This window comes from Brassica napus, chromosome C8 (assembly GCF_020379485.1).
Source record: "Brassica napus cultivar Da-Ae chromosome C8, Da-Ae, whole genome shotgun sequence".
Lineage (NCBI taxonomy): Eukaryota > Viridiplantae > Streptophyta > Magnoliopsida > Brassicales > Brassicaceae > Brassica > Brassica napus.
In genome coordinates this window covers 38,050,051-38,166,666 of record NC_063451.1, presented here as the reverse complement: position 1 = coordinate 38,166,666, position 116,616 = coordinate 38,050,051, and the positions used below count along the sequence as shown (strand labels likewise).

Genomic DNA, 116,616 nt, shown 5'->3' with positions numbered 1-116,616 from the left:
TTGCCTGTTGGTTTCGTGCGTCTAATTTAAAATATTTCCACTAGTAAATAAATATTATTAGCTATAAACATTTAGAATGATCACGGATATATACACGAAAAACATAAACAATCATCTAAGACATCTATTTCAGGAAGAAAACAAGATGCAAATAATGAATACAGAATTAACCAAAAATAAATTCAAGCGTACGTGCGATGGTGATACATACGCGTTGGGTGAGCGCAGTGAGGAAGATAGAAAGGAAAGAGAGTCAAGCACGCGTTCTTCAAATTTTCGTTCCCTTTGTGTGGGCGACACAATTATCTTCTTCACTCTCCTTACTTTATTTCACTACTAAATTAATTCTTCCCAAATCTTTTTATAATTTATACGATAATATGATCACACGAAACATGATTGTTTCTATCGTTCTTTTTATTTGCTATAAACAATCATGACTCGTTGGGCGTTACTTATATGGATTTCGGCAACTTGGGAGCATATTATCTTATCATATGTACAAGTGGGTTGAAGAGTCATAACTTGAAGAAAATAGAGACTGCATGCATTCATGGTCAGAATCATTATTACAAATATTTTATAATGTCGTCATCCAATTATTAGCGTTTCATCTCTCACGTATATTCCGCAACATTTTCGATAGGTCAGATTTTGGACTACGAAAATATTACAAGTATTATAATTCTAAAAAAAAAAAGAAAAAAATATATATATATATATATTACAAGTATTACGACGGAGGAGGTGTCACTTAAATTGGCCTAGCCGAAGATGTCATATTTTTTTTTTTTTTTTGTAAATGAAGATGTCATATTTGATTCTAATATGCTTGGCAACTTTTATGAAAATATGTTATGGCCTTTGGGAAGCAAGGGTGCTTAATTTTTTTTTTTTGTTCAAATCAAAGGTGCTTAATTAAAGAGTAACTATGGAGTAGGGAATATATTTATTATGTGACCATCGATCACAAAGGCCACTTTTGTTGGACCTCGCAATAGTTCGTGTATCCCCCACTGACGAAAAACAGTTTCTTTAGGTTATCCCATCCCACTTGGGTTATTGCAAAGGGCCCCTACTCCCTACTATAAAGATAACATGAATAAACTACATCGTTAGACTTAGTACGATATATACTTATAAAAAATGATGGATTGATTATATCGTTTTTGGCTGTAACTATCCATTAAATATATGCGAGGAGGTTGAGATCTAATTTGAAAACAAAAAAGCTAACTCTTGGCCGATCTTGAGCTTACCGGGAAACTATATATTGGACTAAGAGTCTAGCACACCGGACTGAATGAACATCATTACTTTAAATTTATATAAATTGTAATCTTGCTATGCAGTATGTAATTTTGGAAGTGTTCGTCGAGTATGATAAAAGTTAAGATTTGTACGAGTTATACCAAAAATTATAGTATTGAACCAAGTTGTCTGACCTATGAGTTCTTTTTTTTGTTATGATCTACTATTTGTTATCGCTCCGTACGACTTAACTTACCGAACCCTGATTTAACACTTATACGTGGGCTTAGTGTTCGTATACGAAATATTGCAAAGAAGTATGCAACCACATTTCTCTAAGTTAGGCCTAACTTTAGGAAAATGGAAACTAGTTTTAATTTACTACTTCGGCCCAATGTACCCAAAGAACTGCTACTCTGGAGCAATGTCCAAAGACCAACATATATCTAGGACATCAGGCTTTTTAATGGCCCAAATATTATTGCCACAACTCGTTTATATATATATATTTTTTTTGTCAGCTGTCCATCTATGCTAAATTAATTCTGTTGTGTTATATGTGAGCTCCTGTTACATAAGAAAGGAGAGATGAAAACAATATAATAAAACAAAATAGCAGACATAATGTATGAGCAAATTATAACCACTTGTTTGATTTTTTTTTTTTTTTTTTTTTTGTCACGGGCGGTCTCCGGAATCCCAGAGGACTCGAACCCAGGTGCCTTGGGATCCAGTTCACTCTAGTGTTACCACTAGGCTATTCTGTCCCGGCAACCACTTGTTTGATTATCGAATCTTGTTTAGTTATTAAACCTTAGAAACTAAAACCACTAGTTTATTTGGTTGCTTAACCTTATTATATTGTTTGGTTATTGAATCTTGACCTAGTTATAGAAAATGACTCAGAAACCACTAATATATGAAGATGACGATATGCTTCACTTAATCTCACTTTCCGCTTTGCCAATTGGTGTGTTCATAATACACAGCTGACCAAGTTGTTGAATAACTGCTTTCAGCTTTTACAGCACGTGAAAATTGAAGTTTATCTTGGAGTTGCGTATACAACTTGTACTATTCCAAAGCTATATTTGTCATTTCAACTATATATCTCGCTTCGTCAATATGGAAAATCATTGTTATCTTAACTATGATTTTATCCAGAAGAGGAACTGACATACGCGGCTATAATATAATATATAAATGCACACTCTAAAGTCTGAAGAATTTTAACAACTGACTGGTTCATAGCTGCTCGAGTCTCGAATCGGTAGGATAGGTTTCAACTGTTCCAAACGTCAATACTTATGTGTTTAGGGTATTACTTTGATAATTAACAAAACACTTGATTAAGGTTTTTTAATTTGTGGCATGTGTGCTTAATGTTAACGAATATACGTAAGAAATAATGAAAAGAAATTATATTCCACTTGAAGATGGGCTCTTCCAGCAACATTCTCTGTATAAAGTATCAACATCAATTTTTGAAAAAATCTTGGAGGTGACCGGAATGAATCGTAGTTTTATGTTTTTTTGCTATAAAATTTAAACCGTAAATTTGTTTGTTGTAATTGTTGTTTGATGTAGCTTTGTAAATAACTAATTTTTACTCTTGAAAATAAAGCTCTTTGTAGCCTTTTTATTTTTTTTCTGTTGATTTTTTTTAAAGATATAAATTTAATTGGTTGATATATATATATATATATATATATATATGTGGTTCTAGACTATACTTTAGCTGTCTAAAGCATCTAGAACTAAACCAATCACTTCTATTAGCTTCTGTATATATGTCTTCCTTTTAACGCATATTTTTGTTATGTCTTTTATAAAATTTTGTTTTTGCTAAAATATAAAACTAGTGAAATAGTCAATTGGTACATGCTAGGTCTTCATTTTAATATGAGAAAAAGTGGGAAATTATATTTGGTCTACGTGTATGAATTACCTAAATTCTTATTTTATAACAATTCCACATACATATATAGATGTGCTTAACAAATTTTTAGAACCCGGACATAAACAAATGTTTAGATACCAAAATCTAAATCAAACGTAAACAAACACTAAAATATACATGCTCACAGCTCGTATACTTTTCTATATAATAAGAAACTAAAGGGGATATATCCAACTAAGAGTTTGAAGTGATTTGTATTAAAATAAAAAAAATCTACAGTTATTCAAATGTAGATTTTGAGAAATATTTTAAAATTCAGTGTTATTGAATTTGTCATTTCAAAAACACTTTGAAATCCATCGTTATTGAATAAAATTTAAGTTGTTTAACAAAAATCACACACAATTCTCATATTCACCTACAATCATCTAAAAACTCATTAAAAATTAAACCACTTCAAATTTTAAATTCAATACATCCCCAAAAATTAAAACTATAAAAGAATTCTATAAAATGATTACCCCTTTATATTTCTCTACTTCCTACTTAAATACCCTTAAATTCTAGAAACACTATAACTTGTGGTTTAATTATTTATATTATATATACATAATTTTAGAAAAAAATAATCGACCACTTATAGGTTTACTTTTTTATTTTCGGCGAGATGAATTTAATTGTTCAAAAGTAGCAAAATAATACCAGAGTTCAATAATTCTCTAAACAAAACTCATATATATGCTTAAAATAGAAAGCATTAACTAACAAAAGCTAATAGAAAGAAACTACAAGTATACTTGTCCGGGACCTTGTGGTTGAGTGGCAAGAAGAAAGTTTGAGATGCTAATACATTTCAGAGCTGATTCATCTACTGCGCAAACGAGGTCACATTGTTCTGGACATTCAAATGAATATATATCATTGTTTTCAATCCATTCGAATTTCCAAGTTAATAATTAAAAAAAAAACATTGTCGATCATGCTGATTTTGAAGATAAAATCCCCCAAGCAAATACGGTTTATAGTTTTTCTTCGATAATTGGTGAAAATACAACAAACACAAGTTTTCCTAATCTTGAGAAAACTATTAAAATAATCTTGAATAGATGATAAACCATATATTCAAAACCAAGGCTTCAAAGTTGAGTGGTGCGGATAAAACGGATAATATGATGTGGTACATTATTAAGTGCGGTTATATAAAAAACGCATACTGTGAAACATAAGCGGTTAAAATAAAAAGAACGGTTTCTAATAAAATTTGAATGGTAACAAAGTTAACTGCGGTATAAAATATATTTTTAAATAATAAAATAAAATAAAATTATAATTTAGGCATATATTTTGCCTCAAATAAAACTGTGTTAATAAATACAAATGATATTTACTGTTTTTTAGTTTTTAGAAAAAAAAAAAATATATTTTTATGTTGTACTGCACTATAATAATTAAACCCACACCATAATTGGTGTGTTATAGTTATAAGTGCGGTTCAATAAAATCTTATCAAGTGCGGTTGAGCATAAATTATAAAATATTATTTTTACTTCCAACCACTTTTACGTAAAACTATTGTGAATGGGAACTATACACTCACTGCCCAAAAAGAAAACTCTAAAATCTACAAATAGCGATGATATAAAAAATTTTGGAAAAAACTCTATATATGTTACTCCGTATGCCGTCAAAAAAAAAAAATGTTACTCCGTATTTTATAGAATGCCACCAATAAAGCCACGTAAGAGTCGATATCACAAGGCTAGCGAAGGCATGATTCTATATCACAAAAGTCCAATCACAAGGCGACGCTTAGCAATCGGTGATACGTGGCTTATATTTATTGGAGGCTGTGAGCTATTTGTCTTCAGGTGGTGCTTCACTTTTTTAGCTGTCTATCATCCAAACGACCAATTTCCGACAGGATCATCTGTGCGCTATTGAGGTGATCTTAAATGATCTAATTTTGAGGTGATCTTAAATGATCTAATTTTGAGTCTCAAGTGTTTCCAAAGTTTTTTTTCTGTGGTTAACAATAAAAATTCTAGACATTAATTCTTATAATTGTTACATTCAGGTTTATAATAAATTCTAGACATCATGTCCGCCTACGAGACTTTCTGACACAATTTTAACAATTCCCCTGGATTTTGATCTACGCGAATTTCGTTGGCTTATAAACAAAAATTGATATAAATAAGTATTCTGGGATTTTGTATATTATTATGTTATAAATTTGTATTATATCAAATAAGGACGTTTTCAAATAAATTATATAATTTATGAATGAGTTTATTTGAGATTTTGTTTGAGATTTTGTATGTACACCTCTATACTGAACCGAAACTAACACGAAAATACATGTCCGGATCTGAAATCGAGCAAACTACATATTGGGTTTTGTTTTTGGACTCGCAAGTCTCTATTCGAGTCCAGTTACTCAAAGTACCTGAAATGTTTAGTGTATATTATGTATATTTGGATATTCCAGATATGTTTTCAGTATTATAGAGTTTTTTAAATTTCATATTCGGATTTTTGGTTATAGTTTTGGGCTTTGGTAAAATTTCAAAATTTTAAAATTATATTTCGGGTATTAGAATAAAGCTTTGGATATTTTTGGTTCTTCGTGTAAAATTTTGGGTTTTTGGGTATTTGAATATTTTCAGGCATTTTTTTGGATTTTTGTGTTTTGGTTTTTCATACTTATCCTAAATATCCAAAGTGATCCGGACTTATTATATACCAAAATTACATGTATTTTACAGGCATCTGAATTATGGATTTGAACTGATCCGGATCCAAAAGAATCGACCCAAATCCAATATGTACCTACATAATATTAAGTGATAAAATATTTTAAAGAAGAAGTATATCACATGAAATAAAGAGCAGTAATATGATTCATTTCAAATATTTACACTTTTGTATAGATAGATTTTGTACGGTCAGAGTAATTAATGGTAGAATAAAATAATAATAAATTGTTTTTTTGGTCGAAAAAAAACAATTTATTATTATTTTATTCTAAATTGTTATACTTAAGTCCAACAACTTTTTTGTAGTTAATTTTTAGAATGATTTTCTTTTAATAGTATAGATAAAGTCGAATAAACTATTTGATTCGTGATTCTTTAATTTATGATAAAACTTTTCCTATACCAATAAAGAAAATGTAGAAAATAGTGATAAAAAATAAAATATATTTTTATAATTTAATATTATTTTATTTTTATTAGTGTTAATCTATTTTAATTTTTCTATTTTCTTTTATTTTAGATTAAAAATTAATTTTATAATAATAATAATAATTATTATTTTATTTTTAGCCAAAGTCCTAATTTGGTATAAAATTAGTTAAATAATTTTTGAGAAGAAGCTATGGTGTTCGTTGGTTAAGTTTTTAATTTTGAGATTTGAAGGATATGTTTTAGGTTGTTTGATTAATAATTTGCTGTCTGTTAATGAGGTAGGGAGAAGAAGAAAAACCAGAAGTTATAGATCTTGGCTGGGAATAAAGTCATTGCTATAGTATATAGAAATGGTATTTATTTGATGTGTAATTTTATTAAATGTATATGAATTGATACTTATTGATGTGTTATTATACTATTAAATGTATATGAATCTCATGAAGATATAAGTGTTTGCTACGATCATCAACATACTTATAAAAGGTTTAATGTGTTATACTATTAAATGTACATGAATCGGTAACAATATTAATTCTACCGTATAATTAAAGATAATTAGAAAAATATTAGGTAGGATCAAAAAGTAATTAGTTAATAAAAAGATCGAACAATATTTTTCAAATAGATTTTGGGAATGATTTTTTTTAATTGTATAGATATGGCCACATGTTCCAACTGGATTAACTTAAAAATAAAAAATAAAATAAACTTTAGACAAAACAGATTAAACTAAGGCTTTAATTGGTGACATGAATTACTATTGATTAAGTTTGATTTGTGGCTATAACTCAAAAATGTTACCAATGATTTGTTTTATTTTTATTTTTTGAGTTTGTGTTTGAGTTACAATGTGTTATATTTGAGGTACAATTTTGAGTTATCTCCTTTGTAAAATTGGTAACTCAAATAATTAATCAACAGCAACCAAAATCGTATGTATTAGAGTTGAGGTGGTAGTTATTTTGCTTTCTATCAATTATCTTACGGTTACTTTTGTTTTTTTAACAATTTATTATTTTAATTGCATAGTAATCAATTATCACGTTTACTTTCTTTGAGTTACTAAACCATTTAAAAAAGACACGTAAATATTTATTAGTTAGTCAAAGATTTTTATAAATTTTCTTATTTGATTTGAATTATTATTCAAACAAAATTATATCTTTAATTTTTAACTGTTAACTATGTTAGTAACTAGAAATTTTATATATGAAATTACGTGAATATATAGATACCTTTGATATAATGTATATATATAAATTTTTAAGTATATTTATTTAATTTTTATTATATATTATATATTATATATTTTCAGTCTATTTTACTAAATTCATGATAAATATTATTATTGTTAACATTTATAAAGCTATATTTTAAATAAAACTATTACAATTTATAAATCAAAAATGTTACAAGACAGTTAGTTTTAAAAATTAGTACCTCATATTTTTACAGCGAAATCACTACATAAATCTACAGTTTCTACCACATAAATTGAATTGTAATTTTTATTGTAAATCAACTCTAATACAACATGTCACCAATCGGAGCCTAACAATATTTTTTGGTTTTCGATATCCAAATGCAGTATCAACCGATAAGATTTTTCTAAGTGGATTAACCTTAATATATAGTTTTGATACTATGTTAAACTCAAATTTATTATGTGTTTTCAATTTAAAACTAATTAATGATAAAAGAATTGACTTTAATTTTTAATATATTACTCATGTCCTAGTTAAACTTCTGATTGTAAAAATTTATATTCTCACAATAATCTATTCTAAACCCAATCATCTTGTAAATACTCCGATTTAAATAGTAATTATCTGTATCAGCATTCACTGAAATTGTTAGAACCGAGAGATCAGCAAATGCAAAACACAACCTTAAAGTACTAAAGTATAGTTATATGATTAATTTTTTTTTGACAACCTTAGTTATATGATTAATAATATAATATAGGTCGTCATCGAAGCAAATGCATTAAGCGCTTCACAAAATTATGAGAAGTATTTTGTCCCTCAGTTTAATAATGGCATAATTTGTCAAGTAATTAGAAAAGTGAAAAAGGAATATTTTGTTGTTAAATATCAAATTTGACTATTGCAAAATATTATTCGTGATACCTAAATACATATTATTTTTCCTTGGTATCATTATCTAAGGTTTTATATTGATTTACATGACTAAAATTAATATAAGAGAATATGTTTCTTTTTGCTTTTCAGTCGTTTAACCTTCGATCCTTTTTCAATGTTTGTGGAATAACTTGTTTCATAGAAAAATATTTAAATGAAGAACAAACTACTTGATTTTTTGTGGAACCTAATTATATACGTATATAGAAATTTGAAGAATAAATATAAAATTCTCTATGTATAAATCCGTTTATTACAAATAAATTTCATGAATAAATAAAAACCTTTTTGACATGCATGCGTAGACTGATTTATCGCTAGGACATAAATATTCATTAATTAGTACTCTCACTGTTTTTTTTAGTAAGTGACATTATGACATTTTTTACACGGATTAAAAAAGTGAATGAAATGTATTTAATTTTTTTTTATTAATTATATTTATTTAACCAATAATATTTGAAATAAATAAAATTATTTATAAAATCGATATAGTATGCAATTAATTTTCAGCTGAAAATAAATATAATTTGTATTAGAATTCTAAATTGACACATTTATGTAACCAAAAAAATGTTAGAGTGACACTTGTTATGAAACAGAGAGAGTATAGTACTTGATCAAAGTTCAAAATATATCTTGAAGTACATAATTGACCAAAATTCATACAAGGACAAACAAACAATCAAAACAAATCTTTCGAGATTATTTCAAAAAAAAAAATCTTTCGAGAGCGGATGAAGACAAAAAGATAGAAATATATTTATAAAATCATTAAAGATTGGGATGAAAACAAAATAAAACATAGTAAGACCAGGTGAAAACGAAAATTTATATTAAAAACTAATTTCAAAACTGAGAAAAATTTACAAGTAAATATGCTTGCAGTTTTTAAATCGTAAACATATATTGATTATGTTTCTTCCAAAAATAAATCATATTGCTTTAAAACTAAAATTTAAACAAAAAACTATAGTCCCATAAAGATAAATCAAAAATAAAATAAACTATATACATATGTTAAACAAAATAAGATAATTTCAGATATGTAACGATTTTGTTTTTTTTAATCGTTCCTTTCCTTTATGATAATTATTGAGTTAGTTATAAAAGTGTGAGAAATAGATGGAATGATATATATATATATATAATTCCGAAATAGGTATGGGATGGGAACGAGATTGTCATGTTTATTTATACTAGTAAAAATTTATCCCATTTGACCAATATGACAAAACAATCGACATCAACCAAGTAATTGCATATGAATCAACCATGTAGCTTGATTATTTATACTGCTGGAGAGTTAGTTACTTGTTGGAATCGAATATTTTTGTAATGTACTTTTTTTTTTTTGAACTTAAAAAAAAATCGAATATTTTTGTAATGTACCTTTTTGGTTGTCTTACTTGTTGAACTTCTTTTTTTAGAACAAAAATCTCTATATTTGAAGTTATAAAATTTTCTTTCGAGATGTTATTAGAGATGAGACCAACTGTTTAAGTTCAGATTTTTTTTTAAAGAGGAAACCACTCCTAACAGAAATTGAATCTGTAAGATTCTTTAAACATTTACTAGATAATCTAATTTTTTTTACCAACTATGCCAAATCCTCGTTGATTGTAAAACCTGAAGTTTGGTTCTAAAAGAAACAAAAACCAGTTATTCTTTTATCAAACAAGTTTTGGAAGTTTTAAACGCAAAAAATGAACATTTATGGTCTGAATATATAATGTAAAACGCTATTGGGAAAATGTTATCAAGCTCTTAGTAAAAACAACAACGGATGCCAAGTGTCTTGCCTCAGTTACCACACGTACAGCAAAATATCTATATATTAACAATGTTAATTAGAACTTTAAATTTTCTTATTTAATAAAGTTATTAATTTTAGATATATTTTATCCATAATATTGTAGGATCTTATTTTATTTAAATTTTGTTATATTTTGTTTTTACGTATTTTAATTTATGCTAATATTAATTTAAAATATTTTATTTAAGTTTTTTATCTTGCTAAAACTTGTTATGCATATTTATTTCTTGTACGAAATTCTATTATAATATTTTTGATTAATTATTTTTAATAATATATCTTAGTATTAAGTAAGAATAGAGAGACAAACTCTAACGATAATGTAACTTTTTAAAAACATTATAATTATGTTATTATTGAAACATTATATTTATATTAAAATTTTAAAACTTTATTATTTAATCATTTTATCGAATTTTGCTATTTTTTTATAATTAAACTTGAAACCAACAAAAATTTATTATATTAGTTATTAGTTTATTAAGTATTAATTTATAGATGTTCTTCTGTATATTGGTTTGAATACAAAATTTAGTATACAAATGCTTCAATGTAGAAATTTTTATTAATCTATAATTTAAAGTAGAATGTGAAGTGAAATGTTTTTTTCAGCTCGAGGATATCTCGGACCTATAAAAAGTATAGAATAATCTTCAAAGAGATATGCAATGCACTGATAAATTTTTTTTCGAGTTTTCAAATGAAGTACAAAACATGTTTTTAAATCTGAATACAAATCTAATGTTGTGAAGTTGTTTCGAATTTGAATCTTCCCAAAGTCCACATACCGTTAGACCACCATTATATAGTCAAGCAAAATGTTTCTTCGACTGTTTTCCTACCTTCTAAGCCGGCTAAAGATCCAATCTTGCAGCCACAGACAACAATTGTTAGTAGTGAAGTCTCTATTGTGGATATTGACCGTATTCTACAACAAAAGGATCCTTTAATCCCCTTTCCACCAGCTTTTGTGTTCCAAAGTACAAATGTCTTAGAAGGTCCAAGTGCAACTGACCCCATTCCTGTTTTGCAATCTAAAGCGGAGGCTGCTCATGCTCATGACATTCCTTATGGTCCTTCACATGCTTCAGAGGTATGCTTAGGAAACCCAATGATTATAACTTCATCCTCTTCTTCTCAGTCACTACATGAGAAGCCCGTTGATCCGCATAACTCAGTTACCACTTTCACCACATTAATAGATTCAAAATCTATTCCCATTGATACACCGATTATGGAGTCTACTCCATCCAACATTATCAACAATGAGGTCTTAGAATCTATCGTTGTTTATCCCGTGACCACGACACCTAACCATCGTGCATTTGAGAGTCGTTCTCGTTTTACAGTGCTAGGTGATGGGGATGAAGTTGAGATTGAGCCTCCAAGCTCGCTTAGCTTAACAAGAAGTGGGAGAGTATCAAAACCTCCTATCAAGTACCAGAACATGGAATGGCAGACAGTACGAGGGAGAGGAAAACGTGGCCGTCGTGGCCGTGGCTCCTATCATTAGCTATTGTCTTTACTACCATTGATGGCTTCTCTAATCTCTACTTTTGTTTCATTGGTTTGGGATTCAATACATCATGAAGCCTGTTTCGTGCAAACTCTTCCCAACTATAAGACTCTGGTCTTATCATGTAATCGTTTATGTTTTAAATTGAAAGCTCTTTTTCAAAAAAAAAAAATTTCAGCCGTTGTATCATTATATTGGTTATTCCCCATATTATTTTTAAGTTAATACTATATAACAAGTTAGTAATTATGAATCCCTCTAGCTCTCCCTTTTTAATCTATCTTTTTCTCTCTATATATAACTTCTTAATACTCCTTTGTTTCATCCTCAGACTCCTCTTTCATCTCTTTGAGATCTTAGTCCAAAATCTAACCAAAGCCATATGAACATGTTCCAAGATTGGCCTGAGCCTATAGTCCGTGTCCAATCCTTATCCCAAAGCAACCTCAAAGCCATACCAAACCGCTACGTCAAGCCTCTCTCTCAACGTCCAAACTTACCCTCTCAAAACCACCACAACAAACACAACCCTGTCACCGCCGCTATCCCCATCATTGACTTAGGTGGCTTATACACAAACGACATAACTCTACATGCGAAAACACTCGACGAGATCTCAAAAGCTTGTAAAGAATGGGGCTTCTTTCAAGTGGTTAACCATGGGATGAGTCCTCAGCTCATGGACCGAGCAAAAGAAACATGGAGAGACTTCTTTCATCTTCCCATGGAGCTTAAGAACATGCATGCTAATTCGCCAAAAACTTATGAGGGATATGGAAGCCGACTTGGCGTAGAGAAGGGAGCTATTCTTGATTGGAGTGATTACTATTATCTTCATTACTGCCCTTTGTCTTTGAAGGATTACACCAAGTGGCCTTCTTTATCTCTTCATCGCCGGTATATTTTAGTCCAAAACCTTCTAATAAATCAACGTTGTTACTATACATAATAATTATCTTAGAGAACAAACACTGACGCACTAGTACGACTTATCAGTGGATTATTAATTATATGTTTATAACGCAAGCACATGTGAAAGATGAAATATACTACTTATTTCGGTCTATATATTTTAAGATACAAATTGAAACTAAAAATTTGTAACCTTGTTATTGAGGTATATAGAGAAATACTGGAGGATTACTGCAAGGAAATGGTTAAACTGTGCGAAAACTTGATGAGTATATTATCGAGAAACTTGGGATTACAAGAGGACATCCTTCAAAATGCGTTTGGTGGCAAAGAGGAATCTGGAGGATGTTTAAGGGTTAATTATTACCCAAAATGCCCTCAGCCAGAGTTAACACTCGGCCTCTCACCACACTCCGATCCCGGTGGATTGACCATTCTTTTGCCGGACGAGCAAGTCGCCGGCCTTCAGGTCCGTGGATGTGACGACGCTTGGATCACAGTCGAGCCAGCTCCTCATGCTCTCATCGTTAACATTGGTGACCAAATTCAGGTGAATATTTTCTTTAATTTTTTTCGTGTAACATCAACTATTTTCTTAATAACTAGATCATGGAGCATTGAACTGACACTAAAATTACTAGAAAATCTGACATTCTAGTTGTTTTACTCTTTAACATTCGTTGGGGAAGATTGGAGCACTCTATATAATTTTATTATGCTGTTTTTTTATTATTATTATTAGGCTAAAAATAGAGTAAATATCACGTAGATGGGATTTGATTCTCGTCTTCGTTTATCCTTGAAGTTGTTAGTTCTAACAACCCCATTGGGTCTCTTAACCAACATTATATCAATTAACTTAACTTAATTGACGTAATTGGAAACCTTTAATTTTCTATCCTATATTGGTACAATCCTATTGGGGTCTCTTAACCACATCTCCTTCATCTTCATCGTGACTTTGAGCTTCAAACATCTTGTACCAATTCGAGCACTCCTTCCTCGATCACCATCCTTTCACAAACTTCAATCTTCACCGCAAACTCCTTTAAACTCTGATTTTTAACAAATCAGAAAACAAAATCTGATCAAAACGACCAGAAGCTTTATTCAATCAATCTGAAACAGAGATAAAAAAAACACTTGAAGAACAACTCTGGTTCAGAATGAAAACACCACAAAAGTCTGCAACTGCGAAAATCAAACCCAAATTTACAGAGAATACTGTCTAGAGCGTCGATTTTGAGAGGAAGAAGAAATCCATTTTTTTTTACGTCAAAGGAAAATAAAATAAAAAAAAACATATTTTTTAAACCAATAAATGTCAAACTTGGGGCAGTTTTTAAGGGCATGATTATTGGTATTCTCAGCATTGGTACTTAGTGTTTTTTGGTGTGGGACCCACCACATTTTTCTAAGAACTTTGCTCAAATGTCCCTAATTAAGAAACGTCACAAGGGTTGTCTCTAACTGTTTGCGGATCTCACTGACACGTGGCGGTCCGCAATTGGTTCATCATTTAATTTTTTTTAAAAAAAAATAAAAAAAAATAAAAAATTAAGGACAAAAAATGTCTCAACCGTTAATCATGCCCTTATTGTCCTTAAATAAGACATGTTCCTTCCTTTTTTTTCCTATTTTTGATTTATTTTAAATATGTTTTCATCTAAGAGATAAGCTTAAGAGACACTTATTAAGCACGTGCATGCATATTTCTCCTTATTTTTATTTTCCTGTATTATTAAAGTTAAATTAATGGAATATATGGAATATCAATTAGTCAAAAAGTTAATGGAATATAAAAACATAATGTTGATGGGGTCAATTAGGCACTGGCATGAAGCCACACTGCAATATTGTTTTATTCTGCATGTGCCTCCATTAAAGGAAAAAAGAGAAAAGGTCCTAAATCAAGAAACATACAAAAACAATTTCGACGACTGCGCTCACAGATATTCACATGTTTTAAACGTGCTTAAACCAAACACGTCTACGTACATAGTCAAAGCATAGTATTTTTAAGAGTACACTAGTTATTTCTCCATGAAAACTATCATATAATATCAAATGCCATCCAAACTATAACCTCATTTTATATATCTCCAAAATAATACTTTTAGATTTAATTTTCTACAAACAATAATTTGAGCCAAGTTTTCAAAGTTTGAGATCTAAAACTAGTATGACACATACGTGACAATAATTGGTTTACTGTTTTTATATTAAACTATAAACATTTTAAGTCGGCATTTAACTGAATTAAAACATGAACTTGATTTATAATTTGACCTAATTCGAGTTTTGATATCGTTAGATATCTATTTAACATGATTTATAGTATAACATGATTTAGATATCTATTTAACATGGTTTATGGTATTTTAGATTTTGAACTTTAAAAAATGGGAAATTAAAATCTGAAACTATTTTGGGGATAAATACAACTGAATCATAGTTCGGAAGATATATGATTCTATGTAATATTTCTCGTGGGATAATAGCTAGTTGATTCTATTTCTAATCATTTATTGTTTATTTGTATTTGTCATTATTGTGTCATTTGGTCCAAATCTAACAATTGCATATTGGTAAAAAAAAGAGATTAGTTTCTTAAAGGCCAAAGACAAATGTCATGGGGTCTTTCTTTTTTTGGTTGATATCAATGTCGTTTTTGCAGGATATATATTCAATATCTCGCATTATTTGGATTGATATAATTTTTAACATCCATTGAGCAATTTGTTGTGTGGTTAGATGTTGACCAATTCAATATACAAAAGCATAGAACACAGAGTGATCGTCAGCCCTGCAAAGGAGAGGTTGTCATTGGCATTCTTCTACAACCCAAAGGGCAACATCCCAATCGAGCCATTGAAGGAGCTAGTGACCGAAGATTCACCAGCTCTCTACTCTTCCACGACCTATGATCAATACCGTCAATTCATGCGTACGCAAGGTCCACGTAGCAAGTCTCATATTGCCGAACTTAGATCCCCTCGATAGTAGAACATGCGTACATTGAATTTACACAGACGATTAACTTGTTTTCTTCTTGTCTAAATAATGAAACATGCTTCTTTCTTATCTGTTAAATAATGTCCTACGTATTGTATATTTTATGTAAGTATATGAGGTTACATTATGTTATAATGAACTATGTTTTCTTTTGTATAAATATTGAATTATACTTTTAAGTTCTTGATCATATCTAACTCAATTTCGTTCGATCATAAATTTCTACTGATATGTAGATAAATCAATAACACTTAGACTGATGATTCGAAATGGTGGGAAGAATATTGTAGACGAGGAAAAAAAAATACTATAACTTTTTTAATCTTTTGTTCTCTGTGGAAGTACTGTGGCCCAGTAATCAAAGTTTAAAAGCTTCTGCATTAATGTCTGGGTTCGAATTCTAGGCGACGTAATTTCTATACCAAGAGATCTGGTTTTCAATTTCCAAAGAAAACGAATTATGTAGAAAAATTAGAGAAAATATTTACAAGAGATCTTCAGCATGGTGTAATGAATACCGTCAGGAATAGATCTCATTGGATGATGCAGTTAGACGTGAACCCGAGAGAAGAAAAATTTGCCCCTTTGCATTCCGACTTTATAAGATAATGGGCTTTCAAATCATAAAAGGAAGAAACAAAAGCCCAATAGCTTAATAACCCAACAACACATTTAGTTAGGTCTTGTCTGCATCAGTTAGGTCAGCTTTGGATTAGGGGTTCATCATACTGAATTTTGATAACGAGCCTTGCCTCTGATAATGGTAGGTTTCTCCGAGGATGGAAACAACAGCACTTCGCAAAAGAGGCAACGTACTTCCCGTGATACGAAGGGGAAGAAGAAACGCACGGCAACGCTGCATGATCTAGATGCTATCGAGTGTCCTCTTTGCTTCGATCCTCTCACCATTCCTATCTTCCAGGTTCCATTTCTCATCTTTGTCTACATGACATGCACTTCTTAATTCTCACATAACGTCTAGTTGAAATTCAAAGTTTTGTCTTATTGAATATACGTTTCATTGATCACGCAACTACTTTTTTTTCCATACAGTGTGATAATGGTCATATAGCATGCTTTACTTGCCTCCACAAGTTGAAGCAAAAATGTGCAACATGCTCCTTAAAAACTCGTTCACGCAATAGAGCTATGGAACGGGTTCTTGAACTACTTAGAGTTCCATGTCCAAATGTAGAACTTGGTTGCTCCGAGATTATCTCTTTTTCTGAAACATCAACACATTTAGAGATCTGTGCTTTCACCCAACGTGCTTGCCCTTTTAGCAGCTGCGACTTTGTTTGCTTTAACAAGGATTTATATGAACACAGCATTGCTAAACACTGTGAGTCCTCGATCGTATATGTTTGAGTGTGGAAAGCCCGTGTTTATATACCCCATGAGTGGCAAGAGGGTAATTCTCAAGGAACAGACTACAGAAGGAGAAGGAGAGATTGTTATTGTAGAGTGTTTTGACACACCACAAGGTCGAATATTCTATGCTAGTTGTATTGGACCAGGAGAAGAGGAGTTATCCTACACCTTCAAGTTGTTTTCATCTTGCTCTGATCCCTTGTGGTTTGAATCAGATCTCGAAAGAGTTCTTGAAGTGAGCGATGAACCACCAGATGAGCATTTTATGTTGGTTCCTTCATGCATGTGCCCTGACTACAAATTTTATATATGCATCAATCGGCAACTTAAGAGGATGATGAATAAGTTAGGCCCTCTTCGTTTGCTCACCATCCATCTGGGTGAAGATGCAAATCGATGTTCGTTTTGTGCATTATAATGTTACATCTAGATGGATCATCCAGCTGAATTTTTAAAAACTCATCTCAAATTCTCAACCAAATGAAGTTGAATGTTGATGGTGCATCTGGATGCAGATGCATCTAGTTCAATCCAAAATGATAAATAACCTTTTAAAATCAAAATATTATTTTCAAACCCTAAATTCTATTTTTTTGCATATATATTTTTCTACTATAACCAAAAATGCATTTTCTCGCAAAAACTGAAAAACACACTTTCCCGCCAAAACCGCAAGATGCGTTTTTCCGCAAAAAAACGTAAAACACACATTTCCATAAAAACACATTTTTCGACCAAACCAGTAAAACCACACTTTTCGACCAAAACCGAAAAAACGCATTTTCCCGTCAAAACAAAAAAAAAACGCATTTTCCCGCCAAAACCCAAAAAATTGCATTTTCCCGCCAAACTCCAAAAGGCATTTTCCGGCCAAAACCGCAAAATGCATTTTCCCGCTAAAACTGGAAAAACGCAATTTTCTCGCCAAAACCGGAAAATTAATTTTTCCCTCCAAAACCGGAAAAACGCATTTTCCCGCCAAAACCGGAAAACACAATTTTTGCCGCCAAAACCGGAAAACGCATTTTCCCGCCAAAACCGGAAAACACAATTTTCCCGCCAAAACCGGAAAACGCATTTTCCCGCCAAAATTTTTCCCGCCAAAACCGGAAAACGGAATTTTTTCGCCAAAACCGGAAAACGCATTTTCCCGCCAAAACTGGAAAACGCATTTTCTCGCCAAAATCGGAAAAACGCATTTTTCCCGCCAAAATTGGAAAAATGTATTTTCCCACCCAAAACCGGAAAAATGTATTTTTCCGTCGAAACCGTAAAAATACTTTCCCGCCAAAATTATGAAAAAAATTTCCCGCCAAAATCGTGAAAAAAACTTTTCCCGCTAAAATAGTGAAAAAAACTTTTCCCGTCAAAAACACTTTTCCCTTCAAAACCGCAAAACACACTTTTCTCGTCCAAACCGCAAAAACGTATTTTTCCGCCAAACCCATGAAAACGTATTTTTCCGCCAAAACCACAAAAATGCACTTTTTCGCCAAAAACACATTTTCCCTCTAAAACCGCAAAAATATTTTCCGCCAAAACCGTAAAAATGATATTTTTCCGCAGAAACATAAAAAATTATATTTTAATCATTTTATTAACAAGTCCACCTGGATGTAGATGGAAGTTAAAAAATGAAAAGCAAACGAACATAGTTGCATTCAGATCATTCATCTGGATGCATGAACGAAATGAAGAAACGAACAATACTCAGATGGAGCATCTGGATAAGACATCTAGATGGACCATCTGGATGTATCTTCCAGATGTACAAACGAACATGGCCTTACTACATCACTGATCATCAGCCACATTGTTTTTTTTGTTTTTTTCATCAGCCACATTGTTACTCTTAACTACTCTACAATGTTTGTGCTGAAGGAGTTTGATAACGAGCTCTTTTCTTAGAAAGAAATAACGATCTTTTGACTGTTTAAGTTTTTTTTTTTCTTTTTGAAAAATTACAATCGGAAATAAATATATATAACCCCTCTAATCTTGTTTCTTTTATATCTATCTGTGACTGCTCAATACCAAACCAAATGAATATGTAAGATAAGGTTTGGAAATAAGACAAACATGTCTCCTTCTATCTCACATGATAATTGTAGATGTGGGATTAGATAATATTTAAAGTTACACGCATGTGCTCGTGTGTGTGTGGACGTGTGTCTCTACTTCATAAGAGCAATGAAAGGATCAAATTAAATTGAGCAAACATCTAAAAGAAAAAGAAAAATGTGCCACATGATGGTTTTGAATTGGTCAAATTTGACGGATTGGTACCAGTTAGAAGATTAGTGCCAACTGGTTTGTTGATAGGTCAAGTATCTCAAATTGGTTCAATCTTGTTCCCTTGAATTGAGTAGGCAAACAACAGAAAATTTAGAAATGATTTGTAAAACACGATGGGAGTTGAACCGAATTTTAATAAAACCAAACCGGAATTACGTCAGGTTAAGGAAGTTGCGTACATGGAGAAAAGGACGAAAAGTAAATTATACAAAAAATAAATAAGAAACGAATGATCGAAGAGGGAAATTAAATTGATTAGTGTTTACTTCTGAAACGCTCTCGTGATAGAACCCTAACTCGGCGGCCGCCATCCCTCGCGGTCGCCGGATCTGATCTTGAAAACTGTATTTTCTCCCTTTCCTCTCTTAGATCTCTTCTCCTCTTTCTTTTAGAGCTGCTCCAGTTGCCCGTGTTCTGAATATACTCTATATGAGCTTTTGGTTTTTCAGATCTGTGATCCTCTTGTAGTTCTGGGTGCGTAGAGTGGTGTTTGTCGGTGGTGGTTAAGGGTTGGTCCCTTCTATGGCCTCCATCTGCGTCTCCTAGCGAGGTGAAAGTCTGAGCCTTGGTGTCTCTGTTGTGATGTGGCCGTTGTGTCTACAATCGGTTTTGGGTAGTGTTGCAACTCTTTGTTAGGGGTTGAACCCAGTTAGTCTGTCTTGGATTTTAGAGTTGGTCTTGGTTGGTCTTTGGTTCTGCAACGGTGAAGCAGTGAGGTGGTGTTGTGAGGAGCAGTCGAAGGTTTTATGGGTTTGAGATGAAGACAAGTTCAGTTCATCTCTTCACCTGCTGTGTTTTAAAGGTATCATATCTCGTCCTTTGAATAAGTGTTCCTGGTTTGCCTTTGGTCGTTCTTCCTCGGTGGCTTCAACTCGTGAAGCAATAAAATGAGGTTGAAGTGTGGAGGTGTCCAGATGAAGGGGCGATTGAAGATGAAATTTCACAGGTGTGGTTCCCTCTGGTGTTATGTTTGGCCTATGGTATTGTGGTTTGGTTGTTGTCATCGTGAACAAGTGATTCAGATGAGGTCTTTGTGCTCTGGTGTTGTCATCTTGGACAGGAGGTTCAGATGAGGTTTTTGTGGTTTGGTGTTGTCATCTTGAACATGAGGTTCAGATGAGGTTCTGCTCTCCTTCACAACCTTTGCGTGCTCGCTTGCTCAGTTCGTAGTAAGATCTCCGGCTAGTCATAGACAATTAAGTCTTTGTTCTGTTATCCTTTATTGTTTAACTTTGGGTTTTTGAGGGAATGTAAGGGTTTAGGTGATGTTTCGGTAGTTTGAACAAGACCCGTCTGTTTGGGTTATAGCTTCCCGTGTTTGGGTTTAGTTTCCGGGGATTTCTACGTTTTCCGCCGGCTTCAGGATTTCACCGATGTATCTTTTTTATGGTAGTAATGAAAATTTCAGTGGGAAAAAAAAAAAAACGAATGATCGAAGAAGCGTCTTCGTGCAATTCATGTATCTGGCTGTTTCCAATTGGCTATATCTGTCTTTTAACTCCCACTCTCATTACTAGCACATGTTTTCACTTCTTCTTTCCAATTTGTCTTTTGGTTTTAAATATTTGGTCCAATTCTAATTCTCTATTCAATAACACCTCCTTATTTGCTTTTGCAAGTACGAACATAGTATATGGAATACCGTAGCCTATTGGTTAAGGTTTAAAGGTTTTTATGCTCATATTTGAGATTCGAATTCCAGACTATGTAATTTATTGCAGATTACAAGAAATCCAGATTTCAAGTCCCAGGGAGAACGATTTATTAAACAATTATGCAGATTACAGAAGAAAGACTTACAAGGGATCTTCAACATGCTGCAAGTAAATCTGGCCAGGCGTGGATCTTCATATGACGGCTCAGATGATGCAGTTAAGCGTAGGTCTTCATAAGGCATGTAATATTATCGGTTGTCGAATCGTCTATGTAATCTTTCTCATATCATAATTGTAAGATCGTAATAAATCAGCTTTAAAAAAAAGTACGAACATCATGTATAAGTCTCTTCATATTAAAAAAAAAAGATAATACAAAATAGGATTTTTTTTACAGATTAAAATATTAATTGGTTGAGATGTAATAATTTTCTTAACTTAGTTTTTATCTATAGCCTTTAAAAATATCAATCAACATTTTATATTAGTTTTTAAAACTATAATCTAAAAAGGTAGAAACCTTATTTTCTAAATCAATATTTTGTAAACTGTAGAAATAATTTTTTTATTTTTTCTTATTTAACTTTTACAGATAATGCAGAGACAGCCACATCAAAAAATATTCTCAGATAAAATTCAACATTTTTTACAGCTATAGTCCAAATTAGTTATCTACTATATCAATTTTTTGGGAAACTATTTTGATGTTTGTTAAGCTTTCTCTGGTGTAAATATTTAAATTTGATGTGAAAGAAACTAAATAAGATTTATAATCAATGCTGGCTCTCTAAATCTATAAAAATGTTCCAAAACAAAAAAAAAAAAATATAATCAGATCAGTATAAATGATGAAATATACCTTGATTAATTTGATACTACAATCCAGAATATCCATTAAAATGAAATTGGATTTTATTGTAAAATCATTGTTTGGAAATGTTCATTATATTGCTCGTTATCAAAATTATATTTATAAATGTTTGAATGTGGTGTTTTTTTCTTGTTGTGCGACGGAATAGTATTTAAATTTATCTTAATTAATCCTTTATTTATTTCTTATGACAAGAACATTATTGGACAATAATTACAACAATAAAATGTCGCTTTATCAAAAGGACTTCATCGAACCATCGCCATAGACAAACCTCTCTCTCTCTCTCTCTCTCTATCTCTAATTAAATTAACATATCATTTTAGCAAAGGAAGGAAGAAGAACTTTGATTGCTTCCTTTCCTCTTCAAGTTCCTTCCCCACCGAGTCATGGCCGAGTTGACTCAGTCCGACGTCGTTTACTCGCCTCGCTCCCTCCAAGTGTGGAAGACTTTCATGAACTGCCTCGCGTTCTTCTACCAGATCTTCCTCCAGATCCTCCGCGCCGTCGGCTACCATCCTCTCCTCTCTTCCTCCTCCTCTAAAGCCGCCTCCGATGGCTTTAAACCCTTGCCATCCATCGAATTGCCGGAATCTCCCACCACCGTGGAAATCGCCTCCTCCACCACCGGAGACCGTTTCCAGAGACTAAAGGTACACGCTTTCAATCAAAAGGCCTTTCATTTTGACTTTTATTGCTTCAAAGGTGAAACCTTTTTGTGTAATGTGTTGAAGTCTTTGTGAAAGGTGTAATAACCTTTTGATTGGTGGAGAGTTGAAGAGTTAGTTAGTTTGATTTTTGACCGTTTATGCTTCAAAGTTTTTTTTTTTTTTGACAAAAATTTATGCTTCAAAGTTGAAACCTTTTTTCGTGAGAATGTATCAAGGTGACCTTTGAAGCTCTTAGTAAACTGAAGATGTGTGTTTTGTAGGTAGTTCTTGACTTGGATGAGACGTTAGTGTGTGCTTATGAGACCTCTAGTCTACCTGCTGCTTTACGCAATCAAGCCATTGAGGCTGGATTAAACTGGTTCGAACTTGAGTGTTTGTCATCTGACAAGGTTTGTTTGCTTCCACTACTTGTTCTCAAGTTTGAGTTCGGCGTTTCTTATGACACGTGTCTCTCTTTGTTGTCTAGAAGGAAAGTGACGGTAAACCTAAGATCAATTACGTTACGGTATTTGAGCGTCCAGGATTGCACGAGTTCTTAGAGCAGCTTAGTCAGTTTGCTGATCTTGTTCTGTTTACCGCTGGTCTTGAAGGTCTCTCACTCTTTCCCATCAAATGCATTCTCAATTATGTAATCTTAACACATGTTTCTCGAACCACAGGATATGCGAGACCGCTTGTGGATAGAATAGATACCAGGAAAGTACTAAGCAACCGGCTCTATCGACCTTCAACAGTCAGCACGTAAGTTATAATGAATCAGGATACTTTCAAGAACCGGATTTGTGGGAGGTTTATTGTGGGTTTTTTTTTGTACATTGTAATCAGACCATACCGAGATCACGTGAAGGATCTGTTAACCACATCAAAGAACATGTCTAGGACTGTAATCGTTGACAACAATCCTTTCAGCTTTCTATTGCAACCATCAAATGGGATTCCATGTATTGCATTCTCTGCCGGGCAGCCTAATGACACTCAGGTCTCTAATACTTTATTACTCTTCTCTTATACATTTCTTTATTATTAGTGTCTAAACTAATCAGAACTATTGTGAAACTTGAAGCTTTTGGACGTTATTCTACCACTTCTGAAGCAACTTTCAGAGGAAGAAGATGTAAGACCGACACTTTATGATAGGTTCCGCATGCCTGAATGGTTTGAGAAGCAAGGCATACCACCTTCTTGCTGGAATCCTTAACCGGTTTAATCAGAAACTAATGGTGAAAAAAGGAAATATATCTTTGGTCCACACAAAAAAAGCCAAAGGACTTGTTTGGTAATTGGTACAGTAGTTTCAGCAACGAAAAAAAATGTGAGAAGGGCACATAAACTACCATTCGTAGTGTTTATAATCTTTGGTAGATTCCTTTTTAAAAGATAAAAATCTGTTACACATTCTTGATTTAGCTTTCTCTGTAATTTTGTTAATGATCAAGCATTATTTTTTTTTCCTTTTCCGGTTTGGTTTGGTTTGGATATACCGGGTTATGGTCTAAACCGAAGTATATACTGGTTTGGTATGAGAAGATAAATAAATGTTCCCTTCCTTTGAAATGGAGTGGTTTTGAAATGCAAAATATTATACTCAGTACTCAATAAACTTTTAAAAAAATCAGGAATGCAAGTAACTGGGATTTCATGTATTGCACATTTGAAAGATATAGGAACCTAAATATCTATTTTTTTAGATTTTGTTTGGTTCATATTTCATTGTATTCATAGATCAGATCAGATAGATGTTATTATGTTACTACTACTTACATGCACTACACTTGTTTGGCCAATACTGCGTTACTGTATTTACTCCTTTACTAGAATGTTTTACTTGACAATCATTTATGGACTCAACTGTTCCCACATATATGCACTACATGGGTCCAATTTACATTGCTAACTATTTTCAAATTACATAATTCAATCAGTGTTATAATTACTCCAGAACGAGTCAGTCTATAATCCGCAATCTAAGAAAAATTGCAGACTACATTATTATAGAATGAGACTCATATATACGATGAAAACAATATTTTTTTACAGGATCCAGCAAAAAGTATTTGCCTTTGATTAAAATTCTGATATGAGCTGAAAGTCATCTCAGAGTCCAACAAAAAACATCTAAGAAAGATTGTCAATGGTCTTGATCTTAGCTAGCAGACATTATGGTACTCTCAATCACTAAACAATACAATATCCTTTTAAATATACATACTGAACACATTTTACAGGTCGAAAGAGTACGTGAGTTACATAACAAGACCTGTCATGTTTCTCTTTCTTATAATTCAACGTAGTATGCAACTAATCTTTTATTATACGGATTATGGTCGGCCTTCCCATGTTTGTTGATAAATAAGTGGGGTTCATTCTGAGCTGTGCTTAGACTTCTAAGGCATCTTCACATCTAGATTTAGGGTTTAACTACTCCCATTAACTTTACTTCATTCCTTTTTTTGGTAGCTACTTTGTTTATTTTATAGTATATACTATATTTGAGTTTCCAGTGGACACCAATATTAATGGAAAGACGCGTGACGTGAACTCGTTAATTGCATTGAGAGATACATACATTAACATGGAATGTGAGGTTAGTATATATAGCACTGGAAATAATCAGATGTTTTATTTTGTCTCCATGTTTAAGAATATCATTTATAATTGGTAAACGGAACGTGTTACATGATTATTGACATGAAAAGCAATATAAATGGTTTGGCCATTTTGAACATCCATTTATTAACTTAAGTTCCATATAGTATGGTTTGACATAATTTGTCGCACGTGTTTCATTTTTAGAATTGGACTACTGCAACGAATACCAGCACTCGTAATTATATTCAAACAAGAGAGTTTATGAAAGCTGCAGCCTATGTAAATCACTCAGAACAGTTGAACACATTTATAAAGTATTTTACTTTTGAAAGAAAAAATATTCCAGGACGTCAAGTTCATGCAAGTGTGTGTGTAATTCGTAGATCTCTTACCCATGCTTTTCGATAAGACTGTTTATAAATTATAATAAGCGGCATGTATCTAATGAATGAACATCAAACAACTTATAAAGCTTTTTATTGTATTTACATATAAACTACCGTAATTAAGAAAAACACGCCACCTATGTAGAAGTTTTTTGGTCAAATGCGGCCAGCCATTGAATTAGTACATGCTTAATAATTTTCTGTCTTTTTCAAATTTAATATTTTCCTCTCATTACCGAACTTTCTGTGCGTCAATGAATTTTCCCTTTTTCTTTTCCAAAGCGGGAACTCGTTAAGAAAGTAAATGCGCAGTTACGTTTAAAAAAAAGAGTAAATGCGCAGTAGTATTAGAGAAAATATTTTCCTTAATTCTTCAATTTTGTTTGACCATAAAAATTAATATCTCTTGATTATATAGTATGTCCTTTTTACTAGGACAATGTAAAAATGTGTTATTTTATAAAATATTCCATATATTTCAAAATGTATGTTTTTGTAATTTATACAAATATTTTTAAAACATCTTAAATTTGAATTATGTGTATTTTTTGTGATTAATTATTTTCTATAATTTTTAGCCAATTAAAATCCAATAAACACAGTTAAGCTCTTTGAAGTTTGCAATTTACTATTGTTACCTAGTAAAAATACATTAAAATATAAAATTATATATTCTGAAACAATTTTCTCAAAAAACATGGATAATTTTGAAATGAATGAGTATTAAATACCCCCTCCTCTTTTAATACTTGAATTATTTTAAAAAAATAATTTTGTTCAAATTAGATAACAATTTCAAATTTTAAAATAAAATTTATCAACAATTATTGTAAAATGACCAATGATATTAGAACTTATATTTTATTATTGGTTGAAATGTGGTTAGGTAAATTATTAATGATGTTTTTATTTTAAAAAATGTAAAAATTTAAATATATTGTTAATTTATGTACGCAATCCTAAAATATCATCCTAAAACATCATTTATAGAAAACCGGAAGAGTATATACTTTTATAAACAGAAAAGCATATACTACTAATACATCGATTGAATTGTTGAATGCTCGAATTTCAATGGTCTTTAGATTTTAGTCTCAGTTCAGGTAGGGATAAACTACTAAGTTAGTCTGGGCGATCTTTTGGGATGTTTTAAGCGACGGTATCATTAGGCGATAATCAGGTTTCGTAAAGTGTTTGGATATTCGGATCATAAAAAAATTACTAAAATGATTATGGCCATAAAGAAGAAGAAAAAAGGAAGCAAGAAAAAATAAATGTTACAAAAGAGAATCCCTAAAAAGAATATTAATGGTAATAAGATTTTCACTAATATGATCATAATTAATTTCCACAATTTTGTGTAAAGGAAAAAGATATGCTTTTATGGTAAGACGAATTTCCATTGATGGTCATATTTAATTCCGTATTATTTCCTTGATTCCTAAATTGACCCATTGTTAGGGGTGGATATTAATTGCGTTAGTTTGTTTGCTAACAAAAAAAATATGGAAGTTTCTGAATGAAGAGGAATAATTTTTAGTTTTTTACTGTAATATTCATATTATGGTTCAGAAGAAAAGTAGAAAGTTCAACAAACAGAAATTGACAATTAAATTAGTTATAAAGAACACCAAAGAAATGTGTTCAACCATCACCATTTTGGAAACATGGACTAAATTGTCAGACTTTGAATTGTATTTACTGTTTACATGGGAAATTCAGCTTATTTATATTATTCACATTACTTTTTATCATATGAGCGGTTGTTGCATGAATAATATACACCACACATATAACGTAGTTGTTGATGTATTAAAATATTGAAACGGTCGTAAGATTTCAATTCAAATTTGTTTGAGAACCATCAAATAGAATCGCCACTGGTAGGGGCAAAAATAAGCCATTGATAAAAATATATCTTAATTAATAACCAGAAAACACTCGTATTTTTATTCATAAAAGTCCTGAATTTCATTTTAAAATCTAGCAATAGTAATGTTTTCGAGTTATTGATATACAGTTATATTAATTAACGTAAATAAATTTAAAGAAAAGGAAAAGAAACATGCATGAGTCCCAAGTCACAACATATTAAAAAGTCATTTCTTAACCAAATCCTACTAATATATGTTATTTAATTACTGTTTTGTCTTCTTAAAGACACATCTATTCTTCTTCGTCTTCTTTCACCAATCGTCTTCTCTCTCTCTCTCTCTCAAGCAGAGTTTTTGACTCATTAAAATGAATGAGTCGTATTTAAAATCGACGAAGACGGCAGTCAAATTCAACCTTTATCGATGAAAAGGTCTATCTTTTCCACCGTGGCGTATCCCGTCACCGTCGCCGTTATCTCAATCGTCGTCTTCTTCCTCCCGGTTCCCGCCGCCGCTTTAGGCTCAGGCTCAACTTACGCCGTCGTGTACGGCTCCGACACCGTCTGCGCCTTAATCTCCGGCCAACCCACGCAGCGTATCCTCTGCTACAACACCCGCCTCCGTACCAACCTCACTCTCAACCCCGGCGTCTCCTTCTCCTCGATCGCCGCCGGTGAGAATTTCCTCTGCGGCGTACGCTCCGGCGGTTACAGCCTCCTCTGCTGGGACGACATCGGAAGCTACACTCTGAAACCGAAGCGAATCTACTACAACGACAACGTTTTGCTCGAGAGTCTCTCCGTCGGCGATGGTCAAATCTGCGCCACCGTTAACGGAACAAACGCCGTGAAATGCTGGAGAAACGATCCGTCGACGCCTCCGAACGAGGGATTAAACTCAATTTCCTCCGGCGTTGGGTTCTCATGCGGCGTCTCGGTTCGAAATAACCGAGTCCTCTGCTGGGGAAAAGATCCGGTTAAATCCGGTCAGATCCAAACCGGATTCGGAAACCAAACGATGGTTAGCATATCAGCCGGAGAGTCGCACGCTTGCGGGTTAAACTCCACGGGAAGTTTGATCTGCATCGGAAGAAACGAATCGGGTCAGCTCAATGCTCCATCGGGTCAACCTTATCTCTACTCGGATCTCTCTCTCGGGTCGAACTTCACTTGCGCGACGCGAAGCTCGAACAGCTCTGTGACTTGCTGGGGAGGTGGAGCAGAGAGGTTCAACAATGTCACGGAACGGATCTCATTCGAGTCAGTTACATCCGGGTCGGGTCTAATCTGCGGGTTGATATCCGGTAACCTATCCGTCATGTGTTGGAGCCCTAATAACTTCTCAAGAATCTTCCTTCCTTTCCAAGATATCTTACCAGGTCCTTGCGTTGAATCATCTATTTGCAAATGTGGTGTGTATCCACGATCTGATCAGCTATGCTCCGGCTCGGGTTCGATCTGCAGCAAATGCAAAATCTCACCTCCTCCACAACCACCATCACCACCACCACCACCACCACCACCGTCAGATTCATCTCCATCTCCATCTCCGCCGCCGTCGAAGGCGTTAACGAGAGGATTACTAGCTTTTGCGATCGTTGGATCAGTAGGAGCGTTTGCAGGGATATGCAGTGTGGTGTACTGTTTGTGGACCGGAGCTTTCTTGGGGAAGAAGAAAGTTCATAACTCGGTTCAACCGACGATAACCCGCGGCGGTTCGAGTACCCGGTCAAGCAGTTCGCCGCCTTCTCGGTCCTTGACGATAAGACGTCAAGGATCGAGAATGTTTTCGATGAGAAGACAAAGAAGCGGGACGTCTTCGATGAAACACGCGGATAAAGCCGAAGAGTTCTCCTTCTCCGAGCTCGCTTCTGCCACCGGAAACTTCTCCTTAGAGAACAAGATCGGCTCCGGGAGCTTCGGTGTTGTCTACAGAGGCAAACTCAGCGACGGGAGAGAAGTCGCGATAAAACGCGGCGAAGTAAACGCGAAACTGAAGAAGTTTCAGGAGAAAGAAACCGCGTTTGACTCGGAAATCGCGTTTCTATCGAGGCTTCACCACAAGCACTTGGTGAGGCTCGTTGGCTACTGCGAGGAACGAGAGGAGAAGCTTCTGGTTTACGACTACATGAAGAACGGTGCGCTTTACGACCATCTCCACGACAAGAACAACGTGGAGAAACACAGCAGTTTGGTCAACTCGTGGAAAATGCGGATCAAAATCGCGTTGGACGCGGCTAGAGGGATCGAGTATCTACACAACTACGCCGTGCCGCCGATTATTCATAGAGATATCAAGTCATCGAACATCTTGCTCGACTCTAATTGGGTCGCTAGGGTTTCGGATTTCGGGTTGTCGTTAATGGGTCCGGAGCTAGGGAAAGATCACCAGCACCCTCCCATGAAAGCTGCTGGAACGGTCGGGTACATTGATCCGGAATATTACAGTCTCAATGTTTTAACCGACAAGAGTGATGTCTACGGGTTAGGAGTTGTGTTGTTGGAACTGTTGACCGGTAAAAGAGCAATTTTTAGGAACGGTGGGGATGTGGAAGAAGGGTGTGTCCCGGTGCATTTGGTGGAATACTCTGTTTCGGCGATTACAATGGGTGAGCTGGGTCGGGTTTTGGATCCTAGAGTTGGATCGCCGGAGTTAGGGGAAGGAGATGCGGTGGAGCTGGTGGCTTATACGGCGATGCATTGTGTGAATGCTGAAGGCAGAAATCGGCCGACAATGACTGATATTGTCGGAAATTTGGAGAGAGCATTGGAGTTGTGTGGAGATAGTCATGGGAGTATCTCTAGTGGCATTTGCTCTATTGTCTCCGAAATTGAAAGAGATTAAACTATTTTTACATAGATGATTTTTTTTTACCTGAGGATTTTATTTATTTTTCTAGTTTTTTTTTGGCTTTTCTTGGATAATTGTTTTTGTAATTAATCATTAGTGGTAGTTGCTTAGGAGAATTTGAATATTCAATATTCGTGGTCTAACCTTTTGGTTGGGAAATGTATAATCTTGACAGCGGAGAGCGAATATTAAAATTGGATCATTGTTTTGAAAAGTAAGAAAAGTTTGTGTGACACTATTATGATGTCGTTGTTTTGGACCATCTAGTCAAACCGTGTGTTGTTTCATGCTTGTAGAGCCACCACTCACCAGCATGGTAGGGAGAAGATGGATATTGGATAATGACTTTGGCGTGGAAGTATAATCAATGTATACTCTACTCTCTTTTTGCGAAGGCAGCCATAGACATTTCATGAAAGTGATAAGTTAATTAATTAAAGAAAAGTTAAAAGTAGGTCCCCTTCTTACACGTGTGTACTCTCTTAGATTGACATGTCACCATGCAGACAAGCAAACCCGAATCTGATGAGTTGGAAGATTCCAATTTATTAGCGGTCAACAGTTTCTTCTATATTTTACTCTTTTTGAATTTTCCAAGTCATTAAAGTTTTGCTTTATGTTTTGACGAAAATTATTCTGTAACTTTGATTTTTTAATTCTTTTTGACTAAGAACTTTGTTTTTTTTCTTTTATAAATGTGAACTAAAAATATTTTAAGGAGAAATATATAATTCGATAGTTTGATGTATTTTTAGAATGATGAATATATAAATTATAATATATCTTAATACGAAAGAGAGAAATTAGGTCAACTTTACAAAGACATCAAATAATAAGTTCATTAAGGTCGGAATTTTTTTCTTGCGTCTCCAATAATTCTGTCAAATTCAAGGGCAGTCTCAATCAAAGTTAAACACATGTTTGGAAGCTTCTAAGTGTTTTGATCCTAACAAAAGAATGCGTGATTTGTTAATGCAGTATCCAACATTATCTGCGGTATAAAACATGATCCCTAGAGTCCGGATCAAAACACATACAACAGGTGTTACAGCTAATGTTAACTCCCATTCATTTACTTTGAGCGGTCCCTTCTAACTTCCAAAAAAAAAAAAACTAAAATTCAAAGTCATATCTAAAAAAGAAAAGAAAAAAAGATGGGCCATATAATTAAAATTGAATTATATGATCTACAATGGGCCATGGAACTAACTGTTAGATATACACCATATTAATAAAAGTTCTTCCACGCGTACTCACATAGAAGATATACACGGATGATTTTATTTAAGAAGTGCGGCGGCAGTAAGGTGGTGGGCCAGCCATGGCGGTGAGGACGGCAAACAAATAAATGTCTTCTTGTATAACTTACTGTTTTTATATTTCTGGTGTTTCATATTTGATATCAGACCTTTACAATCAACTTGTATAAACTCTCTCACAGCTGTGCTGGAAGCTTAAACTAATCAAGAGTGATCTTAAACTTCTAAATAAAGACAACTATTCCAAAATTCACGAGAGAGTTAGTGAGACTAACAGTTTGTTGCAAATTGCGCAGGTACAAGCTCTTCAAGATCCCAATCCCACTACATTCCAAGCTGAAAGAGACCTCCATCAAAAATGGAATTTTCTGCGAGAAATAGAGGAGATGTTCTTCAGACAGAAAGCGCGGATCAACTGGCTTCGTGAAGGCGATCTTAACACAACCTTTTTCCATAGAATTTGTCAAACCAGAGCCTGTTACAATGCAATAAGAGCCTTCCTTGCTTCAGATGGCTTTTGGATTACTGACTCTCTGGAAATGAGTCTGCTTGCTGTGAATCATTTTCAGTTTGTTCTCGGGCCGCAAAACTACCACCCTCCCCTTCTTTACACGCACCCATCCTGGTTTGTGGAGCTCACATCGTTTGTGTTCCCTCACCAAACTAGTTACCTGATGTTATCCATTCCAACCGAAGAGGAAATCACATCAACCTTCTTCAAACTCAACCCAAACAAGGCTCCTGGTCCGGATGGCCTAACATCAGCGTTCTTCAAAGCTTCATGGGAAACTATTGGTCCTGAGGTGGTCTCAGCCATCAGAAACTTCTTCGCAACCAACTTCCTCCCGGCTACTACAAATGCTATCATCCTTTCCTTAGTACCTAAGTTCCCTGGTGCAATAAAGATTAGCGATTTCAGACCTATCTCTTGCCTCAACACGATCTACAAAGTTATATCTAGACTCTTAGTCAAGAGGTTGAAGCCACTGCTATCTGCGCTAATCTTGCCTAGTCAAACAACATTTGTAAAAGGAAGGCTCTTAGTTGAGAACACTACTCTAGCAGGCGAACTGATCAACGGCTATCATAAAAATCAAGGCACTAAGAGGATTACCATCAAAGTAGACATTGCCAAGGCTTTCGATACCTTATCTTGGGAATTCTTGTTCGCTTGTCTTGAAGGACTTCAGCTTCCAACACGCTTTATCCGCCAGATCAGAGCGTGTGTCTGCACATCAAGTTATATGGTTGGTTATAATGGATCAGTTCATGGGTTTTTCAAAGGTAAAAGAGGGCTCAGACAAGGAGACCCTCTCTCTCCTTATCTATTTGTCATGGCTATTAATTGCTTGTCACATATGCTTAACAGAGCGGCTAGACAAAATAGATTCAAGTATCACATGAACTGCTCAACTACTAAACTCACCCACCTCTCTTTTGCTGATGATCTCCTCATCTTTATAAATGGCTCAATTGACTCTGTCCAGCAGGTGCTACAAGTCTTAAAAGAGTTTGAATTACGATCAGGCTGGCTGTCAGTATGCAAAAGACTAGCTTCTATGCCTCAGGCTTGTCATCGGGGGAAATAGACACGATCAAAGCATCTACTGGCATGTCTCAAGGATCACTCCCGTTCCGCTACTTAGGAGTTCCGTTGAACTCAAGGAAACTGACGCTAACCAACTGTGAGCCTCTGCTTCATCAAATAAAAGCCCAGTTCTCTTCCTGGTCAGTGAAGTCTCTCTTCTTTTCAGGAAGGCTTCTCCTCATCAAAACGGTAATAGCAGGTATCACAACCTTCTGGTGCTCTGCATTCATCCTCCCGAAGGCGTGCACCAAGCGTATCAACTCTCTTTGTAGCATTTTCCTGTGGAAAGGTAGCATAGAAGGTCACAACTCTGCTAGAGTCTCTTGGGAAACAGTGGTATTGACAACGAGGCAAGGTGGTCTTGGAGTTAAAGACTTACAAACCTGGAACAAGGCATGCTCTCTTCGTCTTCTTTAGGCCGGAATCGGTTTGGGTCCAATGGTTCAAGGAAGTAATACTCAAAGGCTCGGTTCATAACTACTGGACAACACCAACCCGGCAATCCTACTCCTGGCTCGTAAACAAGCTTCTCAAGCTTAAGAGTGTTGTGTTTCCGTTGATCAAGTTGAGGCTGCAAAATGGAGAAACAACAAGATTTTGGTCAGACAATTGGACACCATTTGGTGATCTCAGAACTTACTTATCAGCAACTAACTCGAGGATGGGGATACCTCTAGATGCTACTGTCTCCTGACTGCTTGTAGATGGCACTTGGAGTCTCCCACCAGCTCGTTCGGAGGCGCAGGTCGAGCTGTATTCCTACCTAAGAACGATTCAGCTAGCGCCAACTCAAGACTATTACGAATGGGAGATCAATGGCCAAGTTTACACATCTTACAAGACAGGTCAGTTATATGATTACCTTTGTGAACCGAGACCAGATGTCTTTTGGCATAAGGCAGTTTGGATCTCTCGAGCCATTCCACTTCATAACTTTCATGCTTGGCTGGTAGTACTGAACCGAATACCAACTCGGGATAGGCTGATAAATTGGGGAATTCAGGTCGATGATCGATGTCTCCTCTGCAATTCGAATCAAGAGTCTCGAGATCATCTGTTCTTCACATGTAACTACAGCTATGACTTGTGGCAAATCATAGCTAGAAGACTCCAACTACTTCCTCAAAGGGATTGGCAAGCTACTCTGGACCAAATGATCTCGCTCTCGACTCAGGCTCCTCAGCGAATCCTAACTCTCCTAGCGTGGCAGGCGACCTTGTATTGGCTTTGGACTGAACGCAACGCTCGCCTACGTACAAATACTTTCAGGACCGTGGATCAGATTTTCAAACTATTGGATAAACAACTCAGGAACAAGATCAATAGCTTCAAAAACTCTAACCCGAATCGCTCCTCCACCATGCTGCAGAGCTGGTTTCGATTTGGTTGATTCCGGCGATCATCTACTCCTCCCGTTCCCGTCGTACTCTTCTTCTTAATCACAAAGGACTTTCTTTTTCACTTCCTGGGCTTAACTAACATGTGCTTAACTATTCTGATATGTGTTTACTGGCTCCAAAGAAAACTAAAGTCTATGGACTTTTGTAAACTTTTATTTTATTTCTTTTAATTTAAGCAAGCAGTTTACAAAAAAAAAAAAAAACTTGTATAACTTATTTGATATCAGACCTTTACAATCAACTTGATCTAACAACAATACAATATACACTTCCACTAGAATAACAGAGGATTTGCAATACATAATTATCCAACATTTTTTAAAATTAATAAAAGATTTCTCAGTAAAATACTAATACTTTGACATTATTTAATTTCAAGATTTATCAAAGAATTCTTAAAGATTTTCAGTTCGTAATTGCAGCTTACAGTTCGAAATTTCGTTATGATGAAAAAAAAAACATATCAAAGAAATATATAGGGAGAAATGACCTTGCAAGTATTTAGTATATCATGTCTACTTCATTCAACCATTCAAATGTTACGGATCAGACGCCTAAAACTAAAAGTGTGCTGCAAGTAATGGGATGGCAACACAAGTTTTTTAAATCAGCATAAAATTTTGTTCACTCACACTCACAGCTCAACACTAAAAAACCAATACGGAACGATCTCACCATTACCAAACTCATCCAACCACAATCACAAACTCGGTTTATTTTCTGTACCAGATCCGGTTTAAAGTGCTTAAACCCGGAGAACATTTCTTATATATAAACTCACACAAACTCCAACCGCACAAGAAGCTTCACGGATCTACACTTCACCCCATCCTGATTATGCAAAGGAACAACACGTATTCCTTGCCTCAATTCCCAAACCGGCAAGCAAGTTTGGCCTCCAAAATCATCTTTCTCCGACATGTCATACTCATGTACCTCTATGCGCAAAAGAGCAAGCTCTGGAACCGTTAATGGGAACTCAAAAACCTCATTCCAATCTGGTATCCAATTATCCTCTAACATTTTCGTCTTCCTCATGACCGTATCCGCTGTGACTCCAGCAATCCCCACCTAAAAACGTTATGGTCTTTTTATCAGTTTCAGCTTCAAAACTAAAACCTATAAGGTTGCAGATTTTTTTTACCCTTGTATAGAAATCAGGTGGAGAATATCTATCAAAGTGTATGTGAGGAAAATCGTAGTACCAGCCTTCTCCCATGTAGATAGTTACCTATAAAGATATGTATAAGTAGTAAAGTCAAAAATATTATAAGTTCATGAGGTTTTACACAAAGGATATATATCTGACCCTTAGTGTTGTCTTTACAGGTAATGTAGCTTCCGGATCAAACACAGGGTCAGACTTCAACAGAATATCTGGTTTCTTGATGTATCCACATCCTCCATTGGCTCTGAACATTCCTTGCATGACCCATAGTGATCTTCCTTGTCCCTTCACAAGAATAAGTCATTTCAAAATTTTAATATGTTCTGTTGAAGATAATGGAGCAAGATAGCCTGGAAATGAGAAAAATGAAGAGGAGACCTGCATATTGAAAGCCACCATTTGAGCACCATGGCTCCAGCCAACCAATGGATTGTAATTTGATGAAGTAATTCTAGTTCCTTTTGGGTAAATCCGAAGCATATTCCGCTGAGTAAAGCTACAATCAATACTCCATGAATGATCAACATAGTTTCTTAGAACACTTTGGAAACATGACATGTTATTAAAGGCAATACCTCACAATCTGTTTGGCATACTTTTCTGAGGCCTTTTCAAGTTGTTCTTCACTCAAGCTAAGCCTTCTTACTTTATCAGGATCCACTTTCAAACATTCAACCATCCCGCCTTTTGGTTTCCCAGCCTGGATTGCAATCAGATTCTTATATTGTGGTGGCACATTCTTTTTTAACTTATCTCCTTCATCATCATCGTCGTCATCATCATCATTTGAATCATTCTACAACAAGAAAGAAACAAAAACCAACTTATACATATGAAAAGCCCCATGAAACTGAATGAACATGATGTGTGTCTCTACACAAACCTTGTCATCACTTGTGTCCTTCCGAGTAAAGGTTGGAACCTCTCTCCCCCAAACTTCTTCATCACCCAAACTCCTATCTTTCTTCACCACATCTTCATCATCTGTCGTTTTCTTGTACTCTTTTGGAGGTTTGGTTGAGATGATAATACGCTTTTTCAAAGACGCTGGTGATGGGAACTCCTTTAAGCATTCTCCAGGAGGAGGAGTAAACAAAATTTCTCCAAAGATCTCACTAACCATCTAGAATAAAACATCTCTAAATCATTATAAAGAGAAAAAATAAAGAGAAACTATAGCAGAGAGAAGTTCTCAGAGAAATGCAAAACAAGCTTACACCTCGGCAACTTTAGCCTGGAGTTTTGGAGTAAGATGATCTTCAAGAGTTACAACAACTGGATAATCTGACACATCAAATGCATATGTTTGAATAGCATTCAGACATCTGCTCAGCTCCACAGGTGATGTAAGTGTCCTATTAAAAAAAATGATCAAATACAGTTTTAACATCTAAGAACAGAACAAAAAACCATGATTGATTAGATGACTAATAGCTACAATTAAAAATCGGGCAAACATATACAATCAAATTTCATTGCATTATACATTACCTTCCATGAAGAACATCAATACCATCTTCATCTGAGTTTGGCCAAAGATCTAATTCAATAACCCTGACACCTTTCCTCAATGCATCTATTATAGGTACTTCACTGCAGTCACTACTCAGCTGATTACCAGTTAAATACGAATTATGCCCCGTAAATATGAAATAATGTGACAATGGAGCATCCATGTCTTGGTGCACCTGCAAAAAAACATACAAATAGTCATAAGAATCAATCTCCAGGAAAAAAAAACACTAATGATCACATTCCTATCCAGGATAGCATCCGAGGTTTAGAGGCCATAAACATTTTAAAGTTAATGTTGATAATAATAAAAAACTTTAACAGTTTGAGGATCATTAGTCCTATGTATAATAACTCTTTAAAATCTGGGAGTAATGACGAATGTTTCTATCTACATTCCAAATACAAAACTTCAATCTAATCCTGAATATCGCATAATGTTAACATGGAAATAAGAAGATCACCTCATGATAAGCAAGAGGAGAGTTGTTAACACTGGATAGGTATTTGAAGAAAGCATCAAGATGGAGACCATTGCGGTGAAGAAGAGAAGATGAGGCATTGACGATCGCTTGAGCTTCTTCTCTCGTAGCTTGATCTTGTTTCTGAACATCGGTGAGAAACCTAAGGAGATGATCGACAGTCATGAGCCCTTTGTCGGAGTAGTTATCGAAAATGGTCTTGATCTCAGACGGTGCAACCGATGCCGTGTGTCGGTACCTGCGACGGAAACAGAAACAGACTTTGTACGTTTGCTTCGACATTGGAACAACAAAGGATTCTTTAGGGATCTGTATGTGAATCGGAGTTGTTTAGTTTAACTTTCTCTCGTTGGTGGTTTTGATCGCAAAAAGTTTTTACTTTCTATAGAACTTGGGATGTAAGGAATGATTTGCATTATTGGTCAACGTCGATTTTTTGTTTGTCGGCATGGTAATAATTAATAGTAATAATTAGATATAAGTTCTTTGACTTTGTTTTAATACTTTCTTTTTAATTAATGACTAGAGATTTTTCCTTTCATATATTTTAACTAAACTTAAATGATCATATAATTTTTTTATAATGTATAAATGTAAAAAATATATTTTTTCTTATTTTCAGTTACTTGTCGCTAATTAAATATCATTACAATTGATATATACACCAGCTCCTATTTGAAATACTCAAATAATCTTGATGGAAGCTATCAAAAGTTATAGAACAAAAAATAAACGGTTTCTGTTTGAAAAATAATATGTTTTATTTTACCGAAGTGACATGTTCGAACAATTAAGTTTGGTTACTGACCTATGACTTTCACATAATTGAAGTAGGTGAAGATTGGCTATGTTCTCTTTGATTGAATTATTTATTCAAGAACATGAGATTGACGATGTTTTTCAAAAACATAAAATTGGCTATGTTCTCTATGTTTGAAAATTAGATTATATATCTAAAACATAAGCATTATAAACACTTCTTCAACCACTAAACGTAAAAAATGTATATATAATAGTTTTAATCCATATAGAATCATATTAATTATAGACATATAAATAATTTTAATACTTTGTTTTCATATATTGTATAATATGTTAAATGTATTGGAAAGTAAGTTTGTTTTGTTAAATTTGTTGTACCAAATGATTTTGATGTTTGTTTTTCTTGTTGTTACAATTTCGGGTGAAAAAAAAATTCAGACAAAAAAAAACTAAAGGCAAGGTAACAAATCAATAAAGCTATCATTTAAGCTACAACAAAATAATAAAAATATTTGCTATCAACATTCTGTAACAAAACCATTTTACTGCAATCTCTATAAAAAAAGGAGCTTCACGAAAGTACCAAACATTACACACTATGATGCACATCGAGAGGATTTTAAGCAAAGCTAAATATGAACGAAACTACTACGCTTACTACTGGAAACTGAAAAGGGCAATAACAACACTGAAGCACCATAATCTGTTGATCAAGAAGGACTCTCACCTGATGTACTCTAAGAAGGTGGACATAGGCTCAGTAGCTTGGCAAAGCATATGCTTGTAATCATCCACAAGCTTGAGCGTACACTTCTCCACGATTGTGGTGGTATGCAGAGGTGACGGTTCTGCAGCCAAAGGTATTGATCACAGAGATTCAGATGCTATTAGAATCAACAATCGTGCAGATTTCAAACAAAATAGCAGAAGAAATCAAGCTACTGAGATCCATACATGAAGATGAATGACACTGAAAATAAAATGGGGATTGAAATCATTTCGTAAGCTTTAAACCCAAAGTCAACCAATCAAATTCATAAGATAAGCCAAGTTCAAAGAAAAAAAACAAAGGAGTGTAGTGTCCTGTTACTGGAACGGAGCCGGAGTGCCTTGGTTTCTATTGATAATAGCCATTGTAAGATACCTCTCCCCCATTCCAATTGGTGTCTGTTCATCAGGTCCTTCCCAGAAAGGTGCTTCACCATCTCCAACAAGCCTCCAGTATCCAGACCTCAATGACTCTGCTTGCTCATCGTCGCAGTTCTGCAGCAACGCATCAACTCTGAAGTTTATTCCAAGCGAACCCAAGAACTGAGACTGAGTCATAGGTCCATGGACTGTCACATTTTCTGAACAACACACACACGTTTTCATTTGGTTTAAGCAAGTTTATAACTCTCTAATATTACAATGATGAGTAGTGAGTATATGAACCAACCTGAAGCTTCCTCAGCGGAGTGTTTTATCGAAGGAAAATCAACATAAGCACTTAGATCCGCAGAGCCTGGATTATTCAGTATGTTGACAAACTTGTGTTCTCTAATAGCCTTATATCATATCCATAGATTCAGACACAAAAGACTTTATAAGCATTGGTTAGAGCATTTTTTTAGGACACAAACCTGTAGACTGTCTGAAATGATTCCATCATTCCCATAATCGATTATAAGTGCTCCACCTCCATCAGAGCCTATTATCTTGGTTATTTCTTGAGTCAAATCCATTAACTTCGGGCTGATCTCGACATGATCCAGCTTCTCCTTTTCCTCAGGTGTAGCCCATGTGCAACGTTTCACCAGATATAAGGCTGCAGGTGTAGGCTGTGGGGAGAGAACAAAGCGGAACCTAAAACCAATAACGCATATATCAGCTCTTAAGTTTTCTTTGCATATTATATATATACAAGTACTTAATGTGAATCTTCTCCCACATCAACCATTTTCTCAAACCAGCCTTGTGGAGATTTTTGCAGAGTAAGTCCATTTAAGATACACATACTAAACTAAAAGGAGAAGACTATATTGCAAATCACACAAACCTGAAACTGATGAATTGGAAAAGCATCATAGAACTCATGAGCTATGATTATTGTTGTTACTGCCAAGGCAAGCAAAAGAGAACAATAGATACAATGAAGAACGATGCAGATCATCATATTTTTCATTGCTTACGACGTTGACTGTTGCTATATTAAGCCAAGAGCCTTATAAGAGAGTCTCAATAAGTAAATGTAACAAACATGCATACCTCCTGATGGTACCTCTTCAAGAGTAGCGTGCCAGTGCACAGGTGTCCCAGCTAGTGAACTTATAGCTTTCTTCTCCGAACTACTTTCATCTGTGCACTTCAGGTTCTGGTGCTGACGTTTCTGCAACGCGGGACTGCACTCCACCAAGTGTATATGCAATGCTTGATGGAGATTGAATTAATAAGGAGCACCACACGAAAAACACATAAATCGTACCGTTTCAGATTCAGTGATAAAGTTCAGAGGTCGTAGCTGGACGGAGAAAGAATGTTAGTCACCAGAACACGATTAGGGTTTACTTTGTTGGGCTCGTCTGATTGTCAGGGAGTGAGATGGTGTCGACGGATCTACGGTGAGGGATGGTGGTTCTCTCTCGTTTGTTTCTCGTCGGTCCAGCTTCTTCCCCGCCGTCTTGGGAGTGCGACAGCTTGTGATTCTCGGACCTAAACGACGATTGGAGGCTTGAGCACATCCGGGAAGCTAGGGTTTCGGAGTTGGTCTCTGTTTCGGAGCCACCGTTTAAGGCCGCAGGACAACTCCGCAGGCGGCGGATCTGGCGGTAACAGGTGATGGATCCAACGCCGATCTTGGACACACCGGCATGGGGAAATCCCGACATCCTGCCCTTGAAATCGTCTGTGTTCAACGGCGCCGGAAGCTATGCAGAGGAAAGCGGTAAAAAAATGATTGCAGTAGAGAGAATCATAATCTAATGGAAAGACAACAAAAAGGCTGTAAGGAGTTTTGATGAAGAGGAAACAGAGAAGCCGAAGCCGATGAGTGAGTCGTAGGGTTTCTTTATTGACTCGGCCGCATATGACATGGAAGTAAAGACAAATTTGATTGGTTGATTTTTTGATCTGACGTGGCATAGCTAAGAAACTTCTTATTCTCCTTTTATTATAGTTTTGATTAGATATGTTCGTTTCATGCCTACAATGCCAGAAAAGGTATACAAGGATTTGAGTTTGAAAGAGTTATGTGCTTAGCAAAGTAAAGTATTTGAAGAAACTAGTAAAGAAAAAAGTATAATATAAATTCTAACAAATATTTTAATTCATAAAACAAAGGATAAAATGTCAAAAATAACAGGAAATGTGTCTTGATTTATTTTCAGATGGAAGTCTCTATTTTCTTCTTTCAATCGCAAATTAAAATCCAATACCATATCGTTACGTTATCACATCCATTAGGCCCATCACTAAAAATGAAGCAAACGTAGCTCATTGCACTATAGCTTCCATGAAGAACATGGCTACTACCATCTTCTGATCTCGATGAGAGTGGCTAAAGTTCCCAATTTAATCTCTGACGCTTTTATTCAATGCTTGTCTCGTTTAGTAATGCCCACGTAAATGTGATAATGGAGAGAGGAGGGGCAATTCATATGTATCTAACTTGCAATCAATCTAAATAAGGGGTCATATTGAAAACATTTTATAATTTGAGGGTTTATTTCAATATATTTCCCAAAATTTGCAACACGAGGATCTGCTTTGTTGGAAGTTGGAACAGAACTCTGGAGAGAGATCTGGGTGAAACTAAAAGAAGCACGAACATAGTTTGATTTGATCCCCGACAAATCGAAGTAATGGCGATAACGGCGACAAGATTGGTATCTCTGACTCTCTTGTGGATAGTCGTCCTGTTCGTAACACTTGCTCTCATCCAGGTTTAAAACTTTTGATCCTTCTTCCTCCCTCATACTCTACTCGATCTGGGTCTGCGACATTACTTACGTTTTGTGGCTTCGCTAATGCAAAATCAGATTAAATTGACTGATGTTGCTGATCCTATGGTCAATGAGAAGGTTGCTGATCAGGTTAGGCATTGAACTTTAAACTCATTAGCAATTTTTGATTTTGTAAAGATGTGATCAGACTTTGTAATTAGGGTTTCTTTGCCTTGTGGGATTTTATCAGGTAGGAGAGGATTTAGAAGGAGTTACCCACAAAGTTTACTTTGATATTCAGATCAATGGTTCACCTGCAGGTTCATAAAGTTTCCTCCTTTTTTCTATTTTATTTTGGAAATTTTGAAACCAAAAAAATATCTGATTTTTATGTGTTGAAGGATATGCTTCAACTTTGGCATCAGTTGCTTAAACACATTAGTGTATGATAGTTTGTGTGATTTAAAAGCCTTAGTCTTTGAATCAGAAACTGCTTTCTTTTTTTCCTTTTTGCAATGTCACTCTTGTCTCTAAGTGAGAAACTGTGACTGTTTTGTCTGAAGCTCATGTTCATAGAGTAAACTTTTGCTTACGTTTTGTCTCTCATGTATATAGGGAGGATTCTCATTGGGCTTTTTGGGAAGATAGTTCCTAAAACTGCAGGTACAGTTTCAAGTCAAAGAGTGATGGAAAACATCTTCAAATTGTCTGTCTCTCTGAGGTGTTTTCCTTTTAATGAATCCATGTTTTTTTCCTTATCTGCAGAGAACTTTCGAGCGCTTTGCACGGGTAGCCAAGTAGCTTCTGTTTCCCCTCTTTAACCCTCATGGTCTTTAAAATATTTTGAGACAAAGAGTGTTTTTGGGGGTTTGATGTTTTATCTTCCTTTGTGTGCAGGAGAGAAAGGAGTTGGGAACATGGGGAAGCCTCTTTACTTCAAAGGAAGCAGTTTCCATAGAATCATTCCTAGCTTCATGATTCAAGGTGGAGACTTCACACGAGGCGATGGGAGAGGTGGAGAGTCGATCTATGGCGATAAGTTTGCAGATGAGAACTTCAAACTCAAACACACCGGGCCAGGTAACGCTCTAAATCTACCTCTTAAGACCAGTAAACACTCAATACATAAGGCTTACAAGGTTGAGTTTGCAAATGGATCATTCTTAGGAGTTTTATCAATGGCAAACTCTGGACCAGACTCCAACGGTTCACAGTTCTTTATCACAACCGTCACCACGGGTTGGTAAGTAGGCTTGATGATTCTGTTTTCAACAATGTTATGTGATTATGAGATTTTTAACGGTGTTTTGGCAAAAGGTTGGACGGACATCACGTTGTGTTTGGAAAGGTATTGTCTGGAATGGAAGTAGTGCGGAAGATCGAAGCTCAAGGACAAAGCAGTGGAGAGCCCAAAGGAAAAGTTATCATTTTGGACAGTGGAGAAGTTTCTTTGTAAATTATCTTTCTTCCAGTTTTAGAAACTTCAAAATCTAAACCATATGTATGTTTTCTTCATCTTTATGAAACACACACAAAGATCAAGTGTTCCACTCTTTCATGTTTTTTAAACCAGACCGGTAGCTGAACCGAAAAGGTTTTAGGTTATGTGTCAAGATGGTTCCGAAGGTTCAGTTAGGTTCGACCAAATTCAACTAAGTTCAATTATAGAATAAAAATAGAATTAAAGCTAAATGTTTGGTTTGTTACTTTTGGTAAATTTTAGAAACGTAATAAACTTTAGCTTTTAGCCTTTTTTAATAGAAATAGTTATAAGATAAAATTTAAATACAAACCAAATTCAAATCAAGTAAAAAATAATATTTTGACTTCAAATATAAAATTAATATTTTAATTACAAATATTTATCACTGTAAATTAATAAAATGTAAAATGAATATAAGGAAAAATAAAAAGGTTTTTGTTTGTATGATTTTTTTTTTCAAAATTACCATTTTTGATAAAAACATCAACACTTTTTTAACAGTTACTTTTTTTTTATCAAAATTGATTTTTGATATTAAATTATAAACAAATCTAGTTTTTATCCACCTAATCCGGATATGTTCACGATTCATATGGTTTAATCCGGTTCGGTACGGGTTTAAAAACAATGCTTTCAAAATTCATCCTAACAATCAACACAACAGTAAGTAAACTGATGACTCATTTACTCAGGCACATTCAGCAGACGAATCTTAACAATCAGCAAGATGACTTGCGTGAGCGGGGATTATTAGCATAATATACTTCTTTATGTGTAAATGTTAAATTAGCATAACATACTTTCATTTGCACCATATTAGAAATCGAATCATCAAGCATAATCTGTAGTTATTTCATTCAAAGATACATTAGACTAAATGATTGAATATAATACATTTAAGAAACAAGAAGACTCTTTATAATTAAGGGGGTGTTAGTAGAAATTGGATTTATAATGAGTCTTAGAATTTTCAAATCTAGTGTTATTGGTTTATAGATTCTCACATTCTCACTAAAATCTAGTGTTATTGGTTCGATGATTCTATAATTATATACAAAATCATTTGTTATTCAAAAAATTATATTTTAATGATTATACAAATTTATTAAAGTAAGTGCTATTAGGAGTTGAATTCTTAATATTTTAACTCATAAAACAAGATTTTGAGAATACTATATGTTTCTCTTGAATTCTTAGAATAATTACATTACTTTATTTTCATACAGTTTCACAATATAAGAAATTATCTACAACTTTTTCCAAATTTAACAAATCTCTCAACTTTTAAAATCTCTCAACTTTTAAAATCAATTCTAAGTCCCACTTACACTCCCTAAGATAGAAGTTTTTTTTCTTTTTTCATTCAACTAGAATGTGGCATGATGATGAATTTGAAACCTTGACTATACTTTGTAAGCATTGAAACATCTCTACCCTCTCGTCTGAGTTAAACCCTTTTACGGAGATGTTTGCTTTCTTCAATCGATTTGCGTTTCTTAGGATGTATTTGGCAACTTCTTTCTCTTCTTCTTGTTGCTCTTTGTAGGTGTTCCACACAAATGTCTCCAAACATTCAGGAACGTTCTTCGGTTGGTTCCATTCTTTACGACTTACACGAACTTTTCCTTAATACAACTCACCGATAAGCTTTAGGACTTGTAATCTAGGAGACATATTGATCATGCGCGTAAGTAGATTCCACCAATCTGCTTTATCTGTACTTAGCTCCAAATGTACTAACTGATGGAAGATAGTACCGGTACTAGGAAATGTAATCATCTCTGATGGACATGATGTCCGTATGCTATCCCAATCCACATTCCTATATCCATACCATCGCAGCTATCTAAACTAAAACGGAGACTCAGACTCTCTGGGATCGAAGATTTATGAGAAAGCAGAAGCCTACAGACATTCTCTGAAAACGTCTCGTGTTGACTTTGATTGAGATGATAATCTGATGGAGCGGACAACTAGGTTGAACGGTCGATCAAGCTTTAGGCTTCAAGCCTATTTATAATAATTTTTTTAATCAAGAAAACCATAATCTTAATTAAAATAGGAAAACTAATAAAATATAGAAAATATAATAAAAAGTAATTATGTATGTAAACTAGTGAATAATAAAGATATTTGAAATATTCCAAATACTTATATGTATCATAATCAAAGTTGAGTTTAGGCACCATCTTTCAAATATGCTTCCATCGTTTAGTCAGAACACTCACATCTTTGGTTGGAAGCAAAGAGAGTATTTGAACAAGTAGAGCTTCAGATAAGTGGCTGATCTTGTTCATTTTCTTGATTAGATACAAGTATTCAAGAATTGAAGAAGAGATTGGAGCAGGAAAAAAAAAAGTCAAACAAAGAAAGGGAAAGAGAGATCAAAGAAAGGCATAGATTTGTTAAAAGCTCAAAAGCCCAAATGAGATTAAACTCTAAATTAAAACCTATGAAACTAGGCGTCATTTCAGGTACCAAATGTACTTATTCCAAAAAGAAATAAATAACAATAAGCTAAAATCGAAGAATGTACATTCTAAGAGAAATCTCAAAAAGAGAAAGGAAAAAAGCTCAAGCAGAGTCATCAGAATCATGTGATTATTATATCTCAAGTCTTGAAATTTCTTGACAGACCAAGTCGTTGCTATCGTAAGGACCCACAATCTTATACCTGTTGCAAAAACAAAAGAGATACAAGTTTGGGATCAAACCTCAAATACATTCCTGAATCAAAACTTGTAGCATTTGTGTTATGTTAAAACTTGCAAATGTGATTAATGCTTGACAGGAAAGAAAAAAAGAAAGGGCTCTTACAATTCAAGAACTGATTTTCCTTCCTTGTATTTCTGGTTAATATCATGGGCAGTCACCTGAAAACATTAAACACAAAACCAAGATTAACTATACTCCTGAATCAAAATAGAACTTAGATTATTATTATGACTACAACTAATTAAATAAAATTGCTGTCTTACGTATTTCCAGCCAACGTTTGATCCACAACCAACACAGAAGATGTCAGTTACCGTATGAAGTCCCGTCATCAACATTCTGTCTTCTTCATTTCCAGTTGAAATGTTTACACTAATCATCATCAACAACAACAATAAAAACGCAACTAGGAATAGAGATAACGAACTAAAAGTACAAAGTTGATATAAGAAATCAGAAAACTTACACTTCATTGAAGAGATAAGCTTGTCCATACCTGCATTGAAATGACTGCACAAACACAATGTCAGTACTATAGTGTAGTGTATATATATTACTCCATGTGATCCAAAAATGTATGATGTTTAAGGTTAATGGCACAACTGTTGATCAACCTAAAATATGAAACATTTTACTTATTGAAACATCAAAAACTTTTGTAAACATCATACATTTCGTAACAGAGGGAGTATATGTTATTGATGAATGACATCAAAACCTTTTAATTTACCCTAGATGAAAATATCATTTGTATATTAATGTGAAACCAAAAGAAGATCATGGAGATTGAAGAGATCAAACCTTGGACATGATGTCTTGTTCTTTTGTAAGATGGGTGTTACAGTGTTTGCAACTGTAGATTTGCCCTTCCAGATCCACGATAAAAACCCTTCCCATCTTGGTTGAAACGACAAGAAGTGTCTCTCGACTGTGAATTGAATGATCCCCAAAGTCTGAGTCTTTTGATTTATAAAGTGAAAGTGAGGAAATCAAGGGGAGATTTGTTAAGACTTTTGGAGTAGTTTTCGGTAGCGCGCGTATACATACTGTTATACCTAGATGATTTGGTCTAATCAAAGATTTGGAAGTTGTGATATATAGCAAGAAACGTGGATATGAAATGTTTTTTTCTTTGGTGTTCAAACGTAAAGATACTACACTCTTAACAACTAGGTATCCGAGGTATCAGGCGACCAAGAGATTTTTTTTTTAATCACATACAGTTATTATTACTTTTAGTTTTAGGGCTAGTAAATACATTTTTTTCTTAACAAAATTTTCACTTCGATTAATATACAAAAGTTTATTGAAAAATCTCCTTTGACTAGGTATATACGGAAATCAAACATTTGTTTATGAAAAAAAAACATTTGTTCATGATGATAGTCTGAATTAATCCGAGTCTTTTGTATTGTTACCATTTTCTGTTGATGTGAACGTGTATCTGTTTGAAGAACAAGTAAATGGAAGATCCTGGGGAGCTCTCGTGATAATAAACCTAATTGTATAAGTTTTTGTAACATTCTCTTTACCTTTTTTTTTATACGTCTGAGAACAACTGAATAAATCAGCAAAGCAAAGAACAAATGCAAAGCAAGAAACAACATTATGAAGCTTTTTTTTTTGTTCACTAACAACATTATGAAGCTCAATCTTAAAGGAAAGACTAAGGAACTTAAAATGCACTCTCTTTACTTTTGTTTTAACATAATAAAATATAGTTTCATGACAAAATATTGTCTCTAAAATACGAATTATTCTTCGTACGAAAAATTCCATAACATTTTTGTTTTGATCCATAAGTTTCCAAGAGTCTACGTGTAGTTAAACATTTTAATATGAACCAAAAATTTAGAAATATGAAAAAACCAAATAAGAATCAACGGATGATAAATTTCCGCAGATAAACCGTGTGGACTTCCGGTTAACCTCGCGTGTGTATTGATTGCCATCCTCTTAACATTTACTGTTTTGATCGTCACTCATTCACTCCTCATGGGTCAAGTCTACTTAAGTTTTCCTTTTGTCATTGTCAACAATAAGTTGAAGAAAGCATGTTTTCTATTTATATTTGTCTCAATCGTTGGGTCCAGTTTTAAGGCCCTCGACCTTTTGTTTCTAACGGACTATACACGATAGACATTTGGACCAAATCCTCCAACTTTTTTTTTTGATCAAACTGACCAAATCCTCCAACTAAGTATAGCTTATCAACGGCTTAGTCCGATCCAGTAAATTGATTACGGTTTCATAACCTTGTTCTAGTCTGTCATAGTATTTATTGATGATATAAACGATAATGTTATTTTGGTACTGAGTTGTGGATTTTTTTTGTGAGTATATAAAAGAAAATAAAGCATTTCAACCGTTAGAAAAGTCCACGAGGTTCACGTTCTCTTGGGGTTTAAGAGTTTCACAAATGTCCGTAGACAAGTTTGCAAACATACATATCCTTTTTTGTTTATTTGTCTGCTTAGAAAGGAGTGCAAGAAAGATGCCTTCGGCTTCTTATCTCATTTGATGAAAACATTGTTGATATCTTGCATATTTCTATTATTTTATCCATTCATCAATGTGCATTTTGATCATATAGACTAGTATTTAGCCATGTTTAGGTTACATTTTGCATACATGAGTCTTTATCAGGTGTTGGAGTGCCACATGGAGTTCTTGGGGACATTTGGATGCATTTGGAGCTCAAAGGAGGTGAAATATGTGATCATTGGACGAGCAGAGCAGGGGAACGAGGTTCCGCAGCGACGTCATGAGGTCGCTCCAAAGCACCTCTCAGAGCGACCTAGCTGGAGCGACCCCGTAAAGTCGCTCGCCATATTCACCCCGTGAAGCGACAGAGCGACGCACCGAGGTCGCTCGCATCTCACACCCCTCTCGGAGCGACCTCCCAAAGCGACACCCCGAGGTCGCTCGCGTCTCTATGGCGAGACGACACGAAGCGAAGCCCGGAGCGACCTCTCAGAGCGACCCACTGAGGTCACTCCCGAAGGCCAGAGCGACCTCTCGGAGCGACATGCCGAGGTCGCTCCGCGTCTATTGTTGGGTCGATTTCTATTTTACTTAAGGGTCTTTTGGTCATTTCATTATGCACGTTTTACATTTCTAAAACCTATGTTTTAAACATCTTTGGCAGCCACCAGGCAGGTTATCTTTGGATCTATTGAGAAATACACAAAAAGTCTCTTGAGAAGTTCATCTCTTGGATTTTGATTGTTATGTTCTTGTGTTATTGTTGATTTCTTATCTATTTCTCAACATGATTAATCTGAAATCCAATATGGGTTTAAGAGGAATCATGGAGATTAGTGAGTAATCACCTTTTGAATTCATGGGTTAGGGAGATTAAAGGTGATTAGGTTAAGTTCTAGGATGTTTTAGTGTAGATCATTCTTGTTCCTTGCTAGTAGAGTATTCATAATGCATCTTCTGAGTTGGGCACTCAAAAGTTGATCAATAGACATTTCCCACCCAAAAGGTGTTTGATGAAATGTCTGATACAACTCTCCTAGGCTTTTAGTTTACTTTGTCAAAGACATTTGTTAAAGGTGCTAAAATAGCTAATAGACTTGTTAGTAATGATTGCTTTCATATTATTCAACCAAAGACATTTGATGTTTGAGATATGTTAGCAAATGAGCATTCATCTAGACATAGAGCTTGCTTAGAATTGTGTCTAGGCTTAAGGTTGATAGTTTGATTGATCATTTGCCATCCTTAGTTCGATACTTGATCACCCAAGGTCTAATCCCTATGCCCATGAGTTCTCTTTTCCCTTAGTCAAGAAAGTATCATTTTGTTATTGCTTTGATATCCCTCAGAACTGGTTTGACAATCACTATACTACAACATTTGTCTTAGGAGCCTTGAAAACTCCTAACATCAATTAACATCAATTTTTTATACAACAAACTAAACAAAAAGACAAAAGTGTTACGGTGGATCATTCATTAAAGTAAAGAGTAAATCAAAACTATAATGATTCGTTTTTTTTGTGTGTGTCTACCTAATTTAAAATCTATAATATAGTAACACTGTCAATTCATTGGAGTTGTCTTTTGTATTCTCACACGGAAAAGCATAGTGTGTTATTCGTTATCTGTTCTTCCCTCCTTTACAGATTATCCTTTGGACCTTTCTGTAACCAACAAAAAACACACAATAAAACAGCATTATCAACACAAATATTCTCAAATTGGTTACCTCCACTATACATGACTCACACTCCGAAAATGATAGTAATTAAAGCAACTTTAGTATTCAATAATCAAGTTAATAGTTAGTATATATGCAAGTTGGTGGTCCTCATAATATGAAAATATCAATAGTATAAAGAACGATGAGGTGGAATTTGTTACCTGAAACTTGAAAGGAGAGACCAAAATCCAGAAGCTGTTGCATTTGATACTTATATATTTATATACATAAAGCTGTACTGTAAGTATACATATGTACAAGTGTCGTTTGTCTTCTACTATTAGCTATTTGAGTCTCTCTTGTAGGAGGATCTTCTGGTATCGAGGAAACACATTCTTACAAGCTGAAACCTGCAATCAGATTACCACAAACACAAGATTAAAACCTTTTTTTGGACAATACACAAGATTAAAACCTTAATTTGTTTATTTAGTCACAGTAGATGTTTAAAAAAAAAAAAGTTTATTTAGTCACAGTTCAATTAAAAATCACGTGGCATGTCCTAGGTGTTAGTGACGGTGTCATGTCCTGATGCTTTATTAATATCTATCTACAGTATTTTAATTTTAATTTTTATAAAAAATTTAGAAGATTAATAAAGCAGCCCATGATTTATTATTTATTCATCCCACACGGTTCCCACTCGGAAACATCCGTTTCACTCCAATGTGATTTATTCTTTTGAGGGCCCCTAATTGTCACTATCCAATTAGGTTTGATTTCAATTGTTTTAAATATGAAAATGTGTCTTGTTACTCAGAATTCAATTTTTCTTTTTGGGGAATGGAAAATCAAACCTTCTAAATTGACCAGTCATTTTCTAACTTATAAACTACATATGAACTTCAAGAACCCTATAGTGCCAAAATGTGTAAATTAATTCAAATCGTTGACTATATCTAAAGTCACATGCTATTCCTGACCGAGTCTGATTTTTATTAGGGGTAGAAGAAGAGCATATCTACATATATATTTTTTTAATCAAAATATATAATACAAGATTTGAATATTAAGCAATTCAAAACTGCCTTTTTCATTTTTAAATACTAATAATGTTCTCCCCATAATGTTTCTGTAACGGCTAAAGTTGATATAATTAAATAAAAAAGTTGAGAAACTTACGGATTCGATGTCGATCTTGAAGACCAGTAGCTTTCTTCTCTCTCTACAACTTGTTCTATACGCCACAACGATATGACCGATGGCTAAGACCGACGAACACACAAACAGAGCCACTTCCTCTGTTCTGAAACTTCCTCCTCCGATCACTGGCTCACCAAACACAAACGCTGCCTTACAAGACACGTAGATCAATGAAGATATCGAGCAGAACATCGTTATTGTCAGATATGGACCTCTTGATAACTTTGGTCCGTCACAAAGACCGTAAACACCTGTTATACAAAAATACAAAATTCAAGAACAGAGCTATGGACTTTTAGTGTTCTAGTCACTAAGCTTGTGGGGTACTTACATAGTATAATGGCAGATCTAATGATGGAGATGAGAGGAATATCAATAAGGGAGTATCTGAAGTCGTAGTTGCTTAGATGAGAAGAAACAGTCGTCGGAGAAAGGCGTAGGAGAGAGGAGGAGGAGGAGAGGATGGCGGAGGGGAGGATGGCGTCTGCGACGGCGAGGAAGATAGGAGCAGAGAAGAGGATGAAAGAGAGGAGCATAGTGAAGAGAACGAAGATAGTCTTGACTCCTCTCCAAAGAGAAGATGAATATCTTCTCGTTTTGCTAACTTCTTCTTTGCTAATCAGACCCATGTTTTTAGTTTCTTCTCTAGGGTTTTTGTTATTTACAGAGGATTTATAATTTGATGCAAGTGTTATTTGTCTAAAAGAGACTTTTCTTGAGTGGTTTTATAAAAGGTTGAAGAATACGACAATTTGACGATGCTGACGATAATGCTGATGTGTGATTTGTGTATAAATAAATAATATTTTGGTAATGATAATGACGTTTTTCTGTTGAAGTATAACATTTGAGATGATGTTTTTTTGTACGTCTTTTCCAAGGAAAATCTATTCTAGAAACATTATAATATAAGTTTTGGTACGTGTCATAGGAATTAATCTACGAGAACTTTGTATACGTGCTGCATCATTTTTTTCCCGATTGATTGTTGGTTGGGTATATAGAATGGATGTAGCTGTAAATTTTTAATCCTTTTATTGCTTTCATGTTTTTGAGGTCCTGGCATAATTTATTAGATATCAGAAATAATTAGCGACAATAGTTATATTTTTAAAAATTACTGTTGATTTAGTTTTAGAAAATTGTTTAGTGAAAACTATATATATTTATATTTTAACATTAATTATTTTTAATATATATAATTAAAAATTATTTGTAAGATAGAGAGAGTAATTTGTTAGAAATTTGCGGCATGTATTTAAACATAGTAAAATCAGTTCGACCGTTGCAGATCATGCAGATCAAGCGGATCAAGCGGGACAAGTGTAGATCAAGCGGGACAAGTGCAGATCAAGCGGATCAAGTGGGACAAGTGCAGATCAAGCGGAACAAGTGTAAAACAAGTAGATCATGCAGGAGAAATGCAAATCAAGCAGATAAAATAATTTATTATAATTTTTGAATAAAAAAGCAATTCAAAACTTCAACGAATATATTAAAACAATAAAAATTACCCCAAAATATCAAAACAATATTTCATATGTTGTAGAATCTATCGAAACGCCTGTAGATTTTTCATAAGATATTTGTACTTCTTCTATTTTCATTTTAGTTGATCAAGTTTTTCTTTGGATAACCGATAGATTACGCTAATATTAAATTCTTGGTTGAATTTATCACCGCTAAACTTTCTACTAATGGATATAGGATCTTTAAAACGGTAATTGGTCATGAAAATTAGTTGATCATACAACTCAATAAATACTCGTTCTCGGTTAAGCATCCATTTAAAATTGTTTTCTCTCAGTAGACTTACAAAATTCCAATCGTTTACCTATATAGTAACTATTCTAAAACATAAAAAATTATTAACTACTTATCTGGTTTGTGTAGGAAGATTTATATTTTCTTCCTTGGAAATTGTTGCGTTTTGTTGGCGATTGTACGTCATGCTTATAATTTTAAAATGACACAAATAATATTAGTGTGAGTTATATAGTTGAACTAATCATCGTACATTATTTAAAAAATCAGATAATTATATTTTAAGTTAAGTGTTTGTAACAAAATTATTTATTGACAAAAAAAAAACAGATCAACACTACCATATAGTAGCGGGTGAAATCTGCATGCAGATCTCCCGTTTTTTCCACAAAAAGACAAAAATATTGAACTGCATGCAGATCTCCCGCTTTAACTGGTTTTAAAAACAAAAATGGTGAATGGCGTTTCAAAAGCAGTTCCCCCGTAAGTGGAGATCATCTGCCTTTGTCCCACTCTCCCATTCATAACCATAAATTAAAAGATGACCACAGCGTTGATTGGAAGAAAAAAATTTGTTATAAAATACTGTTATTTCTAGACATTTTGTAGGAAAGTGAAAGAGGTACGTTAGCAAAACTAAAGCTGATATGGAGGAACCGAACAATTTCACCATGTGAGCACTGATCAAACACATGCCGCGATTTTCTCATGTAACTTGTTTGAAAGAGTATCTTTAAGCTAAGTATATTTTAGTTCTATACAGTACATTTGACCAACAGTTGTATATAACTTTTTGAAATTATGCATGTCAAAATGTTGTGATATTAGAAACTCAAGATCGAAAATGATTACGTTTTTTTTTGTGAACACCTGAAAATGATTACTTTTTTTTTTGACATCGAGTGATTACTTCAAGATACTGCACTAACTACAAAACATGGTAAACTATGTTTTTCCTTAATTAATCGTGCATGCAAGAAATAGTTTGACTTTAACATGTTTTTTTTGTTTGTAAAAAGTTTAACATGTTTTCTTATAAAGGAAAAGAATTAGTTGAATAAAATTTGATATATGTATATGATTGATTTGCATGAAATGTTGTAAGATCAAAGTAGACTTGAGAATTTAGCATCCCATTTAAAACGAGGTTAAGTATCGAAGCGTAACTTGAGGGCCGCGGGAGTTGACTAGCGACTAGTAATTTGAAAGAAGTTTCTTAGCTATGAACTCACAAGAGGCATGCTAATTTGAAAGAAGTTTCTTACCTATGCACTCACAAGTCACAAGATGCATGTCTATTGGCCTTTATGGGTACGTATTAATAAAAAATCAATCAATTATAGTTTTATTGAAAAATGGTAATTACGTAGCTGCCATTCTGATGACAGATATTCAATTAAAATATTTATTGATATTTTCAAAGAAAGAAAAATTGCATATATAACTTTTTTCCTATTCGGGGATCTTGAATATATGATTATTCTATATATTTCTACATTTTCAGATATATACTCACATATATTTATGATGTTAGTTCTAATCATTTGATTTTGTCTATAAGATTGTTATTTTTTGTAAATCCATCTAAAATCCGCATTCAAATATAATTTATAAATTAATATTTGATAGACTAAAAGAATATAAAATAATAACATTTCTTGGTATTTTGAATTATAGCTTCAATTTTATATATACTATCCTTTTTATTAACATCTTAGGTTTGAATATAATATTATTCTAAATATATGTTTAAAAATTAAAACAATATTTTATATTAATAAATTTAAAAGTTTTAGCATTCTTTTATAGTAATTTACTGTATTTGAATAAACTCATCTGGTGATTTAAATAAAACGACTGGTATGTTGTCAAATATGGTATAAGATTCATATAGTGTTTTGATGTTGTCAACATCAGATTCATTTTTAATAAGAAAAAACGAAATTGCCTGAAATATAACTGAAAACAATGTAATCATAGGGTAAAAGAAAAGTCAGAGAGAAACGGAAAAGTTGAGCCAAAACAAAAAGAAGTTGAGCCATGTGTAAGCCACCGGAGGGCGAGGGCGGCCTAATGAACCGTCGACATCAGCTTCGCGTCTCTTTTGAGTTTCGCTTACGTTGCAGGAAGGAACCTTTGTCTATTCCAACGGGTAACGTCACCAAATATAATGCCATATATTTTGTTCGTATTACATTCGTCCACTTGGACAAGTTTTTGTAATAATTATCATTTAGCGGCCATTTGGCGAAATCTTAGGACAACTTTTTTGGTGATTAAAAAGCTTTTAACATTTGGAAACAACTTATAAAACTACAAAGCTTTCAACATTTGGAAACATTTAGGAGTTGCTTATGGCTTACCACGTATTTCATTTTATTATGTATTTTTTTAGAAAGAGATATGACTATCATAGAGACATTAGTTCTCTTCGTACACCTTTTGTTTCAAACTTTTCAGAAAAGTATTAGTTTATTTGCGAAGAAAACTTAGGTTCACTTTTTCCTCGGATGAATCTTTAAATTCACTTCATCTTATAGAACCAATCAAAATATCAAATAAATTATTAAATAAAAATATTAAATTAGAAAAAATAGCTAAAAAAATGATGCTACGTAAACCCTAAACCATAAATGTAAAATTCTAAATTCTAGATGCAAACTCTAGACCCTAAATCCAAACCCTATATCCTAAAGTTTAGGTTTTAGGATTTGAGTTTAAGTCTAGAGATTGTGTTTAGAATTTGAGTTTAAGTCTAGAGATTGTGTTTAGAATTTATGGTATATGGTTTAAAATTTAAGGTTTAGGGTTTAGGATTTAGCTAGTGGCATTTACATCATTAAAACTGACGTCATTTACACTTTGATTGATCGTAAAGACCCTACGGAATGAACCTAAGTTTTGTTCTTTGACCCTACGGAATGAACCTAAGTTTTGTTCTTTGTTTGTCTTCAAAACATCTTACTGTTAATAGAAGTGTCAAATGAGCGGGCCATCCAATGGTTGCCCATGTCCATATACTAACGGGCTTAACATGGACAAACTCATTTTTTTCATTGGTTTTTATTGGACAAAATGTGGAAGACCATTAAGAAAATGGTCTTTGTTGGTTTTGGGCTTTATGGACGTGGACTGTCCAATGGTCACAAAACCTAGGATTTCTAAAATTTAAGTTTTTTCCGCTAAAATCGTAAAATCGATTTTTTCGCTTAAATTTTGATATCAAATTTTCCCGCCAGAACCAGAAAATCGAGTTTTTCCGTCAGAACCGCAAAATTGAGTTTTTCTTCAAAACGCAAAAAATTGAATTTTCCCGCCAAAACCGGAAAATCTAGTTTTCCTGCCAAAACCGCAAAATCGATTTTTCTCGCCAAAACCGAAATTGTTGTACTTATGAACTTATGTATTATTGTACTTATGAATTTATGGATGAATTTTAATTTTATGAACTTGTATATGAAATTGTAGGCTTATAAATTAAAATTTTCTTACATGGTCATTATGGACCCCATGGAAAAACCGAAAAATCGAGTTTCTCTGCCAAAATCAGAAAATCTAGTTTTCCGCCAAAACCGCATAAATGAGTTTTTCCGCAAAACTGCAAAATCGAGTTTTCCCGTCAAAACTGCAAAATTAAGTTTTTCCGCCAAAACCGCAAAATCGATTTTTTCCGCCAAGACCGGAATTGTTGTACTTATGTATTGTTGTACTTTTGAACTGGATGAATTTTAATTTTATGAACTTGTATATATAATTGTAGGCTTATAAATTAAAATTTAAAATTTCTTATATGGTCATTATGGACCTCATGGCAGCCCATGAAAATATGGGTGTTAGTGGATATGGTCATTAATGGACATGGTTCTTAATGGATATGATCACTCTCTGTCCGCAAACAATAAATGGACAAATGGATATGGGCTAATGGACATGGGCTCGCCCAGTTTACAGCTCTAACTGTTAACGGTTCAGTGATATGTGGTTTATGGCTACGACTCTGTATAGAATTAGCTGAAATAAAAAGAACTAAAACCAACATAGAAAAGAAAACACTCTAGATTTTGCAACTTTGCTCAGGACCCGATCGTAAAGATGGAACCATTGGGAGTACCTTACTTGATTCTTTTTTTTGCGATCATTACCATGTTTATGGGATGGCAACTATTTGCCATCTCTAACAAAACTGACATACTCATCAGAATTGTGATGGCGTCTCCGATGTTCTCTCTCTCCATCTTTTCCTTTTCTTTTCTCCTCATTCACTAGCTCGTATCTACAAGTTTAACGGAAGATCCAATTTGTGGAATGATAATTCTTATGTCAAGCGCAATGTATACTGATATAGGCCTGCTTCCAATACTTTGAATTGTAGAGAAGCTCTCAAATTGTGGTTCGTATAGGAAAAATCAGTTGGCATTTGCTTTCATGAATGCCCTGATGGAGATCCTACATGTCTTTTGATCGATGCTGCTATGGAGCTTGTCTCTTCCTTCGTTCAAGAAATCTCAGTTGATGAAAGAGGGAAGCACTTCTTAGAGTTAGCAAACATGCATTGACTAGATGTGTGAGCGTGACAACTGTTATTGACCTTGGATTGGAAGATACGATCCTCGCACTACAGATGAGCTCTCCTGGAAAGACTTTCAAGGTGCAGTACATCGTTTTTTGTTATCTATTTGTGGAATGACTTGTCAACTAGGCATGATCATTTTACCTATACCCAAAAACTTGAACCGCAAACAACCCAAAAATATAGGTTTAGTTCAGGCCTAGATATATAGTAGAGAATTTATTGGATTTTTTTTTATGTTAGATCCGTGGATCTCGGTTTAGGCCGGATCCTGCCTTTTTTTTTTGAGCAACTGGCCGGATCCTGCCTAAACCGTTATAGTAAGATGTTTGTTACTATACTTTCCTGAAAAGTTTGAAACATACTGTGGCCACAAGCAACTCCTAAATCTTTTGAAGACAAATTAACTATAAAGCTATCACTAAACCGTTAATAGTAAACCTTTTCAGGAAAGTAAATCTTTGTAGTTTATAAGTTGTTTGTTAATCACCGAAAATTGTTTCCCTAAAATTTCTCCAGATGGCCACAAAATGATGATAAGAGTCAGTGGAGGAGGACCCATGAATTTTTGGACCATTTCATCGATTAAGACTTTGGATCTAAAAAAAGGATTCACGGGAGACTTTTTAAGTCAAGCTTTTCATATTCTCTCGTTTCACATCAAAATAAACAAAAAGAAAAGAAAAAAAGCTAAAGAAAACGATGCATTCTCTGAGGAAGATGATAATATGGAGCTCCTGTTTAATCTTTTCACTTTCTTACTCAATACTTGTTTTCGCTTCTTCCCCTGCTAAGCACATGTGTCGTCCAGACCAGAGGGATGCTCTTCGGGAGTTCAAGAATGAGTTTCACTTCAGTGGGACGGCCCCTAATGAGAAGACACAGAGGTGGCTAAACAACACTGATTGTTGTTCCTGGGATGGTGTCTCTTGTGATCTCAAGACGGGGAACGTCGTCGATTTAAATCTCTGGGGCAGTTCTCTCAACGGCTCTTTGAGATCTAACAGCGGTCTGTTTAAACTACAACATCTTCAGAGCCTTAATCTTAGCTCCAATAATCTCGCGGGAATTCTACCGGACTCCATCGGCAACCTCAAACACTTGAGGGTCTTGAAACTTTACGGATGCGGCTTCTTCGGAAAGATTCCTTCTTCGATAGGGAATCTTTCCTATCTCACTCATCTTGATCTTGAAGGCAATGGTTTCACCGGCGAGCTACCGGAGTCGATGGGCAAACTAAACCAACTAACAAAGGTGCTACTCTCGACGAGCAAGCTCAGTGGGAGCTTTCATCATGCACTACTCAACATGACTGAGCTTACGTGGATCGACCTTCGTTCTAACCATTTAGAAGGTAACCTCCCATCTAACATGAGTAGCTTCTCCAAACTGGTGCACTTTGATGTTGGTTCGAATTCATTTTCCGGACCTATTCCATCGTCTCTTTTCACGATCCCTTCGTTGATCTTTCTTAACCTGGAGAAAAACAGCTTCAGCGGTCCTCTTGAGATTGCGAATACATCTTCTTCATCTTTGCCTTCTAAACTTGAGACTTTAACCCTTGGTGGAAACTATTTGAATGGACCTATCCCGGGGTTTATATCGAAACTAGTCCGGCTTTCGTTACTCGACCTCTCCTTTTGGAACACCGGGTCCACGGTCGATTTCAGCAGCTTCTTGCATCTCAAATCACTTGTGTTACTCGACCTCTCGTATCTGAATACGAGAAGTTTACTTGAGTTGAGTCTTTTCTCTAAGCTCGTTTCACTTTCTATGCTGGATCTTTCGGGGAATCATTTGAAGATCAGTTCAAGTCTCCATCTCCCCTCGCCCTTGGGATCGCTGTCTCTAGCGTCATGCAATATCTCCGAATTTCCAAACTTTCTTCGCAAGCAACCCAATTTGTATTATCTGGATATTTCCGCCAATCAAATCGAAGGGCGAGTACCGGATTGGTTATGGATGTCAGAACTGGTGTACCTTGACATTTCGAAGAATGCTTTAACCGGCTTTGACGGACCAAAAGATGCTATTCAAACGAGTCCTCTAGAAATGCTCGATATAAGTTCAAACACTTTTCAAGATCCATTTCCTTTGTTACCAAACTCTACTAGGTTCTTTTCGGCTTCAGATAATCAGTTTTCGGGAGAGATTCCGACGACGATCTGCGGATTGGTTTCTCTTGACACACTTCTTTTAAGCAACAACAGATTCATCGGCTCTATACCTCGGTGTTTCAAGAGTTTCAACACTAAGCTTTCGCTCTTGCATCTCCGAAACAACAACCTCTCTGGTAAGTTTCCTGAGGAATCTATCAGCGTGGGATTGATTTCACTTGATGTTAGTGGCAATCAGCTATCAGGAGAGCTTCCAAGGTCTTTGATCAACTGCACTCGCCTCGAGTTTCTCAACGTTGAAGACAACATGTTCAATGACACTTTTCCTTCTTGGTTGAGTTTGTTGCCTGATTTGCAGTTTCTTGTTCTTCGTTCTAACGAGTTCCACGGGCCAATATATTCTCTGAGTTTCCCCAAGCTTCGAATCTTCGACATTTCGAAAAATATCTTCACTGGCGTCCTACCATTGGATTACTTTGCTAACTGGAGTGCAATGTCTTCAGGTGCATACGTTACAGATAATAAGCAAGAGAGGTTTATGGGATTTAGCTTTTCGAACTATCATAAGTCGGTTGTTCTAGCAATCAAAGGTTCGGAGATGGAGTTGCTTGGGAGTGGTTTCAGAATGTACAAAACCATCGATGTCTCCGGAAACCGTCTGGAAGGAGATATTCCCCAATCCATCGGTTTGCTGAAGGGACTGATTGTGCTCAACATGTCAAACAACGCTTTCACTGGCCATATTCCACCGTCTCTATCGAATTTGACCAATCTCCAATCACTAGATCTGTCCGAAAATAGATTATCCGGTAATATACCGCCAGAGCTTGGGAAACTCTCGTTTCTAGCGTTGATGAACTTCTCCAACAACATGCTCGAAGGTTCAATACCACGAGGCACTCAGATTCAAAGCCAGAATAGTTCCTCATTCGCGGAGAATCCTGGCCTATGCGGTGCTCCTCTTCAAGAAACATGCGGTGGAGGAGAAGAAGTATATGAAGTAATAAAGGAAGAAAATGATCAAGTGTTGAGCTGGATTGCAGTTGCAATAGCCTATGTACCAGGTGTTTTCTGTGGACTCACCATTGGCCACATTCTGACTTTATATAAACCTGAATGGTTCATGAGGATTTTTCACTCTTTTGCTTAATATAGCATCAGTTGCCTGATAATATCTATCTATTGTCTTCTTTTTTTCTGTGGTCAAATTATCTACCATCTTATAATCATCTCCCTTGTTTTTAAATTAATATTGTAACGTTGTCAAGAATTAGCTTTCCTTGTATTGTTTGTGAGAGTATGCACTTTTTGGTGGAGTTGATTTCCTTTTGAAGGCTTGTCACAGAGATACTTAACCAAACACGCCTCCATAGTAATGCAAGTAACGCATCTCCATTCAAAACGTTCTTGTTGCGATCGCTGAACCATCCTCACTTCCCAGGATCTACGTATATATTATATCCACATGTAAATTATGCTATAAAATTTTATAATTTAGCCCTGATTCCATGACTTTAGTCTCCGGCCAGGCGGCCACTGTACCTCTCTCTCAGTTCATCTATTCACACGATCGGTACTACCTTCCTCTCTACTTCGTTTGTATCTTCTTAGCTTGATTAAATTATGATGTTTTGATCTGTCTGTTCAAAATTTACTTTACATGACTACCAAGTTTTAAGTAATTTTTTCTTCTTTAAAATCTTCATTTTCAATATCCTTTAGCCATGTGCTGTGATAGGAACGTTTTGTTACTGTATTTTAGTTGTTTCAGATCTCTCAGTGAATACTACGGATGTACGATAGCTTAAGGCAAGCTTTTTCTGAATACGGTCAAGTGCTAGTGGTCAAAGCTTTACTGAGTACGGTCAAGAAAATTGTTGCCTAGCTATTTTTTAGCAATATTGTTGCCTAGCTTATGTTGTACTTTTTTTTGTTGATAATTTTAGCTTATTATATTGAATGTGTTTTTAAAAAAAATCATTATTTTCTTGTGTAAGAGTGTTGTGTTATTAGGCAGCAACAATCATGAGAGACAGAGAGACAGGAAGGTCCAAGGGTTTATATTGTCACCTTCGCCAATCAAATCTGAAGCTAAAGCAGCCATGTTAAGTTCATGTATGAATGAACATGTTTAGATGGCTCCATATATATACCGCAATTCTAGTAGCTCAAGGGTTCATTTCCTGATTTGCTTTTATACATTCCCTTGTACGACTCAAATAAGGCTAGACGTCGAGACGGCATTGGTCATCAGTTTCCGGGACCTCGTCTTGCCGCGGGCAGACCCGCAACGAAACCAGTGCAGCAACTAAAATGGCATGTGCACCCGTGATTTTAGCAATATTAGTTTCAGGGTCTCAAGTGAAGCATCTTTATGGGTATCTTCACCCCTTTAACACCTCTATCACTCGTATTGTTGTAGTAGTCTTCGTTTATCGTTTGGCGGTCGAGTTTACCTCCGGTTGTAGTTGTTTAACCCTTTTGGATATTTAAGTTTAATATAAGAGTTTCCGTGACAAAAAAAAAGTATGCAAAAACACAATAAATCAACAAGAAAAAATGGTCATAGACTAGTGCACACCCTACAATGTCATTTATTTTATTCTATATCAGATGTGCACCCAACAAAAGATCTATCTACATTTTCCCTGACTGCATTCAACAACTTATACAATTCGCTTATTTTCTTGTCTTGTCTTGCAATCCATGATATAGGGCACAAAGCAAATGACATGATCTTTGACATGAATGATTCCGATCCTGCAGCCAATTGAGACCGGGGTAGAAGATTTAGGGTGAAGATTGATATTTAAACATTTTTTTCTCTCAACTATTTGTTCGCTCGTTCGCTTCTTCCATCAGCACTTAATATCTATGAGATACTGCACTACAGATTGAGCATGCGCCACATTTGGCCCCAAGATCTGCTGACTGGTTTGGTCAACATCACATTGTAGCCTCAGTGCACGTTAGTCACTTCTAGGCCCAGCCCAAGACCGGGACATCTGGGCTTAAAACTTGCTTACTTGATCTTAAGCTTGTCAACAACTAGATCATTTGCTAGACGATGCTGATACTGCTCGGCTGCTCCTAAGAAACTCGGTTTTGATAAAGCTCGAAAGTAGTCGTATCTATTTCAGTCTCTGTTACATGCAATGCACTCGTGGCATTTGGTTCAGACTGGCTTGTACGTTTTAGATAATGAGATAATATGTATATCTGATAAGTCCTCTGTTTTTCTTCGCATTGTAAATATGATATATACATAAATATAAAATTTGATTATCAGTTACATATATAGTCGACATATAAAACACTAAATTGTAAAATGGATGGTTAATTTAATTAGGTGAACCATTGCTTCTAGTCTCTTAAATTCACACTGGACCATTGAACATTAAACGGTGTGACATTGTCACTATAATGAATGTTATCCAGAAGATAAGAAACGTAAGTTCGTTGATCTGATATGATAATAAGTCTTTGATCTCATCAAGACACTGAACAAACAATTAATTTAAACGGTTTAAGACAATGGTTTCTGTCATGTCGTATCTAACTTTGAATAGAAAAGATTCTGTAACGTGATTTAAAATGCAAAATGCGTACTTATTGGTAAAATGCAAAATACGTACTTAATTACAATTTTTTTTAAAAAAAGTTGTTGGTGTCGGCCGATAAAGCAAAAAAGGTTGTTTGGTGAGACAAGAGCAGCTTAAAAGAGACAACAACATTTGTAAAAAGGTTGCTGAGTGAGGGGTCCACCCACGAGTCAGACGCGGCAGAGAGAAAGCCAATGAGATGTGAAGCTAGCTGTATTTACTATGTGGCTATCTGGTTCCAGCCGTCAACTCGGTTTGGTTCCACCACGTGGCACTTAATACTGACCAGAGCCCCCACGTGTTGGCTTGGTCACGCGCAACATTACCTGATTGGTCGGCTTTTAATACACATGGATTCCTAGTTGAAGTCATAAGTTTTCGCCACATACAGATCTGATGATTCTGTTCTTTTCACGCGAGCTAGAGTAAAGGCCACCTACGGAGTTGATATCGTATTCCAAATTCTTTTTTGTTCCCTTCTGATTTTTGATTGATGAAACGGAAAGAACATACAAAATCCAAATGCCGGCGGATATAACTTAAAATCCCCGTAAACATAGTTCGCAATAGGGGATCACAAACCCAAACCCAAACAACGGATGACATACAACAACTACTAAGATCACTAGATTAATCTTCACTCTTACATCCAAACCCGTGAACAATCCTTGGTAGCGAGAATAGAGATGATACATATTGGCTTTGACAAGTCGGATCTCTTCCGAGAGCCAGACAACATAGAATAAGCGATGCATTGGCCTTCACAACAACGAAACCAAACCAAACTTACCTAAACCTTCAGTTCCAGGAACCAAGCCAGAACCACAACATCTAACACCAAAAACCAACTCGAGAAGCAAACAAACGCCTTAGACTAAAGCTCCCTTCTCAATTGAACCTTCATCAGAAAACCTAAAAGCTTCAACCTTTTTATATGCTTCAACAAACAGAAGCTACCGAGGACGAGAAGCCACCCAAGACGAGAGAGGCAAATGACATTCCAGAAGACACACTTATTCAAAGGCCATGAGAAGAGCTCATAACATAGAGATGGAGGCGACAAAAACCATGAATCTTCTCTTCTCAAAGGTGTTAGACCTACTCTGCTCACAACACACCACTACACCGTCAACACATGATCGCACCATTAACACACCATCGCTTAGACCGTTGTTGAAACAAAAACCAAGAGGACAAACACTAAAACGCCTCAAATTTTCAACCTCTCTGTCGAGGAACAAACAACAAATAGGATAAAAAGATGAAGCACAAGCCAAGACGAAGTAAACGAACAAGACTGATCCAAAACAATATCATCTGAACTTTCAGAAATCTAAAAGGGAAACAACTCAAGATCTATAGATCAACAAAATTCAAAACCCCAAAATTTCTAGATATGTTAAGAAACAAAGAAGAGATGCTTAGAGAGGTGAAGAAGAAACGAAATACAAGAGGACAAGTCATTCGGTGGCGGCGAGGAGCGCCCACCACCGGAGAAAGTAACGAAGACTGGCGGCTGTTTTTTCTGTTCTTATGGCTTCCTTTTCTCTTCGTATCGTATTCCAAATTCAAATTAAGTTTATCTTTAGGAAATCAAAGATTATACAACTTTTTATTACTTCTGAAATATATAGTCATATTTTTAAAAAATGAGATGCAATTTTAAACTATTATATTTCAGTCTGTGATATATGGTAATGTATGTTAATTTATTTAACTATTTATATTACTAACATGTGTTCACGTTTCTTGAACCGTTTATGTTTTGTGTTTTTTTACATTCAAGATTTGAACAATCATGTGTAGAACATGTTTTTGCTTACTCCCTTTTATTATCTACAAAGCAGAGGTTGAATAAAAAAAAACATGTGTTCACGTTTTCGGTTATTTGTTTTAAAAATTTCAAAGCTAAGCATATTTGAATTGGGTAGTGGAAGAATAAGTGATAATGTGAAGTATGCCAAATCACAGGAAAAAAAATTGGTAATTATATGATCAATTAACAAATATTTTAAACTTTCGAAAAATAACATGCCGATCATAGCACATGTTATGAAGTTTATAGGTTTAGCTAGTGAACGGACGTAAGACCCATCAGGGCGTTACATAATCCCTCTCGAGAAATTTATAGAATATAACGACAAATAAGCTCAAAGAAAAAAACTACAAACAAGTTTTAATTCGTGGCATTCTTTAGGTAGCCAAAATACACACAAAACATGATAATACAAAGAGTCTACGCAGTGCCGGCCCTTGGACCACGTGGAAGAAGCGGTTGCTTCCGGCCGTATAATTTATCAAAATATTTCAGCCACAAAACATTAATATTCCCTTTAGTCTAGTGGTCCATTGCGTTTATCTACTGCCTTTCCAACCCCGGTTCGAACATAACCTTCTCCATATCAGCCATTAATTTTTTTCTATCTTTTATTCTTTAAAAGTGGCCAATTTTTTTTATTTTTGCTTCCAGCCACCGAATTTCTAGGACCGGCTCTGAGTCTACGTCATGAGAGGAATGTGTGACATCATGTTATGTCACGATGGGAACGTGTATAAAATCGTGAATTGTTGAACTGCATGTCGACTATACAATACTATAAATCTTTAGTAACTAGTAGCATATATTGTCTCGGTGACAGGTGGCTGGTTGCTTAATACGATAATCTCCAACTTCGATATTGGGTATTGAATGGAATACGTTCCCATTCGTATCCTATCACCGCAGCTGATGTCGATGACTTATCTTCAGTGTTCATAACAGCTAAGCGATATTAATGATTTCCTATATCTATTTAATTTGTTCTCTCTTCACCTATAAGTGTCTAATCACTGATTTTAATATATTGATTAACCATGAAAAGTCGTTTAATGTGAGTGAGTGGGAGTTCTTCTTTTTCTTTGAATCTTCAAAAATGCAAAACTTTGAAGTATAAGCTATGCTCACTCCGTTTCAATATAATTGATATTTTAGGAATTTTAAAGTTTTATTTTAAATGATGTTTTCAAATTTTTATACAAAATTTTAAAGTTATTTGTTTTTTTATGACTGTATTATGCAGTGTACTCTTTTATTGGTTCATGAATTTGTTTGAGTCAATGATGTTTTGTGTACAAGAAATTAAACTAAAATAAATTTTGTGTTCTTATAATCAACTTGTTAAAACCTTAAGAATCAAATAAATTGAAATATAAGGAGTATGATTGGGTGTTATTGATTACATATGAAATTATAGGGTTTAAGGTTTAATGTTTATATAAACTTCTTTTTTTTAACACCAATGTTTATATAAACTAAACCCATAAATTACTTTCACTATTTTTTTTTGTAACTTTACTTTCACTGTTGACAAACATAAAATTACTTTTATCCCGTTGGATGTCATTATAGCTTGACTCAAAATATAATAATTACTGTCAATAATTTTCTTACTGTAGTATTCTAAGTGCCTTCGAGTGTTCGAAATAGGCCTGAGACTTTTATCTGAGATCCGGATTCGATCCGAGATTTGATCCGGATCCGATCCGAAAATCCGGATATCCGGATAGTAAAATGTTGGATCCGTCAAAGCCGAATCCGGATATCTTGATTTTTTAGTCCAGGTATCCGGATCCGTAAGTTTTATTAATAATTATTTCAAAAATAGTAATATCTATATATAAAAACTAATTTTATTTAATATATTTTTATTTTTATAATAGTATATGTAAATTTTATGTAAATTTTGTAATATTATACATAAAAATAATTAAAAACATTATATATATTTTTTAAAAAATTATTTTTAATATTTTATATATATTAGTATTATTTTTTATTTATTTTAAGGATTCAAATCGGATCCGGATATCCGCCGGATATTACAATTTTTATAAGGATATCCGACACCCGGATATCCGAAAAGCCTAGATCCGGATAAGGATAGTAAAATTATGGATCCGCCGGATAATGATCCGGATACCTTAAAATTGTCCGGATACCCGATCCGTCCCAGGCCTTCGGCTTATGACTATAAATTTTCTTTTGCTTTTACATTCCTTAAAAATCCAACCAATTACTAAACTACACCTTCTTCTTTTTTTACGTAGACATTTATAACCGAGATCTAAACCTCTAAAGTTAGGTGTCCACTTCTGCACCATAAACCACTTCAAACTACAATGGAAGTATATTGCGTCGATCATGCTCTTATTTTCTTCAGAGTCAACTATATATTAGTGTATCCATACCAATTGCTTGATCCTTATAAATTATAAAATGTTAACTTCTGATACGAAAAAATATTATAAGAGTTAAATGTTATATTTTAAATAAGTTGGTATAGACCAGTTTGTTAGGGATAACTAAAGCTAAAAACGTGATAAAGTTTAGTTGAATTCATTTCTGAAAAGTGCATTATTAAAACAAGGAATACAAATCTGGTTAGCTGTATATAATTTTCAAGGATCGGTCCCGTTTAAGTAGATACGAGAAGCACAAATAACTTTCAAAGATTGAGGGTTGATATTAATGTTTTTAATAACCAAATCAATGTACTATTTTTTTGGGTGCAAATCCTTGTACATAATAAATAACGACGACACCGACAAAAAATAAAAAAAAGATTTATAATTGGAACGTCACATTAGGAATGTTGAACTTTTACACAAACGGGGATTAAGAAACAGGAAAAAGGAAGACCAAAGTCATTAGGACCCGTTCCACTCTTTTTTTTTTTTTTTCTAAAAGGTAAATATCATATAAATGAAAAAAGATTTACAAGAAATGTAGATCTAAGTTTTGTTACACCTTGGCAAAAAAGTTAAAAAAAACAAGGATGTAACAAAGTTGAATATGAGATAAACGTAGTTCATCGCATCCATTTGACCATAAGATTGATGAAGTGCTTCCTCTCCCTTCTTGCTGTAATTGTGTTGCGCATCTCCTTATCAACGATCCTGAATATGGTGGTAGGTGGTAGAACAGTGTGGTTGTGCAGCACATTGTTTCGTTGCTTCCAAAGGTGGTAAATGATACATTGGACAGCTAGCTTCCGCAGGAGAGAGGGCGCTGCAACTGAGGTACCTCTAATCCAAGATAGAAGCTCAGCCCAAGTTCTGAACAGTGAGTTCGGTGGGTTTAACCTGCCGATAGAGAGTCTCCACACCTCCATGCTATAAGCACAAGAGAGAAGGAGGTGATCCCTGGTTTCTTCGAAAGCAGAACAGAGACAGCAAGCTTTATTTATTTGAAGGCCCCAACCTGCTAGTCTTGCTCTGGTTGGCAATCTGTTCAAGTTTGCTATCCACATATTAAAGTTGTTCCTTGGTATTGCTCCTTTAAACCAGATGGTCTCTGCCACCGGTTGGACCGGAGCTGAGAGGCGCATATCCTGCCAAGTATTTTGGGCACTGAATTTTGCATCTTGCTTAGTAGAAGTAGTCCACTCATATGTGTCTGCATCTGTTGAGTAGGCTGGACATTGGATGGAGGTTAAGAAGATATGGAGATCAACCGCCCTGTCGGATCGAGGAGAAGGCAGCGACCAAGCCGTAGGGGAGCAGGCATCTGCCACCAGACCATTTATCGGGACCCGAGGCTGGGAGGGTCCACGCTGTTCCACTCTTTTTTCACCAAAGTCCTTAAACGCCATCGAAAGGGATTCCGACCAACCTCATGTGTCCTCATTTTTTTTTTGCTTGATTTTTCAATTTCTTTATGCTGGTCGCTAGACTTGACATATTTTAAGTCATACTCGTTAGATCTTATCCCTTGTTCTAAAATAATAACCACTTAATCCGCGCCTTGCGCGAGATGAATGTTGTATATAAATATTATATTATGTATTATTATTTATTTGCGTTTTTATACCTATATTAAATCAGCGTGAGGTCAGTGACTATTATATATAAAACTAAATTGGTGCGGACATATAAATCAAAATAATCATTGTTGTTTAAAATTATCTGATGGCAAATAAATATTCAAAATAATAATTTTTATCTTTTATATTGTTTATAATTAAATTTAAATTGATATCAACATCAATGTATAGTATATTTTATTAATATGACTATTTATTAAATAAAATTTTTATATTCACATGGTTTTATGATTATTTGTATTTTTATAACAAAAAATTGAAAAATTGATGGGGAATTTGTCAAATATGACTCAAAACTTGACTTTGATTGCAAAAGTATACCCAAACTTGAATCAAATGAATAAGTAACCCAAAAGCTTTGTGAAATTACAGCTAGCCCCTTGTGACTAAACAAAAAAACAGAACTCATTTTTACGAATATAGCCCCGAAAAGTCTTCTGAGATATTGTACGTCGTCTAGACGACGTCCATGGAAGTCTTCTGGTATAGTTGATCTTAAAAATAATTTATAAATTTTGTAAAAAATATTTTGATAAGTAAAATATTGAAATTATGTAATTATAAACAATTTTAAGTGATATAAATTAAGATATAATAAAACTGAATTGTTTTCAACATAGATGAGTGAAAAAGATGTTGTTTTTAGTTCATAAGAATTGAGAAAGAAGAAGTGTAAATCGATTTGAGGTGGATTAAGAGCTTCAAATTGGTTGTTCATGGTGATTGGTGTATTGATGGCAATGACAATCTTGTAAATACTTGAAGATGATGAGGTTGAGAGAGTAAAAAGACAATTTTCAAAAAAAATAAGAAACATTTAATAGCATTTTCGTGAATAATCTGAACTTGTGGGGTGAATAGGGCAAAATAAATGTCCAAAAAAAACATAGATTAGTTTTGTGGTTGACTTTGATTTTTGAGTCAATTTTGCAAAAAACCCAACATTGATAACAAAATTTTCAATATGAAACTTTTATTATTTTTTTACTAATTTATAATCATTTATACAAATTCAATGAAAAATTTGAAACTAAAATATTAAATTCTTAGTATTTGTTCAATAAAAATTTTGAAATTTCTATCTTGTTATCAATAAAATGATATTAATATAAATAAACATATATATATATATATATATATATATATATATCTTGTTATAATTTTATGAATATTTCTATCTTGTTATAAATAAAATTAAACCATTGATCACAAATTTTCAAAGTGAGATTTTCTTAAAGTTTATTAATTTATATTCGTTTTAAAAAATTCAAAATATAACATATATAGAAAAATTGATTTTTTTTATTATTTGGTTAATTTATTGTCTAATTTATTTAAATAACAATAATATAACAAAATGATAGAGGATGTATAAATTATTATCAAATATTTATTATTTAAAATCATTAATTATCATATATATTTTTATTAGATTAGGTAATTCCGTATGTTCGATTTAAGAAAATAGTGAAGAATATTTTTATATTAATAATTAATTATATGTTTAGGTTAATGAAAAGTATACTAATTTTTAGATAGGCCAACTTATTTTTCTAAGCATTTGAAACTGATTCTCGTGATGTCGTTTGTCATGGTTCAAATGTTGTAATGTTTCTCTTTTAATATATAGGAGATATATATATTTAATCTAATATTTATTAAATAAGACATCTTGCTCATATAATTTTATGAACGTTTGTATCTTTTTATATATAAAAATTAAATCATTGATCACAAATTTTTAAAGTAAGATTTTTTAAAAGTTTATTAATTTATATTCGTTTTTAAAAATCAAAATAAAACATATATAGAAAAATCAAATTTTTTTTATTTGGTTAATTTGATTGTCTAATTTATTTTAATAATATTAATATAAAAAAAATGATAGAGGATGTATAAATTATTATCAAATCTTTATTATGTGAAATTATTAATTATCATATATATTTTGATCAGATTAGGTAATTCCGTTTATTCTATTTAAGAAAATAATAAAGAATATTTTTATATTAATAATTTATTATATGATTAGTTTAATTAAAAAAATATTATATGTTTAGATGAATCAACTTCTTTTTCTAAGGATTTTGAAATTGATTTTCATGATGTTCAAATGTTATATTGTCTCTCTTTTAATATATAGAGGATAAGAAACGCAACAAAATTAAAACTTCGATACTCTTTCCACATTGTAGTTTTTAATAATAAAAATGCATGGTTCAAAACCCAACTAATTCTTTAGAAAAACAATACTGATGGTTAATCCTGCTCCAGATTTTCTAATAAATCTTAAGATATACTTCCTCTGTTCCTAAATATAAGATGTTTAGGTAAAAACACGCATATTAAGAAAATCATTGTTTTGTCTAGAAAGTATCATTAAAGCTATAAATTAATGTTATTCAACCAATTACAAAATAGATGATCAAATATATGATTAGTTACACATTTTTTAATAAAGTAAAAGATTACCTAGAAAAATGAAAACATCTTATATATATTGGAATATCAAATTTCTATAAAACATTTTACATTTAGGAACATAATGAGTAGTTTCATCTAGTTAAATATTCTCTTTGTTTCATCTTATTTGATATCTTATATATTAAAATAGAAGTCATGATTTCTTTCATGTGTGATTTTTTAATTTGTACCCTCACTTAGAAATCTTATCAAATGTATTTTATTAAGACTAATAATACATAGAATCTTTAAAATACTTTAATCATAATATCTTTTGACATCTTTTCATTTTAAATATAAATATATTTATTTTAAATTTCTAACAAATCTGTTTTAAGATATTTTTACAAGATCTTCATTTTCGAAGTTATATTTAAATATTTTCACTAATTTCGAAATTATTTTGAAATATTATTATACATTAATATATTCAATTATCGTTATAAAATGGAGAATAAAAAATTGTACAATACTTTATCTATTATATAATCATAATCAATCATATTAAAATAAATTATTATATTGAGCTAAATATAATAAAATTATACTAAATTTATATATATATATATATATATATTTTATTTTCGTAAGTATAAAATATTTATGTTTAAAAATAAAATCTAATACGTTGGTAAGATAGGTTAACATTAGCACACTATATAATACATGTATAAAAATTTAACATGTATTTATTTAAAGCTAATAATATGAAATCTTTGTAACTATTTTAATCATAATATATTTTCATTTTAAATATAATATATACTTATATATCATATTAAAAAATTCTAATAAATCTGTGTCGAAATATTTTAACAATAACTTAATGTATTTTAAGTTATCGTTGATAAAATGAAAAATAAATAAATATATTTTATTTTTTCTACTTTATAGTCATGACAGGTTAAAATAAAATTATTATACTTAAATAAATATGAGAATAGTATATTCAATTGATAAATTTATAAATTTATTTTCATAAATATAAACTATTTATTTAAAAAATATAATATGATGATAGAGTGGCTTAAAATTAGCAAACTATATAATACATGTCTAAAAATTAACATATCTTAGACTTTTATATATACAATAATATATTATCTAAAATAAATAAGCATAAAAATATTAGTAAAAAGAAATTCAGCTTTGAAAGACGGGTCGGAATTTAGCATAAATTAAATATAAAATAATTTTCAAATATATTTTCTCATGAATATATTAATTTTTTTAATAACTAAATGCAAATACAATAAGATAAATATATAATAAGAAGTAAAACATACATACAGTTTTAAACAATTAATTAATTATAACATATAAATTATAAAATTATTGTATTTGAAATAGTTATATAAACATTTAAGTATATGCAAAATTTAAGAAAGTGCCACTTTTTTATAAATTTTATCTTAATCATAAATGACAAATAATTTAGTTAACTTTATTTTTTAGCAGAATTCAAACTTATGACTGATATGTACAAGTCTACTTTTACCAAACCAACTATTTGCATTAGCTTATCACTATTTGGTGGTATTCTTCGTAGTCGTTAATTAACAAGTTTTATCTACAGATCATGCTATATCCCTTTATAAAGGAAGTTTCAAATGAAGAAGAAAAGAACGTATCTATATGAAGGAAGATTTTGAATAAATCCCTAAAAGTAAGGTAAACGTACCGTATAACTAAATGTATACTTGAAATACACTATTGAAAGTTTCCATTATTCCAAAAACAATGAAATAAAAGGGAAAGAACAATAATAAGAGAAACAGCCGTTGTTGTACGTTGACTTTCAATCTTTGTTCTTTGTTAACTTTTCCACATAAATGACGTGTTTTTCTGTTTCCTATCTGTTTCCCTCTCACATGGAGGTCTCATAATATCTATATATACAATGCATAATCGTCCCATTGCTAAATATATATATATATATTCATCACAAAACCAACTCGTTATTTCAAGAAGATGGCTGATTTGGATATGGAGAGGAAGATGGTATCTCCCAAGAAGCTCCACGTCACCATTCCGGAGCCTTTTGACCTCTCCGTCTCCTCTCCCATCTCCTCCTCATCCTCCGCCGCCGCCTACGAACTCTACCTCCGTTTGCCGGAACTCAGAAACCTCTTGTCCTCTCTTGGCTTTCCTCAATGGGTCACCGAGCCGGTCCTCAAACCAGCTCTTCAGGCTCTTGAGATCACTTTCCGTTTGATCTTGACCGTTGCTTCCGACACACGTCCATACATCAACCGACAAGAGTGGACCCGACGCTTGGACTCGCTCGTCACAAGCCAGATAAAGATCGTTGCGTCACTCTGCGAAGACGATGACGAATGCGTACCGGTTAGCAATGGCTGGAGCTCAATGAGCCTGCTGTCCGAGATAGCCACGTGTCGGACAACGGAGAGCATTGGTCAGAAGATCTTGTGTACGGTCGAGAACGAAATGCGTTGGTGTAAGTATACACTCGGTTTAGGTGAACCGAACCTAGCAGGAAAACCGTATCTCCAATACGACGTCGTTTGCCGCCCGGAAGAGCTGCAAAGCCTCAAGAACAACCCTTACGCTGATCATATCGAGAATCAAGAAAACCAAACGCTCTACACGATTCACCAGATTCTTGAATCTTGGATTCACGTTTCACTGAATCTCCTAAACCGAATCGAATCAAGAATCGACGAGGCGAAGTTCGAAAAAGCGTCTTCCGACGTGTACTTGCTAGAGACAATATGGAACCTTCTGAGTGAGATAGAGGATCTACACATTCTTATGGATCCAGAAGACTTCTTGAAGGTCAAGAAACAGTTAAAGATCAAGTCTACATCACAAAACCACGCGTTTTGTTTCAGGTCCAAGGGGTTAGTGGAAATGGCCAAGATGTCTAGAGAGCTCAGACAGAAAGTGCCAGCTGTCCTCGAGGTTGAGGTGGACCCTACAGGAGGTCCGAGGTTGCAAGAGGCGGCGATGAAGCTTTACTCGAGTAAGACTGAGTACGAGAAGATACATTTGCTTCAGGGGATGCAGGCGGTTGAGTCTGCTTCCAAGAGATTCTTCTTCGGGTACCAGAAGCTAGCGGCGGCGATGATGGGAAGCGCGGAGGCTAACGCGAATAGAACGGCGGCGAGTCATCACGAGACGTGTGACTCGCTGACTCAGGTGTTTATGGAGCCAACGTATTACCCGAGCCTAGACGCCGCAAAGACTTTCCTAGGAGAGTTCTGGAGCAATTTGGTATCCCGACACTGACACAGACTAAAGTAAAACACTATCCACAGATATTGTAACACTATTGAAATTTTTTGAAACATGTAACGATCATCAGTGTATGAATATACATATAACTCATTTTTACTAGCATAAAACGAGTTTCTTTTCTCACAGTAATGTTACAAAAGTTACAATAGGGTACATCATACACTAGGCTAGAAAGTGAAGAGCAGTAGTAACCACAGTGGAAGAGAAAGAGCAATCACCAGAACCATAAACTGCGACTATCAACGGCTTTCATTGAAGTGTATACAAGTGGCATTCTTCCGAACTCTGCTACAAACCTGTTTACGCAGTGTGTTCTTTTCTCTGTGTGCCCTCCTATGCTACTGATTCCTGTTGAACCTATTTCATATATCTTACCTACAAGAATCATGCCAAATATACTCTTCATGATCAGAGGTTACCAAGAATCATATGACCTCAGAGTCGCTGAAGATTTACCTTTAACCCATATAGGAGGAGCGTTTGTAGCATTTGCGATGAGGAATGACATTGCAATATCTTCACAGTTCCTGTTATTAGATGCATCTCATGCTTAGTCAATGTGTTCAATCAAATAACCAGAGATGCAAAGAAAACAAGACAAGGAACCTGTTCTTGGTTGTGAATTCTCTGATAGATGCAGGCATGTCGTTCGTGTAAAGGCTTAGGTACTTTTTGTGGAAGAAAGCTGCTTTTGAGAGTACCATGCTATATGTACCACTCCACCAAACAGACCACCATCCACTGTAGGTGTAGTAATCAGCTTTACCATTCTGCAGAGATTAAAGTTCAAAACATCATATACCAGATCATAAAAGAAAGCCAATTCCAAAACAGAGTTCTTAATAACTAATACTAGTTCCTTGAATAGTGTGAGAGACCTTATCCAGATCAGTCAAAGATGAGTACTCATAGCAAACAACTTGATAAGTAAGCTTCTTAAAGAAGGGGTCATACCGATTGTTCAGGCCAATGCACACGAGGCACGAACCCAACCATAGTCTCTGGAGCACTCTCCCAAACATTGAAAGCAAAATCCACAGTGTGACAAGGGAATATAATATCATCATCAATCGAGAACACAGCATCTGTTTTCAAGTCTTGAATATCTTTAAACCTATTGTTCAAACTATCTTCTTTGTTTATATCAAACCTAAGCTCAACCTCATGTCCATCTCTAGCTTTCTTCTTTATAGCCTTCTGAAGATACTCCTTGAGAGACTCTGAAGGAGGGTTAGGCTCACTCCACACAATGTGGATAGAGTCAAGCCGAGAACAAGACGCGTAGTGTGAAACAGACTTCTTTAAAAGATCGTATCTCTTCCATGTGTTCATCAACAGTGTATACCCTTTCCTGAAGAGAGATTACTTTCCTAATTAAGAATCCGAGAGTTGCTATTAATAGATCTAAACCAAAATTAGTAAGATTTGCAGTTAGGAGACCTTGATCTGGAGATCTGATCCGCGACGGCGATTGAAGTGTTGAACCAAGGCCGAGAAGATCGGCAAGCGAGTGTGATCAACGCGAAGGCGATGCAGGAGAGTATGAGGAACTTAGTGCTCCTCGCCGTTACGAACTTGCGTAGCTTGTGATCTCCGCGGCGGTATGCTCCCATCTCTTTAGAGACGTCTCCTCCTCCCATCTGGAAATAACGAAGATGAGTTTGAGGTCGTACAGAAAGTAGATGCGATGCGTATGATTTAGAGAGGAAGAGGAAGATGAGTTTGAGGTCAAACCGTGTTGAAGAGCGAGTCGACTCAGTCTTCGTTCTCAGGCGGAGTTTTTTTGTTGGTTTTTCTTTTTTTTTTTTTTCTTTTTGGTCATCGCGGCGACTTATCGCAGATTAGAGACGACGGAGTTATCTGGTGAGGCGAGGCGCACGGTAAGAGAGAAGTTTATAGACACGTGTAAGGATTTTAAGCGTTACTGTAAGCTTCGCTAACCACGTTCTTGACGTTCCCGATTCCTTGTTGACGTCGTAAACTGTCTTTCTCTTATGTTATGGAAGGTGAGAGTGAGACGGTTTACAATTCATTTTGCTAGTTTTAAAAAATAATAATAAAGTTCACTTTCATATATGTTTTTTTTTAGAAAATAGTGTTATTTTTTTCTGTTAAACATATATAGAAAAATAGTAATTTCTGTGTTTATAAAGATGAGTTGAAAATGCTTTAAAAAAAAAAAATACTGAGGTGATGATTGTTTTATTGGTTTTTAGATTTTGGTTTTTGGTTTTTGGTTTTTGGTTTTTAGTTTTTGGTTTTTAGCTTTTTGTTTTTAGTTTTTGGTTTTTGATTTTGCAGTAGATTTTAGTTTTTTGAAAAACTTGAATGGTGATTTTAGATTTTAGTTTTTGGTTTTTGATTTTTGCTTTTAAAAATAATAAAATGAAAATATTATTAAGAGTAAAAGAAAGAAAATATACTAGTCCTAGTCCTAGGTAATACTAAGTAAAACAAAAAAAGGAAATATAGCTTATATGTATCAACAATATTTTTTTTTTGTGATGACTAACTTCAAATAAAAAATATATTTTATTTATATATATAGGAGTTATTTATTTTGCATCAGTTTATTATTAGATAAAAATAACATTCAAATATTATAATATTTTTATTACAATAAAGTTTTTTTATGATTAGCATAGATGTAATTTCCTATATTAAAAAAAAATGTGACCATCAGTTTATTATTTCATCAAATATTATTCAAATATTGTTATAATTTTATTAAAACTAAACTGTGTTATAATAAGAATATGTAATATGCCTTACGTGCGCCTTAAGTATTATATAGATGTGCTCATGAATTATTATTAGCAATCAAAAATGCCTTAGGTAAAGTGTCTTACGTTTTTTCCATAGTACCAAAATGCCTTACGTAAGTCAATTTGTAATAATGCATAAATGTAAAAAAACTTTTTGGCATGAAAACTAGGAAAAGCTGGTTTTTGGTTTTTGTTTAGAAATTGATAGTTATTTAAAAAACTAGTTTCCCTAGATTTTAGGAAAACCATTTTTCAAAAAGCTTGATTGGGTGAAAATTGGTTTTTGGAAAAACAAAAACCAAAAACTATTATAAAAACTAGAAATAATCAACCTCTGAGTTTAAGCTGATGCTAAATTAATTGGAAAATAGAAGAAGACGTATTAGCTAGTTTAAGATTTATTTCAAAACTAGTAAACAACTTTTTTCTGAGTTATCGTAAAGTTCTAATTCTAACCAATAATCTAACCGAATCCGACACTACACGTAACACGTAATGTTAGTTTCGTCCAAAACTGCTAAATTACCAAATCAGGTGAGTTGAGTAAATCTCTATAGTCAGACTATGTTCTTAACTAGTGTATTATATTGGTTATTGGAGCTGGTTGCAAAGATTAAAACGTCACTGTCTATTGTCAATACAAGTTTCTTTTTTCAGATCATAACAGGTCTAAACAAATTGTGTATCCTTTCCTATTTTAGCAACAAATTCCAATGGATTGTTTCTATACTTGCTTACTCGTCTCTATGGCTCAGGTTCTTCTTCATCTTGTGGAGTAGTATCAGAAGAAGCAACGGACTGTGCGAAATCAGAATCCATTATCACACCATCCATGATATGAACCATTATCTTCCCTCTCTTCAACCCCATCTTCTCCGTCTCCACGCCATTCACCACAAGCCCACCACTATTTCTACTCTTCCTCCAAATCTTCAATGTGAAACCACTCAACGACTCATACGACGCCGTTTCGTCTTTCCCTATGTCTACTTCATCCACTCTATACGGAACCACAGCGAAACCCAAGATCCTCGATACGACGGCGTATGTGTTTTCTTCGTCTTCAAGTGGTTTTGATTCCCTTGTGTTGTTGGGTTTCGTCATCCCCAGATCTCGATTGAATGCGTTCTCTGAGGGTACGAAGGCAGTGAAAACCAGATCTTCGGGGAGCATTTCGACCATCATATTCCCGAAGAATCCAAGTTCGTCGGAGAGATCGGCTCTAAGTTTCCCGGTGAAGATGATCGGAGGTGATTCCGGTAATCGAAGTAAAGAGAAGATGAGAATAGTCAAGGAAGAAGTAGTGATGAGGAGAAAAAGGAAGAACACTGGATTCTTCTTGATGAGAAGTCTCCTCATCGTTTTTCTTCTACTTTTATCTGCACTGATCTCATCGATTGAAGCTCTCCTGTGTTGGAGGTAGAAGAAGAAGAAGGGAGGTCAACGAGGAGTTGTAATTTTAAAAGTTTATTTGGATTTAAATGGGCTTCTCGCAGTTTTGGCCCAACTCATATTTTGATCTTACTTGAATTTATTTGAATCCCAATTTATTAATATTAAATATTATATTTTGGAGAAAACTTAAAATACCACAAAAGCGTTTAAAATTGCATAACATCAACAACATAGCTCTAAATAAAATTTTCTTTCCTTTTTTTTTATTTTTTTTACATTTCCATTTTTCATTTCTCCAGCTTCCAGGTTATGAAAAAATGTTTACAAGTATCTTTTCATCATAAAAAATATATTTAGAATCTCAATTAATGTGAAATTTTATTTTTTTCATTATGTAATTATTACAAATATTTGTGAATTTTTTTTAGATGTGTCTTGCCATCATATGAATGTATGTTTATATCAAAAAGATGTGAAAAATGAGAGATTTAATCAAAAAGTAAAGAAAAAAACGTGGGAAAAGATACATTTTAGGGATTTTAGTTGATATATTGATTTGTTATATTGCAATTTTTATTTATTTTAATTTCCATCTAACTAACATCTTTTTTTGTTGATGCAAATAGTTTTTAAAGCGATGGTAATCAAAATTAATAAAGACATCAGTTAAATAATTGATGTTAATTTATATTTTGTGTCAACTATTTGAAATGATGTAAATTGATATAGTTTTGTATCAATTTTATTATATTGATGTTAACAAATCAATAATAATATTATTTATGTTGAATAACATATTTTGTATCACTTTCTAAGATGTGCTGCATCCACAATGAAGTTTTATCATTTTACTAGCAAACATCTTGAGACAATTTGCCATACTCTATTGTTTTTCATCTTCTTTATTTGAACATTGTAGTTGAAGAAAAAACTATGCCTCTGTATTTAATTACCATTTTTCTCCTCGGATTGTTCTCTTCATAGAAGTTTTCCTCAACCGGTACTTGAAAACAAATTACAAAGAATATGAAAGATTTTTCTTCTTTGGTGATTATAAATATTAGAGAGAATTTTTCATCTTAACAATGTGTCTTTTCATATTAAGAGTTGCATTGATTTAAAAGAAGTTGTTAATATGTATAAGGATATGTCTTTTCATCTTAAAAATTGCATATTTTAAAAAGAAGTTATCAAAGTGCCTAAAGATGTATACTTTCATAGTGATGTATATTTTTATCTTAAAAATGTAATGCACACTTTGATATTATGTGTATTTTCTAAGATAAAATCACATGAGATAATAGATAGTTATTGATTGAATTTCTTAGTGTAGCAAGTATAATTAATTCTAGATTCTCCCTGTATTTTTAATGTGTGGAAATGATTTAGAATGTGTCTTTTCATCAAAAAAATTATACTTTTCCAAGATATTTTTAAAACGTCCTTCATAATGATGTATATTTGCATCCTTAAAATGAATTGATTTTTAGATGTTTTAAATGTCTAAAGATATGTTTTATCATTCTATAAATTATCATTCGTATCAGACTAAGTATGTGTTTGTTCATTATAAAAACTGCATTAGTTTATAAGCGGTTTTCAAAATGTTTATAGTTATGTTTTTATGTATGCAAAAATCTTATCATTCTAGATGTGTTTTTCATCCTAAAAATTGCATTGGTTTTTAAAAAAAAAAATTCAAAACATCTAAAAATATGTCTTTTCATCCTAACAATTTGTTTTTCATCATATTAACTGTATGAGGTTAAATGTTGTCAAAATGTTTAAATATATGTTTTTCATCTTAAAAATTGCATTGGTTAAAACATTTTTGTTTATGCATGAGTTTGATATATGTGCTATTTATTTAGTGAACCACTGATTACACGAAAATGAGAGACGATTGTTAGCAATTTAAGTGAAACTTTGCAACCATTTAAGTGAATCATTGTAATTTTAGGTGGAACAGTTGTAAATAATTAAATGAAACATTGCAACTATAGGTGAATATAATTTTTAGTGAAGAACCAATACAATCTTTGGTGATGAATAATTGCAACTGTTGATGACTGTAGTATAAGGTGATAAACCATTTCTACTTTTGGTGTTAACCCTTAGGTAACCATTGCAATGTCTGGTTTATCAATCCTTGCAATCTTTAGTCATCTAGTCATCTATATGAAGAGTTGTGAACATTGACAAATCACAACAATCACAATAGATTAGAAGAGGGAGATATTTGTTGTTAAATGATTTTCAAAGATCTTTGAAAAACACATATCAATATGGACAACTCTATTTGTTATCCTTGTATCTTAACCATGAAGAATTTGATTGAGAAACCGATAGAATTCTAGAGTATTTATATCTCAATATCACCTCAAGTTCAAAATAATATTTAAAGATCCAATAAAAGCCATTAATGATTTGAAAAAAGTAAATCTATAATTTATCAATCTAAATGATTTAATTTAATTATTGTGTTAGTTTAATATAATAAAGTTGGTGTTTGATAAGCACTCTCCCAGAAATTCAAGGTAATTGTATAAATGAGTATTGTTGTACCAAAACTTCCTTATTAATTTGTAAGTATGTAATTCTTTGAAATGACTTTCTTTTATTAAAAAAAGATACAAATAAAGAATAAGAAAAAGAACAATATGTATGTGATATGTTAAGAAAAATATGTTAAGGAATAAGATCTCTTACAATTAATAGGTAATCATGTTTTTAACCACATAAGTTTTACATGGTTTCAAATACATCATGAATATTCGAGTTGTCGTTATAAGTTTTTTTTAACGCTGATTTATTATGATATATTACAATTATAAAAATATTACATTGAAGATTCAACAACCGACAATACTACCTGCTTTATGAGGATCTACGCCTAACTTCATCACATGAGCCGTCATATGAAGATCCACACCTGACCGGATTTACTTGCACCATGTTGAAGATCCCTTGTAAGCCTTTCTTACGTAATCTACATAATTTTTTAATAAATCGCTTTCTCCAAGAATTGAAGCATGGACCTCATATAATGTGGAATTTGTAAGAAATTGCATAGCCTGATATTCAAACTCTAGACCTGGATGTAGAAACCTTTAAACCTTAACCGCTGGAATACGATGTTCCACATTGTCGTTATAAGTTACCTTACTAATTTAGTAAATGATTATGTTAGAATGTGTTTACTTTCTAATTAGTTTCAAATATTCAGTTGTTTTCAAAATTTCTAAATACCTTGACTAAACGGATAATAAGACATAGTATATTTTATCTGGTATTAACAACTTTGTAATTTCATTACAACTAACCTAAAAAGAAAACATAGATTTTTAGTAATATTAATAAAGAAATATGGCTGCATGCAACATAATTTTGTAATTCATGTATTTCACCAAAAGTAATTATATATGTGATATATTTTTATTTTATAAAATGAGCTTCTACGCCATATTGCACGATTTCTTACCTAGTTAAAACCCCTGTTCGGGAACATGCTAGGCGCTAGTCGGGCGGTCGGGTTGGGCCTAGCGCCTAAAGAGAAAATCGGGGATTAATCAGAAATTATGCGGGACGGAATTTTTAGATTGTTTATTATGTTATAAAACATTTTAATCTTTAATTGTGTATAACATTAATACATTTTATGTTTAAAATTGTATAAAACACACAAATAGAAGATATAAACTTAATATAGTGTAATTTTCATCAAAATTATGAATATAAATGATATTTATAAAATTTTAGATCAAATAAATAAATAAAAATATTATTAAAATAAAATAATAATAAAAAATAGATTAGGCGGCCGCCTAGGCGGTCATTTAGGCGGTCTATGCGGAGAAAATCGGATATCCAATTTTTTAAATCGATTTGGCATAAATTGGGGCAGAAGAGTGACGCGTAGCGCCCAGGCGACCGCCTAGGCGGCTAGGCGGCTAGGCGGCCGATTTTTAGAACATGGAATATAACTAGACTTTGATTTGTATATCCATGCAGATATTATTTTAAAATAATTACGATTTTTTTTGTAATGTAAAATATTCATAATTGCTTAATGGTTTTTAATTATTTGTATATGTATGACACATGCAAAGATACGAAAATAGGTAAAGTTAAAATTAGCTTTATTTGCTATCCTTCACTTATTAACGGGGAAACATTTTAAGAAAATAACATTTATTTTGCACCATATTTACAAGTTTGCCATTATTGACAAAGTGTCATCACCACTTGCTTCCTCATGCTTCTTTTTAATCGAACAACATAACAATTACAATATATGTCATTGGTAGATGTATAATATATTATGGATTAATGAAATGACTATAGTTACCGGAGTAAATGCATGACCTGACTATATGCATTTGGTCAAACACTTAATGTCGTATTTGAAATGAAAAATCAGATTTACAAGTTACCAATAATAGCTTAATGATTATGTTTACAATTAATTTTTTGAACTTTGTAACTCTGTTTACTAGAGGAAATAAAATATGTTCATGCAATTAATATTATTTCTGTAATATTAATGGATTAAATATGCGACTTTGTACTTTGTAAAGGCTGGAGTCTTATGATTACAAATAAAATACTTGGGTTATTTGTAAAGTAATGTAAGTTGGTTCTTAGTTTAATTTCTCTTTTAAGATCTGAATTAGATAAATTTACAATAAAACATCAAACAATTATATTATATGTTTTGAAAGGTGAAAGACCGAAAGATAAAAATCACTAAATTGACAATTCTGTTAATATATTGAGGAATTTATAAAAATTAATTGGGCTGATAAAATTGCAAATTTAATTAGTAGTATAATAACATGAACTTGAAATTATAAACTTTAAATATATATCTGAGTTCAAAATATTTAAAAAACATTTGAAAATTGTAGATGTAGACATTATAAAACGTCACATGCAAAAGAGGTTTTTTTGAAGAGTCCATTATATAATTTTAATTTAGATGTGACTAATTTTGATCTTTTTCATTTTATAATATCTTTATGCATAGATGGCTATGACTTATGAGGTAAACACCAGGAACGCGCTAGGCGCTAGTCGGGCGGTCGGGTTGGGCCTAGCGCCTGAAGAGAAAATCGGGGATTAATCGGAAATTATGCGGGGCAGAATTTTTAGATTGTTTACTATGTTATAAAACATGTTAATCTTTAATTGTGTATACCATTAATACATTTTTATGTTTAAAATTGTATAAAACACACAAATAGAAGATATAAACTTAATATAGTGTAATTTTCATCAAAATTGTGAATATAAATGATATTTATAAAATTTTAGATCAAATAAATAAATAAAAATATTATTAAAAATAAAAAAATAATAAAAAAGTAGATTAGGCGGCTGTCTAGGCGGCTAGGCGGTCATTTAGGCGGTCTAGGCGGAAAAAATCGGATATCCAATTTTTTTAACCGATTTGGCATAAATCGGTGCGGAAAAGTGACGCGTAGCGCCCAGGCGGCCGCCTAGGCGGCTAGGCGGCCGATTTTTAGAACATGGGTTAAAACAATGGCAATAGTTTTGTTGCTTCTCATATAACCCAATAACAAAAGTACATACATTATCCGTTTTATGGAAAAATAAACATTCTTTTTTTTGGGAGAAAAAACATGCTTTCAGTTTTTATTTTAAATGATGTTCTAAGCAGTAACTCCAATGGGAACATTCTTGAGTCTTGATGTTCCATAAAGGGTTTCTTCGAAACGGATGATCTCGTTCTTTGAGCCATAAGCAACTTGAGTTCTATCGTCGAGGTTGACGATGGTCTTGTCAAGCACAGAGTTGTATCCATCACTGCTGAACCCACCAGCATTCTCAACGAGCAGGCCAAGAGGAGCCACTTCGAACAACAACCTCAACTTTGCCTTAGCCGTAGGCGAAGTCACGTTCGTGAATATTCCTTTCTCCTTCACAATAATCTACATGCCATAACATATGAAGTGTTTAACTCAAGTTCTTTGCAGCCAGGATATTAGATTAAGGGGTCATAAATATTTTTAAATTAACTAATTTTTTAAAAAAATTACAATTTGGAAGCCATGTAGTGACTAAACCGAATGTTTCATCCGGATGTGCCTGTATTAAGTGGCAAAAAGGAACAAACCTGGTTAACGTCAGGAACCATTCCTCCTGTGTATCGAAGTGTGTACTTCTCTTTCACGTAGTAATCAATCAGCTGGTTTTCACAAGAAAAACATTCAGAGATTTGTATAGATTAGTGATTAGATTAAAGCAGAACAAAAAGCAAGAACCTTGCTGTATTCGGAGTTGTCAAACGTGGCTCTCAAGTTTCCTGGTGAGAACATCTTCCCTTCATTAATCTCTGTTGTCTCCTTAACATGCTGCCATTTCCCTGAGAAACATTTTAACCTTTAGTCTAAAGCTACAAAAGAGTGAATCTTTTTAAACCCTAGATTAGACACAAAAGCAGAGGAGTACCTTCATCAAGAAGTAAGAACTCATGAGTTCCTGGAAACCCTTTAACAGCCAAAACATAAGTGGTTCTTGGACCATAGATTCCCATGGCTGCAGCCACTTGATCTCCTCCCGTGACTCCGGTTAACTTGTCACCAGGCCAAACCCCAAAGATAGTTCCCACAGTGAAGTTTGTATCCACAATGCTCGAACCATCCAATGGATCAAACGCCACGCTAAACCCGCCTTCCACTGGACCTCCCATGTCTTGAAGCTCAGGTACTTCTTCTGAGCACGCGTACTTACACACATGCGAGTATTGCAAAGCCTGTAAAACCAAACACAGAAACCAAAACCTAATGATTATTTCCGAGAACGAAACTTGTGAAACAAGTTACTGAAACTGTAGTGAAACAAACCTCAAAGAGAAGCTTATCGGCGAGCATATCGACAGCGAGTTGTTCATCACCAAAGGAGTTAACACAAGCTGTTCCACCGCAAGAAGCTGTCCTGACTTTGAAAGCTATTGTCCTCAATGCTTCTCCCATACACATCAGCAAAGTTCTCAATCCCTTGTCTGGAGTTGCTTGTGTCAAAAACTCTTCCTATACACACACACGCACTCAAAAGTAAGAAACATTCACTCAAAGATTGTATCATCATCACAAGATTTGAAATAAAGATTTGAGTCTTTTTGTTACCAAGCTTTGACCAATTTCACATTTGGTCACAGATGAAGCACCATTGCTCTTGGGCTTGGTGGCTTTCAACTGCGATCTTGGTGCTACTCTGAGTGAATCTCCAAAGATTGAGCTTGACTTCAGACCCTGCTCGTATAAAATAAGATGTCACACTCACTAGTCTAGCAGTGAACACATTCTCCACTGTACTCACACGTGTGTGTGTGAACTCAAGTCAAGTCATATGTATAATTGTAGAGGATACTAACCTTGAAGCTGGATGATGTGGAGAAGGAAGAAGGAGGAGTAACCAATGAAGGGGAACGCTGAGAAGAAACGCGTGGGAGGAGGACCCCACGTGAGTAGCACGTGACGCTAGTCTCCATTGATAATGTTTTCTGAAGAGGTTGATCAAAGAGGAAGAAGAAGCAGAGAGCTCTGTATACAGAGGATAATGGTGGAGACAAGAAACCAAACTCAAGTTGTCTTGCAGAAGATAAAGGATGGTTAACGCTGAGACTGACACGTGGCAGTATGAGAAGATATGGTTATGGCTCTGGTGATAGACAATTGGGGAATGAGAGAGAGTGATGCAAAGAGATTCGCTGAGGCTTTGATTTGCCATCATTCATTTATTGTGTGGTTATGGTCCTTTTTATCATTTTGAGATTATATCATAAAGGCCGGTACGGTCTAATTACGCTAGATTTCGGTTCGGTTATATCCTTAACCGAGAAATTAAAAAAAAGTTGAACTATCAGAGCCAGGTTTCGATCCTGGGACCTGTGGGTTATGGGCCCACCACGCTTCCGCTGCGCCACTCTGATTTATTGATATAACTATTATTGTTTTAGATATAATGTAATAGAAAGACAGGAGAGATGTTAAAATATTTAACAAATGTTTGCTGATCTTATTTGAGTTATTTCTATTACAGACGACCTTTACATATTTTATATACCGTTTGAACTAATGTGAAAATGTGCATACTGCATACGTTGCGGATTTGATCCACATGGTTTTCTAAATAACCGTTAAGAAGAAATCAAACTAAGGTTTCGTCCGCTATTAAACACAAAAATAGGATAAAAAAATTGGTAATGATATGTGTGACCTTTCAAGACTTGGCCGGGCTTAGCTTCCAAACAGACTAGATATTCAAATATTTTATGAAAATGAACCGAATAATAGGTCAATCGTCCTGAACCGGATTGTTTTTTTTTGTACAACGTCTTGAACCGGCTAGAACCCATGATAACATTCATACAAAGTCACAATGTTTTCCTTTACCAAAATCAATCATAAACATCATATTCAGAGGTTCTGCATTTACAGCATTTGGCCTATTCAAAGTATTAGAAGCCAAGACTCATAAAACTTTAAATTAATAAATGCAATATAACGAATATTGAAGAAAAAAATAACACACGCAAACGTTTGCCTATGACGCACAATATACAATGAAATCTCTATAAATTAATAATGTTAAGACTTTGAAATTTTATTAATTTATAGAGAAAATAATTTACAAAAGTTTCTTTATTTAGATTTTTTTATTTTAAAATATATTTATTCTAAGATAAGAAAAATATTTTATTTTAGTGTATAGACATTAATTGTTACTTTTTAAATTTATATTAGTTTTATTATATTATTTGTTGTATATAATATATATTGCATAGAACTTCAATGTGTTTTAGATATAATATTACTACATATCATCAAAAATATATGAAGTGTTAAGAAAATATAAAAATAATTTCATTGTGAATATAAAACAAACAATATAATAATAGGTGCTTATTTATATAAATTATGTATACATATAAATTATAAATTTATAATTTTAATGGAACCATATATTTACATAAAATTTTCTAAAAAAATATTATCTTATTATTTTATCGATTTGTATCAAATTTTGAACCGGTCTAAGTTGGAACCGGCAAAATTTATTAATTTATAAAAATTATTAATTTATAAAAATTATTAATTTATCGAGTATTAATTTATAGATTTTCAACTGTATTATTACATAATATAGAAACCATACGATGGAAAAGAGTATTACAAATCAAGCATCAGTGTCACCAAACCACATAATCAACATCTTTATACATTATTTAGTTTTTCTTAAAAAGTTAAATGACCTTTTAAAACTTTCTACCATACACCAAGCAAATAGCTTAATATACCGATGAATAATAGGCTTTTGGACAGACCATAGTGCTTGAGGCAGTTACCGCTGCTTGTACCGCCGGTACCACTCCTTCCACCGCCTCCACCACCACGACCTCCTCCTCCTCCTCCTCCTCCACCTCTTAGCTCTCGCCGCCAAACTATAAAATCGATCTTAGAAGACGGTTTATTTACGGTGACGGAACTATGTTTAGCGAATGAGGCAGAGGTCTCGGTGGTTGAACCAACGGTTAGAATATGCATATGAATCGCTAGTAGTAATAGCAACATCTGAGCCATTGGTTTAATTGATTTGCACATTGCCATTTTGTTGTTTATCACTAACCAAAAAGAACAATATGTTTATTCAAAAAAAGAAAAGAAGAAGAACAATATGTGTTTGCGTTGCTTATCTATACATCTCTATTTATATGAATTTCATCCGGTCAATGTCTTATCTTTGAATTTTATTATTATAATTTAAGTAGGAGTTTGATCCAAAAAAAAAATTTTAAGTTGGAGAACTTTCAAGAACTATTCTGGCGAATTTTCCGAAAAAAACACGTGTTCCTTGCAGACTGAATAATGTTATGTTTTACTCGTTTTTCTTTCAACGTTTGAATCGTTCTAAGCAATGGAGAACAAAATCAACAGCACACAAAGTATGCTCTAACATCTCTCCCAAATGTGGACTTTGAAAGTTTTACTATACCGCATGATTTTTTATTTGAAACGCGTTACTATGCGCCAATTAATGATCAAGAAAAATCCTCCTCAGTTTCCAATACAGCAAATCCATCAAGACTGTAAGAACCATTGATCTGACTACTGTTACTGAGTTGGTTCTGTATAGATTTAATTTTAATTTATCCTTTCAAATTACCATTAACTTGGGTTAATTTTGACTATAGTTTAGCTTCAGGGGCAGACTAATATTGGTTAATTTCATTTTGCAAGGTGTCTCAAATATATGTAGCTAGACGGCTTATAAACTTGAATTCGTTTGAAAGTAACTGAAAGTAAAATTTTGAAACGACAAAGCAACCTGGCCGAAACAAAGCCACAGGAGTGGTGGAAACACAAATAAAGTTGCAAGTTTCCAAGCTCTCTCCTTAAGCAAACAAAATGAGTTAGAAGTGTCCAAGCTTATTTTTTTGGTTGCATACCTAAAGTGGTGTGGCTATGTATCTATGAGGATTCCAAATAACTATAGCAATGAATATCCACAATATGTTATATATGAGGCAAAAGAGCTATACTGCATCCAAAGGATTCAATTCCATTGGTCCATATGAGTAAACTTTTTTTTTTTTTAATTCTCTGTAAAGTTCATATAACAAAGACAATGTTTATTGGCAGAAGTATACTGAAAAAGTAAAACCGCAGAAAACACACTCTTACCATTTCAAGCTAAGAATACAAGACATGGTTGCTCTGTCAAATGAATCTTGGTGTGCTGCAACTTCACTGGTTTTGATGTGAGCATATTTATCTGCCATTGATCAATCTCAGGATTAGTAAAAAAGATACACACAGAATTGCCACAATATCAAACTGAAATTCCCTGACTAACTAATCCAAAATCAAAAGGTTTCATCTTTGTTCATATCGATACTCAAACACAACAAACAATTACCCTAATAGTTTCTGCAAAACATAGCACTATGCTATCTGAACCTAAGCCACTCAAGATGATCCAATTCCAAAAGAACCAAAACAGAGCATCAGAGATAGTAAGTACCTCTCGTCTACATCAACAGACAAAGCATCACTACCTCCACAAAGAACCCAACCAAAACCTCCATAAATCTTCCTCCTTTCCCTCCACCACCATCTGAGAACTCAAAGCTATACTTGCTAGTCATGTTATGATGCAAAAGCCCCCAGTTCCTGATCCCTTGCTTAGCTTCCTTCTCCACAAGCTCAAAGACATAAACCTCCGCAACACCTTCCTTCCTCAACGGCGTACCACCTCCACTTCTCAAATGCGCCAACAAAGCTTTCAAGAACATCTCGCTATACAGCAACGTCGCATCAACTTCACCAGCATCAATCCCGGAGCTAGGCCACCCAGTCTCCGCAACAATCACCGGAAGATTCTCGTGTCCCATCACAGCCATCGAGCTAATCACAGCGTCAACCATCATATCGAACAAGTTACGGTACCTCACCCCCGTGGTGAGATCGTCTCTGAAGTTGAAAGGACCTTCTTCGAACAGAGCGAAACCTATCGGAATCGAGAAGCTCGAGCGGTACATGTTGTAAGGGAAGAGGTTGATCAAGAAAGAGGAGTTGGTTCTTTCCAAGAACTGCAAGATCGGGCGGATGATGACTTCTCCGGTAGGCTCTTGGAACTGCGCGGAGGAAGGAGGGAAAGCCGTGGGGACGACGTTGAAGAACGAGAACGTCGTGGAGACGGAGATCTTGTAGATCCTCAAATCGGCGAGGGAGAGGTGGACGTTCTGCATCGCTCGGAGGAGGAACGGGGAGACGTCGGGGGAGTAGGAGACGACGTCGTTTCCGACGGAGATGATCGTGATCTTCGTGCGTGGGTAGAAAGGGAGGACGTGGCGGTAGCACCAGCGCATCGCGAGGGAGCGGTTCGAGGCGAGGAGGGGGACGAGGGGGTTGGGGACGGAGAGGAAGACGGAGACGTTGGTGTAGGCGAAGGCGCGGATCATCGAGGGGCTCGAGTCGAGGAGTCTAACCGCCGGGATTTTCATGGAGACGACTTGCGAGGCGATTCTGTCCGGGGAGAGAGCGGCGGAGGTGGAGATTGACGGTGGTGTTGAGTAGGTGACTCCGATCGTCGTGGCGGTGGTGATCGGCGGGGTAGCGACGGAGATAAGGAGGAGGAGGAGATAAAACGCGACGGAGTTCATTTTCTTCACTCGCTTACTTTCTTGGAAGAGAGAGAGAGAGAAGGAGACGAGCGGTTGAAGAAGAAGAAGAAGTTGTGTGAGAATTGGCGGGAGGATTCTGTTAGAGGAGTTAGAGATTCAGTGTGCTGCAGTCTATATTTGATACTATAGACTTACTACGTTGACGGGAGTACACGTGTCTTCTATCGTAGATGTTTGACCAAAAGTCATACGATAGAATCTAAACCCTCTCATTGATTCAGAGGCTTTCTACTTAGGCACAACGATGGATTATTTAGTGACAATAAAGTTCGAGACTAGTGTTATAAAAGTCGATCTACGCCTAAACTAATCAAAGCCTAAACTAAAAGACTTTTAGAATAACCGTTCTAAATATCGGTTTAGGCGCCTGACTAATCAACAATTTTGTATAAAATGTCTAACTTCCGCGGCCTATCTTGAACTGAAGTTTCTGAAAAAGGAAAGTCTCAGTTTTTTATATATAGATACCAAAGTTATGACAACAAACAAGCTTTTTAGGGAGACAACAATGAAAACAAAGAGATAGATTACACACACTCACACGCAAAGACACAAAAGCGAAAAACAAACTGAATCAGTTTGGCATTGAGTTTTCAATTTTAGACTAGAGAGGAGAGATGATTATTGAGTTTATTAAGATTCAGGAACGGCGGCTGCAGGTGTACCAGCAGCGACTGCAGCAGCCGCAGAGCGTTTGATGGAAGCAGATTTGATCAAGTGGTTGTAGCTTCCCTTTTCCTTGAAAAGCTGAGCGAAATGGTGCTTGCAGTAGAGGATTCCTTCAAGTGCTGCGTAGTTTGATGGCGAGATGGGGCAGCCTCCATGTGAGCATTTGAAGCAGGACTTGTGATACGTCTGGCTCTCCACTGTTACCTGCAGTTTGTGACCAAAGAGTCATGTTGTCAATATTTCACCAAGAAAGAAGATTAAGGCCTTCTAAGGTGGTGCTAAGAGAACCAAGCACATGCGCAAACAAAAGCAACAAGAATCAATGTTTCCAGGGTCTATGCATCTGTTTAATAAAACATTATGTTCCTTGCAAGTTTCTAGTAATTAACGGGATTTAGGACTTGATCTCAACACGTAAGAGAAAGCATAGGAGGATTCTCGCAAAAGATTAAACTATGTTTTACTGTAAAGTATCGTAATACAGATGCATAGAGGACATAAAGGTGATTCTAAGGTTAAGCTAATGGAAAGTGCAAGAGGGAAGAGATTGAATATTAACCTTTTCGATAGGATACACAGTTTTACTGCAAGTGGCGCATTTTTCTTGTGTGCCTGAGAACATACCGGCAACTCGGCTAGGGGTCCTCGTCTGAGAGCAAACGAAGAAGAAGAAGACGATATAAGAAAAAACTTCAATGTATCTTGAGCTTACAGTCAAAACCAGATAAAGAAACAATTACCAGCTCAGGACTTGATTTCTCAGCCGCAGGTTTAACAGCTGTGCGGAAGGAAAAGCAGTAAAACATATTAATAGTATGTCCTCAACAATAAGGGAAATTAGATGGAAAGCACTAAACAGGAAGAAGAAGACTAGTACATACGGGACTGAAAGTTCTTGGTGAAGCTACCAGACTCCTTGAAGAGCTGCTCATAATGAGGCTTACAGTACAACACACCTTCCATTGATGAATATCTGCTCAGCTGAATTTAACAAAAAAAAAAAAAAATCACATTCACTTTATCAATATCTGCTTATTGACACAACGGATCATTTTGTAAACTCGATCCTGCAGCCAAAAGCAGCAACACAGAGATGGAAAGTGAAGAAGATACCTGAAGCCTGGATTTGCAGTGAGAGCATTTGAAGCAAGACTTGTGATAGCTAACACCATCAGCAGAGAGAAGCTCCACAGGGTACACCGTCTTCTCGCAGGCCTTGCACTTCTGCTGAGTTCCCGTGAATGAAGACATCCTTCAAAAGTCTATCCCTTTACTTTCCCCTTCTCCTTTAAAAATATTCAAAACCCATAAACAATGACGTAAGATAACAAGACCCATCATTCTAAACACAGATACTTTCAAATGCTCAAAATCAAAACCGATCCGTTTGATCACTGAAACATATGCTTGTGTATGACATCATCGATCTCCATAGAATGAGATCGTAAAACCCTTTTAGAGGAATTGGTATAAAGGATGGATCTTTTACCTTTCCTTGAGCTGAGGACCTTCCAAGATCTGATCCTCCCAAGGAACGAAAGCTGCAAAAAAAACATACCAAAAAGATTGAGAGAAGGCAAAAGTCAAACATAGTAAAAGAAGAGAGCTTTTGCGTAATCTTACGAGAATGGAGGATCTGTGTGATGAAGAACAAAGCGATGAAGAAGAATAAAAGATCGGAGATTGGGGTGAAAAATCTCGCCTTTTTATGGATTCTATTTGCCGGAGGAGACAGTGGGGTTCCACTTTGGCTTTTGTCTAATCTCCTTTCTTTTTTTTTAAATTAGAGAATGTAACAACTAATCTTACTGTATTTTTACCAAATAAAGTGATTAATTACCTGTTTATTCTCCTGGACTATGTTCCATTTTCTAAAAGTTCCAAAATTAGGTAGATGAAAACTATAACTGTTGTTTATTCAAAATTAAAAATTATCTAACAAATATAAATGATTTTTAGGTATTTGTTATTAGATCCTGCACTTTCCTTTTACCACAGTTATGATGAGTTTTACCAAAAAGAAAGTGTAACACGCTCTATCGTTACACAAAATATGCGACGACTAGTGAGCGCCTGTTGCAAATGGAATCCTAGTAGAAAAAACAATTAAAGAACTCATTTGGATAATTTCTTTTCTGCTCGAATTCCATCAAAAATAATGTTTTATTTCGTCTAGAGATGAACGAAACCGACAGAGGATTTAACGACAAAATGTGAATAAAAGGATAAACTATAGCTTTTGAGCAATGATAAAGGGGGCTTCCTTCTGATACTTGTGAAATGAAACACAGGTCCTGAATCTACTCTCCTGCAGTAATGGAACCAAATCAGGATCAAATCCAGAGAACATAGGATACAAAATCATGGAATAAAACAAAAATGCCTATAATCTAAACTAATCTCTCCCATGGTAATAGTATTTACCTCATATGTTGCTGGGGTACATGAACACTCTGACTCTAGCTCCCTGAAAGTAGTAACACAACAGAAAACAAATGATGAGCCACAAACTTGAGCAAACATCACATTAAAGAAATGTTTAAAAGAAATGAACTTACCATAGACTTTGGTGGTAGGTTTGAAGTGAACTTGGCACGGACAACACCGCTGTTACCATGAGGCCGAGTGACTTTGCCCCAGATGCAACGGTAGTGGGAACCGTTCTTCTTTGTCTTTGCCTTGTAGATGTAAGCCATACGCTTTCCCTTGTACCAATTAACCTCCTCTGTAGTGTTCACACCTTCAATCTGGATGAGAGAAGTGTTGGGGTATTGGTTTGACTTCGACCTGAAAATTCACTTAATAATTAATAACAAAGCTTATAATTCTCTCTCTCTCTCTCTATGATCAAACAAGACCTTCAAACAATTGCTTATAACTTCAATGGACTGCAAACAGCTGCATGCATCAGCTAGAATCAAAAAAACAAAAGGCGCAACCGTAACAAAGTAGGCGAAAAGAAAGACTATGATAAAGCACATAAAGGCATCATATGAGCAAGTTATGTAGCTAACAAGACCACAACTAGTACAAGCAATGATCATGTCCCAAAAAAAACTTAAACACTAGTCTACAATCTCCCACCACAGATGCAACATCAAGTTATGAAACACAATGGGCAAGAGGGACATCGCAAGTACCTCTTGTAGCCGAGGACAGTTCCTCGAACATACAATCTGCAAAGAAAAAACCAGCAAACACACAGGTTTGATCAGTCGAATAAGAACTGCATTTGAAACAGAGACAAGTCTGTTCATGTCCGAAACGCTAATTACCTAACTCTCTCTCCTTGGCGTCCCTTCATTTTCACTCCTGATGCTGGGTGTCTTCTTCCTCCTCTTTTATGCCGGCGAGCGAATTACAGAGAAGAACCCTAGCTTCGAGATTATTAGGTCAAACATTATATACATGTGGATTCATAAATAAGCGCACTACGATGCTCTATTGGGCCTATGTCTAGCTTTTCTCATTCTGTTCGGCCCAAATAGTAATAAAGCTTGCCCAACAATGAAGTTAACAAAAATAGTACACTGGGCCGGAGTCAATTAGGTCTAGCCATTTGGTTTTGGTTTTCGATTCTCATTTGGTTTTTCTAGTTTTACGTTCTTCATCACAAAAAATTTGTAGATCCGAATATATCCAATGCCAAATAGCTGCCAAGAAGCACAAGCCAGAAAACACGATATGTGCTCCGACTACCCCTTCGTAACTCCAAAGACCCGGATTCGTTATAGTCCCTCCTGTAATATTCCAACCGCCCCATGAATTGGTTATTCCTAAACGAGTCATGAAAGGTATAACGAACATGCCTTGTCTCCACATTGGATCAAGAACAGGGTTGGAGGGATCAAAAACATCTAATTCATATAGAGCCATGGAACCGGCCCAGCCAGCAACCAAAGCAATATGCATTATATGAACCGAAAGATTAATAGAGATATATAAACTGTTCGGATATTTTTGTATTAACAGCTTATGCAGTATAATGTTTTTATACCATGCTAGTATTGCTTTATCATCATGAGTTGGGAGAGAGTGTGCATGCAAGAGCAGTTGATAAACCACACCAAAGCCTTGGAAAATGTCTAAATACATGTTTTTGCTTTTGTAAAGAGAGACTACAAGTAATAATAAATAGGATTATGCTTTTCTTTTTGTTACAAAAGATTACAACATTATAAACAAATGATAAAAGACATTAATCAAACATCAGCAAAAACATGAAAGTTCTTGGAGTCAACAGATATGAGTCTAACAGCAGCAATAGCAGACGCAAGAGACATTAACCCAAAGAAACAAACATTAAGCCAATGCCATAGCTTTTGAACGGAACTAAGCTCACTGTCCATAGCTACAAGATACATGTGATTTGCTAATATAAACGTCAGAGGGAACGTGCTTATCGCTCCCGTGAGGCTCATGAAATCTCCAAGAAACGGCAAAAGCGCAGAGAGAAGAGTGCTCACAGCAATGTAGCTTCCTCTTGTTGCTGTTCTAAACAAGAGATTCTTCAATGCTAATGGACTTCCTCCTTTGGTTCCATACTTTGTATCCATAAACTCATAAGTCGGACTTGCAAATATCTACAAAAGCAGCAAGCGACTTCATCTTTGTTTTTAATATGGTTTAGGCTTACTAAAGAGAAGTGTAGGAAGATAAACATACGTGCAAAGAGATAACGGACTGAAGAAAAGCTGAGATGTTAGCGAGAGCTTTGGCCCAGAGAGGTCCAGTGACACTGTTCATCAGATAAGTCGATGTGGAGGAGCCGTAAGCCCAATAACCAATGAATGTAACTGCATACAAAGGTAATGCACCAGCAGTGAACTGAAGATACAGAGCCTTCATCATGTTTTTAACCACTGGTTGCTTCACTGTGGCCTAATCATTTGCAGAAGAGTTAGTGTCAAGAACAGAGAAATGATTGTAGCATGAACATAGATGAGACTGACCTGTATTTCAGGGAGCATTCCAGAGTTGAATGCGAAAACTAGATTTGCTGCTGCTCCTGTTATGGTAAAGATCTTGTCTACTGATGATCCTTGTATGGTATAGTCTCTTGAAGGTTTGTTTACTCCTACAGAAATCAATTTATTAGAAAGAAAAAAAATTATTAGTCGTTCCTTTGGTGGTGTATATAGAATCATTATGAGGTTTGTAAGTACTATCAAGAACGTTACCATCTTTAAATGATAGGACTATTGCAACAACAATGTAGATCATGCTGAGGATTGTTGATACTCCTAGCCAGATTCCAAGAGCAGATAAATAAGGTATACCGACTGCGAAAATCGCGCAGACAACACCAGCAATGGCGATAAAGTGAGGTAGTTTCATTACACTGTCATCTCTGAAAAGTACATAGACAGCCTACAGATAATGCAAGAATAGAGCAATGAGGGAAACTAACTTAACTTTTTTTTTTTTGCAATAAATAGTTTTTTTTTGTTATTGTTGTACCTTTAAGGCTGAACCAGCAAGTATGATGAAGCCACAGTTAATCATGAAAAGATTTACATATTGCAATCCCCATGTTACACGGTACATCTTTTTACCTGATCAAACAAGCATAGGTGGCAAATCGGTTATAACCAGACGATTTTTCTAAGACTGATTTTTAAATTGCTCACCTAAGCAAAATCCTCTATATAGAGCCTAATGATTTTTGAACATTGAAACTAACATAGCACTTGAAAGAGATAGAGAGAGAGAGATGGGACTTTGTTACCGTAGATGAAGCCAGCGAGATCTCTGTAACGAATGTGTCTTTTACCACCAAACTCATGAAGGTTAGCGATAAGAGAGTTTGCGTAAAGGGAGATTGCTGTAGCGAGAAGGAGACCAACCACACCACCAATCCAACCCAAAGGAACCATGACTGTCCCGGAATATCCCAACACATAGGCGCTGTTTATACTCGTTGTCAAAACGAATGATACCTGAAACCATGAATCTATACAAACCAAAGTCACCAAAATATAACATTTTGCCTGAATAGGCACCATCAAAATCACCAAAGACAACATTTTTCACAAGTGGGCATCATAAAAATCATCACAGTTGGTTTACGTTTTAGTGTTTTCGGCAGCTGAAGTAAAAATACATCAGTGACATATGCACGTAAAATAAACTGACAAAGTTTCAGTTAATCTGACAAAGACGACAAATAGGTAATAAACTCTGTTGAGTCTTTTTTTCGGTATTCCAAAGACAAAGGAAAACTTTTTTCTTTAAAAAAGCTCAAGATCACGCGATAAACGACAAGTTTACTCAACATAACAACGGAAAAAAGAGAAAGAACATAGGACAAAAATAGTTAATGAAAGTTTCAACGAGAAAGAAGTCCGAACCGCTGCTAATCTGGTGAGCGGTCTCAGGGACTTCGAGATCGAACTGTTTCATTGCAATGACTTTACGGTTCTTAGCCTCACTTGTATCAATGACTCCGACAAGAATCAGTTAAGTCTTGTCTCTATCTTCCTCCTTGGATTTCAAGAAATATATAAAAAGACAGCCTTTCTCGTAATAAACAAAGTTATTAATATAGAAAAAATGTGAAATGGAGAATCTAAAGATGTATTCTGTTTTATAGGTGTCTGATCTTTTTAGTCAACTTTAAATTGATGGGTCAGAAAGATTGATACGTCTATGTGTGTGTGTGTGAGTTATTTTGGCACGAGATACAACCAGAGAGATAAACAACGTAACGTTTTTTCAGTGAAGAATATTTTTCTCTAATAGAAAAGAATCTTTGGCATATCTAAGATTCTAAGATCTGTTTAGTTTTGGAAAGTCAATGATTTATTTCACTTAATAGATCCTCCTATTTAAATTACATAATTAGTGTAAACCAATCACAAAGCTAGTATGGATAGAGTATCTTACAATTTTTCCTGGTTGCTATCTCCACCTTTTCCAATTTTTTTGGTTTACTTCCTTAGATACTCCCTAATGGGGCTTTTATAAGCTAACAGAGAACCTGAGAAGGTCAGAGAAGCACACACACTAGCTGTCTAGCTTACATCTTTTGTTTGGATTGTTTTTGACTAAAGATAATGATATTAAATTCATTCCAATTCTTCTTTGACTTCAGCTTACATCTTTTGTTTGATTATTTTGACTACTAATAATGACACTGAATTTATTGACTACTTTTGATGCTACTAAATTAATTATCTTAATAGACTACTAAGTTAGTTTTATTTTTCAACTGGATAAGGTCTGTGCGTTGCAACGGGTTTTGTTTGATGTTTTAGTAAAAACATAAAAATAATAAATCATTTTATTATAGATTGAGGATTTTTTTTTTGTTTGCATAAGCTGTGAGATATTTATTTATAATTAAAAACTCATTTACACACATAAATCCCTATTAGTATTTGTATTTATAATCATGGTGCATAGGTAAATTGTTATCAACTTTGTATTTAAGGCTAGAGAAAACACTCATACCTAAATATTTAAACTAAACTCAACCAAAGTAAAAATTAAAATGAAAAAAATTGAAAGCTAAATAAGGTCAATCTAGTTAGTGACAATATTATACGGGAAATTACCAAAAATACCACATTCTTAATACCACTTTTATTCTCACTTTTAAAAAGAAAAAAAAAACACTTATAATCCTAAGATTAACTAATCTAGACTAAGGGTTTAGAATTGAGGGGGTGGGGTAGGTTTTAGGAATATGGAATTTAGGATTCTAATAAATATATAAATAAATAATTAATTATTTTAAAAAAAAATTGTGTTAACTAAATATAGTTAACTCATATAAGTTAACATAAATATATATATGTTAACTAATACCGAGCTTCATAAACTTCATTATTCATTTAAGAATTTTCAATCATATGGCCAAGATTAACCAAGCAACCATCATCATAGCTGAAACTAATAGAAATAATAAAAATTAGTATATTAAATTTTCTTCAACTAATTAGAGTAACATCCAAATTTTTTATTAGAATTTAGTTCAAAAGATGCTGATTAAAAAATTACAATTTGATATCTCTTGCTAAAAGACTTTCATGATAATAACAATATTATCACATTTCACAGCGCGATATATATCTTCAAATAGTTCTACTTGTCCAGCTCATAATGTTGCTTGTATTTCAATTTCACTATATAGAATAGAGTTTTTGTTGAAAAAAAAAGAAAAAAAAAACTGAAATTGCTTAATGGAATTGGACTAATAATTCATAGAGAAAAAGTGCTACAGTTATTTACAGAAAAATACCTCCTTAACAATTAAGTTAGAGTAACTATTTGAATATCAACTTTTTCATATTATTGATATACTAATTACACATCTGTAACAAAAAAAAGTTATATATATATATATATGTATATAAATGCATGAATGTTATCATCTAATTAATAGTTTCTTGTATCTTTAAGTTGAGCAAAATCTTTGTAGTTGAAATCAATTTTTTTTCACAGAGTATTTGAGGTAATGATTGTTCACACATATGCAGTTGTTGTTCTCTCAATCACTCTTATCTGAAATTTATGATCAGAGACTTTATAGTTCTTACTGTAATCTTTTCAGTTACAAAAAAAAAGAATAATTGTAATCCTTTTTGGATTATGATTTCTTAAACATAAAATCTACTATTTTAATAAGAAAGTTTATTATTATATGAAAATATTTGAAATACTTGTTTTACATTTTTTGTTTAGATTTGAAGAAAAAAGAAAACTACAATTAAACAGTTTTTAACAATTTTATTTTGTAGAAGATTTTATAAAAGGATAATTACTATCAAACAAATTTTTACAATTATATTTTCTTTATGATTTTAGAAAACGAAAATTAGTATTAAGTAAATTATTATACATTTTTTTTTGTTTAAGAAATGTAAAAAGGAAAAAAAATTAGAAAAAGGAAATTCTTGTCAACTAAAAACTATCAAATAATCTTTTGCTATTATCTTTGTTTATGATTTTAAAAAAGGAAAATTACTATTAAATAATTATTGTGTTATTATCTTATTATACTTATATTATTAATTATGATATATTAAGCAATTATGTTTGGTGACAAAATATAGGAGAGCTTAATCTTATACATAGATGTGAATAATTGTAATCCTTTCAGTTACAAAAAAAATTGTAATCCTTTTTGGATTATGATTTCTTAAATAGAAAATTTACTATTTAAATAATAGAATCTATTATTATATGAAAATATTTGGAATACTTATTTTACTTTTTTTAGATTTGAAAAAAAAAACTACAATTAAACACTCTTTAACAGTTTTTTTTTGTAGAAGATTTTATAAACGAATAATTACTATCAAACAAATTTTCAAAATTATATATTTTTAATTTTAGAAAAAAAAAATTAGTATTAAGTAAATAATTATACATATTTTTTTTAGGAATTATAAAAAGGAAAAAAATATAAAAATGAAATTATTGTCAACTAAAAAAACTATCAAATAATCTTTTACTGTTATCTTTATTTAGTATTTTAAAAAACGATTTTACAAAACGAAAATTAGTATTAAGTAAATTATTATACATATTTTTTGTTAAGGAATTGTAAAAAGAAAAAAAAATTAGAAAAAAAAATTATTGTCAACTAAAAACCATCAAATAACCTTTTGCTATTATTATCTTTGTTTAGTATTTTAAAAAAAGGAAAATTACCATTAAATAATTGTTTTGCGTTATATTATTAATTATGATATATTTTAACACATGTCATCATCTTAAATTTTTAATTTCCATGTGTCATGTCATGTTAATTAGCAACCTTGAAGAACCAAGCTTTATATAATAAGATGCATATATTTATCAATTTTCCACTTGTTATTACTAAATTCAAACAAAATAATACTTTGACCAGGGACAAAACAGAACATTTAACTATTTTAGTATGTGTAAGAAAATTTAAAAGACATATAATATGAAGAATAGGTGAGGAGCAGCTATTTAGAATTTTAAAATATATGTGATTCACTCCATTTTGTCATGGTAAATATTTTAACTATTTGATTTATTCAGTCACGATGTTGGAAATATGATATTTGAATATCCAACAAAATCTATATTTTAAATGAATACTAGATTTTAACACGCACGCTCGTGCGGATATTTTTTATTTTATAAATGTATTTGATATTATTACAATTGTTTTAAATATATAATTTTTATTTTAATGTTCTATATTGTGTAACTCTATAATATTATTGTTTATATTTTTTATTCGGCATCATTAATATATAATGATTTGTTTAATATATTTTACTTTGTTATTAATTTTTATTATTTACTAATATATTTCGAGTTAAGTACAATAAAATAACAATCTGAGATAATCAAACAGAGAACCTCCTTCAAAATATGTTTTTTCTTTAATTTATATATTTTACATATAATACATTTATAAAATTTATTTATTTATATTATATAAAATATTTATGTTTAAGATAATTTATATTTACATATTGTGTTTAAAAATATAATTTAACATATATCATTTTAGTACATGATTTATAAGTAAAAGCAATGTTTTGTGTAAATAATATAGTTCTATTGTTTTAGTAAATTTATACATAGTAGTATCTATAATATTATTTTAGTAAATTTTATTGATATAGGATATTTTTGGATGTTACAATATTAAATTTCTTTTTCTAATTAATATTTCAAAATATTAGATTATTTTAAGTTTTACAACATATATAGCTTATTTTTGGTGGTGCAATTTAAAAAGTTATTCTTTATATTATCTATGATTTTATATTTTATAAAATTTGAAATATTATCATTTTGAGTTTGAATATTTATTTTCAAAATTGTATATATTGTCAAGAAAACTTTGGAAATTACACAACTATTTTTGAGTTTGGATGATTACATGAATTTTGAATTTTTTTGTTACTATATTGATACATTATTTTATAAAAAATATTTTAATTTTTTGTAATAGTTTCTAAACTTTTCTCAACAGATTTTTTTTACAATTAAAATAAAAAATAAATTTATAATTAAAATTTCATTTGTCATTAATATTTTTAATAAATTATTAAAATTTTATAGTTTTCTAATAATATATTTTTAAATAGTATATGAACTAAATGTTATTATATACTGTTATATTTTTGTATATAAACATTTTTAAACAATACAAAATATAATTATATATTTATAAAAAATAGTATATAATTTTTATTTTCTTGTTTTAGAATAAAAATTTAATTAACATTGATTTATAATATATTATATTACAAATTTTGAAATTAATGTGTTATTTTATAAAAAATATTTAAATATTTAGTAAGATTTTGTTAGATTCTTTCTCAACAGATTTTGTGATAATTAAAAAAATAAAATTTAAATTTATAGTTGGTTTATTATTGATGTAAATAATAAAATATGTCATATTAACTAATTCTTTAAGTTGTTCTTCTATGACTTGTTATATAGTAGATAAAAAACGGACCGTAAATTAATAGATTTGATTAGATTTGATCCATAAAATAAATTCAAGATTTTCATATAAATAAAAGAGCAAGTAATATAATGTAAAAAATAATATTTAAATAAAAATAAAAATTATGTCTTTAAATAAAATATATAAATAATTAATTAATTTTGTGATAAAATTATTATAAACTTATAGAGATGAAACTATTATGTAATATATATATAATTATTTTTATTCATATATATACACATTTCTTAGATTGGATTAGATATTCATATATAAAAATATTATGTAATATATACATTTTTTAAAAAATTTAGTATTTGTGATCTGTTTTATTTTGAATAGCTAATGGGTAATATTATTATCTTTGATTTGCAGAATTATGAATATCTAAATTTCGCATATCGAAACGATCTAGGCGGCATCTAGTCATCAGCCTGAACGAAAAATTGACAATTTCTGAAATTATTTTCTTAAAATTCAATTATGTAACTCAAATCGGTTTAAACCATTTAAATCAATTAAAATTAGTTCTAATTGATCTAAATTGGTATAAACAGGTTAACTCAAGCAAAAATGTTAGTGAAAATCTAAAATTTATCTTTTTGTAGATGTAATGTTAAAATTTATCAAAATAATTTTATAACTAAATCTAAAAATTAAAATATTTAATATAAATATAAAAAAATCAATGATTCGTTAACGATTAGAATCAACCTAAATCTCGAATTCCACCCAATCGATAGTTCTATACAAAACGTCTAATTACTATTTAGAAATTTTGTGAACCTAGAATAATGGATCATAAAAATTAAAAGATATTTTGTTCATCATTAATTTTATCTTTGAATAATGCGAGTGTTCTCTCGTTTCTTTTATTTAGCAAATAAATTCGTCAGCATATTACTCGAACTGAGTCATATTCTTCTACTTGTTGGCATAATCCGAAGTTTATCCCAACCCACTACGGGTGTCTGCAAAAAAGAAGCTGATACCTCGACAATCAATTCCTAAAGCTGACACTCATCATTCATCAGTAATATCCTCATTTAAAAAAAAAAATGATTATCTGTTGGTATATAAAATATAAATGCAGTGTTTGTTTTCACTATTTGATCACTTAATTGCGTTTCTGTTTTGTTTTAATTCAGAGTAAAGAAAGGCGAACAAAGTGATTCTAATATCGTATGACAAGTACATAAAAAGATCTGTTACAAAGAAAAGTACATAAAAGATTCTTGATTGTCTGCATAACCAAGCCACAGCTCTTCTCAATTAGCGAACCTACATAAAAAGATGTTTGAACTGTGTGATTTGATTTCTGTCGCGGCTTGTAACAGTTTTTATAATCTATTCTATTAAAATAAGATCATGATTTATTGATATGCTTAGTCCAACAATTATCTTTTCATGTTATCTACTTAAAAAATAAACCATATATATTATAACTTCTCCTCTTCTCTTAATTCTCGGACCCGCACGACCTATTATTTAGCCAAAACGTAAATTATAAAACCATTCATTTTATATAAAGTAAGTTACAGAAAATAAAATGTAAGCGACACAACGAAAATTTTCATTTCTATAATTCTTACATATATAAAGTAAGTTACTGCCGTTCGGATTGTATAGTTGGACCCGTTTAGACTATTTTACTAAAAATATGATATTATAATTCTTATATAAATTATGGTTTTTATGGTATGTGTTATAATTTAGCATAACTGTATATATATATATATATATATATATATATATATATATATATATATATATATTATTTATAGTTTGTATTGCAATATATTTTTGACAAACTAGAAAATCCAGTATATTTTACATTTCAAAATTGTATTCATAAATTTATGATTGGAAAGTTAATGACAAAATAGTAATCAAATTCAGACATATTTACAGGAAAAAATAAAAAAAATACAAACCAACACTATACCTGCGTTTGAAGTGCGGGTCAAGATCTAGAATAGACAAATATGATTATAAAGAAACGGATATACGGGCATATGATTACAAAGAAACGAGTGTATGCTATATCAATTTTTAAATTGCTATTATCTATTTTAAGTGCGGATCAAGATCTAGAATAGACAAATATGATTATAAAGAAACGGGCAACAGACATATGATTACAAAGAAACGACTATATACCGGATCAACTTTTAAATTGCTATTATTTTATAAATTAGATAAAATAGATTTTGATTAAGATTTATATACAAATATGATTATAAAGAAAAACAAAAATGTGATTACAAAAAAACACAAATATAAAAATTAAAATTTCTCAAAAAAAATTAAAACAAAAAATATATCCGTCCTTTGAAAGGGCGGGTCAGAATCTAGTAAATATGTAAAAAAATTTTAAAAAATGTGTTGCTCATAAAAATGCTGAGTTCTAGAGGGTTCTAAAAAAACAATTGTCGGCTATTGTATCAATTAAAATCCATGAACCAGTTCTTCTTTCAGATTCTTGATTAGTTAGAATATGCTAAAGTTGAGAATAAAAATGAATGTCTAGAAACCGAATTTTAAAATAAAAGCCTTTACGCAACCTACTTAGCTTGACTTTATGGAAATTGAAAAATCAACACTCAGGGAACAGTTTATTACATCTTTCCGACATTATGATCTATGATGGAAGTTGTTCAAAAGGTATTTGATGAAACACTTGAGTCATGATTTTGGAACTTATTTTCGTTGATCGACATGGCAAGTCTTACCAAAATTATTATTGATATCCTATTTTCACATGCAGTCGACTTTCATTATTAACAAGATAAAGTTATACTAAGCTCACCTGTGTTTCTGACTGTCACAAAACGTTACACCATCTGCTTCTCTTGTTCCGTTATTTGGCTCACCACTCATAACTCTGTTAAGAGCTTCTCAATTGTTTCCTTGACAGAGGCAACTTCACCACCTACTCTAGCAGAAACATCTTCACCAACGTCAGTATCATACATTGCTACTTCCATAACATCAACTAATGTTTTTGAGTCATCAATCTCAGGTATTACAACACGATCCATGAATAACATTACACTTCTTCAAATTCTAAAAGATGAGAAGTAATGTGCTTTTGAAGAGGAGAAATACAATTCTTTTGTTCAAAACATAACTTGGGATCTAGTGTGCGTACAGATGCAGTTCACAGTGTTTTCTGATTATTCTATTGACAAGTACAAATCTCTACTAACACTCAAATGTTTTCATCAACAGCCAAGAGTAAACTTTGAGGAAGCATCCTATCATGTTGCTAAACATGCTACCATTCACATTTTTGTTAATGTTGATGTGGCTTGCAATGGGACTATTTGTCAGATTATTGTTAACAATGCATTTCCTTTTTTTTTTTGAAACTAACAATGCATTACTACAAAGGAGACTCTAAAAGAAGACGTTTATATGATACAACCACCTCCTTTTGTTGTCAGTGATAGACCTGATAAAATTTCTCACCTTCACAAACCTATATATGGTCTTAAGCAAATATTCCTTTATGCCTGGTACTGAAGTTTGCTCCATTTTTTACTATTCGGTTTGTCAACTCTCTGGTTGATGCATCTCTGGTTTTCCTCTTCGTGCTTGTTTATGAAGGTTGCATCTATGTTACACAGTATTACCAATCTGTTTGCGTTTTAATCAATTCTAGACAAGTGTTTAGTATTGTTCAATAATTTATTGCACGTTTGAATAGTAATATAAGAACTAGGTAATAATACACGCCGTGCGCGGAGTAAAATAATTGATTAGATTATTTATTTTACGATGTAATAAGAGATTTGTCGTATAACTTTTTCAAGGGATGGGTATTCAGATATTCGTTCGGATTCAGTTGACCTATTTGGATTTTGATTTTTAGAGTTAGAAATTTAAATATGATTGGGATATTTACAAATTTCAGTTTGAATTTGGATTGGATTTGGTTCGAATCATTCCAGGTTTGGTTTGGTTCGGGTTCGAGTTCAGGTACCTATTTTAATTATGTAATTTTTTAACAAAAATTCAAATATACTTAATCCTTAAAATCCGAAAATAAAAACAATATAAAATATACATAAAAATAGTTCAATTTAAATATTTAGATGGATAAAAATATATATTTCAGTATTTTGACCACATAGTTATTTTAGATATTTTCATATTAATGAATATCTAATAGATGTAAAATTTTAAATAACTAATATATTTAAGTAAATAATTGTGTTTTAGATATTTTTGGTATCCAAATATTTCAGTTTAGATCGGATCTGAGTCTTGTTATCCGGATATTAAACTTTTAGATCCATTTGAATACTTAATCAATTTTATTTTGTGTTTAGTATTACTTTCAAATCAAGTTCGGTCGTTTCTTCAGATCCAAATATTTTGCCCAGACTTATTTTCTTCTACAAATATAAAGAAAAATAAATAAATGTAAAACTAATATGTTAAGATTATTTTGCATACATAATTATTAGACCATACTTTAAAAATACCAATAAAAAGGTTAGGCGTCGTGTCAATATTTTTCGACATGTTAAAATTTGACGTAGTTTATAACCAATAATATGTACTCTCTTATAAAAGTTCATGGTAAATATGAAAAACATGATACAATCGAGTGAAATGGGTTAAAGTTGCTTTAAAATAATGTGATCTCTTCACTCGGTACATGAATTCTGTTTTCAATCGATTTCACGAGTTTTCTTTTTTTTTTAAAGCTTTTATGATTTCTGATTCTAACAATTTGATTGTATTTCTAATTCTTGGTTTGATATGAAAACTCCATAAGGAAAAACAATACTTGGCTAAACTAAAGATGGCATTTTTCACTTCAGTTTTTTTAATTCATAACTAATCACAATTATTTGTTGCTTTCATATGCATAAACATCAACCATGGACAAGTTCGGCAAGATACAAAACTATCAATTTCTAAAAACAGTCTCATTCCGACATTTTAGTTAATGTATCTTAATGATTTTGTAATTTATTTCTTTTAACAATGATATTATTTAGTACTTGCATGGAGAGAACTTCAATTCACTAATACAAAGGTTAAAAGTACGAAAACTAAAAATGAGTTGAATGAAAAAAACTAGTGTGTGAACACGTTAAATCTTCTGCGATGGAGTTAAGAAAATTAATGTGTGAATATATTAATTGCTAAATGATTGTGAGGCTGATACGTAAGCATTCTCAAGTTGAAAAGATTGTGAAACTGACACATGTCAATGTGTGTGTGAAAACATTTATTGCAAATGCTTATCTTTTAACATATAAGAGATTACATAAAATGGAAAGAAAAACCAAAGTTATAAACTTAAAAACAAAAAAAGCAGTAGATGAGATTAAAGTCCTTTCTGCTGTTTTTACTGAGGTCTCTGTAGCATATATTCCAAGATCGATGAACGTTCGTGATGACTCCCTTGCTAAAGGAGGAAGATCACGAGTTTTTGGGTCCCCATTCGTCAACTGTTTTGCACCAAGTTGGCTAGTTCCCTGCGCTGACCAAGAGGCTGCTAACTAGTTTCATAAGTGTTCTTTTACTTTTCGATGTCGTAAAAAAAACAACAAGAAAGCAGTAAACATTTCTTTAGTTTGAATAATATTATATACATACATTTGACAACGGGAAAAGTAAGTGGCTGAAATCCTTTTAAAAAGGATCAAATGGGGGGAAAGAAAGCTTGACCAGTGAATATCATTTTCGATTAATCATTGTATTGGAAGCCTCTTTACACTTTTACAAAGCATCGCATAATTAGAGGAAACTTTTATACCAATGGTCACATACTTTCATTTAAAATACAGCGAACGTAGCCTTATAAATTACTCTTAACAGAATCAAATATTATTTTAACTTCCCTGTCTAAATTCAATCTATTTATTATTTATATGTTCCAAGTTGTGTATTAAACTACCCTTGCAAAACATAAGTTGTAATGTATAACTTACACAATAAACAGGGAAGGCTGGGATACAATATTAAACAGGTAAATAAATAAATAATATAAAGCTACTATAATGTAACATATTACTTTCAAAGTTTTCATTCGAAAGAAAAAAAGTTGTACATAAGTTAGCATCAAGTAGATTTATCTGATAGTCATTTCTTAGAAACGGAAAACAATGCTATGTCACATTCGACTAAAAAAATCTCTAGGCAGGCAATTTTTTTGTCTAAAAAGAATAACAAAGAAAAAAAAGAAGCATGAAAATGGCTAACAATTGCCCCGTTACATTGGATTTCACCAATTTTTCATGGCTATAAATAGTTTTTTGTAACTTAGTTATACTTATAGTTAATGTTAAAAATCTGAATTAATTAGTATTTTTTTTAATGTCGACACAAATGGTGTAAAGTCAAAATGGACCGGATTCTCACTAGTGTGAAAACTAAGTTACGGGATCCAATTACTTCTTCGTCTAGGATTTCGAACTCGTAAGTTTAATGCTTTCAAAAAAATTAGTTAGTTTAATAAAAATTAATTTTGAGTTTATACTACATACTTTCCAATAGTGTGTTTATAGGTAGAACAAAAACACCCTAAAAATATATATCCATGATATGTATTTTGCTTAACAACAACAAATCTTAGTTTAAAAAAAAACAATTTACATACACAAATCAATGCCAGAAAAGGAAACAGGATAATTAGGTTCTTCTGTTCTTGGCATGTATCCTAAATCTTTGAAGCTTATCTTTAGAAACAAACTTACCATGGATCGACCCACTGGAGATTTTCCCGCCGGTGAAGTCCCCGGCAGTGAAACACTTTGACCAAAATGGAAGCAACCAAAGGATGAATCCAAATAGATCGCATGATCCTGAAAACGAAGCAGATTTTTGGGACTTTTTCTTTAGATTGAGAAAAATATAACAATTATTTGGGAATAAATTCAGCTTAATTAGGATCAATGCGATCCCTTTGGATCCTTTCTCTAGTTGCTCTGAGCCTGTGAAGAACTCTCTTTCTTTCTCTCTCTCTCTCTCTCTAAGTGGGAGCAATGGTGTTTTTTCTCGAAGGTCATTGATATAAAGGATGGACATGTTCATCTTCTTCTTCTTAAATAAATAGATAAAATACGTTTATAAAAAATATTTCCACTTTCTCGTTCGTTAAAATTTTAATAATTGACTCGAATGAGTAAAAAAGACGTCGACGATTTCTTATGGCCTTAATGCCTTTAAGCCATACTATTTTAATATTTTTTACCGTTCTTATTTTTCTTTCACCGTTTCATAAACATACACGTAGAATATACTACCCTAAAACTTTTCGCAAAGTCTCAACTACCATACCACCATACCTCGATACCAAAGTGACACTTATACAATTTAACACAAATCCAGATAGTAAACGAGTTGGCATTAAGAGCTAGGGAATAGTAACGAATAACGATATTATATTTTACTCCCTCCGTTTCATATTAAGTGTCGTTATAGAAAAAAAAATTCGTTGCAAAATAAGTGTCGTTTTAGTATTTCGATGCATAATTTATTAACTTTATTCTGCAATTTATTTTTCTGTGGTTGAAATAGGAGTAGGTGTATGGGTAATAACATTTTTATATGGAAAACATGCAAAATTAAATGATTTCTTAATCTGTGTGCAAAAGTCTCAAATGACACTTATAATGAAACAAAGGGAGTATTAATTGGGTCTGACGACAACATTCTTTTTTTTTTATACTAGCATCTTAGAGCATCATTAATGAAGTTTCTAAGATGGGTTTTTAAACAAAAGAAGGCATTTAAGTAAATCAAAATGAAAAGAAATAAGGATAACCAATCCTTAATTAAGCGTTTTTGGAACCAATCGCAAAGGGGACTCTTATTACACGTGTCGGCTTTTGTGATTCTTTTTTTTTCCTTTCTTCCTCCAACTCGATTTGCGATGGCCGACGAAGATTTTCAGTCTCGCGTCGAGAGGATCTTCGAATCTCTCGCCTTCTCCTGCTCCACGTCTTCTACTACCTCCACGTCTTCTGCTCCGCCGCTGCGGCAAACGCAATCGGGCTCGGTGTGGCACAGAAGTGGAGAAGCGGGAGTGGAAGCGAGAGCAGCTCGCTTCGTACGATAGGGAAGAGATGCCTTGTGCGTCATCATTCGACGAGATTATGAGGCAGCAGAGGATCTCGAGCACTGATCGGAAGGAGGGTGAGTAAGGTGGTGACGAGGATTTTGGTGATGAGGATGATGATTGGAGCATCAGAGCATCCATGGGCCTTGACCGTACTCTCGATGATGAGGTATAATCAATTCCTCTTTAAATTGTTTTGGTTAGGTAACGATTGTGCAAGTTAGGAAACGCTTGAGTAAAACTAGGGAACAATTGAATTCATATGTATTCATATCATTAGCCTGGAAGATCGTTAGGTTTTGTAGTACGTGAACTTTCAACACAATGATCTTGATATGAACCTTTGTTCACACATGAAGAATTAAAAGATTTAGACTAAGGTTCGTATCAGTTTGAATTAATTTTAATCTTCAAGAGAGATTTAGCTTAGTGTTAAGAGAAATGGTAGCCTAAATTTTCTAGTTCTTTTGCAAATTAAAAGGTTCGTATCAGTTTCCAATTGAAGGTTCTTGAATTTTCAATTTTTATTGTTAACAGTCGTAGGCTTAGTAGGAGAACATCTCGTTTTCTTTGATACTGAGCATTGTTTCTATACCTTTTGTTGTGAAACAATTTTTTTTAATTCATAAACCGTTGAAACAATTCTTCACGGCTTGAAATTTTTGCTTCTTGACGCAGGACGAAGAAGATGAGTATGATAAGGTCGCACTTGGGAAAGAGAATGGTGGTGAAGACGTGTCTATGGAAGATGCCATTTCGAGACCTTGTGGTGTGCGGATTCGAGACCCTCGTGCTAACCATGCTACTGCAAAAATGAGGTTGAAGGAAGATGAACTCGAGGCCAACAAGTAAGGTTTTCTTGTTTATGTTTCTTCTTATTGAGTAAGTGATCTTCTTCAATTTTTCTAAAAATTTTAATTTTTTTTAAGAACTCTTAATTAAGAAACTCCCATTGGACCACTCAAAATGGGAGTTTCTTAACTAGAGTTCTTAAGTCCACTTAAGTACATTTATATAATTAAATAATCATTAAGAAACCCAAGTGGGTTTCATGGGATAATCATGCTCTTAGGGCATGATTAGTCCCGGTCTCTTAGCCGGGGTTCTTAACTCATGATTTGACATTTTTTGTTTTTTTTTTTACTTTTCGGCTAAGATACGGCTCTTAGACCATGATTAACCCGAGCTCTTAGGGCGGGGTTCTTAGCTTCGGCTAAGAACCGTTTCTTAGCTTTTAACTAAGAAAAGCTAAGAACCATCTCTTAAATAAGAGATATAAGAGTCGGTTCTTAGCCAAAAAGTGTAAAAACAAAAAACAAAAAAGTGTCAAATCATGAGTTAATAACCCCAAATTAAGAACCTCGGTTAATCATGCTCATATATCTCTTATTTAAGAGACGGTTCTTAGTTTTTCTTAGTTAAAATCTAAGAAAAGCTAAGAACCGTCTCTTAGCCGAAGCTAAGAACCCCAGTTAAGAGACTGAGGTTAATCATGATCTTATCTAACGTACTAAGGGTTTTTCTCCGTCATGTGTAAATATAATAATTTTAAATATACTATTATTTTACATTATTTTAAAATTATTTTACATTTTAATATTATTTTTGTATATTTTAACTTCACTGGTTTAGAAAAAATCTTAAATTTATTTTTGTATTCTTGTTTTTTCTGGTTATGAGCTACTGCATTTCGGTCCATTTGAATACCGGGAGAGGGTCTATCTGTGGGTTACACCTCTCACTCGGAGGTCAAGTCTATGTTTTTAATAAACCCGGATTTAACTTTTTTTCAAAAAATAAATAAATCAATCCACATAGATGTTTACTGTAACTATCATAGAATAATAATTTTGATCGATGCTTTAATATATTTCAAAATTCCAAAACGTTAGCAATCTTTAAACATGCCATTACTGCTTCTTTTTTTTTTTGACTGAAGGCTTTTCTTAAAAAAAAAAATTGACTAAAGGCTTTGTCATTACTGCTTGGTTTGGCCAGTAGAGGAAAAAAGCTAGAAAAAGAGGATGAGCATGTGTCCTACTGTGTTTCCCTCTAGTGGATTTTTATTTAAATTTTTTTTATTAAAACCCCTTTTATATATATAGTTGGGAAAACAAAGAATCTACAATAAATCAATGCACATGGAGAGTATTCTACGTAAGGATGGTATTCAATTTCACACCAGACAAGGATAATCTTTGGCGTTTCCTCTTTTCGAACATGACTCGAGTTACATCATTTTTTTTTTTGTTCAACAGGAAATTCATTAACTTATAAAAGGGGCTTATCAGGCCCTAAAGTTTACATCTAGATGGGATTGAAGTTGGGCTTTCGCCAGATGGTCTGTAGGCCCATTGGCCAAACGAGAAACGAAAACAACATTGCAAGAAGTAAACGGAGAAGAAGGAGAGAAGATAAGGGAGCCGATGTCGGAGAGAATTCCGAAGAGTTCTATCGTCGATGATCTCCGGTTGATTACTCGAGCGAGTACTTGGGAGTCTGTTCTGTGACAGATGTGAGAGTAGCTGAGGGCTGCCGCATGTAGGAGGGCTTCACGAATTGCAAGAGCTTCAGCCATGCAAGGGGATGAGACGTGATCTTGAGCAGAGGAGGAGCGAGTGATCTCAGTGTTGCCTTGGTCTGAGAAGATCCAAGCGAGCCCCGCTGATTTCGAATCTTGTCTCCACGCCGCGTCTGAGATTGAGGTGTTGGCAAATAAAAGGGGCTTATAACTTTGCATATATGTGCGTATAACTTTGCATATATAGCCAGAAAAGATTGAGGTGTTGGCAAATATTAACTTTAAGGCTTCGAATGGCGACGAACCGCCCCGCTGTGAATAATAACAAAAATCTTTACGTATACCTATATATCTATATATTTTTGTTACTATTACAACTAGACTACATTTGTTCCGCACGTCACCATCCAGAGCCTTAAATTAACCAGACAGTATTTACTAGAGAAACGTGAAAGTTGAACTAGAATAAGAATTTTAAATTTGTAACTATAAGATTGTGGCAGTCTACTCAGTCACATGTTTTGTGTTTGTGACTACTAAAGTCTTGGCAGGTAAAATTCATTCATTTATTTTAGTCAGTAGTTTATTTTCAGCATATCCACTCTGCATAAATTATTGAATAGATCTTCAAGGCATATACTAAAGGGCCTAAAACATTGTTTACAGATAAATTAGTACTTCTTGCGGTCATCATGATTAGGCCTAATCATCATCACGCCAACCCATATGGGGTTAGGGAAAAAACTTAAGCATTTGGTAATAGCGTGTACCTGAAATGAATCATGATAATTCCATATATTCCTTGTCTAATATATATGATATAAACTGGGCTTAATATTCAAGTTTCGTAAGGAAAATATATAACTAGAAAGAACTCTAGATAACAAAAAAAAATTGCATCAATCTTTTTGTTAGGTTTATGATTACTATACGATTGGTATTCATCCAAAACTAAAAATGATTACGCATCATTTGTGGATTATCTTCGTTTTTTGAATAAGTAAATAAATATTATATTACATATATATCAGTTGTAAGGTTTTTTCTTCAAAAACATTAAAATTATAGTTATAACTTAACATCTACAACCCAACAACTGATGAAGCGAAAAAAATTAGTGAAAATCAAGATGTCAGGATAACTATAGCAAAATATGAAAAACGTGTGGTAGAGAGATGCTTTTGGCGGTTTCATATGCCACCTTACAAAGTTGTAGGCAGAAAACTATTGTTTAAGTTTTATTTTATTTTGTGCTGTAAACATCATTGATCCCGCAAAAAAATTACCAATCAAATATGTCACTAACCAATTATATTTATTGTTGTGCTTTTATATTTTGTCACTAAGAAACGTGTTACCACTTACCATACGGTTGGAATGAAACCTTTATCAACAACATGAACCTTGTTTACTTTGCTGCAGAATAAAGAACTATATGTAAACGTTATTGTGTAGATAACATATATATATATATATTTTTTTGAAGAAATCATATATATATATATACACAATAATAAATTACATGATTGGAATAGAATCTTGTTTCATGCAACCTTAACCCAACTAATTTTCAAAAAAAAAAAATCTTAACCCAACTACAAGACTCATCTTTTTTATCTTGTAATCGTTTATGTTTTTAATTTGAAAATTTTTATTAAAAAAAAAGATATGATTATTGACTACGAATAAATACAGAAAGAGAAAAATTGCGGCAAATGGAGTTGTGAAGTTTTTCGTTTGAATTTAACAGTGATCACTGAACACTAAATTTGAAAATTATTTGAAATTTGAAAATTATTTGAAATTTGAAAACAAATAATTAAGACGTACGATGGTACGGGTGGAATAAACTAATGGGATCATCATAGCCAATATGTGCAAAGTTTTCAGAAAATAATGACTAGTTGTTTGAATAGATGTTATTAGAAACAGAAATTGAACAAGCAATCGCA

At 33.5% G+C, this 116,616-nt stretch overlaps 19 protein-coding genes, 1 long non-coding RNA gene and 1 pseudogene across 23 annotated transcripts; 7 read left to right on the top strand and 14 right to left on the bottom strand.

The window, feature by feature from the left end:
- Positions 1-12,117: 12,117 nt before the first annotated feature.
- LOC106359636 (jasmonate-induced oxygenase 3-like) lies at positions 12,118-15,917 on the top strand. The gene is made up of 3 exons (XM_013799299.3): positions 12,118-12,712; positions 12,941-13,277; positions 15,482-15,917. The coding sequence occupies exons 1-3, from the start codon at positions 12,198-12,200 to the stop codon at positions 15,728-15,730; spliced, it is 1,101 nt and encodes a 366-aa protein (XP_013654753.1). The 5' UTR covers positions 12,118-12,197; the 3' UTR covers positions 15,731-15,917.
- Positions 15,918-16,141: 224 nt separating this feature from the next.
- LOC106358840 lies at positions 16,142-17,561 on the top strand (annotated as a pseudogene).
- Positions 17,562-22,179: 4,618 nt separating this feature from the next.
- On the top strand, positions 22,180-24,159 carry LOC106360809 (CTD small phosphatase-like protein). Of its 2 annotated transcripts, none has more exons than XM_013800478.3 (6): positions 22,180-22,587; positions 22,866-22,994; positions 23,075-23,195; positions 23,265-23,346; positions 23,431-23,584; positions 23,669-24,159. In XM_013800478.3, the coding sequence occupies exons 1-6, from the start codon at positions 22,324-22,326 to the stop codon at positions 23,801-23,803; spliced, it is 885 nt and encodes a 294-aa protein (XP_013655932.1). In that variant the 5' UTR covers positions 22,180-22,323; the 3' UTR covers positions 23,804-24,159. The 2 variants fall into 2 exon arrangements, with proteins under 2 accessions (XP_013655932.1, XP_013655931.1); XM_013800477.3 differs by having other exon boundaries at positions 23,072-23,195.
- A 3,374-nt stretch (positions 24,160-27,533) lies between these two features.
- LOC106360807 (putative serine/threonine-protein kinase-like protein CCR3) lies at positions 27,534-30,558 on the top strand. Its single transcript, XM_013800476.3, has one exon. The coding sequence runs from the start codon at positions 27,878-27,880 to the stop codon at positions 30,296-30,298; it is 2,421 nt and encodes an 806-aa protein (XP_013655930.1). The 5' UTR covers positions 27,534-27,877; the 3' UTR covers positions 30,299-30,558.
- A 4,571-nt stretch (positions 30,559-35,129) lies between these two features.
- Positions 35,130-38,108, bottom strand: LOC106359635 (phosphoinositide phospholipase C 7-like). The gene is made up of 9 exons (XM_013799298.3): positions 37,696-38,108; positions 37,211-37,407; positions 36,939-37,074; positions 36,603-36,842; positions 36,295-36,515; positions 36,098-36,215; positions 35,861-36,004; positions 35,696-35,782; positions 35,130-35,622 (listed from the first exon to the last, which is right to left on the bottom strand). The coding sequence occupies exons 1-9, from the start codon at positions 37,993-37,995 to the stop codon at positions 35,329-35,331; spliced, it is 1,737 nt and encodes a 578-aa protein (XP_013654752.1). The 5' UTR covers positions 37,996-38,108; the 3' UTR covers positions 35,130-35,328.
- Positions 38,109-39,004: 896 nt separating this feature from the next.
- Positions 39,005-41,342, bottom strand: LOC106358839 (protein arginine methyltransferase NDUFAF7 homolog, mitochondrial-like). Its single transcript, XM_048766974.1, has 6 exons — positions 41,023-41,342; positions 40,723-40,856; positions 40,514-40,572; positions 40,098-40,295; positions 39,914-40,022; positions 39,005-39,824 (listed from the first exon to the last, which is right to left on the bottom strand). Exons 1-6 carry the CDS (start codon positions 41,340-41,342, stop codon positions 39,562-39,564), a joined length of 1,083 nt encoding a protein of 360 aa, XP_048622931.1. The 3' UTR covers positions 39,005-39,561.
- An 806-nt stretch (positions 41,343-42,148) lies between these two features.
- Positions 42,149-43,948, top strand: LOC106360806 (peptidyl-prolyl cis-trans isomerase CYP21-2). The gene is made up of 8 exons (XM_013800475.3): positions 42,149-42,395; positions 42,492-42,545; positions 42,646-42,715; positions 43,011-43,058; positions 43,161-43,184; positions 43,293-43,475; positions 43,563-43,638; positions 43,713-43,948. The coding sequence occupies exons 1-8, from the start codon at positions 42,315-42,317 to the stop codon at positions 43,849-43,851; spliced, it is 675 nt and encodes a 224-aa protein (XP_013655929.1). The 5' UTR covers positions 42,149-42,314; the 3' UTR covers positions 43,852-43,948.
- Positions 43,949-46,691: 2,743 nt separating this feature from the next.
- On the bottom strand, positions 46,692-47,733 carry LOC106359634 (protein yippee-like At3g55890). Its single transcript, XM_022707559.2, has 4 exons — positions 47,395-47,733; positions 47,060-47,103; positions 46,857-46,965; positions 46,692-46,751 (listed from the first exon to the last, which is right to left on the bottom strand). The coding sequence occupies exons 1-4, from the start codon at positions 47,488-47,490 to the stop codon at positions 46,692-46,694; spliced, it is 309 nt and encodes a 102-aa protein (XP_022563280.1). The 5' UTR covers positions 47,491-47,733.
- A 2,696-nt stretch (positions 47,734-50,429) lies between these two features.
- Positions 50,430-52,659, bottom strand: BNAC08G26820D. The gene is made up of 4 exons (XM_013800474.3): positions 52,277-52,659; positions 51,925-52,196; positions 50,964-51,152; positions 50,430-50,743 (listed from the first exon to the last, which is right to left on the bottom strand). The coding sequence occupies exons 1-3, from the start codon at positions 52,572-52,574 to the stop codon at positions 51,087-51,089; spliced, it is 636 nt and encodes a 211-aa protein (XP_013655928.1). The 5' UTR covers positions 52,575-52,659; the 3' UTR covers positions 50,430-50,743; positions 50,964-51,086.
- Positions 52,660-58,899: 6,240 nt separating this feature from the next.
- LOC106360804 (receptor-like protein 48) lies at positions 58,900-61,738 on the top strand. The gene has a single exon (XM_013800473.3). It carries the CDS (start codon positions 58,982-58,984, stop codon positions 61,544-61,546), a length of 2,565 nt encoding a protein of 854 aa, XP_013655927.1. The 5' UTR covers positions 58,900-58,981; the 3' UTR covers positions 61,547-61,738.
- Positions 61,739-68,845: 7,107 nt separating this feature from the next.
- On the bottom strand, positions 68,846-69,628 carry LOC125592006. The gene has a single exon (XM_048766973.1). It carries the CDS (start codon positions 69,626-69,628, stop codon positions 68,846-68,848), a length of 783 nt encoding a protein of 260 aa, XP_048622930.1.
- A 4,503-nt stretch (positions 69,629-74,131) lies between these two features.
- Positions 74,132-75,682, top strand: LOC106360802 (nematode resistance protein-like HSPRO1). The gene has a single exon (XM_013800471.3). The coding sequence runs from the start codon at positions 74,294-74,296 to the stop codon at positions 75,569-75,571; it is 1,278 nt and encodes a 425-aa protein (XP_013655925.2). The 5' UTR covers positions 74,132-74,293; the 3' UTR covers positions 75,572-75,682.
- On the bottom strand, positions 75,602-77,549 carry LOC106360803 (glycosylinositol phosphorylceramide mannosyl transferase 1). The gene is made up of 6 exons (XM_013800472.3): positions 77,315-77,549; positions 77,021-77,220; positions 76,535-76,931; positions 76,187-76,350; positions 76,037-76,107; positions 75,602-75,955 (listed from the first exon to the last, which is right to left on the bottom strand). The coding sequence occupies exons 2-6, from the start codon at positions 77,218-77,220 to the stop codon at positions 75,795-75,797; spliced, it is 993 nt and encodes a 330-aa protein (XP_013655926.1). The 5' UTR covers positions 77,315-77,549; the 3' UTR covers positions 75,602-75,794.
- Positions 77,550-78,946: 1,397 nt separating this feature from the next.
- On the bottom strand, positions 78,947-79,922 carry LOC106359633. Its single transcript, XM_048764682.1, has one exon. It carries the CDS (start codon positions 79,702-79,704, stop codon positions 79,090-79,092), a length of 615 nt encoding a protein of 204 aa, XP_048620639.1. The 5' UTR covers positions 79,705-79,922; the 3' UTR covers positions 78,947-79,089.
- Positions 79,923-85,273: 5,351 nt separating this feature from the next.
- Positions 85,274-87,492, bottom strand: LOC106360801 (sedoheptulose-1,7-bisphosphatase, chloroplastic). 2 transcript variants are annotated; one of them, XM_013800468.3, is made up of 7 exons: positions 87,137-87,492; positions 86,889-87,014; positions 86,607-86,792; positions 86,212-86,515; positions 86,025-86,125; positions 85,877-85,948; positions 85,274-85,691 (listed from the first exon to the last, which is right to left on the bottom strand). In XM_013800468.3, the coding sequence occupies exons 1-7, from the start codon at positions 87,251-87,253 to the stop codon at positions 85,413-85,415; spliced, it is 1,185 nt and encodes a 394-aa protein (XP_013655922.1). In that variant the 5' UTR covers positions 87,254-87,492; the 3' UTR covers positions 85,274-85,412. The 2 variants fall into 2 exon arrangements, with proteins under 2 accessions (XP_013655922.1, XP_048620638.1); XM_048764681.1 differs by lacking the exon at positions 85,877-85,948 and having other exon boundaries at positions 87,137-87,423.
- Positions 87,493-89,030: 1,538 nt separating this feature from the next.
- Positions 89,031-89,345, bottom strand: LOC106358838 (putative uncharacterized protein DDB_G0286915). The gene has a single exon (XM_013798634.1). The coding sequence runs from the start codon at positions 89,343-89,345 to the stop codon at positions 89,031-89,033; it is 315 nt and encodes a 104-aa protein (XP_013654088.1).
- A 998-nt stretch (positions 89,346-90,343) lies between these two features.
- On the bottom strand, positions 90,344-92,044 carry LOC106359632 (glucan endo-1,3-beta-glucosidase 2; the record flags this gene model as incomplete). The annotated part of the gene is made up of 2 exons (XM_013799296.3): positions 90,344-90,537; positions 90,787-92,044. A coding segment is annotated over one exon (1,251 nt), but the record flags the coding sequence as incomplete, so codon positions are not given.
- A 340-nt stretch (positions 92,045-92,384) lies between these two features.
- Positions 92,385-94,410, bottom strand: LOC106360800 (LIM domain-containing protein WLIM2b). Its single transcript, XM_013800467.3, has 7 exons — positions 94,241-94,410; positions 94,107-94,158; positions 93,731-93,903; positions 93,499-93,598; positions 93,358-93,395; positions 93,177-93,266; positions 92,385-92,821 (listed from the first exon to the last, which is right to left on the bottom strand). The coding sequence occupies exons 3-7, from the start codon at positions 93,866-93,868 to the stop codon at positions 92,582-92,584; spliced, it is 606 nt and encodes a 201-aa protein (XP_013655921.1). The 5' UTR covers positions 93,869-93,903; positions 94,107-94,158; positions 94,241-94,410; the 3' UTR covers positions 92,385-92,581.
- A 313-nt stretch (positions 94,411-94,723) lies between these two features.
- LOC106360799 (60S ribosomal protein L35a-2) lies at positions 94,724-96,020 on the bottom strand. The gene is made up of 5 exons (XM_013800466.3): positions 95,893-96,020; positions 95,758-95,793; positions 95,176-95,404; positions 95,042-95,084; positions 94,724-94,925 (listed from the first exon to the last, which is right to left on the bottom strand). The coding sequence occupies exons 1-4, from the start codon at positions 95,919-95,921 to the stop codon at positions 95,043-95,045; spliced, it is 336 nt and encodes a 111-aa protein (XP_013655920.1). The 5' UTR covers positions 95,922-96,020; the 3' UTR covers positions 94,724-94,925; position 95,042.
- A 199-nt stretch (positions 96,021-96,219) lies between these two features.
- Positions 96,220-101,451, bottom strand: LOC106359631 (proline transporter 2-like). 2 transcript variants are annotated; one of them, XM_048764680.1, is made up of 7 exons: positions 98,968-99,055; positions 98,346-98,570; positions 98,078-98,172; positions 97,798-97,987; positions 97,570-97,694; positions 97,283-97,498; positions 96,220-97,200 (listed from the first exon to the last, which is right to left on the bottom strand). In XM_048764680.1, the coding sequence occupies exons 1-7, from the start codon at positions 99,017-99,019 to the stop codon at positions 96,820-96,822; spliced, it is 1,284 nt and encodes a 427-aa protein (XP_048620637.1). In that variant the 5' UTR covers positions 99,020-99,055; the 3' UTR covers positions 96,220-96,819. The 2 variants fall into 2 exon arrangements, with proteins under 2 accessions (XP_048620637.1, XP_013654747.1); XM_013799293.3 differs by having other exon boundaries at positions 98,346-101,451.
- Positions 101,452-109,293: 7,842 nt separating this feature from the next.
- LOC106360797 lies at positions 109,294-113,063 on the bottom strand. The gene is made up of 2 exons (XR_001272838.3): positions 110,780-113,063; positions 109,294-109,575 (listed from the first exon to the last, which is right to left on the bottom strand). It is a non-coding gene; the product is annotated as an uncharacterized LOC106360797 (long non-coding RNA).
- Between the last annotated feature and the right edge of the window lie 3,553 nt (positions 113,064-116,616).

Bases quoted from the DNA above. Each gene is read 5' to 3' on its own strand.
- LOC106359636 (XM_013799299.3), top strand. From the start codon at position 12,198: ATGAACATGTTCCAAGATTGGCCTGAGCCTATAGTCCGTGTCCAATCC. The intron at 12,713-12,940 runs GTATATTTTAGT...TGAGGTATATAG, and splicing joins TCTTTATCTCTTCATCGCCG to AGAAATACTGGAGGATTACT. The intron at 13,278-15,481 runs GTGAATATTTTC...TTGTGTGGTTAG, and splicing joins ACATTGGTGACCAAATTCAG to ATGTTGACCAATTCAATATA.
- LOC106360809 (XM_013800477.3), top strand. From the start codon at position 22,324: ATGGCCGAGTTGACTCAGTCCGACGTCGTTTACTCGCCTCGCTCCCTC. The intron at 22,995-23,071 runs GTTTGTTTGCTT...TTTGTTGTCTAG, and splicing joins AGTGTTTGTCATCTGACAAG to AAGGAAAGTGACGGTAAACC. The intron at 23,347-23,430 runs GTAAGTTATAAT...CATTGTAATCAG, and splicing joins CGACCTTCAACAGTCAGCAC to ACCATACCGAGATCACGTGA.
- LOC106360807 (XM_013800476.3), top strand. From the start codon at position 27,878: ATGAAAAGGTCTATCTTTTCCACCGTGGCGTATCCCGTCACCGTCGCC.
- LOC106359635 (XM_013799298.3), bottom strand. From the start codon at position 37,995: ATGTCGAAGCAAACGTACAAAGTCTGTTTCTGTTTCCGTCGCAGGTAC. The intron at 36,843-36,938 runs GTGTAAGCTTGT...GTTTTATTCTAG, and splicing joins TCCAGGCTAAAGTTGCCGAG to ATGGTTAGTGAGATCTTTGG. The intron at 35,783-35,860 runs GTCAGATATATA...ATATCTTTATAG, and splicing joins CTGTAAAGACAACACTAAGG to GTAACTATCTACATGGGAGA.
- LOC106358839 (XM_048766974.1), bottom strand. From the start codon at position 41,342: ATGTCGGGATTTCCCCATGCCGGTGTGTCCAAGATCGGCGTTGGATCC. The intron at 40,857-41,022 runs GTAAACCCTAAT...GGTGGAGTGCAG, and splicing joins AATCAGACGAGCCCAACAAA to TCCCGCGTTGCAGAAACGTC. The intron at 40,573-40,722 runs GTATGCATGTTT...TTGCCTTGGCAG, and splicing joins TGAAGAGGTACCATCAGGAG to TAACAACAATAATCATAGCT.
- LOC106360806 (XM_013800475.3), top strand. From the start codon at position 42,315: ATGGCGATAACGGCGACAAGATTGGTATCTCTGACTCTCTTGTGGATA. The intron at 42,396-42,491 runs GTTTAAAACTTT...ATGCAAAATCAG, and splicing joins TAACACTTGCTCTCATCCAG to ATTAAATTGACTGATGTTGC. The intron at 43,639-43,712 runs GTAAGTAGGCTT...TTTTGGCAAAAG, and splicing joins ACAACCGTCACCACGGGTTG to GTTGGACGGACATCACGTTG.
- LOC106359634 (XM_022707559.2), bottom strand. From the start codon at position 47,490: ATGGGAAGGGTTTTTATCGTGGATCTGGAAGGGCAAATCTACAGTTGC. The intron at 47,104-47,394 runs GTTTGATCTCTT...GTGTTTGTGCAG, and splicing joins AACAAGACATCATGTCCAAG to TCATTTCAATGCAGGTATGG. The intron at 46,752-46,856 runs GTAAGACAGCAA...TAATGTTTTCAG, and splicing joins CAAACGTTGGCTGGAAATAC to GTGACTGCCCATGATATTAA.
- BNAC08G26820D (XM_013800474.3), bottom strand. From the start codon at position 52,574: ATGGGTCTGATTAGCAAAGAAGAAGTTAGCAAAACGAGAAGATATTCA. The intron at 52,197-52,276 runs GTAAGTACCCCA...TTTGTATAACAG, and splicing joins TAGATCTGCCATTATACTAT to GTGTTTACGGTCTTTGTGAC. The intron at 51,153-51,924 runs GTAAGTTTCTCA...ATCTGATTGCAG, and splicing joins TCAAGATCGACATCGAATCC to GTTTCAGCTTGTAAGAATGT.
- LOC106360804 (XM_013800473.3), top strand. From the start codon at position 58,982: ATGCATTCTCTGAGGAAGATGATAATATGGAGCTCCTGTTTAATCTTT.
- LOC125592006 (XM_048766973.1), bottom strand. From the start codon at position 69,628: ATGGCGTTTAAGGACTTTGGTGAAAAAAGAGTGGAACAGCGTGGACCC.
- LOC106360802 (XM_013800471.3), top strand. From the start codon at position 74,294: ATGGCTGATTTGGATATGGAGAGGAAGATGGTATCTCCCAAGAAGCTC.
- LOC106360803 (XM_013800472.3), bottom strand. From the start codon at position 77,220: ATGGGAGGAGGAGACGTCTCTAAAGAGATGGGAGCATACCGCCGCGGA. The intron at 76,932-77,020 runs GTCTCCTAACTG...ATCTCTCTTCAG, and splicing joins GATCAGATCTCCAGATCAAG to GAAAGGGTATACACTGTTGA. The intron at 76,108-76,186 runs GTTCCTTGTCTT...ATCTAATAACAG, and splicing joins GAATTCACAACCAAGAACAG to GAACTGTGAAGATATTGCAA.
- LOC106359633 (XM_048764682.1), bottom strand. From the start codon at position 79,704: ATGAGGAGACTTCTCATCAAGAAGAATCCAGTGTTCTTCCTTTTTCTC.
- LOC106360801 (XM_013800468.3), bottom strand. From the start codon at position 87,253: ATGGAGACTAGCGTCACGTGCTACTCACGTGGGGTCCTCCTCCCACGC. The intron at 87,015-87,136 runs GTTAGTATCCTC...TTATACGAGCAG, and splicing joins CCACATCATCCAGCTTCAAG to GGTCTGAAGTCAAGCTCAAT. The intron at 85,949-86,024 runs GTTCTTGCTTTT...TGTGAAAACCAG, and splicing joins ACAACTCCGAATACAGCAAG to CTGATTGATTACTACGTGAA.
- LOC106358838 (XM_013798634.1), bottom strand. From the start codon at position 89,345: ATGGCTCAGATGTTGCTATTACTACTAGCGATTCATATGCATATTCTA.
- LOC106360800 (XM_013800467.3), bottom strand. From the start codon at position 93,868: ATGTCTTCATTCACGGGAACTCAGCAGAAGTGCAAGGCCTGCGAGAAG. The intron at 93,599-93,730 runs GTATCTTCTTCA...TGTTAAATTCAG, and splicing joins ACTGCAAATCCAGGCTTCAG to CTGAGCAGATATTCATCAAT. The intron at 93,396-93,498 runs GTATGTACTAGT...CCTTCCGCACAG, and splicing joins CACCAAGAACTTTCAGTCCC to CTGTTAAACCTGCGGCTGAG.
- LOC106360799 (XM_013800466.3), bottom strand. From the start codon at position 95,921: ATGAAGGGACGCCAAGGAGAGAGAGTTAG. The intron at 95,794-95,892 runs GTAATTAGCGTT...TTTTCTTTGCAG, and splicing joins CGCCAAGGAGAGAGAGTTAG to ATTGTATGTTCGAGGAACTG. The intron at 95,405-95,757 runs GTACTTGCGATG...GTGAATTTTCAG, and splicing joins ACTGTCCTCGGCTACAAGAG to GTCGAAGTCAAACCAATACC.
- LOC106359631 (XM_013799293.3), bottom strand. From the start codon at position 98,643: ATGTTGTCTTTGGTGATTTTGATGGTGCCTATTCAGGCAAAATGTTAT. The intron at 98,173-98,345 runs GTAACAAAGTCC...TTGTTTGATCAG, and splicing joins TCTCGCTGGCTTCATCTACG to GTAAAAAGATGTACCGTGTA. The intron at 97,499-97,569 runs GTCAGTCTCATC...GCAAATGATTAG, and splicing joins GAATGCTCCCTGAAATACAG to GCCACAGTGAAGCAACCAGT.